This window comes from Cupressus sempervirens, chromosome 3 (assembly GCF_028749045.1).
Source record: "Cupressus sempervirens isolate cs-2001-9-10 chromosome 3, ASM2874904v1, whole genome shotgun sequence".
Taxonomy (NCBI): Eukaryota; Viridiplantae; Streptophyta; class Pinopsida; order Cupressales; family Cupressaceae; genus Cupressus; species Cupressus sempervirens.
In genome coordinates this window covers 634012995-634157173 of record NC_143120.1, presented here as the reverse complement: position 1 = coordinate 634157173, position 144179 = coordinate 634012995, and the positions used below count along the sequence as shown (strand labels likewise).

The 144179-nt window shown below is 34.6% G+C and overlaps 1 pseudogene; it reads right to left on the bottom strand.

Annotated features, from left to right (window-relative positions):
• Positions 1-30308: 30308 nt before the first annotated feature.
• Positions 30309-84929, bottom strand: LOC149568275 (DNA repair protein RAD16-like; annotated as a pseudogene).
• Between the last annotated feature and the right edge of the window lie 59250 nt (positions 84930-144179).

Sequence of the window (144179 nt, the reverse complement as noted above, 5' to 3'; positions counted from 1 at the left end):
TGCATGATTTCTATAGCTCATTAAAATTATAGTGAAGGGTTGCACAGTGAAAAGAAGATAGTTTACTAATTGTTGATGACATCAGAGAGTGAGCATGTATGGAAGTTGCATGTGTGAAAGTTTTTGTATAACTGTGAGCCAACAACATTAATTAAATGTGTATTTTTTAACCTATGATAATGAAGCATGAGGCTGACTCAAGGATTTATTAATTAAGTGTGGTATAAAAGAAAGAAGTTTTTCATTATTTAGTGAAATGGAAGTGAAGAAGACTTGTGAATTACTAAGAAATAGAGAAAAGTGACATACTAATGCATGTAAGTGATGTTAAGGGTTATTGTTACTAATCACACAGTTCTAGATCTAATTGCATCATTTAAATGTGAAGAAGTTTGATGTACTGGATAGAGGAAGAAGTAAAATCCTATTACACATCTATTATTCTAAAAGGAATAGTATCGAGGTCAATTGGATAGGGGGTTTGTTGATCTAATCCTGAAGATGTTTGGATAGTGGGTTCAACTACCTTCCACAACTCTTAACAGGGATGGAATCTCCTAATAGGGATTCAAAGTCTCCTAACAAGGGTTCTCTATACTAAATGTTGTAAGAGACTCCTAACAGGGTCCATCCTCTAACAAGAAATATTCATATTAGTACATCATTTTGTGAGCATCATTCCCACTAGGGTTTTCCCTCTGATCAAGGGTTTCCCTAGTCAACATATCTAGTGTAATTGTGTATGAGCATCTCTTTATGGTTATTACATTGGTTTATTGATCAAGATTGCTTAAAGAGGATAATCATTTTAATTGTTACATAACTGATTCACGTCCACCCCCTCCTCTCAGTTATATTGGTGGACTATTGTTTGTAACATGCAAAGGTAAGTGTGTTTTGGGTTTTATTTAACATGCCCTCTATTGATTTACACATTATGAACATTGATTCTATTTTGAAAGAAATATATATCCCTTGGTCATGAATAGTTTAATCACCAACTCTTTTAATATAATTCTCTTGTAGGAAATCTAAAAAAGAGTTATGATTTATGACATATTTTCTTGAAGTCAAGTAAAACACATTTGGCTTTATTTGTCACAATGAGGTGTGATTTATGCTAATGATTCTCACTGTAACCAAAAGTAATGATGTTTTTTAGTTTTATAAACTTTTCAAGCTTATCAAATGAATTGTTTTGAATTACTTAAAAAAGTTATTTCTTCATCATCATTGGATTTTAGTTACATAAAAACTCCTCAATTTACATTTAATTTATAAGAGTGGCTAATGCTAATTCTTGCCTACCCGTTTTCAATTTAGATGTTTATTGGAGATGGTGCAAAACTTGTTTGAGATGCATTTTACCTTGCAAAAGAGAAAGCTCCTTGTGCCATCTTTATAGATGAGTTTGATATAATTGGAACCAAACATTTTGATAGGTATTGGGATTTATAATTTTCATTCTTGTTGGTAATCTCACAATAGTAAATAGTCTAAATAGTAATATTGTATTGGGTTTTAAGCTTAAATATTTCAAAGGGTTTTCTTATTGTGTATTAGTTTGAAAAATTTACAAATCAATATAGTTTATGTTTAGAGTACTTTAAGATCACTTGTGAATGACCTCAAGATGAGCTAAAATATAAAATATGTCTTTAATCTAAGTTGCAACTACAAGATTGTGTGATCATAGGTCTATTCGTAGTAATTCAAATTGGCCTTCTTTTTCACTTGTACTTGAATGATTGCTTCATTAAAATCTTCATGAGTTACCTAAAAATAATAAATATAGCCAAGCCGCATGCTATTACTATCTAAATATAGCCCATTTGAATTAGATTTTTGGTTTTCTATTGAATAAAATACCTACTTCCTCAAGAAAGATGCATGTTTCCCCTCCAAGTAGAGGATCCCAACTCTTGGGCAGTAGTGTGATTGTCTTCCAATGATAATTCTATGATCATGGTAAAATTAGGGCCATCCTAATGTAGAGTACAATACATGATCTTCTTTCCAATCCAAACCTTTGATATGGATCAATGTGTTGATGCACTAGCCACACAAGCTTCTACCTTTCCTTCTCCTAGGTTCCTACTTCCTCATAAGGAACAATAAGTTTCAATATGATGACCCAAGGCTTAGGGATTCCTATACTATTAAAAAGAAGGATTTTATATTTTTTTTTATCACCAAACTATTCCTCAAAAGGTTGATTGTCTATATTATAGATTTGTGGCTTTTTGGCCTTCTTGTAGACTAGGTCTCTCCTAGAACTTCTCTCCAAACAAGGTTAAGATTGTGGCTTCAGGACTTCTTGAAATGGACATAACAAGTTCAAATACAACTCTTACTTTTCTCCAAACACCAACTATCAATTTCACTCTAGCAACACAAAGCAACCACAAATAACACTTTAGCTTAGGTGATCAAATTAGGCTAGGGCTTCCTAGAATTGCCTCAATTGGGTGCTTGAAATGAATCTATTAATTTTGTGACCTCTTATAGAACAAATTTGAATTGTTTCACCAAGAAAATTTGACCCACAATCTTCTTTTTCTGATCACTTGCTCAAACATGACATTCTAAGGCTAAATACATAGTTATATTTAACCTAGGGGATTAAGTTTGAAGTGGCAAATGAGATTTTCGTGTCCTAAGCCTTTGGAGTCTTAAAATACACCCTACCTAATTTAATTTCACTAAAGGGCATCAAGTTCCAATGGTGAAATTACAAGTTAAGGCCTTTTCTTGGCTCCAAACCCTTGAATTGAGGGTTTCAGACCTGTAGTTAAAGAAAATGTTGTAACTATCTCCAAACTTAATAAAATTCAACCAAACTAAGTGAAAATGAAAGATAACATTGATATATAAATTCACATGTGCATTGTGTATCCTCACCAATCTGTATATGGCTGTAAAAGAAAAGATTTCTCTAGAAAATAGGTTTTTCCTTCATAAAAATATTGATTCTTTCGTACAACTTGATGATCTGGTATGAGAGAGATACTCTAGTAAAGCCAACCAATTATAAATTTTTCAAACACCATATTCCTCTCTAATTCACTTGTTTGACATTTAATCAAACACTTTCCAAGCAAGAGTTATATTGCATATGTGAATTCTGATTGCTTTCTAAATACCAGACTTTAATAAATATGCTTGTAAAAAACACACCAAACAACTAACAATGAAGATGAAATTATTTTTGAATAACTCTTATTACAAATAGGAAAATATGCATCTAAATCAATAAGACATTAGGGCAACAAATTTTTATATAAATCAGATTACAATAGATTTAAAAAACCCTACCAATGCCCTAAATATCTACTCTTAAACAATGCAAAATGTAGTAGATAAAACCTAGAATTGCTCAAAAAATATAAAATTTCCTATAGCAAATCATGGTAGAAAATTCCAACTTATTTCTTACTCCAAAAATCTAGCCCTAGGCCACAAATTTGGCATAATTAAAAGACTTATTTTTTTTCTCCAACAGTCACAACCCTTCGAAAGATATTTCACCACCTCAATTATGCAAATCAATGGGAGTGTTCGTTCCCAATGATCAATGTAACAACTGCAGAAACCCTTGGCTCTACAAGCTATCCAGAAGAGTATATGACAACACATTCCGTGATCAACAATAAGGCTACCCTCCCTATTTATTCTTTTCCTCCAATAGATGGACCTACTTATTCCTCCTAGAAGATTCTTTTAATTTATTTATTTAACTTTAGTCACTTTTAATTAAATTAATTAAATATAAAGTCATCTTTTTATTTTAATTTATTTAATGACTTTATAAGAAATTAATTTAATCAATTTCTCCTTATTTCTCCACTTATCCTTTGGAGAATGTAAAGGCTAAGAACTCCACTAAGATGCTAAAAATATGGGGACATTACAATCCGCCCCTCTTGAAATTGCTTGTCCCCAAGCAATCTCAACTTTGGATGCTACAAAATTTCTTCACTCGCCCAAGTGGCATCCTCTATTGGTAGGTCCTTCCACTTCACCAAGTACTCCCTGATAGTACATCTCCTCAAATTCCTCTCCCTAAATTGAATGATAGCCTCAGGTAATTAAACCAATTTCCCCTCATTGTCCAAGGGTAGACGCACTAGAAGGAACAATCTAGTGTCCTAATGCCTTTTTGAGATGTGACACATGAAAACATTATGGAATTTTCTCTCTACCAAAAAATCAAACTCACTAGCCACCTCTCCAACTCTCCTGATCACTCTAAAAGGCCCATAATAACGTGGCTTAAGTTTTTTGGCACCACTTTTTTTGAGAGTGGACTAGTGGTAAGGCTGTAACATCAAATATACCATATCACCTACCTCAAAAGTCTACTTAGAACTCTTCTAATCAGAAAAATGCTTCTATTGATTCTGTACCTTACTGATATTATCCTTAAGAGCCTTCACAATGTCTTAGCTCTCCTATAATTAGTCTTGAGCACTCAACACTCTACTATCTGATAGCAACAAATCATGAAACTAGGTGCCTCATATACATATAATACAATGAATGGTGACATTTGGATAGACATGTGATAAGTGGAATTATAAAATATTCGCATGGATATATCCACTTAACCCAAGCCTTCTATTTCCCTACTATGTAATTCCTGAGCTATCCCTCCACCCATTTGTGCACTATCTATGTTTTACCATTTGTCTAGGGGTGGTAGCTAGTACTTAGAGTGAGATTTTTCCTACACAATCTAAATGACTCCTTCCAAAAGTGACTTATAAGCCTACTATCCCTATCACTACCAATGCTTTGAGGTAAACCATGCAACCTAAATACCTCTTTGAGGAATAAATCTGCCACCTATGTAGCAGTATATTTAGTGTTGATTGGGAAGAAGTGGACAAAATTTGTAATAACATATATATAGTCTCTACCCTAGGCTCTCAATAGTCCTATGATGAAGTCCATGGATAAACACTCCCACTTCCTATTAGGAATTGGAAGTGGCTTAAGCAAGTTGGTTGGGTAAGAGTGTTCCTATTTATTTTGCTGGCAAGTAGGACACTCTCTAACATATTACAACACCTAATCTTTGAGCCCTTTCTAGGAAAGATGCTCATGAATTTTCCTGTAGGTTTTATAAAAACCAAGATGTCCTGCCATAGGTGAGTCATGATAAACTCTCAACACCATCCTTTTCACCTATGACCCTGACACCAAATAAATGCACCCTTTGTAAATGATGATCTCATTCATGAGGGTGAAATCACTATTCTAGATCAATCCATGTATGAATCTCGATGCCCATGTATCCTTTGCATACTTTTCAAGGATCAAATGTCTCTAATCCTCTGATATATCAGTAATCAAGCTCAAGTGGGGTCTTTAAGACAAGGCATATTCTACTACATTTTGTGTCTCCTTGAAATAGGTAATATCAAAATCATATGCCTATAATTTACTAACCCATTTTTGTTGTCTATCATTAAGATCTTGTTGCCCCAAGAAATGTTTCTAGCTATTGTGGTCAATTTTTATGCTGAATTTTCTACCCACTAAATACTACCTAAATTTGGCCAAAATATCCATTATGGACAACATTTCCTTGTCATAAATGTTAAAGCTCCTCTCAGGCCCCCTAAACTTCCTACTCTCATAAGCAATCGAGTGCTTGTCCTACATAAGCACTGCTCCAACACCTTTGCTAGATGCATCATAGTGCAACTCAAAAGGTTTGCTAAAATTTGATAATGCTATCACTGGACAAGAAGTCATCAACTCCTTAAATTTATCAAAGCACTCATATGCCTCAAGATTCCATAAGAAAGCCCCCTTTCTCATAAAGTCCATCAAAGGTGCTACATTCCTGGAATATCCACTAACAAACATCCTGTAGAACCCACACAACCTCAAAAATCCTCTCAACTATGTCAATTCACTAGAGTAGGCCACTCAATAATAGCATGAATCTTTTTAGGATCCATGTGTATTCCCTTAGCACTGATAATGTGACCTAGATATAATAACTCTGATAATCCCAAATCACATTTAGACTCCTTTGCATACCAGGACTCCCTACTTAGAATGCTCAACATAGTGTCTAAGTGTTGTACATGTTCATCCCATGTCTTACTATACACCGAGATGTCATCAAAGAAGACTAACAAAAATTTCCTTAATTGATGCATAAAAACCATGTTCATTGTAGACTAAAAAGTGGCTAGAGCATTAGTTAGCCCAAATGACATAACTACAAACTCAAAATGGCAACAATGACATCTAAATGTCATCTTCTCTATATCTTGCTCTTTGACTCAAATTTGATGATAGTCTAATCTCAAATCAATTTTGGAGAAGAAACATACTCCATGTAGCTCATCTAATAACTTATCAATCTATGGGATGGGGTACCAATTTTTTATAGTCTTCTTGTTTAGGTACCTACAATCTATGCACATCTTATGAGTTCCATCCTTCTTCTTCACCAAAATCATAGAAGAAGTGAAAGGCAACTTACTTGGTTTAATGTGCCCCATAGCAAGTAGTTCTCTGATGGTTTTCTCTATCTTATCCTTCAATCTCTTTGGATGTTTTTAGGGTGTGATCATGATGGGTTTAACACCCTCCTCTAACTCAATAATATGCTCAATACCACTATCTAGAGGTCTACTTTCTTGATTCTTAGTTCCTATATGTCTAGGTGATATTCTAATTTTTGCTACCCCTGTGATGGCATTAAAGTTCAATGGGCCATCCACTCAACTTGGTCATGTCTCAACAAGTTCTCCATGCATCTGCAAGACATCATCCTAAACCCAATATCATGAATGGCCTTAAGTATATGGGTCTTCCCTTCTAACTAGAACTTCATCTCCATATCTCTCAAATTGAGAGTGAACTCCCCTATGTCACAACCAAGTCATACCCAAGACCAAATTTGTATCACCCATGTTAACAACATAAAAAAATTATTTTAATTCAAAATTTTTGATCTTTAAGGGTAGACCTATAATCCTCCTATTACATTTGATGATGTAGCCATCAACTACCCTCACTCTCAAACCCTCAAATTTCTACGTCTATATCCCACTCCTCTCAATGACTCTGGACTCAATAAAATTGTGAGTGGCACATGTATCAATCAAAGTAATAACTTACTGACCATCCAATATCCATTTCATCCTAAATGACCCCTCTTGTTGTACACTAGTGAGATGAGCCTCCTTAAGTCTACCCTCAATTTTCTCATCACCTATATCATTTGTGCCTTCCTTTTCTTCAATTGATTCCTCATTTTTAGAATGTTGGTCTAAATTTTTAAAATCAAAATCCTCATAATAAGCCCACATAACCCTATTTCCTTTCCCCTTTGGCCTCAAAGTACAATCATGGTTCATATCATAAGGTCCTTTATAATAAAAACATAGTTTTTTCTTCCTTAACTCATTCAATGTCTCTCTATCCAAAGGAGCAAATGATTTATCTTTATTTTCAACCTTTGTTTTATTCCTCTTAGGTTTCTTGGAGAACGGTTTGTCTTTTCTAGATGATGCACCCTTTGACTATAATTTATTTACTAGGGCTAGTTGTTCCATTCTTCTAGCCTTCTTAATTGCTTCTTGTAAATTGAATGGATCAAAGGCCTTTACCCAACACTTCGGTGGTTCAGATAATCCCTCAGTTAAAAAAACAACAAATCTCCTATCTGATATATCTGGCACCATAACAGATAGCCTTTGAATGTCACTAATGAAATACTCTAATCTACCTATCTATCTCAACTATGCCAACTCCATAAAGTAGACTTCTGGATCCTTCTTACTTCTACCAACCTATCAATGAAGTCTTTATATGAAGTCACTTGGTTATGCTAAAGGGTAACCATCCCATGGTACCACCAATCATGTGCAGCTCCCTCTAAATATAGTGTGGCATAATTTATTTCCTTCACTTTTTTCATATATCTTAGTGCTAAGAAGATATCAAGCTTGTGAATCCAATCTTGTGCTATCATTTTGGTACTCCCATCAAATGTAGTCAAGGAAAGCTTCCCTGTAGCACACTTTAATTCATTATCCTCACCATGAGGTCTCCTATTCTATTTGAGTGCATAGTAGTGTTCTCTTCTTTGGTTTAAAAACCTCTCAAAAGTCATTCTCTCTCATACCTATGGTGCCAATAATTCCCATTCATCATTAGGAGCCATAAGGATATCTATAAATGTCCCATCCTTAGCTTCCTCTGTTGGCTCCTATACTAGTTCCTCTCTAATAGAGGTAGGATGTGTAGGCCTGTCTGCTATTTTGGAAAGAGTTCTATGAGCTCTAGTGATCCCACTGCACTCCTATTATCCCCTTGTTCCTAATTCTATCTATCCTATGGGTTCATGCACTCAACCATGGTGGTGAGTGCTTGCAAATCCTAAGCCATTTGCTCTTGTCTTGTAACCATTGCTCTGAAAAATTTCCCTATTTCCTGACTCTCATTCCTATTGTCTCTTGGTGGGCTATTCTTTTGCCTGTCACTTATGGTGTCTAGCTACCTATCAAAATCTTGTTTCTTATCAAACAAAGCTTTCTTGTGAGTGTAAAATCTATGAGAGCCAACCCCAGGTGGCTACATGTGATTACTAAACCCTTAGGATGATAGGATTAAGCTTTGATACCAATATAATAACCCAAACTAGTTATAACTTTGTGAAACACCAAATTCCTCTCTAATTCAATTGCTTGACATCTCATCAAACACTTTGCAGGTAAGAGTTATATTGCATATGTAAATTCTAATTGCTTTCTAAATGCCAAATTTTAATAAATATGTTTGCAAAGAACACACCAAACAACTAACAATGAAGATGCAATTATTTTTGAATAACACTAATTAAAAATAGGAAAATGTGCATATACATCAATAAGACATTAGGGTAACAAATTCTGATATAAAAATCTGATATAAATCATATTACAATAGGTTTTACAAAACCTACCAATACCCTAAATATCTACTCTCAAACAATGCAAAATGTAGGAGATAAAAACCTGGAATTGCTCCAAAAATATGAATTTTCCTATAGCAAATCATGGTAGAAAATTCCAACTTATTCCTTACTCCACAAATCTAGCCCTAGGCCAAAAATTTGGCATAATGAAAAGATTGATTTGTCTTCTCCAATAGTCACAACCCTTTGGAAGATATTTCACCACCTCAATTATGCAAATCAATGGGAGTGTTTTTTCCCAATGATCAATGTAACAACTGTAGAAACCCTTGGCTCCACAAGCTATCTGGAAGAGTAGATGGCAACACATTTGATGCTCAACAATGAGACTACCCTCCCTATTTATTCTTTTCCTCCAATAGATGAACCTCCTTCTAGAAGAAATAAAATAATATTAAATTCATCCTTCTAGAAGATTATTTTAATTACTTCATTTAACTTTAGTCACTTTTAATTAAATTAATTAAATATAAAGTCACCTTTTAATTTTAATTTATTTAATGACTTTATAAGAAATTAATTTAATCAATTTCTCCTTATTTCTCCACTTAGCCTTCATAGAATGTAAAGGCTAAGAACTCCACTAAGATGCTAAAAACATGGGTACATTACGGATACAATAAGTCTTAAATACCTTCATCTAGTTGGTTCAAACCAACTCTTGATGGTTATGAATATTGGGAGGTTAAAAAGGACTTTTATGACAACTTTTCAAAAATTGCATTTTTGCACTTTTTCAATTTCTTCTAAAAATAATAACTTTTTGCATGTTTGATCTGAATTGATGCTAGATAATCCCAAACCTTTAGGAATGGTAGGATATATATATTCTAAATTATTAATTTAGAGAACATTTACGATTTTAAAATTTTTAAGTTACTGATTTACCCCTCCCTCCTCTCATTATGCCCTTTAGAGTTAGTTTACATTTTAAGAATTCATCATAGGTTTAATTAGCGTTTTCATTCCCCATTGAGTACATATCAAAGGAAAATCCTTATTGGTGTATCCTAAAAAATCTTATTTGTCAATGAAATGCAAGGAAATTCTATTATGTGAGTACTCTAGCATTATAGCTAAGTTTGCAAGTGCATTCCTTCATGAGTGAGGTGGTGCTCTTATTCTTTCACATTTTCTTTTTGTTATTTGACACATTTATAAATTTATATACTTTATTGCACATTCATTTAGGAATGGAATAAGTGGTATCAAACATCTATTTATTCTCACTGAAGTGTTTTAAATTTATATCATAGATCCCTGGATTTACTTGATTAGGGAACAAGGGAACAAATTTTTGGGATGGTAGGGGAACAACATAAAGTTGGTTGGGTAACTATATATGATACTTCAAAAATTCCTAGTGCAAGCTTTCAAGTTGCATTCAAATGATTTTCAAATATATAATATTTCCTTAATCTCATCTATGGATGTCACTCTACATAGTTGATTGTTCCCAATTGGTCATGAAAAATCTATTGTATCTCATGTGGTATCGCTACTAGATGATTATTCTTCTTCATTTTATAATTATCCAATTAGGTTTGTTGTTTGACTTTTTGGACTTTCACTCTAAAACTTTCTAAATAACTCGACAAACAAATAGTAACACCTAAAGATAAATATCCAAACTAATCACTGACTAGGCTACCATCAGTAATTACTTTGGATATTTATCTTTCAATTTTAAAAAAAATCATATTGGTTAAAAGATTGACTAATGTTGATAAGAATTGGTCAATATTTCAACCAAAGCACCAACCAGGATGTTGTTATTAGTTTGGCATCTTGGTAGATTGAGGTAGTCATTTCAACCAAGTTTGGTCAAACTTTTGACCTAAGCATCAACCACAATGTTGTTGTGGATTTGGCATCCTGGTCGATCAAGGGGGCCATTTCGACCAAGTTTGGTTGAAAGTTTGATGGACCTTGTTAAAAACAAGGAAGGCCATGGTTGACCAAATTTTGCATCAAAATTTCAATGTTAACAAGGATTGGTCAATGTTTTGATGAGAAAAATAGTGACAAGAAAATTTGTAGAAAATTCAACCAATTTTTTTCGAAAAATGAAGCCAATTCTACTAGTTTTGGGTGTGAAAAAGTCATCATGTACACCCTCAAATTATGAAACTTAGAGAAAGAGGAAAAAAACATGTGTTTGTTGTTTTTTGGGCATGAACCATTTAGGATTATTTTTTACCAAGCCTAATTGGATACCTAATATTTCAGGTACCCAAAATATTGGGTACTCGAAAAAGCCCCGAAACCAAATCTCATTTGAAATTTAGAATATACTAGAGTTTTAAACTAAATGACTTGTATGTCATTTCATAAACTATACATAGTATACTATAATATAATATATTATAAAATATTATATTTTAATATAATATATATGACATTGTACAATATAGAATATTACTATATATCACAATATAATATCATATGTTATAATATAATATTTTTATATATTATAATATATAATAATATGATATAGTTTGTTATATATTATAACATAGTATCATGAGGAAGTGGTATCTCTTTTAAAACATTAATTAGTAAAGAATATATTATTATATATTATAATATAACACATTATATTACTATATATTATAATATAATGTATTATATTATTTTTCATATTTTAGTCCCTAGGGGTCCTAAGATCACTAGGGACATATGCTATCATTAAATGTGTCAAAAGTGCTCATAGGTTATCCTATGACCCATTGCAACCTATATGGACAATTGTAATTTGTGCCTAGGAGTCTTAGAATCCCTAGGGACATATGTTGTCATGAAATGTGTTGAAAGGTGTCATAGGATAACCTATGACCCCTTTCAACCCATATGAACAATTCAAATAGGTCCCTAGGGGTCCTAGGACCCCTAAGATCATATGTTATCATTAAATATGTTGAAAGGGGTCATATGTTATCCTATGACATGTTCCAACATATATGAACAATTAAAATAGGGACATATGCTATCATGGAATATGTAAAAATGGATCATAGGTTATTATATGACCCCTTTCAACCCATATGAACAATTATAATCAGCCCTAGAGATTCTAGGACCCCTAGGGACATTTGTTATCATTAAATGTGCCAAAAGGGGTCATAGATTATCCTAAGACCCCTTTCAACCGATATGAACAATTAAAATAGGTCCCTATGGATCATAAGATCCCTAAGGACATATGTTATCATGGAATTTGTCGAAAGGGGTCATATGTTACCTTATGACCCCTTTTGACCCATATGAACAATTAAAATAGGTCATAAGGTCATAGGGACATATACTATCATGAAATATGTCAAAATGGGTCATAGGTTATTATATGACCCCTTTCAATTCATATGAACAATTATAATTCAGACCTAGGGGTTCTAGGACCCCTAGGAACATATGTTATCATGAAATATGTTGAAAGGGGTCATAGATTGTCCTATGAACCCTTTCGACCCATATGAATAATTAAAATAGGTCCCTAGGGATCCTAAGACCTCTAGGGACATATGTTGTCATGAAATGTATCGAAAGGGGTCATAGGTTATCTTATGACTACTTTTGACCCATATGAATAATTAAAATAGATCTCTAGAGGTCTTAAGAGCCCTAAGGACATATGTTGTCATGAAATGTGTTGAAAGGGGTCATAGGTTATTCTATGACCCCTTTGGACCCATATAAATGATTGAAATAAGTCCCTATGGGTCATATGGCCCATAGGGACATATGTTATCATAAAATATGTTGAAAAGGGTCATAGGTTATTCTATGAGACCTTGTGGTCCATATAAACAATTGAAATGGGTCCCTAGGGGTCCTAAAAACATATGTCATAATAAAATAGGTTGAAAGGGGTCATAGGTTATCCTATGACCCCTTTAAACCCATATGAACAATTGAACTAGGTCTGTATGGGTCATAGTAGCCCTAGGGACATATGTCATCATGAAATATGTCGAAAGGGGTCATAGTTTATCCTATGACCCCTTTTGACCCATATGAACAATTGAGAAAAGTTCCTAAGGGTCCAAGGACTTCTAAGGACATCTGTTGTCATGAAATGTGTCAAAAGGGGTCATAGGTCCTTTTCATCCATATGAATAATTGAAATAGGTCCTTAGGGGTCATAGGACCCTTAGGGCCACATGTCATCATTAAATGTGTCAAAATGGGTCATAGGTTACCCTATGTCCCTTTTGACCCATATGAACAATTAGGTCATTGAGGGTTCTAGGACCACTAGGGACATATGTTGTAATGAAATATGTTTAAAAGGGTCATATGTTATCATATGACCCCTTTTGACCCATATGGACAATTGAAATAGGTCTTTAAGGGTCATAGGGCCCATAGGGACTTATATTATCATTAAATGTGTCAATCCTAAGGGTCGTAGGACCCCTAGGGACATATGTCATCATGACATGTGTTGTAATGGGTTAGAGATTATCTTATAACCCCTTTTGACCCATATGAATGATTGAAATAGGTTCCTAAGGTTCCTAGGACCCCTATGGACATATATTGTTGTTAAATATGTTGAAAGTGGTCATAGGTTGTTCTATGACCCCTTTTGAACCATATAAATATTGAAATGGGTCCCTAGAGTTTGTAGGACCCCTAGGGACAAATTTCATCATAAAATAAGTTAAAAGAAGTCATAGGTTATCCTATGACCCTTCAACCCATATGAACAATTGAACTAGGCCCCTAGGGGTCATAGCACCCCTAGGTACATATGCCATCATGAAGTGTGTCGCTTTCAACCCATATGAACAATTGAAATAAGTCCCTAGGGGTCCAAGGACCCCTCAGGATATATGTTGTCATGAAATGTGTCAAAAGGGGTCATAGGTTATCCTATGACCCCTTTCAAATCATATGGAAAAGTGAAATAGGTTTCTATAGGTCCAAGAACCCCTAGTGACATATATTGTCATGAAATGTGTCAAAAGGGGTCATAGGTTATTCTATGACCCCTTTTGATTCATATGAATAATTAAAATAGGTCCTTAGGGACATTTGTTATCATAAAATATGTTCAAAGTGGTCATATGTTATCCTATGATCCCTTTTGACCCATATGAATAATTGAAATAGGTATCTAGAGGTCCTAGTACCCTTAGGGACATATGTCATTGTGAAATATGTTGAAAGGGGTCATAGATTATCCTATGACTTATGACCCTTTTCAACCCATATGAATAATTAAAATTAGGGACATATGTTGTCATGAAATGTGTCAAAAAGGGTCGTAGGCTATTCTATAACCCCTTTCAACCCATATGAACAATTGAATTAGAACCCTTAGGGACATATGTTGTCATGAAATGTGTCAAAAGGGATCATGGATTATTATATGAGTCATTTTGATCCAAATGATCAATTGAAATAAGTTACTAGGGGTCGTAGGATCCTTAGAGACATATGTCATCATAAAATGTGTCAAAATGGGTCATAGATTATCCTATGACCCCTTTCAACACATATGAACAAGTGAAATAGGTCCCTAGGGGTTGTACGACCCCTAGGGATATATAATGTAATGAAATATGTCAAAAGGGATCATAGATTATCCTATGACCCCTTTCAACCCATATGAACAATTGAAATAGGTCCCTAGGAGTCCTACAACCCCTATGGACATATGTAATCATCAAATGTGTCAAAAGGAACTATAGGTTATCGTATGATCCCTTCCAACCCATATGAAAAATTGAAATAGGTCCCTAGGGGTCGTAGGACCCCTAGTCATTTATGTCATCATGAAATATGTCAAAATGAGTTATAAGTAATGTTGTGGTTTCATAATACATGCCCTATTTCACCTAGAAACAGGGACCCCCTACTTTTTTTTTAGCTTTTGGGATCCTTAGTCCAAATTTTTAGTCTTTTTAAAGGTTTTTCCTAGTGTTTTTTCCTAATCTAGGTTTCTTTCTGAAAACCAAGATGTTGGAAACCTTGTTTTGGAGAGAGAAAATCATTTTTTTTCTAAAAAAGGGGCACACTAGCACACCTAGCACACCTCACTAGGTGCCCTAGTGTGCTAGTAATTAGAGCTAAAGAACGCTCTTCTTGGAAATGTGTAGCTGCACACCTAGAAGAGGTGCACTAGATCCTAGGCCTATAAAGCTTGGGACCTCGCCCCCTTTCCTTATCATTCTTCCCTGTGAGCTATCAACCACTGCACCTCTGTAGCTCCTGAGGTGCACCACTATGCCTGATCCTTCTCCCTCACCTACCCATAACACCACATAAAACATTAAAAAAATAAGACCAAATGTAAAGGTGCACACCTTTTTCATTAATTAAACAAAAAATAATTAAAACTTAAACTTAAGACCCTCACCCAAGATAAAGGTGCATAGTTGCGCACCTATTCAAGGTGTGTAAGTGCGTACCTTTACTAAAATAGAAATCTTATATCCAATCTTTGAAAAAGGGTGTGCACATAGAGCACTCCACAAGGTGCACTAAGTGTGCACCCCTTTCAACATTTCTCTTCCTTAAGTAGATTGTAAGGGTGCACACCTAGTGCACCTTCGAGTTGCGCAAGATGTGCCAAATTTGGTTTTTCAGAGGTTTTCATTAGGATTTTAGATTTTTTAATAATTTGTTTAAAATTAGGGTTTTTGTGTTATTTTTTTTCATCATTAGGGTTTATTTAAGTTGAGTTTTTTCACCTCTGGACTAATGGATGTTGATTTTGTGTAGATTCAATGGCTCCTTCCTCATCCTCCCTCACTGTAAAAATGGCTCCAAAACTAGTGGTTTTCAAGTTCTAAGGTGTATCAACAAAATCACACTTCCAAAGTGAATATTCAAAGATCCAAGATACTAAACATGGCCAAATCGATTGGAATGCCTTCCTAGTTTTATGCAATAAACCTATCGAGAGGTCTCCAATGATATCTACTCTTACCAAATTAGGGCTAGTCAATGTAGCATCTCACTCAGTATAAGTATAGTCTTTAGAATTGATCATGGCATTGGCAGAAAACTATGTCTCAGAAGAAAGGGTTGTGAAAAGAATAACTAGAGAGATCATGCAAGATCTAAGACCTAAGAACATAGAGAAGGTATTCCATCTTCCAAGAGTAGATCAGTATATCAGATTGACATATCATCAAGTAGAAAGATGGTACATAGAGCATGGAGATGAAGCATCAAAATTCATCCAATCCTCATACCTCATTGATAAGACTCCTCTTGGATGCAAAGCAAGAAAAGTGGATATGACAAGGGGATATATGAAAGATGATATTGGATATTCTATAATGCTTTTGAGTAGAGTCATGGGGTTACCAACATCAAGACACCTGAACATATGGATGGTACATTTCATTGAGACCATCAAAACAATAAAGATACTAATTGATTGCTCTTTTATTCTTAGTGAGAATTTGGATGAGCAACTGGTGGCAGTCAATAATAATCAAAAGTTCTATATGACATCTTATTTGGTGTACTTGTTAGCTATGAGACCAACAAACTATGTGGGATTGTTCAAAAGGGGTAGCATGCAAGATGAAAATGCATGGTCTTATATAGTATACCTCTAGTTGGTGAAGAAAAACCTTTCAAAGCACAACAAAGAATATAGAATAGTGAATGATGCCTTCATTTTTGTAATCATTCAGTTCATTGAAGGAGATTATGCGAAAAGGATGTCTAATGAGACAGGGGCAAAGATTATAGAAATTGGCACCTACTACATCCAATATAATACATTCACCTATTTGAGGGTAATGGGTACAACTATTAATCCCAAGAAGCTCCCTAGATATCCATGTGATAGGCTTATATTGTTGGAGATTTCACGACAACTCTTGTCTATATATGAGAGAGTGAAGAAGCAACACAAGAAAACCTGGGTATGGCCCATTAATATAGGACCATTTAGTGTTGTTCAGAAGCAGGATATTTCAACTTTTGAGTTTGAGTGGGATCAGTATCCCTTGGAGGAATATAACTCTCCTTGTCCCTATTTTGATAAGATTGGAAGAGTGCAGTACTTAGCAGGGAAACAATTCCAACATGAAGATGCAATTGAGGACCATTAGAACGACTACGAAATCTATATAAGGGATTATTGTAGGATGACTCTCTATTTGGTAGGTAGTGCTTTGAAGATAAAGGTCCCTTTAAAGATAGTACATCAAGATATTGAAGAGGTCCTAGATCAATTGTACAATAGAGATAAGATTTTTGATCAACCTATTATGAATGCGGAGATCGATAAAGAGGAAAATTTAGATATTAATCATAGGGTGAGGTATGTCATTCAGTTGAACAAGGATTAGATCAAAAGATCTTTCAAGCTAGATCCAATTCCTCAAACTATAGTTTTCTAAGCTACAACCCACCTAGTGAAAGTAGAGGAGCCAAGGTGACTGTGCCCACTTTTATAGATTAGTCCCTAGTGAGGCTAGAAATAGTGTACCAACTTGATAGAGAAGTTGGATACTATAGGGCTTAGAAGGGTAAAGGCAAGAGAAAAAGAACTTTTCCCCAACACATTGAGTCAGAAGAAGGAATAACTCAAGTATGAGAAAAATATGGGGTAGAGAATGTACAAGGAGTAGAGAATGTAGAAGTCATGCAGAATCAGGATAATCCTCAAGTACCACTACCAAAACAAGGGCAAGGAGGAGCTTAAATAGAAAAACAAGTATCTCCCCCTGAACAAGAGGTACAAGCCTCCCCATCAGCTCCTAAGAGAAGAAATATCAACACTCTAGTTAAAAGGAGACAAAAGGTAATTATTGTGATGTGGAGCCTAATCAGACTCAAAGGTTTATTTGGCATGGTTTCCCTCTAGATTATTTATATGGTGGTTTGTGTGCAGTGCCCTTGAAGCCAAAAATGACCTTATATTGTAAAAGGTGTTGGCTACTATTTTTCTATTATTCTAACCCTAATTTTGTACATGGAAAAAAGATTGTATAAAAGGGCTTAGGGTTAGGGATTTTCATAATGAGTGATGCAAAAATTGGTTCTTGTAGTGGTATTGAGTTGTAAGGGATTACAAATTGTATTCAAGTTGTAATCATTAGATAACAATAATATTGGACTTGTTGTTGGTGGAAGTAGCTCAAGGATTGGGTGAACCATGTTAAATCTTGGTGTCTTGTGTTCTCTCATGTATGATCTATTATTTTTTGATATTGGTTATATTTGCATGTAACTATTATTTCTATCTAAGCTTGATCCTTACAAGTGGTATTAGAGCTAGGTTGGTCATCATTTTTTTTAGCCAGACCATCATCATTTTTTTTAGCGATCCTCTACATGAAGGTCTCGCAATTGAGTGGGAGTGATGGTAGATGAGGGTAAGCTTTAAAATGGAAGATGGAAATGGAGGACTATCTCTATCAGAAGGATTTATGGAAGTAGTTTGAAGGAAAAACTAAAAACCAAGGAACTATGAAAAATGAGGAATGAGAGATTTTAGATAGAAAGGCACTTGGAATAATTTGGTTAGGCTTGGCACCATTAGTGACATTTAAAATTACAAAAGCAAAGACAACAGAAGAGTTGATGGAAACCCTAATGAAATTGTATGAAAAGCCCTCCACTTCAAATAAGGTATTTCTCATGAAGCATTTATTTAATATGAAAATGATAGAAGGTAGATCTATTATAGATCATTTAAATGAGTTTAATACTATTACTGGTTAGTTATCTTCTGTGGGTATTAATTTTGATGAAGAAATTATGGCTCTCTTGATTTTGTGTTCTTTTCCTAAAAGCTAAAATGGCTTGGTAATGGCTGTTAGTAATTCTATTTCTGGATCTAATACCCTAGAATATGATGATGTGATTGGTATTATTTTGAGTGAGGAAAATCACGGGAAAACCTCAGGTGGATCTACCTCAAGAAGTGCTTCAAACGCACAAAGCAAAGGCAAAATGATTGAAAGAGGAAATAATTATGAAAATCATGAGAAATCAAGAGGAAAGTCAAAGGGAAAGAGATCAAAATTCAAAAGATTAAGAGATTGTTGGTACTATGGTAAAATAGGCAATATGAAGAAAGATTGTTGGACTCAAAAAAATAATGAAGGAGATAAATCAGAAGGGAACAAGGAGGCAAATGTGGTAAGTAACAAATCTGAAGAGGATTATTTTCTTCTTTCTTTAGAAAGTATTGATAATTCATGAGCTTTAGATTCTGGTGCTTCATTTCATGCTACACCTCACAGAGGTTATTTCCTTGATTATGTCCAAGGGGATTTTGGGTTTGTTTATTTGGGGGATAATGAACCTTGTCAAATTTTTTGAAAGGGCACTATTAAGATTAAGTTGTAGAATGAGAATCATTGGCTACTACACGAGGTAAGAAATGTTCCAAGGCTAGGTAGAAATTTAATTTCAGCAAGGCAACTCAGTGATAAGGGTTGTATAGTTACTTTTAATGATAAAAATTGGAAGGTTTCAAAAAGTTCCCTTGTAGTAGAAAAAGGTGTGAAAGTAGGCACCTTATATCTTTGTGTAGGTCATATTGTTCCTTTTACTTTGAATATTTTAGAGAAAAATGAGTGTTCAGGAGTACTTGCTGCAATTGAGTAGGGAGAACAAATAGCTATTGTAGAGTCTGCTACAACACTATTACACAATAGACTTGGGAACATGAGTGAGATAGGCATGAAAGTAATTCATTCAAAGAAAGTTTTACCAGGTCTAAAATGTGTCAATGTGGACTTCTATGAAAGTTGTGTTATGAAAAAAAAGAGTGAGTTATGTGAAGACTGGGAAGGAAAATAAAAGGGAGAAATTAGAGCTTGTTCATTTAGATGTATGGGGACCGGCTCAGGTATCTTCCCTTGGTATTATGTTAAATTTATTGACGATGCAACTAAAAAAGTATGGGTTTATTTCCTTAGATAGAAATATGATGTATTTCAAACTTTTAAGAAATGGAAATGCTTGGTTGAAAATGAGACTAGAAAGAAATTAAAATGTCTAAGATCTAATAATGGTGGTAGTATTGTAGTCATGAATTTGAAGATTATTGATTCACTAATAGTATTCATAGACAAAAAACTATTCCAAGGACTCCATTGGAAAATGGAGTGGTTGAACGCATGAATAGGACTATAATGGAGCATGAAAGAAGCATGAGGTTGCATGCAGGGTTTCCCTTAAACATGTGGGTAGAGGCTATCAATACTATTGTATATTTGATTAATAGAGGTCCCTCTACTCCTTTGGGCTATGGTATTTCAAAGGAAGCATGGACAAGTAAGAAGGTGAGTTATTCTTTTCTCAAAACCTTTGATTGTGAAGCATTTGCTCATATAGATTCTGAAAATTGAACCAAGCTAGAAGCTAAGTCAAAGAAATGTGTATTTGTTGGATATGACATTAATGGATTTGGTTATAGGCTTTGGGATTTTTAAAATTATAAAATTACAAGAAGGAGGGATGTCATATTCAATGAGAAAGTGTTGTAGAAAGATTTGCTATAGCAACATGAGAAGAAAGAAGATGATTATGTAGTGTTGGATGATACTCCAAAAGCTGGTGTTCCAATAATTCTTAATGATCTGCAATAATTGCAACAACAAATACCACACACCGCAGTGAATGTTAGACAGTCAACAAGGCTAAGTAGACTTGCAAAAAGATTTTTTCCTTCCTCAAGTATTCAATTTTACTTACTGATGCTGGTGAGCCTGAATGTTATGACAAAGCTATGCAAGTGGATACAAAGATTCAGTGGGAGTCTACAATGAAAGAATAAATAGACTCTTTATTGAACAATAAGACATGGGATTTATGCAAGTTGCCTGTAGGTAAAAAGGCTTTATAGAATAAATGGGTTCGTAGGTTAAAAGAAGAGGATGGAGGTAAGAAAATATTTAAAGCTAGGTTAGTTCTAAAAGGATTTACATAGAAAAAGGGCATTGATTTTGACAAGATATTTTCTCCTATTGTTAAAATGACTTCTATTCACACTATTTTAAATATTGTGGCTACTAAAGATTTTCATTTGGAGAAAATTGATGTTAAAACAACCTTCCTTCATGATGATTTGGATGAAAAAATATATATGGCATGACCACAGGGATTTGAGCTCAAAGATAAGGAGAACTTAGTGTGTAGATTGAAGAAAAATTTATATGGCTTGAAGTAAGCACCTCAGCAATGGTATCTAAAATTTGATAGTTCTATGCATGAGCATAGAAACAGTAGGTGTCATTCAAATCATTGTGTTTATTTTAATGATGACATCTATATTATTTTATGTTTATATGTTGATGATATGTTTGTAGCTGGGTCTAACATGGATCACATTATAGCCAGTTAGCACATACATTTTCTATGAAGGAATTGGGAGCAGAAAAACAAATCCTTGGTGTGAATATTTGTAGAGATAGGAAGAACAAGAAATTGACTTTATCTTAGGCTGATTGAGAAGGTGTTGCAACATTTCTCTATGGAGAATGCTAAAGCTATTAGCACACCTTTACTTGGTCATTTAAAGTTGACTAAGGAGATGTGTCTCAAGACATAAGAAGAGGATAAGATGTCCAAGGTACCTTATGCTTTAGTTGTAGGAATATTAATGTATATTATGGTATGTACAAGGCCAGATATTGCACATGCAATGGGAGTTATTAGAAAGCATATGAGTCATCCAAGAATTGAGCATTGGAATGCAGTTAAATGGATTCTTAGATATTTGAGAGGAACATCTAGTAAGTGTTTACACTTTGGGGGCTATACTACTAATTTATAGGGATATGTTGACTCATATTTGGAAAGGGATATTGATACTAGATAGAGTACTATAGGTTATGTATTTACTATTTGTGGGGCAGTAGTGAGCTGGGTTTCTCAATTGTATAAGGTTAATGCTTTATCCACTACAGAAGAAGAGTATGTTGCTACTACAGAGGCAACCAAGGAGATGATATGGCTTCAATTCTTCATGGAAGAATTGGGAAATCCACAATAGGATAATTATTTGTTCACAGATAGCTAGAGTGTTTATCTTGCAAAGGATTCAACTCTACATTCAAAGACAAAACACATTTAGTTGTAGTACCATTTCATTCAATTAGCTTTGGATGATGGATAGTTAAAGCTAGATAAGATACATACAGATGATAATCCAATACATATGTTTACAAAGGCAGTTACAAGGGAGAAGCTAAACTCCTCTTCAGCTTTGGTTGGTCTTCTAGACTGAACAACATAAAAGAACAAAAGATTCTAGGGTGGTTTGATATATTCCAGTGGGAGCTATAGGTTTAGCAATGCTATGATCAATCTCCAAGTGGGAGGTTATTGTTGTGGAGTCTGATTAGTCTCCAAGTGGGATATTATTGTGATGTGGAGCCTAATCAAACTCAAAGGTTTATTCGGTGTTGTTTCTCTCTAGATTATTTCTATGGGGGTTTGGAGGCAGCACCCTTACAAGGGTTTTTGGGGGCAGTGATCCCGATGCAAAAATTGGTTCTTGTGGCAGTATTGAGCTCTAAGGGATTACTGATCGTAATTAGGTTGTAATCACTGGATAATAATAATATTGGACTTGTTATTGGTGTAAGTATTCCATGGATTGGGTGAACCATGTTAAATCTTGGTGTCTTGTGTTCTCTCATGTGCGATCTATTATTTTTTGATATTGGTTATATTTGCATGTAACTGTTATTTTTGTCTAAGGTTAATCCTAACAGTAATAAGAAAAGTTATTCTAGAAGAGGAAGAAGAGGATGATAAAGATGAAGAAGATAACCTTCCCTTGAGTTAGAGGACTCATCTTGCTAGGGTGACAAAGTTAGAATGGAGAAGAAGCTCCACCATTATACCATAATCTATTCCTACATAGCCTATTCATGGTACAACTTCAGAGGATGAGTTGCAATGATGGATTAATGAGTAGGAGGATGAAGGGGTTGATTTCTTTCATATGTCAAATTTTGATTTTATTCCAATTGGCACTGAGTTGGTGGGTGATAAGATTAAGGACACTCCAACAAACCAACCTCTATAAGAAGATTGGAGTCAATTGCCACCTTAATCATAAGGACCTAAAAGTGCTCCATCTTCATCAACTCAAGATTTATCTTTCCTAGATAAAGGTTCAACTACTCCTCTCCCTCTAGGTAATGATGAATAGGTTCAAGATAAATAGGAAGAAGAGGCACAACAAATACCATCTGATGAAGTGTCAGAGGAAGGGAAAATATATGAAGAACCTCAATATAATTCCAAAGACATAGAGGTGAGGACCTTGGAATCGACAGATATAGAGGTGACCAATGTGGATCTCTAACAAAAGGAGAAGACTCCAGAAAGGAGTGATAAGTGAAAAATTATAGCAGTACAAGATCCATCTTCATCTAAGGACAAATATCCAATGGAACATACTCTGAGATGGTTGAGGAAAGAGGTGATTATTAGACACAAAAGGCAATAGTATTCTATCGATGAAGAGGGGATGGGAGAATTAATTGAAGCCTTGAAGAACCCTAAGTCACCTACAAATGATGCACAAACATTGGTCTTTATCATGAGTGATCAAAATTAGGACTTGTTCGCCCATGTTGCCATCCCTCCTTTGCACGCAGACATTGAAGACTTAACTCCAAAAGATTATCAAATCAAGGAGGTCATGCTTGGAAAACCCATGATGGATATGACCAAATTAATGGTTACAACAAGAATCAAAGAAGTGTTTAGGCACTTAGAATAGGATGAGACTGAATTAATAACCCTTTGGAAGTAGAATGAGATCCTAAGGGGATATCTGAATGAAGTAGTTGGTCCATTGCATCCAAAAAATATTGAAGAGACTCTAAATGTGGAATTTGAGAAAAGGGATAAGGGGGCTATACAACTTGACCCATTTTTAAAGGCTTGTTAGCAATGGCAAGAAATTTTTGAAGAGAAAGGTGTGTAGATCATAAAGGAAATCTTAAACTACTACGCCATATGAAGAATAATGGAGATAAGTTGGTTGCTATATTAAACTAGGATTTTGGGTTAATGGACAAAGTACATACCTGGAGTAAAGACTTGCAAGCATTATAGTCCATAAAGGGTCAAAGGTATCAGATGTTAATGGATGTATATACAATGGATGAGTTAGATAAAATAGATGATTGGATAGAGAAGATTGTGGATGGCAATAAAGTAATGGAAACATTACATGCAAATATTCATAAGCTCAAGGATAAAACCCAAGAGAAAATTTTGGAGGTAGAGAGACATTATAGTGATAATTGCTTAGACATTTTTAAAGATGATCCAAGGGATAAACTAATGACTACAGAAGTAGTAATTGAATAGTTTCCATTGATGATGATATTAGACAAGCATTTAAGACCGAAGAGACATTGCTAGATTTGGATGTAATCCAAGTCATGGACATTATAGAGAAATTCAAGAGAAAATACCTAGACATAGCTCTATTATAAAGGGGAATAAAACCCAGAAGTTAGAATTTTAGTTTTGACACTTGGTAAAATTTTGCATTTTTGTTGGGCCTACTTTCGGGGTGCACAAGCTTCTAAGCTTCTAAGGTGTGCTAGGTGCACTACTTCTAAGGTGCACTTCTTCAAAGGTGTGCCAAAAGTTTCTGAAGAAGTTTGAGGTGCACTGATAGTTAACTGCCAATTCCAAATTTATAGCTTTCCATGCACCGAAAATACATTCTGATGGTAGTGTAACTCCTACAAACATCCAATGAAGGTTAAGCTTCTATTTTTGGCACTTCTAGACGATCCAACATCATCTAATGGCTTTCTCCTTCTTATTTTTCTCATACTTTCTTTGTTTCATGACATGTAAAGGCTCATGCATCCATTAAATGATATAAATAAGGATGGAGTCCTACTTAGCACTAGTTAGAGAGTTAGTTTATACATATATAGATTTGTTTTAATTAGTTTAGAATCATATCTTTGCATAAAGAAATCTCTCACTTTCAACACAAATTGATGAGATGATTTTTTATAAATTCAAGAATGTAATATGTATTCTAGGCCGTTATTTTGATGCAATAATATATGCTTTCAATGCTCTCATTCGGAGTGTAGTTATTCTTTCTTGAATGTGTTATATTTTGTGAATGTATGTTCATAAAGTGTAATGGAGCCAATAGTTTTATTGCGTTATTTTGATTGAGAAATCTTTTAATTATGGTGTTTGCTATGATTTTACAAATTTCACTGGCGTACTTAAATCAAGAAGAGATTACACTTTTGTTCCTGCATAGTTGTTTGTCTTGCATGAGTGCACTTTTTGTGGCCTTGCAATCTGATGAAAAGTGAAGCATCTTATGATTACTAAATTCCCATCAACAATTACATCAATGAATTAAGGAAGCACTGCTCCTATTTTCATTTGTTACCTATCGATCTTTTCAAAGGCTTGATTCACAGATGTGTTGTTTTCATGGCTTATGTCCATTAGGAATTTACTTTTCAAGTTATTTGTTTAAACTTATTTTTACCCTATCTACATTATTTTATTTTACAAACACTTGGTTGATTTAGGAATTCATATAGTTGCAATGTTAGATTGCATTCATTAAAAAATAGAAAAATAGAAAAAATATATATCTTTTTGTGTGGTTTCTTTCTTTTGAGATAACAAGCAGATTCAAAATCTTATCCAAAATTTGTTAGAACTAGCAAAGGCCTTCCTATGAAAAAATACATTTATCTTAAACTAAGCGAATTCCAGTAGGTCACAAGATCGCCCAAAACCTTGCAGTTGATCCCATATCAGCTTTTCAAGAGAGTAATTTGAAAGGATTCCTACTATTAAGCATCGTGTAAAATGACAGCTCAATAAGTTATCCTATGACCCATGTTGACTCATATAAACAATTTAAATAGGTCCCTAGGGTTCCTAGAACCCCTAAAGACATATATTGTCATGAAATGTGTCGAAGGTCCTTAATAGTCCTAGGACCCCTAGGGACATATGCCATTATAAAATAGGTTGAAAGGGGTCATCGATTATCCTATTACCCCTTTTGACCTGTATAAACAATTAAAATAAATTATTAGGGGTCCTAGGACCCCTAGGGAGATATGTTGTCATAAAATGTGTCAAAATATGTCATAGGTTTTCCAATGACCCCTTTTGACCTATATGATAATTAAAATAAGTCCTTAGGGGTCTTAGGGATGCATGTTATCATGAAATGTGTCAAAAGGGGTCATAGGTTATCCTATGATACCTTTCAACCCATATGAACAATTGAAATAGGTCCTTAAAGGTACTTGGACCACTAGACATATGTTGTTATGAAATGTGTCAAAAAGGTTCATAGGTTATTTTATGACCCCTTTTGACCCATATTGTAAGGAAACTCAAGTGCAAAAACAACTTCCTACACTAATCCCTTAAGGAAATTATTGTGCAAATTCTAATTAAATCCTTACAATTTTAGATTCAATATTATGTAAATAATAATATTGCAGTCAACCATGAATACAAAAAATAGATAGAAAAATAAAACACAAAAACTAAAAGATATGTCAATGGGGAATAACCTTTCAATAAAACAACCCCACCCCTCCAAAACCTACACAATGTATTATCTTCAACACAAAGGTTACAACACACTTGCAATGCAAGTTCTTTCAGGACACAGAAGATAGATCCAATCGCAAAAAAACACTACCAAAAATACACTTTTCTCTCTCCTTTCTGCAACCCTAAAGTCACTTATATAATGCACTTTCTAGTTTAGGGAAACTTCCAAAGAAGAACCATATTCGGCTTTACCATTCTCTGGAAAAGTAGGAGCCCAAAAGAATTTTTGAGCCGGTGCCCCAAACCTCATGTGCTAGATGGAGAATCGAGTGTACAATACTCAATGATCTATTGTCACATTTCTTCACGTCTTCACCCATCATCATATCTTCCAAAAATAGCTCTTACACATCATAGGAATCTATCATAACCATTTTAGTCATGATCTCCTTGCACACAACTCAAGATGCTGACACATGCAAGTGGAGTGACACATCAACATGCTAACTAGACATGTACACTCACACTTAATTACATTATTTGCAAAAAATACATTTACAAAGAAAATAATAAGAATAGGATTTAGAGACACCTTATTCCTAACACATGTACACAATTGAAATAGGCCCCTAGGGGTCCTAAGACCCCTAGAAACATATGCTATCATTAAATGTGTGAAAAGGGGTCATAGGTTATCCTGTGACCCCTTTTTACCTATATGAACAACTAGGACCCCTAGGGACATATGTAATCATGAAATATGTCAAGATTGGTCACAGGTTATCCCCTGACCCCTTTCTACCTATATGAACAAGTATAATTTAAAATGTGTCAGAAGGGGTCATAGGTGATCTTATGACCCCTTTAGACCCATATAAACAATTGAAATAGGTCCCTAGAGGTCCTAATACCCCTAGGGAAATATGTTGTCTTAAAATGTGTCAAAAGTGTTCATAGGTTATTCTATGACCCCTTTTCGACCCATATGAACAATTGAGATAGGTCCCTAGGGGTCCTAGGACCCATAGGGACATGCATTATCATAAAATTTGTTGAAAGGCCTCATATGTTATCCTATGATCTCTTCCAACGAAAATGAACAATTGAAATAGGTCCCTAGGGAACCTAGGACCTCTAGGGACGTATGTTAACATGAATTGTGTCAAAAGGGGTCATAGATTATCGTATGACCCATTTTGACCTATGTGAACAATTGAAACAATATCTATGACCTCGATCCACACATTGAGATAGGTTATCCTAGAAACATATGAAACATATATAACATATTTAATATAATTTATATTATATTATTAAATATCTACATTAATAAAAAATATTAAATTACTATACATATGTTAAATGAACATTTGATAAGAAACATACATAAAATAATGTGAAACATGTACATCACATCAATATATGTCAAATTGTACATAATATTATATAAATAAAATATATATGTGAAACATTTACATATGACCTATTTTTCAATTCAAGAATTCTCGCATATTTTGATTATTGTTTAGGATGCACATAGAGAGGGGTGTGCCTCATATTTGGAGTTTTTTCGAGTCCGTCCATGGGAAAGGGGAACATGATGGTGTAGGGGAATGTGTGAAGAGAGCTCTAGTTCAGCATTATCTCTGGGGGGGGTGGGGGGGGGGGGGGGGGGGCACTAGTACATTTGACCTCATTTTTTGACCTAGGTTGGTCAAAATTTTGACCAATCCATTGGTCGAAAACTTTCCAAAGCTCTAGCACAATTTCTATAAGCTGTTGGTTGAAATTTTGACCAATGCTTGGTTGAAAAATGCCAGGCATTGGTCAAAATTTTGACCAATGCCTGGTAGAAATTGCACCAGGGCATTGGCCAAAATTTTGACCAATGATTGGTTGAAAACTTCTAGGCATTGGTTGAAAATTTGACCAATACTTGGTAGAGATTGCACCAGGGCATAGGTCAAAATTTTGACTAATGCTTGGTCAAATTTTTTTATTGAGGCATTCTATAAAACAGTTTACATGCCTTGCCTATGATTTGACATTTTGCATGCATCCTACACTCTCTCATCTTAATGATGGATTACAGAGAGTGATATGAAATGATGATGCTTAAAAACACACACAATCAATTCCAAAACAAACTTGCATTAAAAATGGATTGTGGAAATATGATATTGTTAATTTTGCATGCATGTCTACTAGGACAATCACAACTTAAACATGCATGCAAAATTAACAATGTTTAAGTTGTGATTGTCCTAGTAGACATGCATGCAAAATTAACAATATCAAATTTCCAAAATCCATTTGTAATGCAAGTTCATTTTGGATTTGATTGTGTGTATTTTTTAGCATCATCATTTCAAATCACTCTTTGTAATCCATCATCAGGATGAGAGAGTGCAGGATGCATGCAAAATGTCAAATCATAGGCAAGACATGTTAACTATTTTATAGAGTGCCTCAAAGAAATTTGGTCTCTTTGCAAGCCATGAACTATTTTATACAATTACCTTTGTACCACCAAAATAGTTGTAACATGCATTCAAAAATGATAAACTCACAAGCAACTAGTACAACTTTAGGAATTTAAGAGTAATATATTCAAAACATATTGTTATTGATGATGGGACAAACTAGCTCCCCTGTCTATAAGCCAAAATCAATTTTTTTTAAAAAAAATTACTCTTTCCATGAATGGCTTCTAGAAGAAAAGACTACACTACAAGTAAATTTATCACTACCTGATTAAAAAAATGTTTAGTATCATTCCAACAACCAAGAATATTGCAAAGATTATCATTTTGAACAAAAAGCAAGTAAATATTAAAAATAAGTTAAAGTTGTCATAGTTTTTACTTTCTAGTAAAAAATATAATAGTTTTTACTGCACTCCTCTATCTAAGATAAGGAGAGATTCATAAAATTGAATTGATCCCTCTTTCAGGAGGGTTCCAAACTAAATGCTCATTAGTTCAATTCTATCCAAAGCATGAACAATTAAAGATTTACCATTGTAGCTTTATAATTACACTTTCCAAATTAAGCTAGTTGTGCACAACATGTGCATCTTGAGAGTTTTGAATCAAGAAGACATCTAAAAATACTTTGTAAAGCATCCTATCTATACACAACTCTATTTTGTTGTGTATGAAGCACATGCCATCAAAAAGATCTAAATGATTGTTGACCAAGGCATAGACTTATTTAAGGTAGTTCTCAAAACTTTTCCCTATATGGGGAAAAGTAGTAAAATATTAACACCTAAGGCTTTCTTACTATGAAATTATATCCAATGAATACAAAATTATTATTTTCCTGCCTGCCCATAACAGAGGTATTCCCAACCTTAGCATAATAGAGCTGATCCAATGACTTGACTAAGAACTAGTCAACCATTCAAAACCATTTTCTAGTCTGTGTTAGTATATAAATGATTGAGTAAATTAGAATTTTTGACTAATGATGTTTATTTTTCAACAATAAAATACATGTTATAGCATATTTTACTAAAAATTCAATAAAAACTAATGTGAATGATGTTATAGTTCTTTCATATTTATAAAGTAATAATATCCTGTAAGTCCCTAATGCCAATATTTGACTATAACCTCCAACAATCAAGGATTCTCTTCAAAAGTTGTACTATATTTATTCATCCTATGTCTAAATATTATTATTTTCCATTCTGACTAATAAAAGAAAAACAATAACAATATTTTTCTTTCCCTACTTCAACATCATTGTAATAGATTTGCTACCTCTACTACACTTATTGAAAAAATCTATTGTAGCTATTATATCATAACCCATCAGTTTGCTCAACAATTAACACTCTCCCAAACTGTTGCCAAGTAATAACAAAGAAAATTATGTTATCCACAAAAACAAAGGAACAATCTACATGGTAAATAAATGCTGCAAAAATTAGAAATCTTGTAACATACTAGAGAATCTATTTTGGCGTTGGTTTGAAAATCATCAAGATTTATACAATTTAGAATACTTGAGCTTTTGTAGCCCTTGACCTTGTTTGTGCTCTTTCTCCTAGTAAAATCAATTGTTAGAGGATCTGCGCAAGATGGGCATGAAGATTTTCCAGTAGTTGAAATGTATTCTTCTATACAACCTTTGTAGAATGTATGTCTGCATGTAGCACTCTGACACACATCAATACTATGTAGCTTAAACCAGTAGATTCATATTGTGTATTAAGAGAAATAATTCTTATATGAATCTTCATATTTTTTGTTACAATGACCAAGGCAGCTAAAGTATCAAAAATAGTTACCACCAGATCATTTGACTCCTCATGATAGAGACTATAGTCATTTTTTCCTGAAGATAAATCATATGTGCCATTCTAATTGTTTGGATTTGATTGTGTTGTTTTAGAATAAACCACCAAATATGGGTGGTCTACTACTTGAAAAAAATAAGGAAAACATGACAATTCTTATCTATCTCAAAAAGCTCTCACACAATAACAAAGTAGTACCTTTTTTATTGCTAGTTAAAATTTGATAGCTTTTTACAGTTTATGACTTTGCATAAATTTACTAATTCCTATGCAATGTAAAACAAAAAGAAAATTAAATATTCAAATATGTAAACAAAATCCCTAAAAAGCCTAACCATCAATATCATTATGGAAAAACAAGTAAAAATTGTCCACTCTATAGTTTGCTAAAGAAATCAACCATGTTACAAAAAGACTCCATTTTATAGGTTTGGACATAATCATAAAGGAAAAACTGACATAGAATCTTTCACAATCTTGTGATGCACATAGTTTTAAGAGAGCTCATCATACAACACTTCCTAAAATAGCATAGTTGATCAAAATTGTAAGCATCTTTTGATATATTGATTAATGCATGGTAAGTTGTTATTTTGAAGAAATGTAAACCTAAAGTTGGTAATAATTATTCTCTAATATTTTTAGTCTATATCTACTCTAACCAGACAATTGATAATAGGAATTCAAGTTTACTTTATTGTTAAAACTAACTAAAAGAAAGGAAGCTTTCAACATAAAGAGTTGTACGCATCCAAAGTTCTAGATTACCACAAGATGTCCTACAGAGAGCAACAACAATATTAGGGAGAAAGCATACCTATATATGTTAGATCCTGAATGTTCAAAATGCTTTGAGACTAAGAATTAAATGAGACTAGGAATTAAATTACAAGCTTGAGGTTAGCTAATTGCCCAAGGTTATTGGCCATAGCTAGGTGAGTTGATCAAAGATGAGCCTAATCACTAAATAATTGCCAAAGATTACAGACTAGGATTTAAATGATAGGCTTGAGGCTAGCTAATTTCTCGGCATAGCTGTGTGAATAGATCAAAGATGAGCCTGATTACTAAATAATTCCCAAAGATTACCTATCTCAGCCATGTGAGCAAATCAAAGATATGAGCATAATTGTTGAGTAGTATTCCCGATGTGATATATCTGAATTTGATAGAAACATAAATACACATTAGAACTAAATCATGGATTACATGCATACTTTTACTAGTTGGTACAAAAACTATAAAATACAAGTATAGAATTGAAAAATCACATCACAATCCTAAAAACAAATCATTTTTATAGAAATCCAATTGCATAATACACATTCCAAAGAAAATAAGATTTTATAGATCTCATGACATGAATACTACTGTTGGTATTCCATTTATAATGAAAAGCAAGGGAAGGTGATATACCTTGGCAAAAGAGATTATAGATTTTTTTTAAGAAGTACAAAAATTGTAACATATATATTCAACAATAAAAGCAACAACACAATATCCCAAAATGTTACATGAGTATACTTAGTTATTTTTATGAACAAGGGATTGCTAGATGTACCAATCTGTCATAGGAAAGAGAAACACAAGAAATATTTGCATAGCACATATCTACAATTGTAATAGATAAAAAAATACATCTCTAGAATTTGGAATTGGATTACACCTACAAAAAACATGCCTATACAAGTCAACATAATGCCTAGAGTAGAGATCCAATCCAAGGCATACAAAAGGAAAAACACATATAAGAGGTAAATAATTGGATAGAAGATAAGTAATACAAAAATTAGATTTATGACTAAATTATAAAAACATGAAGAGAATTATTGAAGTGAAAAAATTTGAAGCAAATGACAAGCCAATCTTTATATTTGTGAAAAATTCCATGTAAATCCATCCCTTGAAAGCAATTCATGTAAAGGTTTGCTTACGTGTTGAACTATGATTGAGTCTGTGTATACAAAGCTTCATAGAAATCTTGTTCTCTTGCATCAAATGCATCCCATTTCAAAAATGCTTGTAATGAAAAGAATGTGACACAAAAAAAAAAAAAGAGAATTGACCTTGTCTAACCCCTCTAAAGAAAACAAAAATAACAACTACAACTACTATAATAAAGCAATCTAAAGCCATAGGTGAAGAAATATAAACTATTCTAGGTGGAAGGGCAAGATCTACTACCCGTTCAATTTTTGTACGCCTTAGAACTATGATATTCAATACATTGTACTTGAGAAAAATCAGTGCTTTGTGCCTATCATGAGTATAGCCTCATTTCTTTATTGGATTTGCAACAAACTGTAACATGAAATTTAACATAAAATAAAATGTTCAAAAGGGAGGAATTTTTAGGAATATGCCAGTCTAGGCAAGGAAAAATATAAACTTGAATCCTTGTTTTCCCCTACATAAGGAAAAAGGGAAACCAATGATATTATATCGTGTTCCACCAGTAGAAGTGTTGTGGGGTTGAATGACCACAATCATCACACTTGTACCCATCCTTCCCAAACCTGTGGTTGATGACATGTAATCTCTCTTAGATTCATGGTTACAAATTAACAGCTTACGCAAACAATTCCAAATGCTAAACACATAGATTAAAAGTATGTTGAACATCAAATCATACAAAAATAACTATTATAAGTTAAAAACCAATTAACAACCTAGCCAAAAAAATTAGTAAGCAATAATACACGTCTATTTATTAATCTTTCAAAAACTACAACATTACAAAGTTGTTTATCAAACAATTTAAGATTAACAATAAGCACAAACCTAACATCAAAATATCTTACCCTCATTATTAAATAGTTTGGTGATCGACAATAGTAAAAATGTACTACAAGCCCCATGGGAATGAATAGTTATAGAATACCAGAACAATACAAAATCATTTAAAACCTTTGCTTGGAACTATCATTTGTGCAAGTTGCTCCATGTAAAATAACTTGGCTCCAATAAAACATTAATCTTTTGAAAATTTGTGTCTATAAAAGGCATCACTTGTTTATTAAAGCATTTATTGCAAATTTCATCTGATGATCCTGTATGAAGTCTTTACCCAAAAATTCATTATACTTCTCAAACCTAAGTCATGAACTTCAATAGGCATGAAGCACAACTCAATATCTGTTTTATGCTCTACTTTATAAATAGATAGATTTTAAAACATTATGCCCCTGAATCCTCCATAAACTGACTTTGGCATGTAAAAAAGTTGCTTCACTACAAAGTTGCAAACAATAGCCAACAGCATCATACAACAAAATTATCACCTCACACACTATGATGTATCTTGTGCAGCGTGATTGTTAGGTTTGTTCTATGTTACCAATTCATCCCTTGCCATGTGTAGATACATATCTAGCTTGAACCTAGTCCAAATTGAGGTTGATTCACCAGGTGATGTTGTTAGAAGTTAGAACACATGGAGACAACTGTGAGTTCTCCAAGGGCAAGATGTGAAGAAGTAGAGATGACCAGTTTTCTTTTGCAAGATGATACAGTGATTTCTTTCATCCATGACCACTAACTCCCCACCATTTGATTCCTTCCTCAGCCACACATAGCTATTGCCCATCATCCCCTATCATCAATGTTTTCCCCACCTAGTGCTGCATTTTGTAGGAACCTTTTTTTGGGTGGAAATAAATAATAAAAAGTACTATTTAATCTTTATTTAAATGTTTCAATCAATGATAAAATCATGTCATTTGATAAATTGTTAAGGTGTACATTTTGATGGACTCTATTTTAAACTAGAAAGGGCTTATTTTCTATGACTACTATTGCCTTGATGATAAGGATTTATTTATTTATCAAATTAAAAAAAAAGTCTTTTACAATTTAACAGTTAAATATGGATACATTGAGGACATATAGGGATTCAAATCAAATTATGACCAAGTGTGTGTGTGTGTGTGTGTGTGTGTGTGTGTGTGTGTGTGTGTGTGTGTGTGTGTGTGTGTGTGTGTGTGTGTGTGTGTGTGTGTGTGTGTGTGTGTGTGTGTGTGTGTGTGTGTGTGTGTGTGTGTGTGTGTGTGTGTGTGTGCGTGTGCGTGTGTGTGTTTGTATAATAAAAATTTGGATTAAATAAAGATTGTGCATGTGTGTAGCTATGAACCCAAACAGATTGTGAAATTAAAATACCTAAACCCCAAACTAGCAACATGGGATCCATCAAGCATGGTACCCTAATTCTAATTGAGCATTATCCATATATATGTCCAAAAGATGATTGGAAAAGACAAGATGCATTCAAAAATTATTTTAAAAAGATTAAATACAACCTACCACAATAAAAAAGACTAAGTAGACATCTTTGGTTGAACAAAGTCAGGGCAATGACAAGTAAATGTGCTTGTTAAGAAAATTTTGAGAGGTGATAGAAATATATGCATCATTACAAAAATGCCAACAAGATCACCATGAACCATCTGAGAATCAAAAAGATCAAACATAGAGGTAGCCCAGTGCCCCATCATGCTCTTACAATCTTATCCTAATTTTCTTCCTATATCCAGATAACCACATTTTCTCACTACGATGCTAACATTTTGATCTAATGCAAGACACAAGAAATTGGAATTTTTTTAGTATTTTCATTTGGGAATATTGTTAAGGAAAATATATGGTAAAGGTGATGATAAAGCTAGAATGATGAGAATTACATTACTTTCCTAATTTCCTTTCTTATTCGTGTGCATTATGTTGTAATGTTATTATATTATCTAATCTACTATCCCCCAGTTATTTATTGTATTCATCTCCAGCTGGTCAGAGCTCTTGGACTATTATATCCGTTATAGATTTCCCTCTTTAAATTTTAATAAACCTTCATCCTATATAAATGCAACTATATTTTCTAGTTTTTTGTCACAAAACATCTAGCTTCTCTATGGTGAGTTGCCAGTTTACAAAAATTGGTTTTGCCAATATGGAAAAATAATCCCAAAATCAGTCTAGCTAGGTTTAGCTATACAATATAATATATAATTTGATATTCCTATACATATTTATATATAAAAATTTATATGTAAATACAATAATGAATAAACTAATAGAAAGATATATATTTCACATCCCTCATATATATATCTTTATAAGATTACAAAAATATTGTATTAATTAATCAATTTACTGATTTATATATAAATTTTTTATATAACATGATTTTGGGTTGCACATATTACACACATGTCATTGGCTATCCAATGGGGAGTGTAGATTATCCAAAACATCCAATGCTGCTATTGTCAACTCCATGACAAATTCCTCTGCTTCAAGTAGGTCCTACCAAACTCTAGCCCACTTGAAGCATTCAAACATGGTTGTTAAGCCCTAGAGAGCCTTCCATAAAATTTTAAACAATGGGCACCCAAATTTTTTTTATTAATAGCATTTTGAGCTCCTGACCTGCAACATTTTCTCCTTCACACTCTCCATGCTTTCTTTTTTGCAGATGCAAAAAAAATTGTACTGGCCTTGCAACAACAACACCCAATAAATCTCAAATGTTTCATCTGTATGAGGATCACATGGATGCAATGAATGCTAAGTGGACAATTTGTAATCACAAGAGATGAGCTCTTGTAAACCACTACTCTTACAATTGTTTCAAGATCGGTACTAATTAAATATCACATTATTTGACATGAAGAAAAATACCAGCTTGTTGTTAATGAAGGAATTGAGTAGATCTATGATCAATGGCTCATAAGGCACAAAACTTGTTCAAGGTTTTGCAAATGGAATGGCAAGTTAAGAAGGCTTAATCTTGGGAAAAACTTTATGGTCAAGCAAAGTTGGATCATTACAGAATTTAGTAGGTAAACCTTCTAGGAAGTTGCAATACTTCAACCTTGTAAGCGTCACCTCAATGCAATGGGTACTAAACAAATAATTTAAGCTAATGAGAAATGGTTGTTATGAATTCAACCTTGTAAGTGTTACCTCAATGCAATGGGTATTAAACAAATAATTCAAGCTAATGAGTATGGGTTCTCTAGTCATGAAATATGCATTAAGTCCTAATAATACATTTGTGTATAAGAAGTTTGAACCATTTACTATCACACCTTGTGCTAAAAAACTATTAGCATCAAAATACAATCTTATTGATGAGTGTTTTCATATAAATTGTTATAAATTTTCTATAATCAACTACCATTTTCAACAACAAAAAAGAGACCATCCACAAGATCAAATATTACATGAGTGACACCCTACACCACCCCAAAAAAAATGTAGACTAACAATGGTATTTTTGAGACCCTGAGATGATAGTGAAACATTCCTCCAATGTGCCACCATTACCACATAGGAGACGTCTCCCTCAAAGTGGGGACATTGAAGGGATGATAGGATTTCCCTAATATACTCAAGAAACTCAACCAAGAGTCTCTTGAATATCTCACAAACTTTAAGCTATTTGCCACAACTTGTAGCCATTTAACAACATTTTCAGGACCCCAAGATGTCGAAGAAACATTCTTTTGGTGTGCAGTCACCACCACTACTAGGTAGCAGATGTCTCCCTCGAAGTGAGAATGTTGAGAGGATGCTAGGATTCTCTAAGATTTCAAGAGGCCCAACAATATTTCAAAAGCTTTAAGCTTTCCACCATATTTTTGTCATCTGATAGCAACATTCTCGAGAACCCACAATGGTAATAAAACATACCTTTGTTGTGCCACCACCACCACTCCCTTAAAGTGGGGACATTGGGAAAATGCTAGGACATCCCCTGGCCCCCAAGACAATCAAGCAAATCAATTTCTCCTAAACATCTTAAAAAATCTACACTATCCACCACATCTAACATTTAAAAAGGGCATTTTAAAAAATTTGGATCACTAATCTTGATTTCTAATACTCTCATTTACCCCACCCACACCCTAAATCATAAAAAAAAGCTATAAATTTTGAAAATCCCTTTTCATTTAGACCAACAAGATAATTCAACTTCATTTTTAGTTCTCTAAATAATGGTGAGTTGGCTAGAAATACTAAAATAGTGAGGACTTGGTGTTGGAGAGAATAATGTGATAAATTAAGAAAATAGCATGCACCACTAAGGGTATGTAATGTCAAATACCTTAAATCAGATTTGGGGGTGGGGGCTCAGCCCCCCCATCCCATCATATGCCATGTAAAAGAATGCACAAAGGGCACTACTCCCAAATACTATGAGAGGTGTTGCCCATCAACCAATTAGGGGCTCTACTCCCAGGCCCCTACCAAATAATCCCCAAATCAAGATCCTTCTCCCCCTTGCCCCTAAAAATTTCCACCTCATTCTATGACTCCCTAACACATGAAAAATATCAATATATTATTCTTATAAACTCACATATAAATAAAAAGGCAGATATGAGATTAAAATTTATAAACAAAAGATAACATTGAATCAACCTTATATTGTCCATGAACACTAAAAAGTATAAAAAATTAGTTAAGAGTCAAGACAATGCTGGCTCATATGAATGTGTGTTATACATATTTTTAAAAATTATTAACTATGTGCACAGAAATATTTTGGATCCTTGAAACAATAAGGAACTAAACAGAATGAATGCAAAAATGGCCACCTCAAGAAATTGCATGTACAAATGGGTCCACTTTAAGCCTTATGTAAGAGAAGTTACTTGTAATCAAGTGATTTACAGTTGCATTTCTTACAATAGTAATAGGAGTAAGGAAATATTTGTAAGAAGCATACCTACAGTGTATTTCAAATCCATGGCATATGATTTATAAATTATCCAACAATTCATATCAGCAATCTGTACCTTTTAAAAGATATAGAACATGTTAATATAAAAATTGGATGACAAAAATTATAAGACAATATAATTCTCCAACGTGGTTTTGAAGAGGAGTTCCACTTAGAGCCCACTTGTAAGATGACTCTAATGAGAATATAGCTTTAGCAGTACTACATGATCAATCCTTGATAAAATAGGCTTGACATATAAAAGAGTCAAACCCTAAATAGTAAACTATTTACAACAAAGTAAGACATTTAATCATTTTTAGAATTGAAGCTCTTTTTATGCTTCAAAAAAATTTAAAATGTATCATAAATATCATTTATTTGATTGCATATTGTGTGTTTCTTGAGTAGTTATTGTCACTAGCAAGACTTCATAATTGAATATATCAATTTCTTATGTTACAAGCTGTCTACTTTGTCCAAGAACCATAGAAAATAAAATGTAACAAACATACCTCATATAATATGATGCAATCCCATTTTACTGAATGTAGAACTGATGTTCCCATGTCATTTGATGAGCCTAGTACCTTATTTCCAATCTCCTCAATGTCATCAAGATTTGCATTTTTATTTTTCCTACTACTTCTTTGAGAATTCCCATCCATAGAACTCTTACCAATGCTTTACACTTTAGACTTTCCTTAACCTTTCATCTTTCCCTTGCTAACATCTACATATTTATCTTCATCAATTGTTTTCTTTTTTGAGGGTTTCAGATATATTTCTTGTTTTCTTCTCTTTTTAACTTGTTTGGATTTCTTTTTAGATCTCATAGCGAGAGGCCCAAACAAGTATCACCGGTGTATGCCTAATCGTTCTAGATAAAACAATTTACAACACCATTGACACCTCTTCTTTCCAAGCATAAGTTTCTTTCTATACTCTAACTCAACAATGTTATATGTGGTCAAAACAATATCATAATTAGAAAGTTATGCAATATCTTTACATCTATTAGCACCATGATAAACTAGAACTTTAGTGCTTCCTTGACTTGTGAACCTTGCAAACTCATTTCTCCATTGGATGATTGCTATCATTGCACAAACAATAAGAGTGGCTTTAATTTGAGGTAGAACCTTAGATTTTCTACCGAACTCTCCTTTAATGTTTGACAACTTAGATTTAGTAGTAAGAGGTGCCTTTAGTCGCAGGTCACAACTAGTTAGAAAAAGGGATATTACCTTAATTGTTTTTCCCATTCCCATTTTTAGAAAATGCATCTAAGTCAAACTCTCCATCATCTGCCTAGGATCCCCAATCTTCAAGGCCTTTCTCCCAAACCTGCCAAATCAAATTGTCAGCAATGCCTACTTCAAAATGTAATGGCTTCTTTTCTTTTTGCTTCCTCAATTTTTTTCTTCTTCGTGCATTTTTTAATGGTTTTGACCTCTTTCATTTATTTTTGGACTCCTGGTCACTAGAAACAATTATTTCTTCCTCATTGGTTGAACTTGCATCCTGATCATCACTTATTTGCATTTGAGGTTCAAAATTTGAATCTTCTATGTCAAATACAAACAGGTTATTGTAGATGCTCAAAAATGGTTTGCATCTATGGTTTCATCACTTCTTCATACTAATTTGAACCATTTTCTCATTCTACTAACTTCGATCTTTTGGCCAAATTCATCATACTTTGTCATTTGCATCCTTCTTCACATCAATTTCATATCAACTCAAAATCACCCTAAATCAACTCAGAATCACTCAAAATCAATCCTAATCATCACAAATCATATCAAACATCCCAAATCAATCATCATTTATTTGATCTTAGGTATTGTTGTGGTTTTTAGTGCCTTGGAAACCTATCAATCTTATCAATCTTACCTTACTATTGTCACGGCTCTCAGTGCTAGGTCAAACTATCATTCAACGTATCCAATCTTTGACATTATTGAGGCTTTCAATTTTGAATCATGGAATTTTCAACCATTTTAATAATATTGACAGTGGTCATCAATGTTATCATGATCAAACCTTTTCAATCAACCTCGATCTTGTAGCATTTGCAATGTCAGTTAAATGTTACATATCAATCAGTTCATGTCATGTGTCCTTGGCATGTTATCAATTTCAATCAATCAATTTGACCATGGATTTGGTCTACTTGTCATCATCTCATTCGATCTATATCATCATCATATTTTCATCAAAGGATATGGTCGCATTCATTTAATCAATTTGGCCAATCATTTACTAATTTTCTCTATAGGATTAAATAACCCATAATTTAATCCTATTATTCTTTCTAATTATTCTTCCTAATTATCATCCTCAATTAATTAATTTTATTACTTGATTGATTCATTATCTACAAATCATGGGAATTATTAATTTCCTAAGTTCCATTTTCCTTCATTAATCCCATTTTCTACTAATTTTTATTTTGTGGAATAAAATGATTTTTAATTCAAATATTCCATAGAATATTGCATCATAGTGACACTTGGATATGACACCTTGTGGATTCTCCTTCGACACTTGGATAAGATATGTCATAATCAAATATTCTTATTCCTTACGCATGTCCTTATTTGGCTTATTTTTCATAGATTCTTGGCTTTAAGTGGATTGAGGTGTCTTATGACCGTCATAGATTCTCTTCCACATTTAGACAAGTTTGACTTCCATGCATCATAGAATCTTATAATTGGCATCTTTTGTCATATGCGTCATGGATTCTCAAAGGAATCTCTTGCCACATCACATATCCAAGGGTGAAAAATCCAATGTTCTCACCCTCCATGCCCATTATAAAATGAGCATTCCTCCTCTCATTTCCAGTCCCTAATTCTTGAGCCTTTAGGTCCTAATTCTTGAGCATTTTTTCAAGTCCTTAGCTTCTTTGCATTTTCACACCATTTTCTCTCAAATCTTGAAATCACACTTCTAGTATTCTCATGGCATTATCCCTATCATAGACTTTGCTTCAATATTGTGTGCACTATAGGCAAGTTGGAGCTCCATCATTTGGAGAAGAAAGAAGGAGGTGGGAGCTACAAATGAAAGAGGGGGTTTATAACCTTGTGTTTGCTTCTTTTGATTAGTTTGGCTTTCATGGTAGACTAGTGGGTGCTAATGTATTTTTATTGAGTTTTGTGATTTTCTCAAAATATGTTATGCATTTAGCCCATTTTCTAGTCCTACATTTGATGAACCAAATGTGAACATGCTTATCTAACTTGGGTTTTCTTGTTTTGTTCTTGTAGGTACAAGGAAAGAGCTCACTTGGGAGGGTATAAAGACTATCTACTCTTCCTTTTCACACCTATATTAATTATGGGGTCTAGTAATATGGTTTTATCCTTTCATTCTATGCATTTTGTCATCTTACTATCCTAGGGTGCACTCTGCTCTGTCAGGGAACACTTGGGATCCCTAGGAGTAGTTTTAGGAGTTTGGAAGCCACCAGAACCTCTTTCTAATGTTTTTGACTTACCAAATACATCCAAAATTTACCAATTACATCATTGATTTAGTCTACACTATTTGGGCACACTTGGTAGTATAGGTGTCAAAAAATTTTAGTTTGTGGGTCTTGATTAGGCAACATTTCCCCACAGTTTGCACCTAACCTCCCAACTGCACCCTAAAACTACCAACTATGCCAATTGGGCCCCAACTATTTCATTGATGTATTCTAAACTATCTAGGCACACTTGGGGGTGTTCTAATCCATTTTGGCCTTCTGAGGTGCAATTTGCTCTGTCAGAGCACACCTGGTTCACAGAAAACACACACATCAATCAAAATCTGTGTGTAAGGTTTTCATTTGCTTCTAGAACATATATTAGAGGATTTTTTGTTACTAATGGTCTACTTCTAGCATGTGGAAATCATGGGATGAAGACATGATCATAACAGACTACTAATGCTTGCTTTGCAAGATGTTGTCAAAGACATTGTGTGTTTGACTAAAACCATGTGTGTGGATTTCCTAGATTAGATAACACTTCATTTGGTGCTTAAAATGAACTTTTTATTTTCTACCTAGCATGTCTATAGTGTTTAAATCCCTAGGAGTTACGTTGGATGTATCCTCTCCCCTCACCATTCATGGATCTTGGGTGAAAGAGAAATCTATGTAACTTCTATAGGAGGCCTACCTTGGACCAAGATACTTGATATTGGGTATGCTAGGGGATGACCTCAGAGAAATAATGGGCCAAAATCTAGGTCAACATTCTAGCTACTATATAAAATTTTATTATGGTGAAAGTCATGTCAGTGGTATTGTTGCGTGATAGCTCTCCTCCAATACCCTTGTGGTGCATCAAACCCCAGTTCTCAGGGCTGGGAGACCTTCTATGAAAGTTTATCATTCACTTGCTAAATAGAATGCCCTTACTAAAAATTGTGTTTTAGTGGCCAAAATACTTTCTATCCACTAGCTCAAGGGGTCACCCATTCCCATGAAGACATCCTACATTCTCGCAGTCCTTAGTAGAGGCAACAGTCCCTTAGGAAGTCATGCCCCTTGGGAAACAGATATTGGTAGCCCCAAGAAGTGAGTGCGTTAATGTAAGGGGGAGCTTGTGGTGCCAAGATCCTAGGTTTTCCACTCTAGATAAGCATGGTCGAACTTTAGTTCAAGTAGGAATTCAGTGGATATAGTCCTAAAAGCCTAGGTTGTGGTGTGTTTGTTCACTTTTAATGACAATTATTCTTGTCTTAATGTGTGTAAAACATAATCAAGAGAATAGCCAAAATTCAAATTTACACCTTGGAAACTTGCAATTGACACATTGCCAAAAAATTTAAACCTTTGTCCAAACTTTGCAAGCTTTGGTTCAACACATTCAAACCTTGAAAAACATGGTACCTTGTGCTCCTAAATGTGCTTGGCAAAACATAGATTTCATTCTTGCATAAACTTCACTTGCATTAACCTTAGTATAGGCCTCATACATGCATCATATAGACTTCATATTGCACCTTTTAGTCCTCATTTAGCATCCATTACCTTTCATATTGCATCCAATTAGGTTTAGTTTACCTCCTTTAGTTTTTGCATTCCAATCTCAAAATCAGCACTTTGCATTTCACCACCTTGCATCTTTACATACCTATTCATTATCTTGACCACTTTAACCATCATTCTAGGTGTACTAAGCATCATTTTGAGCATTCATACTGGTCTTAACACTATCCCCTATTGTTTACCTTTCTGTAGCTTCAATCTGGAAAACATAGCTCCCAAAATTGCCTTAGTTTTAGCCCAGTTTACCATCTGCACCTTGAAATTACCAACTGCATCCTGAAACTACCAACTACATCATTGATGTATTCTATACTATCTAGGCACACTTGGTGGTCCTTAGACCTAGTTAGGGAGTCCAGATAACATTTTGGGGCTTCAACTATGTCTTTAGGTACGTGGTTAGCTCCCCTTGCATTAGCTTGCCCAAGTCTACATTCTACATCACCTATTCTTCATTACCTTAACTTATGACATCATTCCTTAGGTCATAAACTCTATTATGCATCTCCCAACCCATCCTAACATCAACCCTATAATCTTAGCTTCCTAGCATATCAGTTTTGCAACCATACCCTTCAGAATCAACAAACATTCTTCCTAGCTTACCAACTGCACCCAAAAACTACCAACTACACCCAAATTGGCCCCAAATACATCAATGACACAACTAGTATTTTTGGAGTGAACTTGGCACTATTAGGGCACACCTAGGCACCTGCATGACCATTTAGGCCTTCCAAACTACACTTTAGAACCCTAAAACTGCATCTAGGAGCCCCCGTACCTCCCCATTTTGCACTTGACCCAAAATCGTATCTTGCACCCAAAATCCCATTTTACATCATAATAATTTTCAATATTACATATTGACTCAGCATCACCACCATTTTGAGTCCCCAAAACATCATTTTGAACCCTCGAAACCTTTGAGTTTAGTCAAAAATCTAGATAAAGTATAAGTCTTAGAGTATCTGCTAGTGTTGACAGATAATGGATCTTGACTAGTCTTTTTATCTTTTCTTATCACTTTCTTTGGTCAAAATCTATCCGTGTCTTGATATATTTGACCTTTTCATCTTTTATCAATTTGATCTTTTCATCTTTTATTACTTTTTAGTCAAGATCCAAAGTCCTTTATCACAAGGTTAAACTCCTAGACAAAATACTTTCTAAAGGTTTTACCTAAGTTCAAAACTTTCCATATACCCTTGTCATAGCATAATCATATCCCTATCATCCCTAAATGTCATTTTGACTTACCCTAGTGGTATATCCCCTTCATCTTTCATGGTTCAAACCTTAGCATCATTCTCACTACCAAACCCTATCAGATTGTCCATCAACCAAATTGCCTTCTTGATCATTTACCCTCATTTTGCATATCCCAAACATCATTATCAACTCTTGGAAACCATCTTTTTCATAGTCTATCTTCCATACATCAACCTTTGGCATCCTTACCAAGTCCAAAACATAACCCTAATTGTCATTTCACATACCTTAGAGTCATTTTCATCCCCTCTAGTCAAACTTCAAAATGGCACCTTGCATTCACATTTGCATAATATCCCTAGGACATTTTCACTTTGCACATCAAAACCCTAGTTCATTCAGCATTTCCCCACATTTCATAACATTCCTAAACACTTAAAAATCCCCAAAACACTCATATCTTGCATACCCACATCTTAATTATAAAGTTTTGACCTCTTTTACCAACCACAACCCTGTTTTACCAACCGCAACCCTATTGTACCAATTGCACACTTCAGGTGCACAATTGGTGTTTTCAAGGCATAGTTGGTAATTTAGATGCACACTTGGGAGGTAGAAAGTCCATTTAGGTTTCCCTCCATTGCATCTACATTCTTAGGTATCATGCCAGCACTTACTAGGACACAATCAGCCCAAAGACTTGAGGAACCTTATCAACGTTTATTTTTTGAGACATCAATGCAACCAAAACCTTGTCCAAGATAGAAGAAGGGTGAGAAAACCCAATCAACATTTGAAAAAGACCAAATCAAGGCATCACAACCATTACTAGCAGACCCCTTAAACATGTATCTGCAAGATCATCATAATCAAGCTATGGCACAAAAAACCTTAAACAATACACCTACTATGAGGTGTCCTTCAAACATGTCCCCTACACATGGGATGGTTCAATGGAGTCCTAACTTTGAACCTATATTTATACCAATACCACCAGGAGGAGGAAGTGTACCAACCACACCTAAAGATGAACAATCACACTCCTTTGAATTTAGCCAACCTAACACAAGTACCTTCAACTATAACACATCAAACATACAACAAGGTACTATACACCTAAGTGATGACTCTGACACTGACTATGGCATCACTGATGAAGAAATGGCTAGGGCATGTCAAGATAAAAAAAATTTTAATAACTTTAAACTTTTGGCAGCCCAAGAAATTGTCAAGTTCAACCCAAACATGGAAGGACCTAAGTCCAAACATCAAACCAACACAACCATTGAAAACATACAACCCATGATCAATTTATACTTAGATAAGGGAAAACAACCTTTGGAGTTTTCAAACATGATAATGGCACCTATAAGGTCCCATCAAGAACCGACCATCAAAATCCTCCAAAGTACATTTGAACACATCAATGTTAACCCCTTGTTTGACAAAATACCACCAATTCCTAAACACCCCAAAAGGACATTAAGACTTGATTTTAGTTACATGATGCAACAACAAGATGCACCTAAAAGGACTTGTGATCTAGGCATGCTAGACATACCTTCCTTGGAGGCAAATTAACAAAGTACACCTTTGCTCCTAACTCTACCAAGTGGTATGATATCAAATGTTATGGAGCCTCCCTCGAGTACACTAGGTGCAACATCAACTACAACAATTCCTATTGATGCACAAAGGAAAAGCCTTATTGAAATTACACCCATTCCCAATAGGAACACATCTCATATTCAAGTCAATATGATGTCACAAGGAGCAACCTCTAACACACAAAGGAGCCAAAGCAACAATACCAACATGACAATCACTTCTTAAGGACATAACCAACTACCCCAACAACATCAACCTATGATAGTCCAAGGACCCAATCTTTCCAACACACATCCAACATATCAACAACAACATTAAGCACGACAACAACAACCTCAAGTGGTGCAAACATCCAACATCCCTAATACGTGGTCCAACATAAACCCACTTGACTTCCATGAAATGTATCAACAAAAATTCCAACAACAAGAGCAACTCAAACAACAATTGGAATGCCAAAGATGCATTGAGAAACAAATTGCATATCAACAACATTTATTACAAAAAAACATGTGCCACAACAACCTCAAAAAATACCTCTATAACAACAAGCGCGTACATGGTCTCACATACAACCAATAGAGGTACCCCAATAGCCACTGCCACACATGGCACAACAACAACACATGGTACAAAAATCATAGTCAATCCCACAACAAGTGCCACATCAAATATCACAACAAGTTCCCTAACAACAGGGACACTTCTGTCTTTAAGGTACCAACATACCTCCACCACCAAGTGACACATCACCAAACTCATCAGACATAGAAATGTCAGAACTGAGTAGACATAGCTCCCACCACAACAAACGGTATACTCATAGACACAAAGGACTTGAAGGAAAGACTATCACACAAAATCCCAATGAAGAGTTATTACAACAATTCAAACAACTTTCCAGACAAGTCGAGGCATTGGGAGTCCAAAAGAAATAGGCTCTGTATGCAGAAAGAGACCTACGTCCTAATCCATTTGACAAAAGTATCTGTATGCCTCCATTCCCAAAACACTTTGAGGCTCCAAGGTTTGAAAAATACTAAGAAAAAGGCAACCCTATTGATCATATCAGAGAATTTTGTGCTCCATGTACCGAACTCAGTGATGAGCCCACTTACCTCATGAGATTGTTCCCTCATTCTCTAGGTGGGCCCGCACTTGAATGGTACTCCAAACTTCCTGGTAATATCAAATCTCTATCAAAACTCAGAGATAAGTTCATCTCCCACTTCACCTTTAACATTACAAATGAGGTGACACTTTTTGATTTGTGCTCAACTAAACAGAGGACAAGAGAACCATTTATCACATTCTTACTATGTTGGAGAAGATTAGTTAGTCAATGCTCACTAGACATTCCTAAAGAACAACAAGTAAACTTGTGCATTGAAAACTTAGTCCCAAACTTAATGTATGAACTCAAAATCAAGAGTTCAAGCACCATTTCTAAACTGATGAAAAAGGGGACTAGTATTGAAGATGCTCTTATCTATAAGGGAATCCTCAAGATAAAAAAAGAAAACACAAACACCAACTCGTCTAATGACAAGGAAAAATTTTCCTCCAAAAAAAAGAATGTGACTAATGATGGCATTGTGGATTCTTGCATGATTAGCACAGCACAACCTCAACTAATTTTGAAAGGTACAAACCCTACAAATCCACAAACCTCTAATCAAACATTAGCTCCACAATAGGAAATTGAGACTTCCACGCAAGACAAACCTTGAAGACATCCTAGAACCAAAGACAAAAAATTCACACCATTGGGAATACCACTTGAGATTTCATTACAATAATTACTGAGTAATAAATTCCTGTAGCTACCCCCAATCAAAGATGAACCATTAACCAAAGCAGATTGGTGGGATGACAAAAAATACTACAATTACCACCACACCAAAGGACATAAGACCTCATCATGCTTCCAACTAAAACATGCAATACAAGACCTTAATGATGATGGTGTAATCAAAATTGATCCATCACTATTAGCATCCAACTCTGACCACACTATCTTCAAAGATCCTTTGGGTAATCATGACAAAGAGAAGCCCTCTAATTCAAACTCAAACTCACAAGCTAATGTTAATTACTCATGCATGGGATATGACTACACTATCAACTATTTCAATGATTTAGATTCCTAGATATCCACATTCACTTTAAAGGCTGAAGACCCTTGTTGTGTTGTCACTACATGCCATAGCAAGATCACCCTACTTGGAGCCCCATCTAGACCTACTGCTTCTACTAGACCTACACCCCCTAGTAGACCTCTTTCTTTTACTTCATCTAATTATAGCCTTATTGAATAGCTTGGCAAGACCCCAACACAAATATCTATCTTAGACCTACTACATGCATCTCCCCAACATCAAAAGATCTTGGAGCAAGCCCTTAAAGAGTCAATAGTCCCAGATAACATGGATGTTTCCCAATTCTAAGCCATGGTTGGGAACCTATCCACATCATAGCATATCACTTTTTCCCCTCAAGATATTCCTAAGGACAAACCTAACCACAACGATCCCCTTCATCTTGAAGTTTTCATCCATAATGCCAAAGTTAGACATGTCTTAATAGATGGAGCAGCAGGACAGAACATCTATACTCTTAAGGTTGTCAAAGGTTTGGGTTATTCTAAAGATGATGTGGATCCCTCTTGAAGAATCATAATAAAAACTTATGATGATGGTGAACACTTCTCCAAGGGTGTCATCACATTACCTATTAGATTTGGCCCAGCTACTAAAGACACATTGTTCCATGTCCTAGATATCGAGATGAACTACAACATGATACTAGGATGCTCTTGGCTTCATGCTATGAAAGTAGTACCCTCTACATATCATCAATGTTTGAAGCTTTCCTATGACAATGTGGAGGTTACCATCCCTGGTGATCTAGATCCTTTCCAATTTTGTGCTAATCTAAGAGATGCTACTGCATACCAAATCCCAACAAAAAATGAAGCACAACCCACAAATTCCTCTAAGTATGTGGATGCTAATATACTCTGTAGTAAAGCCAAGGAAAAGATGAAGATTGAAGACAATGGGTATGGAGAATACTTTTTGTCTCATGTATCCCACATCAAGGAGTCACCACTTTCTCCCATCAGTACACAAAATGATACTTCCATCAATGAGAATACTTCCATTTGTATGGAGAAAGAACAAGTAGAACACAAACCCACTTTGATATCTCCTAGCAAGTACAGACTTGGGTTTAGTATCATGCAGAAACAAGGCTATGATGGATGTAGTAGTCTTAGATCTCACAAACAAGGCATAATTGAACCTATCATTATAGAAGGATGACCTTTTTTTTTGGGGCTTGGATTTAAACCATTATGAATAGGTCCTCCTAGTAATATAGTACCTACGTGTAAGACTATGGATGTTTTGAACAATGAAAAGTCATCTAAGGATATCCAACCTGAAACCAACAATCCTCTAGCTTTTGAGCATGACCCCAATGATACAATAGAATCTAATGCCCATATCCATACCTTCAACCAAAGCCCATTCAATACTAATGATGACATCCCCTCAAGTTATCCTAAACTATTGGATTGGGACCAATGTGGACCACAAATTTTTGATCAATTCAACAATGATGACACTCTTATAATAGACTTTGAAATATATGGAGGCATTATGGACAATAATCATAAAGAAGCATTTTTTCCTAAAGTGAACACATTGACATATTGTTGGGAATCAACTCCATTTCATAGCAAAGCAAAAAAAATGAGCATACGTCTCTTGGTGAAAACTGAAAGGAACCATTAGACCGTAAAAAATCAAAAGCTAAGTAGATACAAAATGAAAAATATGATGCCATGAATATCAGTGTTCCAGTGTTCAACATGCCACAAAGTATTTTGGAGCTCTATTGATCAGCGTTCATGTGGAAGGTCATTGGTCTCAACCCTCCCTTATATCCAATTGTTTATCCCCACATCCAACTACCTAATTTTCCCAACACCCAAGATCAAATCCTCATCCAACAAGTCTTTGCATATGTCATCATCAGTGACATTCCACATGACATATCCATTGACCCAATTATCCTTAGATGCCTTTATTCACAAGAGGTAGACATTGTCTTACATACGGTACATGATGGTATATCTCAAAGCCTTTCTAGTGGTTTGATTTTAGCTATAGACTCATAAAAAATCCTATGTAGTTATGTTCAGTCATGGACCTTGAGATTATCAACTAGTAGCAACAACAACAGATTTCTTATTAGTAGTTGTCAGTAACATTCTTGATTCCATCTAAAAGTCCTAAAAAAATATCAAAAAAATAGCAAAAATTCTTGAATAAAATTTTTTTTTTTTAAAAAGTGAAAAAAGTCATGAAAAAATGGATGCCTTGATGAAAACCTGGAAAATAGGCATCTTGGCATGAAAATTTGAGTCAAGAGAAAAAAAAATTCCAAAAGTGAAAACCTGGCAAATAGGCACTTTGGGCAAGTACCATGGTGAAAACCTGCCAAACAGGGACCATGTGTAATCAGTTGTTGCTCCTCCATCTATCAGAATTCCATCTAGTTTTCCCCCCTCTATCATTCCTTGATCATATCCTTCATATTGCAAGACATCCTTGTTCCCTTATCATAGCTCACGAACTGGTTAATGTCCTTTTTTATCTTTCCTATGCATCATCGGTCTACACACACTCTATCATTGACCTTTGTACATAGTTTGCATCTCATTTGGGGGCATATTACCTACATGGTGCACGAGTTTGAATTTGAACTGGGGGCATATCCCTAAGAAATTTTATCCATTGGACCTATCACATAACAGATTAGAGCTAACACTTGTATATGCTTTTATGATCCTTAAAAAATCCTTAAAAATTCAAATACGATCCTGAAAACATCCTAAACTGAAAAAAGCACTAAAAATCCTAAAATATCTTGAAAAAAGCACTAAAAATCATATAATGTCATGAAAAAAAGCACTAAAAATCACATAATGTCCTAAAAAATCATATAAAGTCCTGAAAAAACCACTAAAAATCATAAATGTCCTAAAATATCCCTAAAAAACATCAAATACCCCCAAAAAAACCCTAAAAATCACAAAACCCATCAAAATCTACAATAAACCTTGTAAATTTTCACTATGCATAACCACCCCTTTTGCATATGCACTTGCACTTTGCAGACTAAAACTCAGAGCACTACACTTTCACAACAATTACACCATCTGAACAACATGAACCAATAATCAATCAAATATATCACTACGAACCTATCAACTAAATCCACAAATAGAGCTATCACATCATCAACATGTCAAACACCATCTAAACACCTAGAACACTAAAAAGCAAGCAATAATGGACAAGAATGGATATTGGCTCACACTATTTAGTGAGTGATTTATTTTTTCTTTATTTTCTTTTCGATCATGTTCCTATGTCACTCGATGACATAAAACTGATCTATGAGACTGTTCGGGATGGTTCATGGTCATCTTTTTCTATTTCTATCTATTACAATGTACCTTTGAGAATCTGGGGCATGTACATATGCCTCAGGAAGGACAAGGTCATTCTTTGTCTGCATCATGCTTATTTACACAAAAGGCTTGCATTTTCGCTCTAGCCCTTTATGCCATGATTCATTGCATTCCATTTACCATATCAATATAAAGCTCCATTTGGCATATAGTGCAATCTATAAAAGAAAAAGTCTTTCCATCATACTAACATCTCCTCCTCTCATCTTTCTTCTTTATCTCATTCTCCATCACCATGATCATGTCTTATGATTCACCAAATCATCTTCATCTTGCATTCATGCATTCCTTCATCATCCTACACTATCAATCAACTTTCTGTGGCTTTCCACCTGGTTCAACCGTAGTATGACATTTGTCTCATCATCTTTGACCAAATCTGACCATTTTTTATGATTTCACTCATGTTATGACATCTTTTCATTATTTTGGGCATGCATGCAAAGTTTCAAGGCATTCTGAGTCCAATCGGGTTATTTTTGGCCCCTAGAGCCTTTTAGGAGGCAATCTGCACTTTTAGAGTGTCGTTGGACTTTTCACTCAAATTTGACTTAGTTTGACTCTAGTTTGACTAATTTTGACTCTTTTCTGAACACATCTAACTATGTTGACTTATGTTTTGAACTCTTCCTAGGGTTTTGAACATGTTTGCCAAGTTTCAAATCATTTTGAGCTCGCTTACATCATTTTGACCCTATCCTTATCCATCAGTCAACCTTTTTCCTCTATCAAACCTAAGTTTGACCAAGTTTCACTTTTCTCTAACTATCATAGCCTTATTTAACCTATGTTTTCAACTCTTCCTAGGGTTTTTAACATGTGTTCCAAATTTTAAGCCATTCTGAGTCTGTTTGCACCCTTTCGAGCCCTTTGCATGATTCTCTATTAGCATTTACCTAAGTTTGACCTACATCTGCCCTATTTTTGACCAAATTATAAGAATTTTGACCACCTTTTACTGCATTTTATCATGTTTCTAACATCCTCCTATGGTTATGCTAGCCTTTGCCAAGTTTCAGCTCAATCTGGGACCATTCGAACCCTAATCGAAGCTCGGGTGCATCCTAGGGAGCAATTAGGGTTCCCAACTATGTCATTGACCCATTTGGTCATACCAACTGCATCATTGATGCACTTTGGAATGCCAACTACGACATTGATGCACTTGGTGGAGTTTTGGGCGCACTTGGGCACCTAGGGTATCCAGAACTGCTCCCAGAACCCCTATGTTGCACTCTGTAGGCCATAACTTTTGTGTTTCAACTCCGATTTATGAATTTTTAGTTGTGTTGGACTCATATCTTTCTTGTGAACATAATAAGCTATAATTTTTATTATTTGGTAACTATATGGAGTGTTAACCCATGCAACTACTCTTGGGCTCCTGGTTGCCCCCTATCATGTTGATTTTGGCCCTTGGAGCCTTCTCAGGCACATTTTGCACTTTTTGAGTCCACTTGGTCTTCCCAAGTGCATCATGGATAGACTTGGTACTATAATGATGCACTTGGTTGAGTTTTGGGCACACTTGGGGCAGTAGGATGCGTAGAACTGCTTCTAGAGCCCCTATGTTGCACTCTGGAGCCCATAACTTTTGCATTTTAACTCAAATTTGCAGTCTGTTAGTTGCATTGGATTTGTATCTTTTTTTTGGAAAAAATGAACTATTATTTTCATCATTTTTTTTCTTTCTTTAGTGGTAGCCCATGCAATCACTCTCGAGCTCCTAGTTGATCTTATGTTGCACTCTAGGCCTCATAACTTTCACATTTTACCTTCGATTTTCATTATATTAGTTGCTATGGTTTTGTCTTCTCATTTTCAACAAATTGACTTATCATATTCTTATCTTATTCAATTTCTTGAGGGGGAACCCATATATATCATCACTATTGGAGCATGTTGTGGCTTTATCATCAGCATTCTTTAACACAATGCTCTAAATCACATTGTATCAAAGGGGGGGGGAAATTTAGACGCTAAAAAATGGTTTGCATCTATAGTTTCATCACTTCTTCATACTAATTTGACCCATTTTCTCATTCTACTAACTTTGATCTTTTGGCCAAATTCATCATACTTTATCATTTGTATCCTTCTTCACATCAATTTCATATCAACTCAAAACCATTTCATATCAACTCAAAATCTCCCCAAATCAAATTAGAATCACTCAAAATTAGTCCTAATCATCACAAATAATATCAAACATCCCAAATCAATCATTATTTATTTAATCCTAAGCATTGTTGTGGATTTTAGTGCCTTGGAAACCTATCTACCTATCAATCTTATCAATCTTACCTTAGTACTATCGCGGCTCTTAGTGCTAGGTCAAACTATCATTCAATGTATCTTATCTTTGACATTGTTAAATAACCCATAATTTAATCCTATTATTCTTTCTAATTATTCTTCCTAATTATCACCCTTAATTAATTAATTATATTAATTAATTGATTCATTATCCACAAACCATGGGAATTATTAGTTTCCTAAGTTCCATTTTCCATCATTAATCCCATTTTCTACTAATTCTTATTTTGTGGAATAAAAGGATTTTTAATTCAAATATTCCATATAATATTGCATCATAGTGACACTTGGATATGACACCTCATGGATTCTTCTTTGACACTTGGATAAGATATCTCATGATCAAATATTCTTATTCCTTATGCATGTCCTTATTTGGCTTATTTGTCATAGATTCTTGGCTTTAAGTGGGTTGAGGTGTCTTATGACGCATCATAGATTCTCTTCCACATTTAGACAAGTTTGACTTCCATGCATCATAGAATCTTATACTTGGCATCTTTTGGCATATGTTTCATGGATTCTCAAAGGAATCTCTTGCCACATCGCATATCTAAGGTTGAAAAATCCAATGCTCTCACCCTCCATGCCCATTATAAAATGAGCATTCCTCCTCTCATTTTTGGTCCCTAATTCTTGAGCCTTTAGGTCCTAATTCTGGAGCATTTTTTCAAGTCCTTAGCTTCTTTTCATTTTCACACCATTTTCTCTCAAAGTTTGAAATCACACTTCTAGTATTCTCGTGGCATTATCCCTATCATAGAATTTGCTTCAATATTGTGTGCACTATAAGAAAGTTGGAGCTACATCATATAGAGAAGAAAGAAGGACATGGGAGCTACAAACAAAAGAGGGGGTTTCTAACCTTGTGTTTACTTCTTTTGATTAGTTTCACTTTCATGGTAGACTAGTGGGTGTTAATGTATGTTGATTGAGTTTTGTGATTTTCTCATAGTATGTTATGCATTTAGCCCATTTTCTAGTCCTAGAGTTATTTTGATTCAAAATTGTCTCAGTGATTAGATGTGATGCTTTATAGACATATTCTGCATTCTATTTCTTTCTGTTGCCTCTATTAGGTAATATCGCTTCCATGGTAGGTTTCTTATCTGAAGGGCAAGCAATAGGTTCAAACAACTTCAAGCACTAGAATATCACTCATACCCAATACAATTTGCATCATTAACTTTTCTTTCAAAATATGTCATTGGAAGAAAATCCTTTTATAATCAATCACTACAAAATCTTATTAAAACCTAGCAGAAGATATAATTTCATACTCTATCATGCTTCAAGCTCATATATATGTTTGGTTCAAAGTTAGGTAAAGCAGCTCAAGCTTAAGCAGATGGCACATTATTTATATTTAGACCCTAGTATGCTCAAGAACAATACACAAAAGGCCCTCCAATACAAAGCATATTGTAGATAAAAAGAAATGAAAACCAGATATTTGAAAACTTCAGCTAATAATAAAAGACTAAACCAAGCTATACCTCAAGTAAAATATTCACTTTTTAAGGACTTCCTTAAGTTATTTGTAAATGTACACTAGAAACTAGAATTAGAACTCAAAACCAAAACAAACTTTATGATGATATAGCTATTGATCCAATATCTCTTTGAAAGCTAGTTTCTTAACCTAAATTTATGTATATACACCATCCTAAAGGTTTCTTGAGACCCTGAATACACAAAGCCAAATATGTACCACTAAAAATGTGTCCACACTCATCGAATTCATGGTCACTAGCTACAAGCACCTCTGCATCAAAGGGCATGCCATCACTCTTTGTGTGGTTGATGAGAAGTGTTGTGACTATAACAAATACAATGAAAACCATGTCAACAAAAATGTAGCATACTTAAAACTTGAGAAGCTCAATTTAACTCATTCTATACAACCATCCTTTTTATAAGAACAAGATTCTTCAATAGTAATAGTTCAAGATTCTTCAAGACTCTTGAATGGAAGAGCCTATCAATACTAATAGTTGCATGCCTAACATTTTCATGGTGGATGAGGCTTCTGACTGTAATGGGTCTTTGTAGAGTTTAGAAGAATAAGATTCTTCATTGTTTAGGGAGGCCATTAATAGAAGAATGTATGAAAGAAAGATCTTTGCTTCTCTATATGCCATGATTGGTGTTTCTGAATACTTCCATTATACTAGTGGAATAAGTTGAGTGAAGCATAAAATCAGCATTTGGTCCTCAAAATGGGATCCAAAATGTTCATTTTTGTTTTAGCAGAATACAAAAAGAAATCAATTGTGAGGACTTGTAGGAGAAACATCAAGAAAAACTTATAGATTATAATGATGGACCAAATTAGAGAAATGAAAGGAATGTTGACCAAAGAAGAACAAAAATTGTAGGTGTTCTAATCCACCTTCAATCCATGGTATGATTTGAAAATCCTAAGCAAAACAGACGAAACAATAATGTCTAGTATAGCCACAAAAATTGACGCTAAAACAACTAGAAGATATTCTAGCATTAACAAAGAAAACCATCATCTCTACCCTTACCATATTTTGGCTCATCCACAATGACCATATACAGTAGATTCCCAAGTCTTGAGCATCCCTTGATCATATTTTTGTACAAGTTTCTCATAAAAATGAAATAGGGAAATTGACCTTTTTCATTTTAACATATGAAGCCCGTGTTGGTCAAAATTTTGACCAACACTTATTGTTGGTTGAAATTTTGAGCAACACGAGCATGGATTTTTTTTTAAAAATATTTTTCCTTGCATATTCTAACCAATCTAAAACATTTTAATAGATGGTCAAAAACTTTGGTCTAAAAATGGGGTCAAATGTACTAGTTGGGGTGGGGGGTGGGGGTGGGGGACATGGTGATCTCTATTCAGTAGCACACAGGTTCTTTTGGTTGGTTGAGGAGGGGTCCACAGGTGATAGATTAGACTATTATATTGTTAGAGATTCTTCAAAAATGCATTCATTCCAGAGCTCTAATTCTAGTACATGAACCATTTTGACATGACAACTATCTTGATTTTGTCCTAGTTATTTTTAGTGTGATTGGGATCATTGTAACTAGATTTAGTGGGTGGATACATGGGCTCCATAGTCTCTATTAGAAATGATGACATGGAAAGTTCATTTGAGTAAAACCATCTATCAGATCTTGTTTAGACATGACATTTATTTGTGTTGGTTGCATCACAGGGGTATGATGAGAAATTAGATTATTGGTTCACATTTTGTAAGAGGTAAACAAAATCTTGCACAACTTATCATAGATGATGATGAATTCGCATATCCTACTGGTCTAGTTTTTATTGTTGGAACATGGTTGCAAACATACATGCTTAGAAATAATATAATTCATGTATTCAAAGATAATGAGAAGCACAAAACCATTCTCATATATTCACACCTTGTTATAGAAACAAATGTCAAGTTTTTGAAGCATCAAGGAAGACCAAATAAAAAGGAACTTTTTACTATTATTACTATTGATCATGAAGCCCTATTGGATGCCCTCAAGTATAGAGAAGACCCTATAGGAAAACTCCACTAGATATAGCAACTCACACTAAGGTTTACTATGTTCATTATGCTTAAATTAAATTCATCATTTGCACATTTTCTTATTATATTCTAAGACAAAATATTTACTTTTGTAAATAAATGGATTATGAATGCAGTTGGATACAATATCATAGATATAGATGATTCAAATACACTTGATTAGTGCAAAAAAATTGTCATTAAAGTCCATGGTACACTCTTTCATTATGTTTTTGGCTTCATTTATTTTGTTATTTTCATAATGATTAAGTGAACCAATTTTTTTTTCCAATTAACTAATCTTATCCTTATGCCTTCCAAATGTAGAGGTTTAATCATATGATGGATGTATAAAATTCCTCTATCGTACTTTAGAGTATATCTTACTTTTTTGGTATTGATCACTATTTATTTATTATAATGGGACTACAATAGTGATATGTTTATGCTATACGAATGTAGGTGTCATCAAGGGCAGTAGTGCATGGAGCTAGATTCATTTTGACAAGTGGAACATAGACACTTATACTATTTTTTAGTCTAGGATTTTTTGTAATTGTGTATCTAGGTTTGAAGCATATATCATTGATGTAATTGTACACATTATAATATATACAATATATGTTTATACAACTTGGGTTATACAAGGATGTACATGTACTAGTACTTTTTCTTTTATGAATGTATTTGTACATGGTGAACATATAAATTCATAATTTGTTTGTTTTGAATACTTACAATGATGAAACATATGAAAAATTATAAATGTAAACTCCTTGATTTTATTAATTTAGGCATAAGGTGAAGCATTTGACTAGTTAGTCCCTAAATTGGTCAAAGATTAGTCAAAGTGGTAAAAGTCATTAAATAAAGTAGAGGGAGCATAAAATTTGTCAATTATCCCTAAAAAAATGAATCATGGCATCAATTAGTTGTATCTATTAGCTCTAGGTGAGTGGCTAAACCTTAGTGAAAACCCCATCTTATCTATTGAGTTGATAGAATGTTTGTGCCCACCCTGGTTTGAAGTGTACCCAAGGTTCCCAAACCTTGAGTAGTGATTTTCATAAGGAAATAGCTCAAATCATGTGACAGGTATGGAAAATTTTCAAATGCTACAAGACTATGTTGTTGAGGTCTACAATAACCTCTCTTAGTTTTGGAAGATTCAAATTCCTTTACATTTGGCACAACAATCTCTCTTGATGCCAAATCTTGTAGTAGATATAAGTTGAATTATGTCTTAGTGCATATCTTTCAAACCACACATTATGGAATCAATCTATCTTCTCCATTAGCTTTGGATGAGCATGTGAACCATAGTGGCAACCTTTTCTTGGCCATTTAGCTGATAGAACATCCTCGCCCACCATGGTTTCAAGTGTACCCAAGATACCCAAAGTAATATTGGGCAAAAAATTTCAAAAGGTCATAGCTTAGATCTTGTGAAGGGTATGGAAAAAATGTTATATTCTATAGAAACATGTTTCTGAGGTCTATAATAACCTCTCTCATTTTTGGGAGATTCAAATTCATTTACATTTAGAACAATAATCTTGCTTGATGCCAAATCTTGCAGTGGAGATCAGTTGAATTGTATTGTTTTGCATATTTTTAAAGTCATACATCGTGGCATCAATTCATCTACTCTATTAGCTCCAAATGGGTTGGTGAATCCTATTGACAACCCTTTCTTATCCATTGGGTCAATAGAAAATCTATGCCCACCCTGATCTGAAGTGTGTCCAAGGTGCCCAATATAATTGGTTAATAATTTTAGAGGTCCATAGCTCAAAGCTTGTGAGGGATATGGAAAAACTATTAGGTACTACAAGACCTTCTTTCTAAGGTATACAATAACTTCTCTAAATTTTGGGAGATTCAAATTCATTTACATTTGGCATAACAATCTCACTTGATGCCAAGCCTGCTAGTAGACATCAGCTAAATTGTGTCACAGTGCATATCTTTAAATCCATTCATCATGGAATCAATTCATCTACTCCATTAGCTTTGAATGAGGGGGTGAACTTTAGTGGTAACCCCATCTAATTCATTAATTCGATAGAACATCTATTCCCACCCTAGTTTGAAAGTGTAAAAAAGATGCCTAAATTAATATTCAACAATTTTAGAGGTTCATAGCTCAAAGCTCGTGAGGGGTATGGATGATATGTTAGGTGTTATAGGACCATTTTTTGAGGTCTACAATAACCTCTCTCATTTTTGGGAAATTCAAATTTGTTTACATTTGGAACAACAATATCACTTGATGCTAAATATTGCAATGGAGATCAATTAAATTATGTTGCAATGCATATCTTTCAAACCATGCATTTTGGTACCAATTTATCTATTTCTTTAGCTTTGGATGTTTGGGTGAACCCTAGTGACAACCCCATATTATCCATTGAGTCAATAGAACACCTACACCCACCCTAGTTCAAAGTGCACCCAAGATGCCCAAAGCAATTTTGGAGGGCCATAGCTTGGAACTTTTGAGGGTTATGGAAAAAAAATTAGGTTCTAAAAGACCATTTTGTTGAGATCTACAATAACCTCTCTCAATTTTGAAAGATTCAAATTTATCTACATATGGCACAACAATCTCGCTTGATGTCAAATCTTGCAGTAGAGATTAGTTGAACTGTGTCAATGTGCATGTTTTTCAAACCATCCATCATGGAATTTATTCATCTTCTCCATTATCTCTAGATGGGTTGGTGAACCCTAGTGATAACTCCATCTTAGCCATTGAGTTGATAGAATGTTCATTTCCACCCTAGTTTGAAATGTACCCAAGGTGTCCAAAATAATATTGGGTAGCAATTTTTAGAGGGCAATACTTGGAGCTCATGAGGGCTATGGATGAATTTTCAAGTGCTACAGGACCATGTTACAAAGATGTACAATAATCTCTCTCATTTTTGGAAGATTTTAATTCATTTACATTTGGCACAAAAATCTCACTTGATGCCAAATCTTGCACTATAGATCAATTTAATTGTTTGTGCATATCTTTTAAGTCATACATCATGGAATCAATTTATCTACTTTTTTAGTTCTATATGGGCGGGTTTACCATAGTAACAACCCCATATTGGTTGTTGAGTTGATAAAACGTCCACTCCCACCTTGATCTAAAGTATATTTAAGATTCCCAAAGCAATATTGGGAAACAATTTTTAGAGGGTCATAGCTCGAAGCTCATGAGGGATATGGAAAAATTGTTGGGTACTATAGGATCATGTTTCCAAGGTCTACAATAACATCTCTTAATTTTGGGAAATTCAAAATCATTTACATTGGCACAATAATCTCACTTGATGCCAAATCTTGTAGTGAAGATCAATTGAATTGTATTGTTGTGCATATCTTTCAAGCCATGTAGTAAGGCATCAATTCATCTATTCCATTAGCTCTAGATGGGCTAGTCAACCCTCTTGAACACCTTGTCTTGGTCATTGAGTCAATAGAACATATGTGCCTACCTTGGTTTGAAGTGTACCCGAGGCTCCCAAAGCAATATTGAACATTGATTTTCAAAGGACCATAGCTCAGAGCTCATGAGGGGTATGTATAAACTATTAGGTTCTACAAGACTATGTTTTTGAGTCTAGAATAAACCCTCTCAGTTTTGGGAGATTCACATTCATTTATATTTGGCACAACAATCTCTGTTGATGCCAAATCTTGTAGTGGTGATTAGTTGAATTGTGTTGATAGACATATCTTATAATCCATTATCAATGTTGCTTCTATTAATTTGAAACAATTCTCATGAGAAAATTTGATCGTATCAGCTCAAACTTTTAATTTATCTACTCTATTAACTCTAGATGGGTGATTGAACCCTATTGACAACCCTATCTTGGTCATTGAGTTGATAGAACATCTGTACCCACCCTAAACTGACTATGGTCTCTTAACATTCTATTAACTATTGACTAACCACTAACTGAAACATATAATGTTATCAAGTTGATGACTTCAAAAAATATTATCCTCTTCATGATTATAATACTAATACTTCTATTGATGGATGTATTTCATGTTCTTTTAAAATAATTGAATCATTACTAACTTACATCCTAGCCCTTATAGGCCATATTGACAACTAGACACTATTGAGCCCATTATACAATAATGCCATTTTTTACATCATTGCATGACCAAGATTGGATTTATTATACACTTTCACTCCCTCTAAACCTTTAAAGACCACACTCCTTCATGCAATTACATAGTGACCCTTGTAGAGTCATTTTCCTCACCATGTCGACATTGCATACATAGATGTTTCATGAGTCCATTTACATTTGTTACACACTAATGACCCAAGTTACATTGATTTGAGACCTTTTAGGTTTTTGGTCTTCATTTGGTCTAAGTCATCCAAGTGACCCCTTGGTATCTTTCCAAATACAATGCTTCTCCCACCACATTCAATTAACAAATTAAAATAACTTAAATGAAAATACTAAACATACATTCAATTATCCAAGTTCAAGTTAAATTTGAGAGAAGATTATATAAACATCAAAAATATACACAAATGCACAAAAAATGACAGTAATTTATAATATAACAAAAATAATGTGTTATAGATATGTCATATGTATTCATCTATCTATATAGAGTACATCCATAGACAACTATGGTGCATATGTCATCTCAAACAAAATTACAAAATGTGGCACGTGCCCTCAAAACATGTTTGGAATATCAAAGTTTCTAGATACAACATAACATGTATACCATCTAAAAAAGTGTCTTGAGACATCTCAAAACTAATATACAATATGCTACTGGTGGATCATCAAAATACAACCTCTTTGATGTGCTCTTTGTGTCTGATAACTCCTACATAAAAAAATTCAAACCCCTAATTAGATTAGTTAAGTTATACTAGTTATACTAGTTACTCAAATACATATTAAACAATTATTTATAATTGGAAACATTCATACATACCTCTCTCCATGTCTTCCTTGGGTGATCAGGAGTCCTCACATATGTCCTCACCAATGGTTGACCATCACCAGCTCTAATCTATATATGTTTGTACAAGTTTGTAAGATTTATCTAAGAATTATGATATAAAATTATTACTAATAGTATAATAAATTTATAATGTGATAAAAATTCACATTAACCCTACTTGTGGTAACTGGAGACACCCTAAAATTGGCAAGACCTAAAACAACTTGAATTTTGATCAAACAATGAAAATTAAAGACAAAATCAGATAACAAAGGAAAAAAATAGGCTTTCAAATCAATGGTAACATTAGGTCATAAGGACTAGAGGGAGAAGAGAATCCCTGGACAGAAGTCAAGAGTAGAAAGAAGAAGAATAGTAGGGACCCTTCTCCGGTATCTCCCCCTTCTACTAGAAGCATGGCCAAGGCTGATCTCGGCCACAAATCTAACCTAGTGGGAAGGAAAAACAAGAATGAAATCAGGAAAGAGGAAGCCAGAAGAAACATTAAGGATGGTACGCAGCGCACCATCCAGGAAGCATGTTCAGTAGTTAAATCATGAAGATCTTATCTTGGAATATTCGTGGACTCAATGGAATCCACAAGCAAGAAGTTATTAGAAATATGATAAGGGACCAAAGGCCTGATGTGTTTCTAATCCAAGAAACTAAAATGAAGAAGGAAAGGATGGAAAATATTAAGTTCAACAATAGTATGAAGGGCATAGCCTCTAACTCTGAAGGAGCGTCTAGAGGACTGCTGTTACTTTTCAATGATAAGTATTTCAATATAGTAGCTGAGTATGATGAAGATAACATTCTTTTCTGCAGAGTTCAACATTTGCACACCAATGATTCCTGGTTTTTAGTGAATATTTACGCCCCCAATAATAAGAGAGATAGAAAAAACTTCTGGACCAAAGTTGGTAATATGGTGCAAGATTGTGACATTAAGAAAGGTATAATCATGGGAGACTTTAACACACCGCTAGAAGATAAAGAGAAAAAGGGAGGTATGCCCCCGGATTGGGAAAGTAAACAGGATCTTTCTAACTTCATAAATAATCCGGCCCTTATGGACGTAGAGCTTAAGGGCGGATCCTTTACCTGGTCAAACAAGAGAAAAGGTCATGATTGCATTCAGGTTAGGCTGGATAGAGCTCTTATATCTTCGGACTGGCTTCAATCCTTTAGCTGCCGACTATCTCTGCTTCCCAGAATTGGTTTGGACCACTCTTCCATTTCTCTTTTAGTTTCCCCTCTGGTACACAGGAGATACCATCCTTTCAGGTTTGAGAAAATGTGGACCTCTCACCCTGACCTCCTGGATAATATCAAGAAATGGTGGGGGATAGAGGTGGAGGGCTCAGCCATGTTCAGAGTCACCAGAAAACTTAGCAATGTGAAGAGGATGATTAAAATTTGGAACAAGTCTGATTTTGGTCATATCTTCCATGAAAAGAAAGAGTTATTTGATAATCTAACTATTATCCAAGATTGCATTCAGAAGGAAGGTTACACTAAGACCAACAGGGTTTTGGAGCTCAAGACCCTGTCTGAAATTCATAACATTATTAATAAGGAAGAAAAATTTTGAAAGCAAAGATCGAGGATCACCTGGCTAAAGGAAGGAGATCGGAACACTAAGTTTTTTCACCTAACCACCCTCAAGCACCATGCTAGTAACAGGATCTATGGTATCAGAAAGTGGCAGGAGCTGTTAACTGAAGAATCTGCCATCTCGGAAGAAGTTGTTTCCTTTTTCTCTAGCCTTCTCTCTGAGGACCCAATGCTTTCCAATTTGGACCAGGAGGATTTGTTACACTGTATCCCTCAGCTCATTCAACCTATCCATAATAAACAGCTCTGTGCTATTCCTAATGCTTCAGAAGTTAGAGAGGCTCTCTTTTCTCTGCCTGCTGACAAGGCTCCAGGCCCGGACAGTTTTCCCACTTTTTTCTTCCAAAGGTTCTGGCCGGTGATCATGGGAGAGGTTGTTCAGGCTGTCCAGGAATTCTTTGGAGCCAAATCTATTCTCAAGGAGCTAAACTCGACTTTTGTGGTTCTCATTCCTAAATCCCCTGGGGCGGACTCGTTGGACAACTTTAGACCTATTAGTCTGTGCAACTCACTCTACAAGATCATCTCTAAAGTTCTCACTTTAAGAATGCTCAAGATCTTGCCCATGATAATCTCGCAACATCAATCGGGTTTTGTTCCAGGGAGACAAATTTTGGATTCTATCCAGATGGTGCACGAAGTCATCCACTCTCTTGAGGCATCCAAACGGGAAGGTATGTTTCTCAAACTGGATCTTTCTAAAGCTTATGACAGGGTGGACTGGTCTCTCCTTGGGAAGGTCCTCTCATCTTTTGGCTTTGACAGTAAAGTTTGCAAAATTATCTCTCAATTGTTGTCCACCTCCTCCTTGGCTATTCTGGTTAATGGAGTCCCTTCTAATTTTTTCAAACCTTCCAGAGGCCTCAAACAAGGAGACCCCCTTTCTCCCATTTTGTTCATCATTTTAGCTGAATTCTTAGGAAGGATTATAGACTGTAGAAATCATGAGGCTTGTATCAAAGGGATCCTTCCCTCCTCTAATTGCATTCCCTTCACTCATCAGCAATTTGTTGACGATACTATCTTGGGGGGGAAGCTTCTGTCAAAGAGGCCAGAGCCCTGAAGAAGATTCTTGATACTTACTCCAGTGGGATGGGTCAGCTGATTAATTGGAACAAAAGCTCGCTCTTTTTCATCAACACCTCTGAGTTTAGACAAAGAAAAATCGCCAGGATTCTGGGTTGTGGGGTAGGCTCTTTCCCCTCTACCTATCTTGGTCTCCCTTTGGGATCCTCACCCCCGGAGTCTTTTTGGAATGGTATTTTGGACAGATTCAACAAGAAGATGGCTGGTTGGAAAGGGGTCTCTCTTAGTCAAGCGGGGAAATGCCTCTTAGTCAAATCTTCTCTTCAAAATCTGCCAATCTACGCCCTGAGCCTCTTTGGAATTCCGGGGAAAATAGCTGAAAGAATGGAGAAAATCCAGAGAGACTTCCTTTGGAATGGTAATGAAGGGAAGAAAAGATACCCTCTTGTTGCTTGGGAGAAGGTTTTCCTCCCTAAGAGGTACGGAGGTATGGGCATTAGAAAGATCACCCACCTCAATAAGGCTCTCCTAGCTAAACAAATATGGCGGATCTTCAGTAGCACTGGTGAATGGAGGGACACCCTGGTAAACAAGTACCTTAGAAGACCCACTCTTCTTTTCACCCTTTTTAATGAAGATATCACAAAAGGATCGAACATTTGGAATGGGATCATGAAAGCCAGGGACCTAGCTAAGGCCAGGATATCATGGAAATTGGGAAATGGGAAGGACATCCAGTTCTGGTCGGATAGATGGCTTTCCCAAGATCCACTTACCAATAACCCTATTTTTGAGAGATGGATGCAAGCTTGTACTGATCAAATTGGGTCCAAAGTTTGTGATTATTGGAATGGCCAGGAATGGAGTGACCTATCCCTCATCTCTGAGGACTTGACTCCTATAATGCTTATGCTCAATTCCATGATTCCTATCAATTTAGGGGATGACCTGGTCTGGAGGGATAATCCCAATGGAAGATACTCTGTTGCCTCAGGCTATAATTCCCTTTGGAGCTTAAAAGAGAAGGCCCCTTGGGTAGAGGCTTGGATTCTGGGCCTCACTCCAAAGATCAACATTTTTTACTGGCTGGCTCTTCAGAACAAAATCCTTACTCATGACAATCTCATGAAGCGAGGACATGTTATGCCCAGTAGATGTCCCTTGTGTAAGAATCAGGCTGAGACCGGAAATCACATTTTCACCTTATGTGACTATGCCAGGGAGGTGTGGAATGTCATCACACATGATAATGAAACCCTCTAGTGCAAACCGGATAATCTCATGGATTTTTTCCATCAGTGGAAAGGTCTTTGTAAGATTGCTGGTCAGCAGGATCACTCGGACTGGATTTTACCCCATTTTTGCTGGGGAATTTGGAAGGAAAGGAATAATAGAATATTTAGAGACAGAGAGGAGCCGGCTATAATCCTTGGCAGGAAGGTCTCGAAGAATATAAAGGAAAATCTCCAAGTGCAGAAGGAGGAAGAAGAAGAAGAAGGGGACAGAAAGATAGATAAAGAAAAAGACAGGAACCTCAAAAGGCAGGATGCTAGCTGGCTTCTCCCCCCAGATGGTTGGTCAAAAGCCAACTTTGATGGGGCTTCTAAGGGTAACCCAGGCCCTTCAGGTTGTGGTGGAATCATAAGAAATAGCTATGGGGAGGGAATAGCTGCCTTTGCTTCCCCGCTGGGAATCCAGACTATTCATCTGGCTGAAGCAAGAGCTGCGAGTAAGGTGGTCAAGTTGGCTTTTGAAGCTGGGATTACTAAACTCTGGCTTGAGGGGGACTCCAAAAACATTATTAATACCATTAATGGTATTTCCCCTCCCTCGTGGACGATTGCGAACATAATTTCTGAGACTTGCGCCACTCTCACAAAGTTCGATAAGGTCCACATCACTCATGTTTACAGAGAGGCAAACCCAGTCACTGATTGGTTTGCTAATAAAGGGGTTAACACCACCAATAATCTGACCTGGCATGCCGGAAAAGATTTTTTGGCGGAGGCAAAGTTGCTTATCGACCAAGATAAAATCTTGGGAAGGATGGCTCAAATCCAATGCAATTATGGATAATAAAGATTGCTTAATAAATGGTAAGTGCCATTATTGGCATCGTGATTTTCACCAGCAAAAGGGGTTTCCTCTGACATTTTGACACATTCGAAAGGATGATACCATTATTTTCAGAAAGGGGTATATTCACGGGTATCATAAAAGAAACATCACCATTTTTTCGAATGCAAATAACTTGCACAGTTCAGAGTTCATGAGAATTGTGGAAGTTGATCAGGTAAACATGACGGGTGAGATGAGCAGAAAGGAGCCAGTGGGGGAAGTTCGGAAGTGGAAGAACAAGGCCAAAGTTTGGAGAGAGTTGGAAAAGGGTGGGGTTACTAATTTCTTCAAGAAACTTCATGGCTCGGATCTTGAGATCACTAACAGCATGGTGAATTCATGGAATAATGGTAAGGTTAAGGTGAACGGGGTCTACTTTCAAATTACTGAGGATGTGGTTGCTGAAGTCACGTGGATTCCAATGGAGGGGCATAAATTCTTCAGAGACAAGAAGATGTCTTCTAATGCAATCAAGGATTTTGTGAAAAACACTAAAGAGCTGAACAAGCTGGGCAAGAAAGAGACATTTTTTGTAATGGATACTATAAAGAAGCTCTGGAGGTATGTTCTCTACGCTGGCATTGAATATATAACCCTAGACCCCAGGTTTGATAGGGTTAGGACTCACCATTTTGTGATTCTGAATCATTTTCGCCATGGTAGTAAGATCTCCTTCCCGTATTATCTTTTTAACTCGATGAACAAGGCCATTTCTAGTTTTAAAAAGAAAGCTACAGTCAACCCGGCACTGCATGAGGGTCTTCTACTTCTGATTCATGAGCATTTCCATGCTCAAACCATTAGCAAAAACCCTATCCAGGGGGTGGATGTTGACAAGAGAAGCTCCAATTTTTCCTCAGATTCTGATGATGTCGAGAGCATCAGCTCTGATGAGGTTTTTGAGCATTCAGGTAAGAAGACTAAAAGCCATAAGAAGGATTACCCCTCTATCAAATTACCCAGCAGAAAGAGCCCTAGAGGTCATACCCCAGCTAAAACTGGCTCTGCTGAGGTGGAGGAGGAAATGGATACTGATGATTCTGACAAGGTTTCGAAGGAGGATCTAGATGAGGAGAAACTAAGAAAAAGATAGAAGAGGGAGGGAGAGAGCATGGAGCGCTCCAGTAGTCAGGGAAAGGATTCTCTGCCCATTCCCCTCTCCCCTATACATCCTCAGCCTCCTTTGGAGGAAAATGACAACTCTGGACAGATTGAGGGGGAAGTGCAAGTTAATAACAGAAGGAAGGCTTGGAAGAACTTCAATGTGAGAATGGCCACTATGGGAATCTACAGAGAGGCGATGAACCCCCAACTCCTGGTGGACGACCTCGAGAAGCCTAGACTCAATGAGCTAATTGACCCAGCTATGGTGGCTATTTCTGATAATGCAAGAGAAATGGGCATGAATCTGTTGAACAATGCCCGCAATAGCATGATCGACAACTTCAGATCAATTAAATGGCTTTTCCATGAGCTTGAGGATGTCAGAGATAGGGTTTCCCAAATGGAAAAAATTAAGAGCAAGATAGGTGCAGAAAGCCAAGGCGACCGGAACAGCTAGGAGACTCTGATGGAGAGGAGAGTAAAAAATATTGAGAACTACAATCACAACCTGGCAAGTCAAATGATCTCCCTCCTCGCTTCGATCAACGACAATATCCTCTCTCTCTTGGAAAATCTCAAAGACAGGAACTAGATGGAGGAAGATGATAAACAGAACAGAGACAAAGATAGGCTGGATGTGGATAAAGCCAAGGACAACACTATGGAGCAGGATTTGACGAACGCCCAGGATCATAAGGCAGAAGAGCAACAAGAGTGCGCCGAAGCTGCCCAGACCATGCTCGAGATGGAGAAGTAGTCTGCTAGGTTGGGTCTCTGTCCTTTGGTTTTTGTTTCTCCTGGCTTTGGCTTTTTGTCTGGTCTCTATTTTTCTGGTTGGTTCTCTGGCCTTTTTAGTGGGCAGTTGTTTTGAGCTGGGCCTTTGGGCTTATTTTCAGCCATAAGGCTTATGTTTTGGCTGGGCATTTTTTCTCTTATTTTCAACCTTTCTTGTTGTTAAACTTATGGGTTTCAGGACCCCTTAAAACCTGTTTACCTTATCAAAAACATTAGGTCATTTGAGTGATTAAATCAATCAATCACCTATCAAATCTAAAAGGACCAAAATTACTTTTAAAAGAGGAAAAATAATTCATAAAATCATAAAATGAAATAAAAAAAGGAAAAAGGTAAAGACAAAAGTTGAAATTAAATGAAACATTTAATAAATCAACAATAGTCATTTATCCTCTCAAAAGTGAGAATCCTCCTCTTTGAAGTTAAAAGAATTAAAAAATCTGCATTTATCCTCACAAACAAGTTTGCTAAACTTTTCATCTTGGTGCCTTATGGGATATTTCTAGTTTCACCATTACCCTCTAGTGAAAAGTAAAATCCTAATCCTTACCCCAACCCCCTCCTACAATCCTATAAATAGACGAGAAAATCAAGAGCAAAGGGACCCAAGTTTTGTAGGCATCCATACTATAGGCATATCTAGATCTATCTTTCATCTAGCATTGTTATTATAGAGAATTAATGTCATTTTAGTGCCATTTTAGCATCATTCTAGCATTTATCTATCATCATTTAGCATTGTTTTAGTCTCATTCATGAACATATTCTAGCATTTTAGTGTTATTATCTTAATAGAATCTACAGTTTCATATAGATCTTGCATAAACTTTTGTAGATCTACATTCATAGCATACTCCCATCCTAGAACTATCACTAAGATGTTGGTGTGAGAACAATTTTAGCAATTGTAGTTAGGGAAACATGAGATGTTTGTGGAATCTTTACTTAACAATGATTTCTTGGGTATAAATTAGTTCATTATTATTCTAATTGCATCTGTGCTAAGGTCTCATGAATACTTGATTCCACCATGTACAAATTGGTGCCCATCGTGGGGCTTCATTCAAGAGCCTCATTTGTTCTTTAACTTTTCTTTCTAATATTTGACTTTTCTTGTAGATCTATGTATTACTCTAGTTTTTTATGCAGATGACTTGTTATTGGTTTTACAACACTTGGAAAGACACATAATAGGTGTATCACCTATTTTTAGTAGAGTAAAATGAACACTAATCTATAAAAAGAATTCTCAATACTAAAAACAAATAAACACTTAAGATAGGACCAAAGAAGACAAAATTGAGGAAAGTAGACCAAAGATGGTAAACTCCTCAAGTGCTTCTCATGATGACGAAGCTATGTCCCTGATGGATAGTGGATGTATGCTCACGATGTGCTCAAGCTCCAAATGGATCAGTAATAATCAAATATGAGTGTGGATGAATGATTCAACAATGAAGGTATGGAGGGTTTTCAGCATTATAATAGTATTTTAGTAGTTTTTAGGCTCTCAAAATAGCATTATAAGTTTGCTTCAAAAGTGGATGATTTTAGTGAAGGGAGAGGCTTCTATTTATAGGCCAAGGGGTGGAAGGATGGACAATCAGGATGCAAGGATGGCAAGATGGTAAGGGAGGGCTAGGATGCACTCAAAGGGGAGCACATGGATTGTGCTTGTTTAAAGCCAATTAGGAGGTGACACATGTCAGAAGGTGATTGGATGTGAGAGGGTAGGATATGGGTTGGTCAAAGGAGTAATGAGGGAGGTTGAGCCATAAATGGGGATGGTTGGGTCAAATAGAGATGGTTGGGTCATAAATAAAGATGGTTGGAAGGAGGATGAGATTGTTGACTTTGGCTTAGAGGTGGTTGGGAGGAGGATGAGATTATTGACTTTGGCTTGGGTTAGCAAGTATTAACCCTTGCTTAAGTTGTGCACATGATTAGAAGAGGGATTAGGATTAGCTTAGGAGTTGGCTAACCTTGTTTAGGGAATGTGACAAGGTTAGAGGGGGGTTTAGGATTAGAATTGACATCTTCTAGAAGAGTCTAGGCTTTTAGGATGAGGATAAATAAGATTTTTCAGAAAATAAATAAAGTTTTATTTATTTCAAGAGTTTAGGTTGAGGAAATATTTATTAAAATATTTTTAATAAATATGAGGATTAATATTTAATCTTAATTAAATATTTTGAGTTGGGATTAGGGGTAGGAAATGATGGGATTAGCCTTTAATCAAAATTAAAGAAGGATTTAGAAGATTTTGGAAGAGGTTAGTGGTCTTAAGGAAATTGGCCAAGTTTTGGACAAAAAATAAATAAATTATTTATTTTTGGATTTTTGGTCAATTTATTAATTAAATAATTAATAAATAAGGAAATAATGTTTAAATAAGATTTAAACATTTTTGGGAGGGATTCCTTAATTAAATATTTTTAATTAAGATAAAAGGATTTAATGGCATAAAAATAAATAAATTAATTATGATGTCATCAGAGATTTTTTTCAGAAAATAAAAATACTTTATTTTCTAAAGGATTTTTAGGTGTCTACAATAGGAGCAACAACCTTTTGAAGACATTCCAAAGCTCATAAATACTAGATATGAGATTTCTTTGACATTTTGGCACTTATAAACATTATTTTAATACTTCCATACTATTTTCTAACACATTTGAAATGTTCTATAAAGCATTTGAAGTGTTCTATAACACATTTGTATTATTTTATAATGCATTTACCAGATCTCGTTGCATATTTACATGATCAATTAGCACTTTGACTAATATTATAATGCATTTACATATTTTTGTAACACATATGCCATTTTCTATAGCACATCTAATCAAAGCTATAAACTACCACATCTAACTTGCAGATTTGATTGCTAGGTATTTATAGGTCTCTTCTCGACTAGAAAGAAACTCTCAGGCCACTAAAATTATGAGAAAGGAATGAAAAGAATAAAAAATGCACCTAGCCTTTGCCAACATTGAATTAGGTAGGCCTAAACCCTTATCAATTAGATTATGGCATTTCCAAATTTATAACTGAGCTTAAGTAAGGAGTTTGATTCCTCTAATCTCTTCAGAAGTAGGCCTATGCTCTCAACTCACTGAGTTGATGAAAATGCCAAACCTTTTGAAATGGGTTAGTAGGAATTAATTTGGGAATGAACAAACATGTAAATTAAATAGGAGCCTCTTTTTTTCTATTTTTTAAGGCTTGTAACTGAACAATCCTATTTTTTTTGTTTGAGATATTGAAGTTGTAGGGATGCACTCTCACTCTTTTAGGGTGATCAAACTCCCAAACTTGCTTCTAATTTCTATTTTTTCTGCTTTTCACTAGGCAGATTATTCGATCATAGAAAGGCTACCTCCCAAGATTTTCCTTAGCAAGGTTGATGAGAGGGAAAGCCTTCCATCTTGCATTCCTAATCAAATGCAAGTCAATCATGTTCAAAATATAGCCTTTTTCTAGTAGTCTCGCAAGAGATTGCACCAAACCTCCTTTACATTAGTGGGAAGCTCTCTATCACCAGAGAGGTAATTTTGAACTCTATTGGTTAAACACTAAATCCTAATAGTCACCAACCTTAGCAATCCTTTTCAAGAGGATATTTTCTTTCATTTCTAGGTGTGTGTGAGATTATTTTATTGTCATTTCTACTATTGTTGAGCTTTAATGTGTCTTCTTTAATACATGTTAATGAACTTCAGACTACAACCTTTCCAAGCCAATTCAAACACAACTACAAAGCAACACTAAACTGAATATAAATACTGATGTATACCTTGGAATAATGCATTAAACACTAAATGACACATTTGATTACTTCCTTAACACATTTAAAGTGTGTACTAGCACATTTGATAAGTGAAACAACACATTTGAACAATACACTAGGGCATCTACATATCAAAACACTTCCACTCTATAGAAAATTCCTGACACTCCATGAAATGACACATATAAGCACTTAAATGATGCATTTGAAGATTCATGTAGTACATTTGAGAGAAATTTCAAAATAGAGGCTATCAACTCATAAAATATCCATGATCAGACAATAGATTTCAATACCCTTTTCCTTCATTAATATTCTACAAAACTAAGGAACCCTGAAAAATGACCAAAATCTTTAAAGCAAGCAATGTTCCAACCCTATGGAGGGACTCTTATCCAATAGTCACCATTACGTCAACTTTGTACATCAAGTTAGACATGAATGGAAACACACATCTGTCCCTTACCTGACTTCACAAAATTGAGTCTTATCATCATCAACATTGCTGAACACCTTTTTGAAACACAGCTTGATGTTCTAACACATTTTGGTCTAAAAATAATCCTCATACCTTTGAAATGTAGAAGAATTAAAATGGTCTCATCTACATCTCATGCCACTGCATAAAACTAGTGTAGCTACAAAATAAAAGGAACCTAAAAGATTGCCCATATGGGTAAGTACCAAAATAGCAAAATGAACTATCAAATCTATGCAATCCCCAAATATCATTGAGCCTATTACAACTGTTGATTGTATATTAACTACCATTGCCAAAAAATCACCCTTGTTCAAAAAATAGAACTTAGGACCCTCCAACAAAATGGTTCATCTCAAATATGGGATGAAAATAGCCTTGAAACAAAAATTGAGGATTTCCAAAAAAATCCTGAACTCATTGACATAATGGAAAATTCAAAAGAGACTCAAATGACATAAAGAATGTTACTTGCTATCATTGGCACAAAAAGATGCGAAATTACCATTTGACTTCGATCTATCAAACCTTAGGAGAGATCAAGAAGAATCACCCCTAGAGGTTTCACTCAAAAACTTCAAGACCTACAACTGGAAATGGAAAGAATGAAATGGGGAAATGTCCAATTGATTGAATTCAGTCTTGAGAAGGTATGCCCTCTCCCACTTGACAAAAGCATTACCTTGACACCCTTTCCACAGAACATGCAGATACCAAAATATGATAAATATTTTGGCACATCATATCCTCAATACCATCTCTAAAAATTATATACTTTAAGTATGGAATTCATTCATGACACAACCTACCTTAGTGGCTATTCCCTAGGAGTTTGGGGGGACAAGTCATAGAGTGGTTCTCAAAACTCTTGTCCAATATCAAGTCATTCAACCAACTAGCTTTAGTTTTCATTGCACAATATGCATACAAGATTGAAAGGGAGGTTACCATGATCAACTTCTACAATACAAAACAACTCCCAAGAGAGTCCTTCAAGGTATTTTTACAAATATTGAGATATACCTTTGCTAAGTACCATTGAGACATTCTAGACAAGGAGAAGACGAATATCTTCATCAATAGCCTATCTTAACCCATGAATTATTGGTTGCCACTCTAAGGTCCAAAAGACTTTAAAACCACTTTAGAAAACATAACTAAAGTGGAAGAAACCCTATTAATAAATGACATTATTAAGCTATCAAAAGATAACAAAGGTTTCTCAAATAGCACCTCACAACCACACAACTCATCTAGCTAGTCAAATGTCACACATAAATCATGGTGAAGGAACAATAATCAAAACATGGTAATGATGGGGTGGTAGAAGCCAATCATGTCAAACCACAACCTCACCCCTATCCAAATCAACCATACCCAACTATCAATAACACCAACGTACATACTTGCCAAAACCCACCAAAACAAGATAACATTCATCTATTCTACTGACAAAATACAACTACTCCAACGCAGAACAATCCCAATTAACAAGTAGCATACAACCAAGCTCCCCCCAAGAGAGTACAAGTCCACCAACCTACCCAAGGTATATACACCGATTGGTGAGACATACAAAAGAGCTTTACAAATGCTCTTAGTTGATGAGCTCATTGTACTGCCATAAGCTAAACCTTATGATCCACAAGTCAAATCACAATGGTGGAATGTCAAACACTTTTGCACCTATCATCAAAAAACCAAGGACACCTCATGAATAACTACCATGCTCTTGAAGGAGCCATCCAAAAATTAATTGATGATGAGACAATTGAAGTACACCATCTCTATAATAATGAGGATTAAATGACTTTTAAAAATCCTTTCATGTATCATGAGAAAGATGAGTCTTCCAAAAGTAACTACCTCACATCCTCTAATGAAAAATTCAACTATGCTCATAATTATAACAACACAATTAATATGATCTCAAGATTTTATGACTGTCAATGTCATCGTGGTTAAATATAAACATAAGAAACAAGCCTTAAACATCATCACCTATGGTCAAGCCTCTAAAGAAATTTTACTAGGGGCAACCACCAATTTAGACCAAGCCATAATGAGTTCCACCATACCCAAATATACTCTGGTCAATCAACTATTGCAAACTTCTACTTGTATTTCTATTTTTGAATTATTGCAAATATCCTCAGAGCATAAGGAGATACTCACCAAAGCTTTAGTTCTGAGTGACCTTGATGTAAATAGATTCCAAAATATGGTGAGCAACCTTGTTGCCCCTCACTGTGTATCCTTCTTGACATAGGATGGCATATCCTTCACTCATCCTCAAAACTCCCCATTGCACATTGAATTCTTTATGTACAGGAATAGAGTGAAAAGAGCTATAGTTTATGGTAGGGTTGGCCTAAAAATTTGCACTATAAGATTGGTAAAAGCACTAGGATATACAGAGGATGCTATTGATCCCAAGAAAAAGATCACAATTAAAGCTTATGATGATGATGAGAGATCTTCGAAAGGCATGGTAATTTTACCCATAAGGATTGGCCTAGTCATAAAAGAAATCATCCGTCAAGTCTTGGACTTGAAGCTAACCTACAACATCTTATTGGGCAAGCCATGGATCAATGACATGCAAGAAATCCCTTCCACTTATCACCAATGTCTAAAATTTTCATACATGAGCCAGAAGGTAACCATACCCGGGGACCAAAACTATACACAATATTGTAACTCCCTTGTTCCTCACAATAGGGAAGAAGACCATCTCAACAAGTAATGTCATCCAGTCTACATCAGTGGAAGCCTCAAGCTCCACCATCCAAAACAACAACCTCTTATCCACAATGATTAAGGGAAAAGAGAAATTAGGTTGTTCTTGTTCTTCCACTCCATCATCACTATCATCAAGAGTCTCCTAACAAATACATTATGAGAAAATGGACTACTTAATAAAATAATTTGACCAAAAATTAAAATTAAAATGTAAGGGTGTATGTGAATATTTAGTTTCATTATTTGACCCACCATCATCTCCTAAGTCGCATGGTAGGCCACCTACAAAGAACACTTAAAATGAACACTTTATTAAAGAAAGTGGTATATCTACAAGCACAATAGAAGAAGAAGATGAGAGAATATGACATATTGATATATCCCCCCACCTTTTTGGAAAGGGTTATGAGTGGATTAAAAAAATGGGTTACCAAGGGGATGGTCCTTTGGGAAAAGGAAAAGGTATTTTGGAACCACTAACAACATAGTTTAGACCCAACAAATTGAAAAAAAGGAGTGGGCTATTCAAAACAAGAAAAGGAAGGTTTTTCACCTTATCTTAAGCATCTACACCTTGATAATTCATGATATAGACACAAATATTCCTCCTCCTCCACATTGGTCTGGGTACCAAAAGAGAAGGACATTATAAATCAGAGCACCTCCCATCTAAAGGATATAAGCATATCAATCCCTGATCTGCATATGGTAAAAGAAATATTCATGGATGCCATAAATAATGAAGATGATGATGACTCTACTAAAAGGGAATTTGATTTAATATCTAAGGAATCTACCCATGATAAATAATGTGATGTAATTTACATTCCTACATAGAGCACCATCACATGACAAGAGTTTTCCTCTAGCTTAGACTCCCCTTCACCGCACAAAGCCAATTCATGACAGAATAGTTCAGAAGAAGATATGGAGCATACACGTGATCTTTATCCCTAGAGTGATGATGGACCAAATGAATAATTCTAGTTCCAAACCTTATTTCTAGATTTCTTTCTGGTAGAAATTGAAAATGAGGACAATGAGCATTCTCAAACTTCTAGTTTCCTAGAAAATTTAGAAGAAGCACACATTATAGACTTGATAGATACAATGTATGAGTTACCAAAAAAGGTTATTTCCTTAAGCCAAGTCAAACCATATCCATAGCCCAAGCCATTATCCTTGATCCATCCCAAGCTTTTTGATTGGGATACAACTGAGTCTCATGACATTCCCAACTTTAACACTGACCACAATATTTGTGTCTACCTTAATGCAGTTGAACCATCTCTAAAACTAGGACCAAAAGAAAAATCTATGGATGGGTCTAGTATAAATCATCTTAGTCATATGAACAAAGTTCTAACACTTCACACATCCAACAATCCAAACCATGTTGTGGTAGGTCTAGATTTAAAAAAATAGAAACAAATAGAAGTGATGCATCTGATGGTGAAAACCCAACTGTGGCACCTAAATATGAGATGATTGATCCTTTACCCAAATATTTAGAAGAGAGGTCATCGGTTCTAATTGAGCCCACAGAGAAAGTTAACATCGGAACAAAGCAAGAATCTAGAATCATTTGCTTGGCATAATCATTGACTCTAGAAGAAAGAAGTAAATTTATTTGCTTCTTCAAAGATAAAAATAATAATTTTGCATGTTCCTATGCTGACATGCCATGTTAGATCCTAATCTAATCCTTCATCATCTCAACATTGCTCCAGATGCCAAGCTAATCAAACAAAAACTCAGAAAAATGCATTTGCATATAGCATTGTTGGTCAAAACAGAGCTAGAAAAGTTACTTCACACCAACTTCATTAGGCCATTGGCATATGCTTCATGGATGGTAGCACACATATTTGTATTGACTTCCAATATGTGGATAAAGCATGTCTCAAAGATGATTTTCCATTACCCAACATTAACGTCATTATAGATTTAATAACAATGCATTTTGTGTTCTCCCTCATGGATGGTTTTTTGGGTTATAACCAAATCAAAATAGCACTTGAAGATCAAGAGAAAATAACATTCACTTGTGTGTGGGGAACATTTTTTTGAAACATCATGCCCTTCAGCCTTAAAAATGTAGGAGCTACTTATCGGTGGGCTATGACCACTATATTCCATGATATGATGCATACCTTTATGGAGGACTATGTAGATGAACTTTTGGAAAAATATCATACTTGTGAAGACCATCTATTGATTTTAGACAAGATATTCATACACCTAAAATCCTTCAAAGTCATACTAAATCCTAAGAAATGCATTTTTGGCATACAATCTGGAAAGCTTCTAGGTTATATTGTCTCTACAAAAGGGATAGTGGTGGACCTTGAAAAGGTCCAATCTATTTTTAACATGAAACCTCCCAAAAACCTCAACCAGCTATGCTCCTTCCAAGGGAGACTTTAGTCAATTCACAGATTCATATCTCAGCTAGCTAAGAAGTGTGTGCCTTTTACCCATCTCCTTCACAAAGATATAGTTTTTAAGTAGGGCAATTAGTGTCAAGTGACCTTTGAGCTTCTCAAGAACTACCTAATGATTCCACCTATTTTGGTGCCTCCTATGTGTATATATATATATATATATATATATATATATATATATATATATATATGATAGAAAAATCAATAGGAGCCCTCTTGGCACAAGAGAATGACCAAGGAAAGGAATGAGCTATCTACTACATTAGTCAAACCTTGGTCAACTACAATTTCATGGAAAAGACTTGTTTGGTAGTAATTTTTGCTTCCCAAAAATTATGCCACTATCTCCTAACTCACAAAGTAAAACTCATTGCTGAAATAGACCCACTCAGGTATCTTTTGAGTAAAACAACATTAATGAGAAGGATGGCTAAATGGGTAATGATCTTAAGTGAGTTTGACATTGAGTATATTGATAGAAAAGCCATAAAGGGACAAACCATTGTAGACTAGTTAGAAAATGCACCTCAAGAAAGATTCAATCCCATTCTAGTCAATTTTCCAAATACACATATCCTCCAGATAGAGTTAGTTACATGGAATTTCTACTTCGACAGTTCATACACACACCATGCTTCAAGTGTTGGGATTCTATATTTCATCACACCTTTAGGTGTGACCATATCAAAGTCATACAAATTGTTGTTCTCATGCAAAAATAATATGGTAGAATATGAAGCTTTAGTTCTTGGGCTAAAATTAGCCTTAGAATAGAAATTGACAAAAATAGAGGTCTACGGAGATTCCCAGCTAGTCATCCATTAGGTCAATGACATGTATCAAACCAGAGATGAAAATCTGCTACCTTACAAACACCTCATTAATACTCTCATTGAAATATTTGTTTGGATTACATTTGAGCATGTTCCTAGAGACAAGAGTAGGGTAGTTGATGCTATGGCTACTTTGACCTCTCTACTCTAGTTACTGGATCAACAAGAAAGATATGAGTTTTTAATAGAGGAGGTGGTTAAACCTACATTTTCTCAACCTTCCTTTTAGAACTCCTGAATCCCCTTGGTATGATGTCATTTCCACCTACTTACATGACAACATTATGCCTTCTAAGTTATCCCAAAACCAAAAATGAAACTTTATTCGACAAACCTCACATTACACATTGGTGGCTGATACATTGTATAGGAAAGGTATAGATGACACTTTATTTAGATGTCTAGAAATTGATGACTCTAAGATCACTCTACAAGATGTTGACACTAGTATTTGTGGGTCACATTCTAGTGGTTTCACCCTAGCCAAAAAACTCCTTCGAAAGGGTTATTTCTGGCCCACAATGAAAAAGGATTCTATTTATTATGTCAAGACTTGTAAGAAGTGTTAGATCCATGACAACCTCATTCATGCTCCAACCCAAGAATTAAACCCATTAGCAACAGCATGGCCCTTTTATTAGTGGGGTTTTGACTTGATTGGTTCAATTCACCCACCTTCCTCCAATGGACACAAATGGATTATTAAAACAACTGAATACTTTACCAAATGGGTTGAAGTAGCATAGCTCAAAGACTCCACCAACAAACAAATCTCCTCATTTATCCTGAACCATATCATTTTTCAATTTCGTATACCTCATGCCATCTTAATGAATAATGCCCTGTACTTCAAAAACCAAATAGTTGATGAGCTATGTGAAAATTTTCTCATCATCCACCATTCATTGTCAATGTACTACCCTAGGGCAATGGCCAAGTAGAACTTACTAATAAAAACATCATTAAAATCCTTAAGAGAACCGTCAACAACAATGGTGGGGATTGACATGTACAGTTAATCCTACCTTGTGGGCATATAGAACAAGTGTTTGAATGTGTACAGACACAAAATCTTTCTCTTTAGTCTATGACATTGAAGAAATTCTCCCTTTAGAGGTTGAAATTCCATGTCTGAGAGTCCACCTCCATGATGTCATGTGAGATGAGGACTATAGAGTGGCCTAGTTAGAACAACTAGAATTTCTAGAAAAATATCAATGTACAACACATGAACATCTTAAAATGTATTAGAATAGATTGTCCAGACATAGCTTAAGCAAACTAGAGTAATAGGAAGAAGGTGAAGCCTCATGTTTTCAAAAATGGAGATTTAGTCCTCTAAGAAGACCCCAAAAATTAGGCAATGCAAGAAAAGAAAGGAAAGTGAGAGGCCAATTAGATTGTCCCTTATATCATCACATAATCTTTTGGGATAGGAACTTACAAACTTTCTTATTATGATGGAGAAGAACTAGTAGAACCTAGTAACAATATCCATCTCAAATGATTCTATGTCTAAAGCCTTGAAGAACTACCTCATATCTGAAAATATCTAAAAATTCCAAAACAACTAGAAAATGTTCCAAAAAAAAAAATTAAAATTTTAAAAATTAAAAAATATGGTGTAAAAGGAATGAGAGATACCGCCTTTGGTACAATAGGAGTGAGAGATAACACCTTTGGACTTCCCTAAATAACACAAGTCCTTCAATATGAAAATACGATAGGGAATGGCTACAAAAACACTCTCTGAGCCAACTATTGCTTGTTTGTGGCCTTTTCCTTTCATATCTCAACACTACCTACCACAATTGAGTTAATTTTACACATACCCAATTGAGAAACACTTGTGGGTTATGGTTCAGTGGTTTCTTGGCATTAGAAATAGTTCACATAAGAGACAACCAACAAAAATAGAAACAAAGGGAAGATGAGTACCTCAAAGTAAATATGTAGTCTGATTATGTTTTGATTCGGTAAAAGTAGGTTTGAAGCAGACCCAAAACCCCAAACAAAAAGGAATCAAAGACAAAAATTAGTTTTACAAGAGTCTGATTATGTTCTAAGATATCACGGGCATGAATTTCAAGAAAATTAGTGCACATCTCAAATGTTTATCGCTACTAAAAATTCCCAATCCTCGTTTTAGCCTTCATAAATTATATTTGTAGTCCCATAAATCTATTTTTCCTCCATTATTCCAAATATAACTCTCCAGGCCCCCTTTCAACCTTCCCAACCCACTTTTGGTCTCCTTAACTCTTTATGTGCTCCAAAATGACCCCCGTGATCTCTGTATTCCAACAAATCTCACTTCCATCCTCCTTTTACTAAAAATAGAGTGAAAATCATCAAAAGTAATCAAAAATGATAAAAATAAATAAAATATAGTAAAAAATGATAAAATCATCAAAAATCGTGAAAAAAATTCTCCAAAATCGTCAAAAATAGTAAAAAAATCATCAAACGATAAATCACAAATATGCCACAAATATGGTCTTTAATTTGGCATAAATTATTTTTGTATTTTTCAATCTGATGATCAATTAACTTCATGTCGAGTCAATTTCTATCTATAATTGTTGCTCCTTCGAGATAGGTTTGCATACCTCAACCAAATTTATATGAAATCAATGGTGAGGCTCCCTACATTGAAAAATATTTAAATATTTTATGGAATAATCCTTTCCCTATTACTTCTAGAAAAGTCAATAAATGAGAACATCAATTAATTAAGAAGTAGCATTGTTATGTCTTGAAACATATCTCAGGGCTTTGGAAAATCTAGCACAATGCAGATCACAGAGGCATTCTTGTCTCTATCTCTCTCACAACCATATCAAATGATTTTTTCAACCTTATTTATGTTGTAGAGACCACAATTGATCCAATGCCCTCCAACAAATATATCAATGCTATCTTGAAAGGTCCTTATTATTTCATGACTCATCTTTACAGTTTAAGGACAAGTTGGTAATCCAAACACCATTTAGATTGTCATAGTTTGAAAGGTCACAATCACCTCCCTCACCTTTTTAGGCCTTCCAACACCTTTTTCAAGGCCCCATATGCCTTTTTAGGCCTTCAAACGCCTTTTTTAGGGCCCCATAGCACCTTATTAGGCCCAAATGCCTTTTTCAAGGCCCCATTCTACCTTTTTAAGCCCAAATGCCTCTTTCAAGGCCCTATTTCACCTTTTTAAGCCCAAACACCTCTTTCAAGGCCCCATTTTGCCTTTTCAAGCCCAAACACCTTTTTCAAGGCCCTGTTTCACCTTTTCAGGCCCAAATGCCTTTTTTAAGGCCTTGTTTTGCCTTTTTAGGCCCAAACATCTTTTTTGAGGCCTTGTTTCACCTTTTCAAGCCCGTACGCCTTTTTCAAGGCCCCTTTAATGAATTTTTAGGCCACCAAGTCCCTTTTTAAGCCCAAACACCATTTTCAAGGCCCTGATAGCACCTTTTCTGGCCTTCCAATGCCTTTTCTAGTCTCCTAGCACCTTTTTTAGGCCGTCAAGAGCCTCTTGTAGGCCCAAATGCCTTTTCACTAGCACCATAAGTATCTATCTTGATACACACCTAAAGAAGAATCCTAAATTTGGCCCTAAGATTTTCTATAAAAACTATCAATATACACATAATTTTTCCATTTACAATTCATGGTTTAACACTTCCTTCTTTTTTCACCTTGTGCTCTTTTGCTCTCAAAATATTACACAAGTTTGTACTCATCTTTCATTGAGAGCCACATCAACATTCAGTTACCACACATAAATGAAGGATAATCTTCCTCTAATTATTCTATTGCTCACACTTTTTGGGGCCATCAGCAACCTTCCACATAATTTCCAAAAATTCCAAAAACATCCACATATTTCAAAAAAATGCCAAAATTATTCAAATGATTCCAAAAAATACCAAAAACATCCAAATAATTTCAAATGTAGCAAAAAATCTAGAACATATCAACAAAATATCAAAAATAGAAATGACAATAAATATCATATGCTTTCAATCACATTGTTCATCAACATGAAATGAGAACCAATCACCTTTTTTGCTTGTCACAAACAACACACTTTTTTTTATTCTATTATGACAAAAAAAGCAATATTACATCCAAATCCACATCTAGTAGGTCACTTATTCTAGCCTCCCTTATGGAAGTGGCAAGTTAGGATTTCTAGTCTGGGGCATTTCCCCCGACCCAATCCCAAAAGATGAGGCCCCTAGCATAGACTCCCCTTGCAACTAAACAACATCCATTGGTATTGGGAACCTCCCACTACGCAGTTGCACATTCAATAATTGCATAAATTTTCTCTCCATGAATTGGGACTCCAATTGTTGCTCCAAGGGGATTGACTGATAATATAGACCCATATAATAGATGAATTCCTAGTGTACTTTTACAGTCCTTTACATATCAACAAACACATTACCCACAAACTTATTTATAGCCAACATAATGATTGCTCATTGAGCCATGTCCTACTCCTATTGCATCTATTCGATCACCATTCTCTAGCACTCCACATTCTCTTTCATCTCACTCAATCACTACTATAATTGCCTCACCTTTGACTCACTAGCTACTAACTACTCTTGCAGCTACAAAGACACAATGTTCTTTTTGACAATGTATCCCTAAAATATTTTGATTGTACCTATAGTAACACCAATTCATTTTGCACACTTTCCAAACTTACTTGCACCATCCTCAGTGATTACTATAACCTCTATGCCCATGCTCACTCCACCCAAATTCCTACATCATTCCCCTCTACTCGTGACCATTCCACCTATAGTTCAGCTTCCAATGATTGCACTTGTACCCATTCTGTATTCACCACCACTTGGAGCCACCTCACTTCTATCTATGTTGCATCCTCATGAGATTTATTCATCAAACCCACCAAAAATATGACTTCTTGTTCTTCATTTTCTTCCTAAACTCTCTCCACAACCAATATTTTTCATAAATCCTCCACTTCACTTGTTGCTTGCACTCCACCCTGTCCCTCTAGCTGTGGCTCTGCTAGACTCAATATTCCCACCTCCTGTCTTGTTGAACATTGTCCCATGATTTTGAGGCTAATCAACTAACTTTTTGTGCACATCCCCGCACTCACACTGATATCCTCTTCTACTCTCTGAGCTCTTCCCATGGACTTCCCCGAAGAGTCCATCTCCCTCATCTCCATCACTGCTTCTGACACACTTTTTGTCACCCTAGGAGGACTACTTTCCACCTACATCATCAAATCACGACCCAATCCTTCCTACAATGCTTTTTGCATTGCACTCCTTGATAACATCATCAATGTTGACAAAGGAGTTTCTTCCACCTTGATTCCAAAACTCCCTGACTGTGTTTTCATAAGCCCTACATGACTCAACTCACACTACTCATGAACTAGCACTTGTAGCTCAAGTTGTTACACCAATTCACTTAGTGTATGCTAGATACACTTTTCCCTCTATCCTTGCCTCATCCATCCTCCCTGTCTAACATAACCCTTCACCATGCTTCCTTTCATATGCATATTACTCATCTATTTATGGCCATCACTCAATATGCACGATACCTCACTATCCTTTCCATTCGTTCACTCTATGCAACCCGCCATGCCAAAACTAAGTACACTTACCACTCTCCTCTAACATTACAACACCTTGATCCCTACTAACACATATCTTCCAATGCAATCACGATGCATTACATTGCATACTTGTTGCTAGCACATCCCATGGCCTATTACCAAAATCCTACAACAACTTTATCCACAGTGAACTAAAAAAAATTGACACTATTGCACATAACTATTGACACTACTAGTCTACAAATACTAGCTTTTCTACTATTATGAGCTTCTAGTACCTTAATGATGTATTTGACTAGATGTACCATGATGAAGCCATGATCTTTTAATTGCTTTTGTTTTTCACCATTATGATCTAGTGACCCTTTAATTTTATGCATTATTGTGTCCACTTATAAGGGTCTCCTCTCATTTCAAAGGCCATGTATACCTTGACTAGTTTTGCATGACATCTTAGGTGAGGTTCTTTATCTGACATGTGTCTACTTGCCTATTTGTTTTCATTTCTTACAAAAACATTTTTTTTTTCTTAATGGTTATCATATCCTTCACATATATTATTTGTTTTTTGTCATAATTCTTGGTGTGATACAGTATTCATATTACCATAGCTGAGCTAGTGGTGGTTGTACTATGTCATTTCTTATTTAGGAGATCAATGATGAAATTTAATTTGCCTCTATTTACAAAATGTGACAACTAGTTGTATCCATCTAGTTTGTATTTCATCTTGGGTACCTTAAAAATAAATAGTTGGCACATAAATTGGGAATACACTAGCATGCCTACACAACATCATCCAAAAAATTAGTAACAAAACCAAGATACAACTATCAAATGGTAGACAACTACATCAACATCCCTACAAGCTTTTAAACACTCAAGTTTTGTGCACTTTGTTTCATCACACCACTGCCACCGTTCATCACATTTCATTATCCCATAAGATCCATTCTAGCTATTGCATTATGTGACCTTTGAATGTCAAAATTTCTAGTCAATATTTGCCTCATTACTTCGCACCTTTCATATCATCTGTTGCACTATGTGATCTTCGAATCTTAAAAGTCCAACTCACTATTTCCTCATCTCACACTTCTTTTTATACCATTATCGATCATGTTCTATGCATTCCCTATTTCACACTTTTCATTGAGGCCTCAAAGTTCCTTTGTGGCCTTCGAATCTCAAATGTTTTTTATTAAGTAAAATAAGTTTTACAGGGATCCTAAAACCCAAGAGTTTTTACAACGTATCTCGAATATAGATATAAAATAAAGTCCAGCACCCATGCAACTGCTTATAAAAAGCCAAAACCTAACACTAGGCATACGGCCAGGAGACAAAAAGCCAAAAACCTTATAAAGAGATGAAACAAAAAGAGAACACTATAAATTAATTCTCCTTATCAAGAACCTACAGGGTCTCTATAGCTTCATCGTCATTTTGGTTGTTTGCGCCCTCCTAGTCCTGGTTCTAGACGTTCACCTAACCCCTTGTCTCTTTTTGATCATCCTCAACCTGCCAAATATCCAAGCTAGCCTTCTCCATTCCATCCCTACCAAATATGGCACTCATAAGAGAATCCCCCAAACTAACAATATTCTTGTTCAGGGTATTCAATGTGACAATCATCTTATTAGTGAGGTTATGGTGTGTGGATTCCAACCTTTGGGCTTTTTGTTCAATCTTGGTGATTCTATCCTCCTAGTCGGCATTGTGTCCCTGGATGCTACTATGTCATTGGCTTCCATCCTAGTTTCTCTTCTCTTCATTGTGCCCCTAGTCACTACTATTTTTCTAGTTTCCTTCTTGGCTTCTTTTCCCCTTGAGGTCTTCAATTTCATGAAACAACCATTTGATAGACCAAAAATTGTCTATCATGTTGTTCTTAGCATTGTTCAAAAGGTCAAACCTAGTTTCTTGTGCATTGTTTGAGATAACAACCAAGGCTGGATCAATTAGATCATCATAGTGGGCATTACCATATAAGTCTTCCATCACTTGGATATTTAAGAGTTCCCTAAAAATCTCCAAATTCACAATGTTCATGTTAAACTTCCTCCACACCCTCCTCATGTTCCTTGTTATCACTTCCCCACTATTTTCCACCAACATTTCTATCATCTCCTGAGGAAGAGAAAGAGTAGAGCTAGGGGTCTCAGGAATTTGGACATTGGTATCTTCTTGCAATGAGGCCTCATCAGCTTTTCTTTTCCTAGGGTTCCCCAGCATATCAGCTAAAACCTCCTCCCCCTTATCACTTTCCCTCCCCTTCACATTTTCCTCCCCCTTCTCCTCTTCCTTCAAATCTATCTCCTCATCTTCATCATCACCCTCCTCCTCCTCTTGAGGCTCAGACTTGGGGGGAAGATGGGGAAGGTTGCTAGGGCTCTTTCTATAGGGGATGCGGGTAGAAGAGGTGACATTCCTTTCTTCCTTAGTGATTTTATTTTAGAAGAGGTATTATCCTCGTCATCAGATTTTATGGTGTGCACTTCCTTAGAATCAAAACTCCCAATTTCCTAAGATGCACTCCCAATATCACCAAGGGATTTTCCCCTTGTTTGAGTCTTTAGATACTCATAGACCAGGAGGAGTAATCCTTCATGAAGGGTAGGATTAGCAGTGAGTTTCCTCTTGAAACCCTCATAGAGGTGAAAAGATAAAAACAAAAAGAGATTTTGATGCCATGTCTAAAATGATTAAGCAGAACAAAATGATGCATTCTGATCCTATCAAATCTAGGGTCCAGAGAAATATATTCAATGACGACCCTAAGGACATACCTCCACAGCTTTTTAATGGAATCCATCTCATAATATGTTTTTGCCTTGATAAGTTTCTTCCTTTCATCTTCATCCTTCACAAATTCTTTGATAGCATTGGCTAACATTTTCTTGTCCCTGAAGAAGTTAATCTCTTCCAGAGGGATCTCTGTAACCTAGGCAATCAACTCCGCATTGACATGGTGGGTGACCCCATCTATTTTTACTTTCCCATTTTCCATGAGTCCAGCATTAACTTGGTGATTTCCACAAAAAAACCATGGAGCTTCTCCAAAAATTTAGTAATACTGCCTTTTTCTAGCTTACGCCAAACCTTCCTTTTATTTTTCTAGTTCTTTGCCTCCCCTAACGTCTCCCTTCTACTTCTCTCACCCACCATGGTTTCTTCTAGTTCAAAAAGCCTCCCACTACTCATAGAATTATAGACTTTAGCCTACTTCAAAATGTGAAACTCAAAAACATTTTTGAAAATTTTAGTGGTTCTATTCATGATAGCTCATAAAGCATGCCAAGCATACACACTATAATTATTTGAAAAGAGTTTCACATGATTTTTAATAACTCCCAGTCTAACGTGCAATTTGGCATATCTAACTATTATTAAATTGGGATTATTTTGGTACTTCCTTGGATTTGGTCCTATCAAATTAAATCAATCACAACCACTGGATAGCTGTCACCAACATGCCAAATCATCACCAAATTTTTGGCTATTGCTTCATTACCGAACCAATCTATTGCTGAATTAGCCTCCCTATACACATGGCTAATATGGGTCTTTTTGAATTTACCTAGGTCAAACTTTACTCCTCTATTATGTTTTATGTAGTCTAGGAAGGCTTAGACTGGCCTTTAAGGCAATTTATGATATTTAAAGAGTCCCCCTCCAGCCAGAGGTTCTCAATCCCAAAGTCCAAGGCTAACTTAACAATGTGACTGGTCGCACTGGCTTCTACAAAATGATTATTTTGATGCCCAAGAGGGTAGGATAAAGCTTCTATATCTCCTCCATAACTATTTCTGATGATGCCTCCTTTGCCTGCAGGACCGGGGTTCCCTTTGGCTACCCTGTCAAAATTGGCTTTGTGCCAATTTTTAGGTGGGAATAACCACTTGGCCTCCTGTCTTTTCCTATCTCTATCATTTTTCCTTGCTCTATTGTTCCCACCTTCTTCAATGTTTCCTTCCTTTGTGATAGCAAAGTTCTCCTTCATTGATCCATCAATTTTCTCAGCAATGATAAACTTGAGAGAGTCTTTATCTCTAAATATTTGATTATTACATTCTTTCCAAATTCCCTAGAAAAAGTGTGGAAGGGACCATGAGCTAATTAACTATGTTATCAAGCCAAAGTGTGAGCTCTTCCATTGGCTGAAAAACTCCTGGATCTTAGTTGAGGGACACTAGCTTACCCCAAAATCCCTAGTCAGAAGGTTCCAAACCTTGGAAGAATAGAGGCAGTGAATAAATAAGTGATCGACCATCTCCAAATCATGCTTACATAGACTACACCTGTTGGGGATAATCTAACCTCTCTTGGAAAAATTGTCCAAAGTGAGAATTTTGTCTTGGAGGAGAAGCCAAAAAAAGATGTTAATTTTTGGTGTAAGACCAGGAGTCCAGGCCTTAACCCAGATGGGTTTCTCCATTCTGTCCCACAAAGAGAAATAACCAAAGGCTATAGAGTATAGCCCATTTGGGTTATCTCCCCAAATGACATCATCCCTCTTGTTGTTAATAATTATAGCATTTAGGTTGATCACCAAAGAATTAAGGTCTAAAGATATCATAGACAGGTCATGCCAACCTAGGCCAAATCTATAATCACTAACTTTTAGGCTATATCTTCTTATGCATAACTTTTCCCGTCTTCCATAACTAGGATGATCAATAAGAGGCCCCAAGCTCATCTAGTTGTCCTACCAAAATAAAATATTGTCGCCTTTGCCAACTTTCCATTTAGCCTTGGACTTTGCCAAGAATTTTTCCTTTAGGATCTCATTCCATATATAAGATCCTTGAGAAATCTCAATCTCATCAAGCAAGAAACTGAGAGGCTGCCTGCTCAAGTATTTCTCAATCATGATATCCCTCCATACTCCAATGCTTTGAAAAATGTGCCAAATCTATTTGGCTAATAGGGTGATATTAAAATGTCTGATTTTTCTCATACCAAGACCCCCATAGCATTTTGGAAGGCAAACATGGTCCCAAGTAACAAGATGATATCTCTTGTGCTCTCCTATCCAGAGAAAATCCCTCTCAATCTTCTCCATTCTATCAACGTGCTTTACCAAAATCCCAAAAAGGCTTAAAGCATAAGTGGGAAGATTTTGGAATACAAATTTCACCAAAGTGCATTTTCCTGCTTGGTTGAGGGTGGCACCTTTCGATCCAGCTAATTTCTTGTTGAATCTATCTATGATGCTATTCCAAAAAGAATTTGGGGGTTTGAACCCCAAAGGCAAACCAAGGTAAGTAGCTAGAAGGGTCCCAATACCACTTCCTAGGATTTGAGCAATTTTCCTTTTTCTCTCTAGTGGTGTGTTGATGAAGTAGACCAAACTCTTTTCCTAGTTTATAGCCTGGCCAGAACCCCTAGTGTAGGTGTTCAGCAAACCCTTGAACACTCTGGCCTCCTAAACAAAAGCATTTCCCCCCAAAATAGTATCATCCACAAATTGCTAGTGAGAGAAAGAAGAATGACCAGAAGAAGGCTTGAGACCTTGCAAATTCTGGTCCTATCTTTTTCTTGGAATAAGTCTTCCCAAACATTCAGCCAAAATGATAAAGAGAACAGGGGATAGGGGATCACCCTATCTCAACCCTCTCGAAGGGAAAAAGAAATTTGAGGGGAAGCCATTTACCAAAATAGACAAAGAAGGGGAAGAGACAAGCTGAAGGATAAGTTTACAAACCTACGCATCAAAACCAAAAGGCTAGAGGGCAGCCATCAAGAAATTCTAGTCCACCATGTCATAAGCTTTAGATATATCCAGTTTAAGCAAAAAGCCTTCCTTCTTGCCTGCCTCAAGAGAGTGAATCAACTCATGCACCATGATAATGGAATCAAGAATCTACCTCCTTGGGAAAAAACTAGTTTGTTGTGGTGAAATAATTAGATGGAGAACATTAAGGAGCTTGGTGGTAAGGATTTTAGATATGATTTTGTAGAAAGAATTGCAAAAACTAATAGGCCTGAACTTATCCATTAAATCTACCCCAAAAATTTTCTGTATGAGAACCAAAAAAGTGGCATTGAGTTCCTTTAGAAGATTTATGGCCCCAAATAATTCTTGCATAGCCTTCACAACATCCTCTTTGACCACCTCCCAATACACCTAGAAAAAGAAAAAATAGGAAGCCATCCAGTCTAGGAGCCTTCTCGCCTGAAAGGGAAATGAGAACTTGAAATATTTCCTCTAGGGATAGGATAGATTTCAACATAGAGTTGTGGTGGGCTTGAAATAGAGAGGGGATAGCAAATAAAATGTCCTCTTTGTCAGGCACCAAGAGTGAAGGGTCCTTGGTGAGAAGAGACGAGAAAAACTACATAGCTTCTTTCGTTATCTCATCATCCTTGGATAGCATAGTCTGACCTTTCTTGATACTAGAGGTCATGTTGTTAGCATGGCGTTTAAGGGTAGATAAATGGAAGAAATTGGTGTTCTAGTCCCCTTATTTGAGCCAATTAACTCTTGATCTTTGTTTCCAAAAATGTTCTTCCCTAGAGATGATGTTGTGGAGGTTAGAGAGAATAGACCTTTCCTCCAACCAATTCTAGTCATTATATCCAACTTGTTGGATCTCTTCCTAGACTATGCGAAGTTGATCAGTATTCTCATCCTTATCATGAAAAATGTGGCCAAAGTCTGACCTGTTCTAGACTTTAATATTTCTTTTCACATTCTTCAATTTTTGGGTTACCGTGAACATTGCAATACCCTCCACCTCAATATTCTTCCATGAAGAGATCTTGGTTTCCAAAGCTGGATGGGAAATCCACATTTTCTCAAATCAAAAAGGAAATGTTTGTTTGATCATTAAAGGGAAAATAGAGAGTGATATGGGGGAATGGTCCGAACCCACTCTGGGGAGAAGGGAGAGTCTGCAGGAATGAGATTGCAACCAACTAGGGGAAATAAGGGCTCTATCAAGACAGACCTAGATGCATTCCCCTCCAACTCTCCTATTAGACCAAGTGAATCTACCCCCCAAGAGATCAACATCCATGTAAGCCAAAATGTTAATGAAATGTTGAGTTATATCTCTTCATATCATTTCACCTCCTAGTATCATTTTTCTATGATATTTCTCATTGCATCCTCATTTCATCTATTACATTTCATTTCATATTTATTTTTATTTATTTTTATAACATCTTCATTTTTATTTCTTTTTTATACCATTTCATTAGTTCATTTTCATTTTCCATTTTCGCTCTTTTCTTTTTTTATTTCTTTGCTCCTCATTTCATTTCATTATTATATCTCATTTTCTCTCATCAACCTATCTTATTGCATTAGATTTTCATTCTCATTCTCATGTTCATTATTGTTTTGCTAATTCATTCTTCCTCACTTATTCATTTTATATCATAATCATCTTTTCTCACATATTATTTTTATTACATTCACCCATTTCATTCATCTTGGTCATCATTTTCAGCTTATCTTATTTCCATATTATCTTTTTATTAAAAAACTTTTATCACCTATTCCATTATCCTATTTTTCATGTTATTTCATTACATCACATTTCATTCATACATTTCATTTATACACTTCATTTCCACACTCATTATCCACATATCATGTCATTACATTAAGCATCTATCGACTACAATAATCATACACATAACTACATGAATTATCCACATTACATCCACATCTATGCCTACCATATAAATAAAATCACAAAAACACATACATCCATCCATGACATAAGATATATAAAGTCTATGATACAAAAAGTGCAAAATTCTGAACATCAAAAAGCTTGAATAATCGTCCATCAAAAAGATTGAATCATCATACATCATAAGGGCATCATCATACATGATACACATGATAAGCCAATAAAATGAAATGCAACATGATACACAGATCACCCTTGTGTCTCACCACCGACATTATTTGTATGTGTCTGATCAAGAGGTGCCTGATCACTATGGGCATTCATCCACTCTCAAGGAACCTGCTCTACTGAATCTATAGCCTATGTCCTAGGAATGGTTGAGGCCACCTAACTATTTTTTTCCCCATCTATCCTCGGTGATGGTGGTGGAGGTGGAGGCCTCAATGTCACTGAGGATATAAATTCTTGTATTATATTGGCCAACTAGGTGATTTGTGTCCCAATCAGCCCAACCTGTATCTCCATGACACTCATATGAGTCTTAATATCTGTTGTCAATAGCACTAGTGCTACAAAAACCTATGGATGCACCTAGGACTATTAGCTTTGCACCCCTATAATAGGAACCTGTATACATGGCCTCTATCACTAGACAAACTGAACACCATCTAATAATATGGCCCTAGTATAAGCTAGCCTACCTATCTCCAAATCAACTATCCTCCTACTCAGCCTTGTGCTACTACCTATGCCACCTCTCATCACTACCCTACCTTTCCCTTAGACCTCTCTAGGTCTATCTATCTCGACATCCCCTGACCTCTATATTGGGCCCCATACAAGAATCCTCTACTGTGGTAATGTTGCTACCCTTCCTTAGCCACCACACCTTCCCCCACACTCAGGATCCACCTCTAGTTTGACCTCTAACCCTACCTCTCCTTCATCCACCACCACCACCATTATCTCCTCCATTGGACTCCTCTATCTTAGGTATCAGCTCCTCTAAATCTATGTACCTTGCAAAGGGATGTTCTTTGATCCACTGAACATAATCTCCCTCCATGCCTATATCTGTCTCCCCATCCCTCAAAGCCCATACTTTTGGATTCTCTATCATCTACATAAATGTCTCTCAACAGGCCTCATACTCCAATGTCAAACCCCATACAAGCCTCTCTACCTAAACTTGAGCATAATATGCCACTCCCTAAGGCATACCATGTTGACGCCCAAATTGTCAAACTACTTGCCTAAATATGAATCTATCAATCACTGCAGTGATCTGATCAAGAAAATATCAAGGAGAAAATAAATAGACCATCTCATCATCATCCTTTGCCTATGGCTCTATAAATTTGTATGGTCACCACGTGACCTCATTAAGGTCATCCAACATACAACACTAGTACTTTTTCTTGCCCAGATGGGGTTGCACAATCACACCTGAATAAACATAAATATATGTCATATATTGTGGCCACTGATGCACACATATTAATCAAGTAATGGGAAGATGCTCCAATGTCCATATCTATAAAAATACAACCCCTTCTAATAGTGAAGCAACCCTCGAATACACCACCTAATGCAAATTATGATATAAGTGGGCTAATATGCAACTCCCCCATGAAAACCTCCATGGCCAGTTAATCATATCCTGAATAATACAATGCCATCCAATGGCACATCAGTCTCCTTGCCTATCTGGCAAAAGAAATCCCCCTATCAATCTGGCTAATACCACAAGTAATGGCTCATACTACAACATCTAAAACCATGGCACATTGTCATCCCCAAATATATCTTTGAATACTATCCCATTGATAGTTTGATCATAATAGACAAGATCCCCCACAGTAGGGATCCTCAGAATCCTATACACATCCTCGAGAGTAATCATCATCTCTCCTAGGGCCATGTGAAAGGTATTGTGATTCGAGTGCCACCACTCAACCACAACTATTAATAATCCTCTTTTCACTCAAAACTAAGGCATCTACAGAAGGTATGTGAACCCACATCTGTCAATCACCTATCAATTAGCCACATGTAATCTACCTATCAAATCCAATAGCCATAGGTATTGTCCTCAAACAATGAGCTTTTTCCCACATACCTATTTCATCACACAACTAAATAATGACATCAGTTTTTCATCACAAGTGCTTATCCTACATCAATCCAAAAAAAACACCTAGCTATCTAGCTAATGGTTCTATCTTGAACCTATTATTTGTCTTTCTTTGTATCTAGAGAAAACCATGTCAGTTTTCCTTAATCTGTATCCTAAGGGAGGCACTTTTTCTACCTATCAAACATCATTTGATTGATTCTACAAATTATTTTGTGACCACACATTCCCTATTATTTGACTCATTATGTGAACTGGTCCTTATGAAAAATTTAGACTCATCAAATTCCATGTTATTATTCTATCCTATACTCTAAGTAATGTTATGCACATTCAACTCTACCTATTAGGACATTCTATTATTGGCCAACCCTTAAAACTAGCCATTTGCACTATCCAAGACAATAGATACATTACAAGAATACTGTGTGCTATTTTATTCATGATTTGCACTACTATACCACATGTATGCACTTCAAAATTCAAATACATTATTTTTGATATCAAATGTGCTATTCCCTAGTATAGGTATGCTACAACAATTATAAGTGCTATTGCCAGCAGTATATGTGCTAGTAAACTGATCGAATGTGCTACAACATGTAAATGTGCTACTTCATTCGTCATATGTGTTATCCAATTAAATGAATGCACTACAAAAAAAGATGCTAGGAAAAATATCATGTGTGCTCCAAAAAATGCATCCAACTTGACATTCATTATCATTTCAGACCAATGAATCCTAACTATTAGATGCACTATTCTACCAGGAATATGCACTAAAATGCATCTCATATTTGCTAAAAGATTTAAATTTAGTATAACATCATCCATATGTGCTATGGGTCTACAATATGCACTATTCTAAAAACATAGGCTTCCTCTAAAAGCTCTAATTTAGCCCACATATGCAATATACTAAGCTACGCCTATGCTAAAATATTTTTAATGCATTAAAAGAAATATCAAATGTGCTAAAACATTCAATCTAAGAATGTGTGGGGAAAATTCATGCAAAAATCAGAAAATTCAAAAAATTACAATAACAAAGGATCTCAATGACTTACTAGAGCATTGTAGTTAGTCGGACACTCATATCTGCGATCCTTTCGAATCTTTGCTCTCACAATGGGACAATCATCCTTGCTAGCTCAAAGCTCCAAGACACAAAAAGTCAAAGGGGGAGTGAAAAATGAAATGGTTAAAAGGTATTTTGACCTATTTAACCCTTTCTTGGGGCATGTTATGACATTTTTCAATATTCTATGCCTAAATTAATACATTTTTGACCTATTTCTTCGACCTAGTATTATTCCATTTCAATTCAAACATTTTTATCAACCCTAGTCTCCTATCAAACTTTATCATCCACATTTTTCAGAAATCAAATTGGAATCAACCATATTGCCAATCATTTCTTTCCAATTTCATTTCTAAGGGGGCAATATACCCATATCAAACTGGGACATTAAAAATGTGCAAATATCAAACACATCATACCCTAACCAAATTTAAAATCAAACAAAATTGGGGCATCCAAGAAAGTTATCCTTAATGAAGGATTTTAAATATCACAACATCAAAATTAGATATTGAATCAGCAAAATTATCAACAATCAAACATTATATTATCAATAATCAGACATCATATTAATCTTGAATCAACAAAACATCATCGATCAGACATTCAGTCATCAAAATTTGGAAATTAGAATAGTCTTTGAACTAAAATGCTTCATATATTAGCTCAAAGAAGGAAATTTGTAGATACCCTAAATTTGGAAAGACCTAAAACAATAAGAATTTTGATCAAACAATGAAAATTAAAGACAAAATCAGATAGTGGAGGAAAACAATAGGCTTTCAAATCAATGGAAACATCAATTCATTCAAGCGATTAAATCAATCAATCACCTATCAAATCTAAAAGGACCAAAATTACTTTAAAAAGAGGGGGAAAAATCATAAAATCATAAAATGAAATAAAAAAAAGGAAAATGGTAAATACAAAAGTTGAAAGTAAATGCAACATTTAATAAATCAATAAAAATCATTTATCCTCTCAAAAGTGAAAGTCCTTCTTTTTGAAATTAAAAGAATTGAAAAATCCTCATTTATCCTCACAAGCTAAGTCTGTTGGACTTTTCCCCTTAGTGCCTTATGAGATATTTCCAATTTCACCATTACCCTCTGGTGAAAAGTAAAATCTTGATCCTTACCCCAACCCCCTCCTAAAACCCTATAAATAGGAGAGAAAATAAAGAGCACGGGAACCCAAGTTTTGTAGGCATCCATACTATAGGCATATCTAGAGCTATTTTTCATCAACAATTGTTATTATAGAGAATTAATGTCATTTTAGTGTCATTTTAGCACCATACTAGCATTTATGTAGCATCATTTAGCATTTTTTTAGTCTCATGTATGAACATATTCTAGAATTTTAGTGTTATTATCTTAATAAAATATGCATATTATATGCATAGACTTTTGTAGATCTACATTCAGAGCATACTCTTGTTCTAGAATTGTCACTAATATGTTGGTCTAAGAGAAATTTAGTAGTTGTAGTTAGAGAAACATGAGATGTTCATGGAGTCTTTATTTAACAATGATTTATTAGGTCTAGATTAGTTCATTATTATTATGATTGTACTTTGCACTAAGGTCTCATGAATACATGATTCCACCATGTACAATAACATTTTATCTAAAACCAAATGGTTTTTTTATCTATAAAAAATAGGGCCACTGGGCAAAAAATTGTCCTTTGAAAATTAAAAATCAACCTAAACTAGTAAATATGGAAAAAAAAAAAAAAAAAAAAGAAACTAAGATCTAGAAAAGGGTATGGAAACCTAAAGCAATGCCTAAGAAGGTGATTGAAGATAAAGATATCCTAGATAATAAAGATTTAGGTCTATAGAAGGAAGTAGAGGAGACTTCAAGTTTTTAGGAAAAAGAGAAGGATGTAGATCCTATGAATTAGATGTTATTTATCCCAAAAAAAAAGAGCCTGAATGGAAAGATATAGAACAATTAGAAGAGATAGATGAAGGATAGATTCTTGAGGAAAGAAGTCAAATTCTGGCATTATAGAATATTCAAGTTGTTGAATCTCAGATTCAATCACCTCCCCTTTGTCAAGAGATTATATCCATTGAGAATGTCCTTGAATCCAAAGGTATGGAAGTAATTTTAGAGAAGAAAGATCCCAAACGGAAACGAAGTCAGAGAAAGAAAATAGAGAAGAAAGGTAACATTTTATCTAAAAGAGTTGAGACTCATCGTAGTGAATTGGAATTGATTTCCAAAATTGAAATTGAGTGTTTGTACTCTAGAGAAACCTAGAAGGAAAACATCTTTAAAAACTAGAGAAAGTGAAAGTTTATAGAATATTGTTGATGGGAAATAGACAACTCTTCTAGATTTTACCCCTAAAATTTTATGATGAATAATATTACTTGGAATATCAGAGGGTTGAATAGTATTCATAAGTTAGATATTGCTCAAAATTTTGTTAGAGAGCACAAATTGGATTTTTTTATGTTGATCTCAGATTGGTTTTGATGAGTGTCAACGCACTTAAATTATTTACTTAGTTCATGTCAAACAAGTAACATATGCCAAGCAAACCATAAAACATGCCAAGTCATACTGAGTGTCAAGCCAGTCATGTGCTGAGTCACTCAAGTGTCGAGAAGATAGTATATGATGAGTGATACAGGAGCTAAGTAAATAGTGGATGCAGAGAAATGCATGTGCTAAGTTAGAGTAGAAAGATTAATGTATGTCAAGCATCAGAGACTTTAGATGTTGAGTGACACAATCTTGACATATTGTTTTGTAATGGCACAAACAACTGTGTAAACCATTTTTGAGCTAACTTAAGATTGAATTTTGATATTTTGGCGATAATGATCAATCTCTAGTTGGATTCCCTATGCAATTACATGTAGCCAATTAGAAAATGAGAAGGATTAAGTGCCAAAATGGATGAATCTCAACCGTAGATTCATACCTAACCCTAAGTCACTAAGTCTTCTTAAGGAGGATGAAACCCTAAACTCTCTATGAGTGTGTAAGGAATAGAAAGAGCTAAGAAAGGAGTTTGCATGCAAAAATAGAGCATTCATGGTGGCTTAGAAGTTATGAAGTGAGAATGAATTGCAAAATTAGTTAGAGCATAATAGAGGATAGAGAAGAGTATACAACATAAAGACATTTGATCAAGAAGGATCAAGAAGAGAAGTGTTTAGAGGTGATCTGTTATCAAGCAAGCAAGCAAGTGCTAACCATAGGATCAAAGTTGAGACATTCTAACAGGTAATTTTAGTCAAAATCTCTTAACGGAGTAGTCCTAATAGGCTATATGAAATCCTTTAATAGGGTGCTTACTTAGGTGTAAGTTGAAGTCCTTTAACAAGGCACACTTCTAACAGGGTGTTGAAATCCTCTAACAAGGTGAGACCTAACAATATTTGTAAGCCTTTAATAGGGAAGACCATTTGCAAGGTAGATCATGGCTTATGATCAAAACATTGTAGCCTTCATTGGATACACTTTATTACTATAATAGTAAAGATTATTGGGTCTCATCCCCACTCAGGGTTTCTGGGTAATCATATCTAGTGTTCTGTATGTGAATGCTTACATTATTTAGATGTATATGCTTTGAATTGTATTTCAGTTTACTCATTGAATGTCTAAGATGGATGTGTGGTGAAATTTGTATGGGTTCAAGGTTAAACTACTGATTCACCCCCCCCCCCCTTAGAAGTTTTCCTTTCCTATTGTAATTCAAACAATTGGTATCAGATCCTTGTTCTCTAAAAGAGAAGCTTTACAACTTTGAGGAAAGATCTTGAAATTGATGTCTACAAGTTGGGAAAGACTATTGAGAATCGGGAGATTGAAATAAATCTCATACTACATCAACTGAATCAAGTGAGAGAAGACCTAAAGAATTATTTGAAGAGAAGGAAAGAAATTTCCACTATGGAGAATGACACACAATACAAAGAGATAGACACTACTAAGCTATTCATAGATGGAGATTAAAATGAATTTGATGTAGCAGTTGTAGATCTAATGGAAAAGAATATAGCCCAAGCTGAGGAAATCAGAAATTTCAAATTAGAGGAAGAATCACAAGCTATACTCCTATGTGAAGTGGTTGAACAAAAGAAGAAATCCATGGAAGGAAAAGCCATGATTGAAGAAGACAAAAAGGTTTTGGGCAATAGACTGGAAGAGAAATCATTAGAACTAACAAAGATTTCCAACATGCAATTGGATACTCCAAGTCAAATGATGATTACCAACTATGAATTGAATGTCAAGGACAATGAGATAACTACATTGAAGTTGTAGAATGAGAAATTGTAGAGTGACCTAAAGAGGGAAAACAAATTTGCTGAAAGTTTCAACAAAAAAAATGAAGCCATCAAATACTTTGAGCAATTATTGAGATCCCCTAGATCTAATAATGATACATCTGTACTAGGATACACAAGTACCGAAGGAGAAGAGTCATCCAAAAGTGTAGAAGAAAGGAAAAAAAAAGGTAAGAACTCCAAACCTACTTCCCATAATTGTTGTAAGAAAGGACATATTGCTAATGTGTGTAGGAGCAAGACTACAAATAAAAATGTCAATCATAAGAGCATGATTCACTGCCATAAGTGCAATAAGCAAGGTCATCAAGCATATGAATACAGAACCAATACCATGCATACACAAAGATTTGAAGGGTATTTCTACAACTGTTAAAAATATGGACATAGAGCTTTTGAATACAGATCAAAACCCATGTGGTCATCAAATAGGCAAACAAAGCTAAGGAACAATGGCAACTCCTATAACTAGGATTATAATACAAGTGATTGTTGTCATTACTATCAAGAATATGGACATGTTCCTAAGAATTGTATTAGGACACACTTTAATGGTGACTATCAAAAGTGGTTAAATCAAACCATATGTTTCAGTTGTTTGAAGACTAGTCACATCGGTAGATATTGTCCAACTATGGCGAAAGCACCAAGTTGTGAATTTGATAAAGGCAAAGGCAAGGAAAATGTTGAACACATTAGAAATGAGATGAACAAAAAATGGAAAAAGAAAGATGACTGTAGCACATCAAATGGAGAAGGGATCACTTCACCTAATGGGTCAAGTGATCACACCTCATCAAACTAGGCAATCAAAAGGTATGTGGGACTGATATTTAAAAGCTATATCATACATTAGTTCCAAAGGAAGCTAGTACTAAAAGGACTACATTAGCATGAACAAAGATGCAAGATATTGTTACAAATTCAAGATAAATCTTTGAGTTTTTATGTTGTTGCTGAGCATGAAATAGTTCCTATGTGTGCTAAGTGAAATTAGAAGATGCCAAGCTAGTAGTCTTGCTAGTTGATGTTGAGCTCATAGTAGTTTTTGAGTAATGGAAATGTCAATGGATGATGAGTGAGCTTGAAATTGGTTGATGTTGAGCTTACAATTGTGTAAGCACTCAACATTAATTGAAGGGTTTTCAAAGGGTATTTGATCAATTTTAGCTCATTTTTCATCATTTCAAATTTGAGAAAGAGCGAGCAGAGAAAAAGGTGATCTAGAAATGCACCCAAGCAGTTGTAGAAAGATCTAAGCAATAATTATATGCTAGTTTGTCAAATTTCACAAGCTATTTATCAAGAGCTAAGCTATGTAGTTTAAAATTTTGTAAACCCTAGTTTCTCATTATGGCATGCAGTTTGAAGAGTGTAGAAGGGAAGCAAGTTTTGAATGTTTTTTTAGTAAGTAATGAGGTCAAGCAACTCATTTTCAAACCCATTCCTAACATCATGTATAAGAAAGACCCTTCTAGTGCATTATCGATGATTTTATCAAATGTAATAATGGTGCAAGATGTAAGAAAATGCTACAACTACAAGATTGGTAGCACTGGTGACATGGAGATTAGGGAGTCATATAAAAAACTTTATGATAGTGGTGTTTTGAAGGAAGATTTCAAAATCATTGAGAGAAAGGGATTAAAATGAGCCCTAGACTTTCCAAATGTATTTAAGATAGAGTAGATTAGGATAGTGCTTGGTCAAATCCATGATGGTTCATTATGGTTGGACAATGGACCTATTAAAATAACTAAGAGAATAATCCATAGGGTTACTAGTTACCCAACCCTAGATCAGCCTAAGACACTGAGAAGTGATTCGAAGGAGGTGATTGAGAAGAACACTAGAGTTGTTTGGAACAAGAGAGGCATGACAATAGATACAATCACTGATCCATTGATTGATTTTGTTATAAGAGTAATATCACACAAGTTCTATTAGTCTAATAGATTAAATAGTGTGCCCTATATAGCTATGGATGTGGGATATAAGATTTTATAGAAAGATCATACATATGATCTAGCAGAGCTAGAATTGCAACAATTGATGGAGAACCTTGGAGAAATTAGGAAAACTAAGAGTGCACAGTACAAATTTGGTTCAATTTTAATTTTTATATTCTTTTATGTGCAAAACACATTCCCCTCATTTGGCACTATGGGATGGAAAACCAATAGATCAGTAGCAGTGTAGATTGGTGAGTATATTGAGCAGCTAGGAGAAAATTTTGAATCTCTAATGACAAGCTATTTTGAAGACTTCAAGAATTCAATGAAGGAAAGATTAACAATACCAATATCCTTAGTTGAAAAACACTATGATGAAATTTTTTTTCTTATGGATGTTGACTATACATTTGTGCAAGCTGCTACACCAAGAGTAAGATGGTTGAGGCCACTTGGTTATGAAAGAAATGTGGATGAAGCCTCTGCAGCCATCACAGCTTTACTATCAAAAGAGGTAGATAAAAGTGCAAAGGTATTTGGAAAATATGAGATGATAAAGTCCAAAATTACCATGGAATTGAAGATTTCTTCAGCTTTGAAGAAAAAAGAGAAGATAGTAAAGAAGTTGAAAGCTAAGTTTAGAGAGGGTGTCGAGGAGGAAGAAGAAGAAGAAGAGGATGAAGAGGATGAAGAAACCAAAGCATAAGCACCTCTAGCTTTGACACAATGTGTGGGAGAATATCAAGAAGAAGAGAATACCAAAGGTGTTAAGGGAGAAGAAGTTGAGGAAGCACTACTCTTACCAAGCCAAAGAAGAGGAAGGCCAAGGCACAACCTATGGCAAGGGCTAAGAAAATTGTTAAACCAAGCCAAGGTAAGCCCACTACACCTACTACAAGAGCTAGCACAAGTGCAACTACACAAAAGGCCAAGGGAAAGACAAAGCAAACTAAACAAGGAGGTCAAGAATGAAACAGACCAAGAAGAAAGTATGTGGCACAAGTAGAGTCTGATGAAGAGAAAATAGAATCAAGTGACAACCAATTTATGGTGGTGAGTCATAATCATCTTTCAAATATTGATAAATTATGTGAAAATGTTAGAAATAGTGTAGACCTATCAGGATTTGGTCATGTTGATTTTGATAAATTAGGTAAAGTAGAGAAAAATCAAGTGGAGGAGGCCATATATGCCATGATGGAAAAATTCAAGACAACTCCACTAGAGATTGCCAAGTCAATGCCTAAGAGTCTATATGATAGAGTTGAGCAAAAATGGAACTATTGTCTAAACTTGGAGAAACAAATAAGAGAAACATCTCTAGCCCAAGTGATGCCAAAATTAACAAAGGCACAAATTTCTAAGGTTGTGAAGAAGTGTGCAGTTAAGTTTGTACCTAAATATAGAGCCTTTAACATTTTCCAAAACAACATTGAGGATGTTGTCAAGAAGACCACTCAGATGTGGAAACTTATTTATGGGTTGAAAATAGTAAAGGAAGGAGAAGAAGAACCCATTGAAGTAAAGGATGATGAAGATGATGATAAAGGTGACATAGTTGGAGGAGGAACAAAAATGCAACAAGATGACAAGGCAACAGCTGAGCTTGAGTAGCCAGAAGAATAGAGTGTGCAAGACACACAATTTTTGAGTGTCAGTCCTCTACATGTCACAAGTGAGACTATTGAGACAAAAACTGCCAAGGATGTTTCTAATCTATCATATTAGAACATTAATCCCCTTATTGAATATGATTTGAAGAAGATCTTAGATCAGTCTATAGTGTAGGCCAAACTTTGTGACAATCCTATTTTAGTCAGTGTGGATGAGCTACAAAAATCAATGACTGATGTTGCAAGGGAAAAGGTGAATCCACAAGAACCACCTTCCATAAACCCTCCAATCACTAATGTAAAACCTTTGGTAAAGATCCCAAAAGCCATATCAAATAAGATTGATACAATTTCCAAGATTGATATTGTAGAAAAGAGCATAGTGGAAGCACAAGTTGCTACTATAGAAACAATTCAGATAGACTTATATGCACCTAATACATAAAGAAAAGGTGCAAGTCAAGTCATTGTGGTAGAAAAAGGAAAGCCTAAAGAGTGAGATGACACCACAAATGAAGGAGAAAACTTCCATCCAAGTCCTAGTAACCTTACCAGTATCTAGCACTCCATCAAGTCATACTCTTTAAAAGCTAAGCACATATGCTACTCCATTGCATTTCTTAGTGCAGAGCCTAAGTTCATCAAAGGCTAAAGAAGTAATTCAATATGTAGATGTGATCCTTGATGAAGAGATAATTTTACCAAAGTTTGATTTTGATACCATGACAATAGAACAAATGGGCATATTGCAGTAGGAAATGCTTAGAAGGGAGCACAAGTAGAAGCATCCAATTCAAGACATCAAAGACATATTTTTAGATACATTTAGTCTACCAACTCCAAATGAGACCAAGCCACTAATGGATCAACTGACAAATAGAGTGGAGAATGTCAATAATGAAGACCTAGATACAAATGCCAAATTGCTTGAATGGTCAAAAAAGAAGTTCCAAAATAAAATGAATAAGAAAATATTAGGTGATATAGCACTAACACAAGTTGCATTGGCACCTAAGGTTGAGGATGTGAAGGAGGTACTTGAGAACATACTCTCATTGTACACAAAATTATGCAATCCAAGACTCTTCACCAAGAGACCAAAAGTCACATTCTGAATCTGGAGAACCAAATTTCTACATCAAATGCAAGACTACCAATTAATCTAGCTTGGAGTGAGAAGTATTTTAGGAAATTGTTTCAAACACAGAGTTAGTTGGTTGTATTAACAACAGATGATGCCAACATAAGGGCCAAACTAACTAGCATCCAAGAAACCCTCACCCCCATATGGAAATATTGCACAAGGAGCTAGGCTATGCTAAAACTCTAATGAAGAAAGACCCCAATCTTTCTACCCTAGATGGTCTAGTTCACCTTGTTTTCAAGCTTGCAATCCAAATCAAGTCATTGGATGTCACATGTGAGAATTGGGATGCAGCTCTTAAGATGATATTAGATGCCCATAAATCTTTTCTGGAAAAACACATAATTAGTGTATAGCCCATTGACATAAGTGTCAAAAAAAAGAGGAGATATATATTTTGGGGGGAGAATAAGATAAAGGGTGAGACATATTTTTTGAGAATAAAAATGAAAATGACATAAGAAGAGAAAAGAAAAGCTAGAATCAACTAAGGGAGAGTAAGCATAATCAGATCAAAGAGAATTAGCATGAAGTCAAAGTGTATCAGTAGAGACACATTTACTCAATAGGAGTACCCAATTTTGGATATAGAATAGCCATATCAAGCGTATCAATAGAGACACATTTACTCAATAAGAGTACCCAATTTTGGATACAGAATAGACATATCAACTCAGGGGGGGTTATCAAACTTTAAGGTATCTAATTTATTGTAAAATTTTGAAATTTTGAAGTTTTATATATAAGTTGAGTTGAGAAATGTTATTCTTGAAATATTAAGGATGATAATGTATACTCAAGTGTTTTTGACACTCATGTCAAAGGGAGAGATTGTTGATGTCATATTGGTTTTGACAAGTGAGTGTCAACACACTTAAGTTATTTACTTAGTTCATTCTAAACAAGTAATATATGTCAAGAAAACCATAGAACATGTCAAGTCATAGTGAGTGCCAATCCACTCATGTACTGATTCACTCAAGTGCCAAGTAGATAGAATATGTTGAGTGACATAGGAGCTAAGTAAATAGTGGATGTCAAGCAATGTAGGTGTGAATTCACAGTAGAAATATTAATGCATTTCGAGCATCAGAGACTTCAAATGTTGAGTGACATAGTCTTGACATATTTTTTTGTAATGGTACAAACTATTGGAAATATTCAAGACTATGATAGATTACTGAGAGGGGAGGGGTGAATTAGTAACCTAAAAAAAACTTTATCAATTACAGATCTTAATTGCAATAATCCAATTACTGTTTAGCTCATCATATCTAATCTAATTGAATGCATGAAAAATTGGAAACATAAAACATTCATAACACTTGAACATAATGATTTGGTGACCTAGAAACCTTCCAAATAAAAACTAAAATTGGGGTGGGGATGATACCCACAAAACTTCAATACTACAACATAAAGGTGGCTTGTTAAGGCATATATTGATCACTTCTAATGATCTCCCTTATTAGGAGCAATTAGGAGTGCTAGGTCCACCTTGTTAGAGGTTTTACAAACACATAATGAAGTATGCACTCTATTAAGAGATTTAAGAAAGATTGTTAAGTCTACCTTGTGAAAGGATTTTGACTAGTTCACCTATTAGGATGAAATAGTAGATCTCTAACTTACAACTAGATTGCTAATAGAGATTCCTTGATTGTATTGATCACCTTTTTATGATAGATTTATTACTATTGCTCCTTATGCTGATATGGCCTTCATAAATCTATATTTGCTAATTGCATTCTCATTCTTGTACTTGCATTACATACACATTGCATTCCATACTTCTTTTGATATGATACAATACATCACATATATATATCAAACCAATTTGCAAAATTACAAAGTTGTCCAAGACACAAGTTAACACAAATATGACAAGGTCAGCCCAAATGAAGACACTCAGGTTCTAAAGACTAACTTGGTGAAGTTCTAATACTCGGCACCCACTGTCATTACGCATCATTATGCACCTGATAGATGTAGAAGCTTGGTCCATATTGATCACTTCAAAGTAGTCTTGAACTCAACATGCACTAGTGACTCGATAGATACTATGTAACTTGGCATAAACTAAATCACTTAGTAAACACATAAGCTTGATTTACACTAGCTTTGTATTACATGAACTACGAACTCGATAGAAACTGCAATGCTTGGTAACCACTAAACTGCTCGAGTTGAACTACTAGACTGAATCTACTTGGTTTGAACTATTGGGCTTCACACTAACTGAATACACTTGGTAACCACTGAAATACTTGATAGCTATTGGAATTAGTCCAAAAAACTTGGTAGCAATTGTAGAGCTCTATGGCTATTGAATTACATGGAAAACACTGTAGATTTTCCAATGAGCTTAGTGGCCATACAAAATCTGAATAAGTGTGTGTCACTAATAACAAACTTGACTAATATGTCAATAATATGCCCCTTTGGCGGTAGTGACAAAAACACTTATCAACCAAAATCTTATATACATCACCATGTGATACTAGCTTGGTAGAATATACTATTTTGAGATTTTTCAAAATTTATCTTTGTAAGGTATACTATACATCATCTATTATATACATTCTCTTCATAGCATGTTTCTCCCCCATACTATGTGTCTCTCCATATATAGTATACCATGTGTCTTAACAATAATCTCCCCCTTCTTGACAATAATGCCAAAGATTTATTCAAAAATTATCTACATGGAGACACCAAAATGAGATAAAAAGTCAAAATGTACCTTAAGAATAAGTGCCAAGGTTTTATCCCAATTATCTTGCAAAATCTTGCATGTATGTAGAGCAATTTGTACTTTTGTAGAGAGTTCTATCATGTGATCAACAATAGGGAAGTTGTTCTCATGGATCAAGCTTTTTGGGTAAACAATATGTTTCTACATTGTATGCATGATAGGAAGGATCATATTCTGAATATCAATCAATGTTGACCAGATCCTTGCTTCTTCTCTGAACAACTCAGCCTACATGTCTAACAAAAATCTAATCTTCATGTGATGTGTAGAGCTTGAACTATGGTCAAGTTGCAACTGCTGAGCACTGGCTTTCAGATCCTCATTAATTTTTGACAATTTGCCCTTTTATTTCTTAGTGAACTTGGAAACATCACACAAATTCCCAAAAAGTGATGTCACATTAGTATATGAGGTCTCAAGATTGATCAAAATTGATGAAAGATCAACTTGATGAATAGAAATTTGCTAAGCAATGTACTCTAGGACTTTACTATCAAATTTATTTTTAGCTTTCTTAATTAGCTTGTCTTGTCCACAAGTGTCCTCATTGAACTTGTGGACTACTTTTGCTAATTGTAACAAAATAGATTGAGAAGTATCAACCTCAATTCCTATAGCCTCAGGTAAAATATTTTTAACATCATCTATAATCTTATACTCTCTATCTCTTTCTTCTCTTAATTTTTGTTGCTTTGCTTTTTTATGAAGAATTTCACCAAACTCGTACATTTTATTTGCAAAAAGATTATGAATATTCCATTTGGGGATTTCTATTTTTTCATCTAAGTCTATGTCATCCTCTATGTCCTATTCTTTACTCAAAAAATTTGTACTCAGTTGAGCCTTAGGTTCAACTATCCTTGTACTTATTGCTTTTGTGTCCAGAATGGAGACAATAGTTGATATACTAGGACTTGTAGTGAAAATTGATATAGTACTAACTGATGGAATACTAATAGGAATTATTGTTGAATCCAAAATTGAAGAATTCATAACTAAAGTATCCAAAACTAAAGTACTTTCTACTAAATAACTCAAAATAATAGAAGACATTATATTCATGACTGATGATGTCAACTCGGTAGCTAAAGAAGAGAGAGGTTTTAGCTTAGTAGATGAAGTGGAAGTCACTTTTTTTAATGATACATTGAGTTAAGTGGGGGCAAAGAGTGATTGGACATTTGAAGTGTCTGTGATTGTCACAATCAAACTTGTTGAAGCTATCTCCAAGCTTGATATAGCTACTATTTTGCCTAGAAAGTGAGGAAGTGAGGCAATATCTTAACTAGGTTAGTCTCCTCTTTATCTTGCTTTGCTTCCTTGGTAGCTTACTCCTCTTTATCTTCTTCATATTCCTCATTGTCAAAATGTGTAGGCTCATTATAAGTTTCTTCTTCATCATTATCACTGTCATCATCTTTTATTTCCACTGGTTGTTCAGTTGGCTTGCAAAGATGATAGACATTTCTCCAAGTGTGTGTGGCATTCTTCACAACATATTCAATGTATTTCATCAAAACCAAACAAGTATTTAATTTGAGAGTCATTTTTCTTTCATTATCCTTCAATGACTTGTTCACCTCAGCATCTATCATGCTTGGTACCAACTGTCTCAATGTTTGTGCATATATATCCTTGATAGTTTGCTTGGTATTTTCCCATCTTATCTTGATTTTATCTAATAAGACATTGGGAATTTGTGATGCTAGCTAATCAAGTGAGAACTTCCATTGGCCCATTTTATCCATGACCAGGTCTTTAATTTATTTTTTCTCAGCCTGTATTTTGGTCTGATATTTGATAGCTTTGAAGTTGGTTAGATCGGCTCCTCTCAATTCCTTCAATCTATCCTAGAATGTGGGTGGAGGTTGGCTAAATATGATATCACCACCTTCTTTAGTTGCCTTCTTCATTGTCATTCTAGTGAAAAATGCAGTAGATGGCTTAGGTGGCTTCGTGATGATCACCTTGCCTTTCTTCTTTACAAGTTCTTCCTTTTCAAACTCATATTCATCCTCTACCTCTCCTACATCTTCTCATTTGTCTTCAGTTAACATGAGAGGTGTGCTAAATTTTAGTTTAGCTATCCTCCTATTTCCTTTGTTAATTGCCTGAGGGAGCTTTATCTCTAGTTCTATCCTTGCCTTGGCTTCATCATAGGTTCCAAAGTATGGTGCCTTTGGATCAATAGGTTCACTAACTAGAGCTTTAATAATATCCTTTGCTTCATTAATATTCACCTCATAAGGAAGAGGTTTTACCCACATAATTTTGGGCTTCACTACCTGGATGTAAAATCTGTCACAATCTACCATAAAGCACACATCATCTTTGTAATCCTCAACTAACTTCTTCTGTATCCTGAACCTATTGTTCATTTTCTCTTTGAACACTTCAAAGTAGTTGTCCATAATGCTAACATAGCTCTTTCCCAATTCTGCAATGTATTCATTTATTTGGTATAATACAAGCACATGGTTTCTCCATACTATCGTGCCTTTGGAAGGGAAGAACTTCTAAACATAAAAGAACAAACAAGTCAAAAGTGAACCAAATTTATAGGGGTTGTTCTTGGATGTCCTAATAGATTCCATGTTTTTTGTAGAATTGCTTCAACAATAGATCTACCAAGTCATAAGATAGATTGTTTTTCACCACCTTATAAGCTTAGTCCACAACTTCACACGATACACTATTAAGATGGCTCAAACTATATATCTTATGTGCTATAACATGAATCCCAAATTTTAGTTCTACATCTATCACACTACTAATTTTCATGCCTCTTCCATCCCATTCTACTAGGATTTTCTTTTCCAGCTCAGCCCAACCTAGGGTTTTGGTGGTTTTAGATTTCGTGAGCATGGGGAGGCTAGTAATGTGATGAATCATTTTCTTTGTAATCACAACTAGTTGCTCAAGCCATAGTTGATCATTATGCACCTGGCTTAGAATGCATCTAATCCATTTAATTTGAAAAGCTTGGGGCATGTGGGGAATATGTGTTAAACCTTTGTCTTCCAAATGCTTATGCTTAGGTTTAAGAATTCCATTAACACATAATTCACCTAGGGAATCATCCATTTCTAGGGTACCAATTTCTTCAATAGAACACTTGAAATGAGTACAAATTCATTAATAAGGAGTACCTTGAAAGGGATTTTTGATTGAGCTCTGCTTGAGTCAAGGGTTTCTGCAATCACGAGCACAAGTTTGAAATCTAGCACTTTCCACTTGACTCCTCAAACCAACATCTTAGACCATCTGTTTACTTTTCTCATGCTTGATGCCATTGTACTTGGTAAACTATGAGAACCTTGATAATTTGCTGCAATTTTTCTTAAAATCTCTTGATCGCACTATAAATCACTTCTTCGCAATAACACTTAGATTTCACAGTGACAAATAACTTGATTTCATGTTTTTTGTTAAATATTCACCATTAATGCTCAGTATAAAGGTAGCTGAGTTGACATCATGCTTGATAGCCTATCATCCACTATTCTATTGATTACTTGGTGAAGGCTTCATGACTCAGTAACCATGTGTGTCTTGTTACTCCTGACCTTGCTCGATAGAGTCCATGACCCGACATTACTCAGTAGAGAAGGTAACTTAGTGATAACTGATACCAATCTTCCTAAGTGATCCTTTTGTACTTGAATACTAATTTGGATCTTTGTCACCTTTCAATTAGAATTGTTTGAATGTGATCTTGATAATGCAATTCCAATTCTCCTTTGGAAACCTAGTTGGAAATGGTGGATTCACCCACTTCTTGAGTAACATGACCATCATTACTTGGACTAGCATCCTTGGTAGATTTAGGAATCCATTGCTGCCTCATCTACTTTCAAATTTTATCTACGTTTTCCTTCTTTTCATCTTCAATTTTACCTGTATTCATGCAATTTTTTGGCTAGATGACCAAGTTTGGTACAAGTGAAACATCTTATGGTGCTATCTCTTCTCCTCATGAGATGTTTAACATAATTCATGCCAATTTTTTTGAATTCTCCATAGTAATGACATCTACACCAAATGTTGTAGTCCCAACCGAATATTGCTTTCATAATTTTCTCTACTAGATTGAATGACTTAGTTCTGCATTTTGATGCCTTGTGACCTTGTTTTCTACACTTGTGACACTTGCCCTCAAATTTTGGTTTCTCTTTGCATTCATTAGCCCTACGACCATGCTGACTACAATTGTAGCATTTCCAATTTTAAAAAAAATTATCATTATTCCAACATTTGTTTGATGTATAACCTAACTTACCATAGTGATTGCAAGTAGGTCTTTTATTCCTTTGAGCACCTTGTTCAAAGGATTCATCTTCTTCTTTGTATCCAATTCATGCTTTTCCTTTTTGCCTATAGAGGTTTTGCTCATTCAGTTGAACCATGTTTGCTTGAGATTTCATCATTCTTTTATTAATTTTCTTTTCAATGTTTAGGTCATTTTTCAATCTTTCACTGATTTTCTTTTCAGATCTCAGCTCATTTCTAATTCTTTCATTTATTTGTCTTTCTAAATTTAGATCATTCCTTAAATTTTCATTGATCTATCTTTGGCTCATGATTTCCTCATTTTCATTAGAGATTTGATCCATAAGATCTACATGTTGAAGGGATTGGTTCTGGATCTCATTGTTTCTTCCATCCATTTCTTCTTTTATCTTGTTCCTTTGTTCCAAGATTTCACACAACCTTACTAACTGAATTTCTTGTTCTCTTTTCAGCTTTCTTACTTCTTGCATGGAACCATTTTTCTCTAGGGGTTCTTTGATTGCATCATTTGCTTCATCTAAACTGCTTGAAGGGAAAAAAAAATCAATTCTCTCTTCAATGTAGAGATGGTCATTTTTTTTATTTTCAAGTTCCTTTCTTCTTTTCAGGGATTGGGAAAGTTTCTCCTTAGCTTTCTTGAGTTGTGCAATGGCCATTTCTAGATCCAACTTTTCATTGTCAATTGCCTTATCAAGTCTAAATATCTCCATATCCTTGATCTTTTTCTCAAGTTGTTAGACCTTCTCCTGAGAATCACAAAGCTCTTATACCAATTATTGGAAATATTCAAGACTATGATAGGTTAACGAGAGGGGAGGGGTGAATTAGTAACCTAAAAAAAACTTGATCAATTACAAATCTTAATTGTAGTAATCCAATTACCATTTAGCTCATCATATATGATCTAATTGTATGCATGAAAAATTGGAAACATAAAACATTCATAACACTTGAACACAATAATTTGGTGATCCAAAAACCTTCCAAATAGAAAGTAAAACTGGGGTCGGGATGATACCCACAAAACTTCAATACTACAGCATAAAGTTGGCCTGTTAAGGCTTACATTGATCACTTCTGATGATCTACCCTATTAGGAGTAATTAGGAATGTTGGGTCCACCTTGTTAGAGGTTTTACAAACACACAATGAATTATGCACTCTATTAAGAGATTTAAGAAAGACTATTAAGTCTACCTTGTGAAAGGATTTTGACTAGTTCACCTATTAGGATGAAACAATATATCTCTGACTTACAACTAGATTGCAAATAGAGATTCCTTGATTGTATTAATCACCTTTCTATGATAGATTTGTCACTGCTACTCCTTATGTTGATATGGCCTTCATAAATCTTTATTTGTTGCTTACATTCACATTCTTGCACTTGCATTACATACGCATTGCATTCCATACTTTTTTTTATATGATACAATACAACACAAATATATATCAACCCAATTTGCAAAATTACAAAATCGATCAAGACACAAGTTAACACAAATATGACAAGGTCGGCCCAAATGAAGACACTCGAGTTCTGAAGACTGACTTGGTGAAGTTATGATACTCAGTGCCCACTATCATTACTTGACATCATTATGCACCTAGTAGACATAGAAGTTCAATCCATACTGATCACTTCAAAGTAGTCTTAAACTCAATCTGCACTCGTGACTTGATAGTTATTGTGTAACTTGGCATAAATTGAATCACTCAATAAACACATAAGCTTGGTTTACACTAGCTTCATATTACATGAACTACAAACTCAGTAGAAATTGTAATGCTTGGTAACCACTAAAATGCTTGCGTTGAACTGCTAGACTAAATCTACTCGGTTTGAACTATTGGGCTTCACACTAATTGAATACACTTGGTAACCATTAAAATACTTGGTAGCTATTAGAATTAGTCCAAAAAACTTGGTAGCAACTATAGAGCTCAGTGGCTACTGAATTACATGGAAAACACTGTAGACTATTCAATGAGCTCAGTAGCCATACAAAATCTAAATAAATGTGTCACTAATAACAAACTTGACTAATATGTCAAAACAAACAACTATGTAAACCATTTTTGAGCTGACTTAAGATTGAATTTTGATATTTTAGAGATAAGGATCAATCTCTAGGTGGATTCCCTATGCAATTACATGTAGACAATTAGAAAATGGAAAGGATTAAGTAGCAAAATGGATGAATCCCAGCCATAGATTCACACCTAACCCTATGACACTAATTCTTCTTAAGGAGGATGAAACCTTAAACTCTCTATGAGTGTGTAAGGAATGGAAGGAGCTAAGAAAGAAGTTTGCATGTGAAAATAGAGCATTCATGGTGGCTTAGAAGTTATGAAGTGAGAATGAATTGCAAAATTAATTAGAGAAAAATATAGGATAGAGAAGAGTATACAGAATAGAGACATCTAATTGAGAAGGATCAAGAAGAGAAGTTTTTAGAGGTGATTTGTTATTAGGCAAGAAAGTACTAACCATAGGATCAAAGTTGAGATATTCTAGCAAGAGATTTCAGTTAAAATCTCTTAACAAAGTAGTCCTAACAAGTTGTATGAAATCCTTTAGCAGGGTGCTTACTTAGTTATAAGTTGAAGTCCTTTAACAAGGCACACTTCTAACAGGGTGTTAAAATCCTCTAACAAGGTGAGACTTAATAGTCTTTGTAAGCCTTGAATAGGGAAAACCTTTCATAGGGTAGATCATGACTCATGATCAAAACATTGTAATCTTCATTGGATACACTTTATTACGACAGTAGTGAAGATTTGTGGGTGTTATCCCCACCCTAGTTTTACCTTCTCACTTGAAGGGTTTCTAGGTAATCATATCTGGTATTATGTGTGTGAATGCTTACATGATTTAGATGTATATGCTTTGCATGTTATTTTAGTTTACTCATTGAATGTATGAGATGGATGTGTGGTGAAATTTTTTTGGGTTCAAGGTTAAATTATTGATTCACACCTCCCCTCTCAAAAGTTTTTGTTTCCTATTGTAATTCCAATATTTTAGTGCTTCAGGAAACCAAAATGGATAAAGAGAAAGCTGAAAAGCTTAAATATTTTAATAACTACTGTATAATGGCTAGTAGCTCGGAAGGAGCCTCTGGAGGAATTATGATAATGTGGAAGCACTCCTTGTTCTTAGGTACTTTGCTGAATGCTAATAAACATTTTATGGTGGTCAAGATAAAGAGTATTTCCCTGAACAATTAATGGTATATTATGAATGTGTATGCACCTAACATTAAGACTACTAGGAAAAGGTTGTGGAATACTTTATCTAACATTAATATTAATGACTATTATGGTAGATGAATCCTTTTGGGGGATTTTAATGTTCTGCTTTATGAGCATGAAAAAAAGGGGGAAATGCTAGTCAGCTAGATAGTAGACTAGATTTTATGGATTTTATAAGTAGGGAAGGATTAATGGAATTAGATCTTTTTGGGATTGATTTCACTTGGAGTAACAAAAAGGGTTGGTAATGATTGTATCCAAGATTGCCTGGATAGAGTTCTTATATCTTCAGATTGGACTAAAGATTTTTTGTGTAGTCTAAGGGCTATCCAAAAGATTGGTTCGGATCACTTTCCTTTAATATTTAGAGTTGAGGCTATTCAAAACAAAAAGAATTTTCCATATAGATTTGAGAAAATGTGGATGTAGCATCCACAATTTGAGGATCGATTGGCTGAATGGTGGAACTTAAATATTGAAGGAACAACTCTATTTCTAGAGGCTTTTAAACTAACAAATGTTAAAAAGAAAGTTAGAATATGGAACAAAAGATTTTTTGGGAACATTTTTGATAGAAAATCTAAAATACAAGAGGATTTGCAAACTATCCAAAATAGAATACAATTGGAAGGGTGTTATAAGGATATGGTGATGGAAGAAAATGAGAAGATGGTGGAGTATCATGATATCATCACCAAAGAAGAGATTTACTGGAGGCAAAGATCTAGATCTACTTGACTAGATGAAGGTGATAGAAATATGAATTTTTTTCATTTTCCAACTTTGAAACATAGAGCCAAAACTCAAATTCTAAGTCTTAATAAAGGAGGAACTAAGTTAACTAATGAAAAGGAAATTTTTGAGGAAATGGTTTCCTTTTTTTCTTTTTTGATGGCCTCAGATCCTGGCATTGATTTGACTCATCAGGCTGATTTGCTAGATGTTATTCCTTCTTTTTTTTATGAAGATTATAATAGATTACTGTGCACTATTCCTAAGGAAGAGGAACTTTATCGGGTTGTTTGCTTTCTAGGGGAGGACAAGTCACAAGGACCAGATGGTTTTCCTATGCTATTTTTTCAAAGACAATGGAATCTAGTTGATAATGATGTGTGTTATGATATTAATGAATTCTATGGGGCTAAAAGGATGCTAAAAAAAATTAATTCTACTTTCCTATGTCTGATTCCTAGGAAAATTGGTGATGATTCCCTAAATCAATTCAAGCCTATCAGTCTTTACAATTTCATTTACAAAATTATCTCTAAACTCCTAACTTTGAGATTTTTGTGTTTGCTTCCTTCACTTATTTCTAAGCAATAGAATAGTTTTATTCCAAGTATACAAATCCTTAACTCTATTATCTCTATGCATGAAAATATCCATTCTTTATCTCTCTTAAATAATTAGGGGTTTATTATGAAAGTTGATATTGCTAAAGCCTATGATATAGTAGAATGGTCCTTTCTTCATGAGATCTATTTATCTTTTGATTTTAGTTTCAATATGGTTAAGCTTATTATGTAGATGATATGTACTGCTATGATTGTTATTTTGGTTAATGGGTTTTTTTCTACTTTCTTTAAAATGACAAGGGGGTTGAGATAGGGAGATCCTTTATCTCCAATTATCTTCACAATTATGGTTGATTTTCTAGGTAGATATATTGAAAAATTGGTTTCTATAGGGGAAATTAAAGGCTTGAGACCTTCTTCTCATCCTCTTACTTGCTCTCATAACAATTTGTGGATGATACTATCTTTTTAGGTAAAGCTGAGGTTAGGAAGGAGAGGAATCTCAAAAAGGCCCTTAATCTATATTCTTTTTCTTTGGGTCAATTGATTAATAGGAATAAGATTTCCTTGTATTTTATTAATACCCCTGTTTCTAGATAGGGCAAGATTGCTTATATCCTTGGTTGCTCTATAGGGTCTTTTCCTTGCATCTGCCTTGGTCTCCCTTTGGGACCTAAATCTTCAGATTCTTTTTGGGAGGATCTTGTTAAGAAATATAACAAGAAATTGGTAGGTTGGAAAGGTAATTTCTTGAGTCAAGTTGGTAAAGTTACTCTTCTTAAGGCTTGCTTCTAAAGCATCCCTACTTATGCTTTGAGTCTCTTCAAGATTCCAACTAAATATGTTGATACTATTGACAAAATCCAAAGGAATTTCCTTTGGCCTAGATCTAAGGAGAAGAAGAGAATGTCTTTAATTACTTGGGAGAAAATTTGTAAGCCTACATTGGATGGTGGATTGGGCATCAAGTTTGTCAAGAGTATGAATAAAGCTTTACTTGCTAAGCAGGGTTGGAGAGTTTATCATGACAATAAGGAGTGAAGCTCAATTTGGAAACATAAATACCTCTTTGTTGCTCCTTCTTTGCCTGATTTTATATCTTATCCAAATGTCCTATCCTATTCTATTATTTGGGGTGTTGTTCAAGGAGCCAAAAATATTTTAATCAAAGGATGCATCTGACAAGTGGGCAATGGGAATAAGATTAGGTTTTGGGATGATGTGTAGCTTTTGGATCATCCTCTTATTGAGGATTTTGAGGATAGAACTCTAATGGACAGATGTAAATAGAGATTTGGTATATTAGTAAAGAATTATTGGATTAATTGTGAATGGGTCAACCTTGTTGAAATTAATATGATTTTTACTAGAATCTAGTTAATCCTGAATACTTTTAGTCTTTATCCTCTTATTGAAGATAAAATGGTTTGGGGGATTGAACCAGGAGGTTGTTTTAAAGTCTCTTCTATTTTTAGATCTAAGGAAAAGGGAATTAGGCCTTTATGGGCTAAAACATGGATTAAAGGGCTTACTCCTAAAATTAATTTTTTTTTAGGATCTTGCTTCAAAATAAAATCTTAACTTTGGACAATCTATAAAAAAGATAAGTTCATGTGGTTAATAGATGTTGTTTATGCAAAAGGGAATCTAAAGATAGGAATCACCTTTTCTTAAATTGCAAGTTCAATCAAAAAATTTGGAGTTATATCCTTCTCTGCTGAAACTTAGATTAGGTTTAGCATAATAATATTGATCAATATTTCTAGATTTGGACTTGTCCTTCAAAGGATGCTAATATCAGTTTTCTATGAAAAATTTCTCTACCCCATCTTTGGTGGGGAATTTGGAAAGAAAGAAATAATAGAATTTTTAGACACAAAGAAATTCCTAAGCGGGTTCTCGATCACAATATTATTAGAGCTATCAAGAAAAATTTCAAGTCTCATAGAAAACTGAGTGATCAAATTCAAATCAATAATCCTTTGAAGACTAAAATCTATAAAACCAAAATTGATGATTAGAGATAGAATATTAAATGGGATTCTCCACCTATGGGCTAGCTCAAAGGTAATTTTGATGGTACTGCAAAAGGTAATCTTGGTAAAGTTGGTTGTGGAGGGGTGTTGAGCGACCATACTAGTAGAATTGTTGATGTTATTGCCATTCCTATAGGGATATCTACTAGCCATAGACCAAAGGCTATGGTTTCTTTATATACTATGAGGTTGGCAGTGGACTCTGGTTATCAAAATATTTGGTTGGAAGGAGATTCGCTTAACATTATTAATATGCCTAATAATAAGAGCCCAGTTACTTGGACTATTGAGGGAAGTATAATGGAAAATTAAAAACCTCATTAATAAATTTGATAATATTTTATTTTCTCATATATTTCGGGAGGGTAATTTAGTTGTTGACTAGATTGCCAACCAAGCTATCTATAGGGAAAGTAAGTTGACTTAGCAAGCTAACTTATGCAAGGAAGTGGAGTTGATGATGATAGGTAATTATGACAAGACACATGCTAGAGAAAGAAAGATTTTCTAAGATTGGAAAATTTATTAAGGGGAGTGATGGGTTTATGGAGGATAGCTTGAGTTTCCCTAGGAAGTACTTTGGTGCTATTATGACTTGCATTCAGCACGTATGTAAGGTTAATAGCTCCCCAATAATCATAAAAACTTTACTCTTTTTTCTAGTTTTTGTTTCTTAGGTGAATTACAGGGGAAAATAAGATTTTGAGATGGGAGGAGAACCTAGAAAGAAAGAATTGAGCAATTGTAGGGAATGGAAGGCTAATGCTTTTGTGTGGGAGATTTAGTAGAAAGGTAAAGTGATGACTTACATTGAGAGACTCCATGGGTATAAACCTCACATTACAGAGGCCTTCTTCAAAAATTTGTTTGAAGAAAGGGTCACTTTGCATGCGGTCATGGTGAACTTGATTAAAAAGTTTATTTCTAAGCTTATGGGGCTTCCCATGGAAGGGATAAAATTTAGTAAGGAAACTAGTATCTCAAACATGGCTTTTAAGAAATTCTTGAAGATGGAAGCTAAAGAGAAAAACTTGGAGAAAAATGGTGACTTCTATGACCTAAAGCAAATTAAGGTCATCTAGAGGGACATGTTGTCATGTATCTGTGAGTATTTTATTCTTGATGGTAGGGAAAAGAGAGTCCATAAATTTCACTTTGTTTTCCTAAATCATTTTAGGCACAAAGATAGGATTTTCTTTCCATTTTATTTGAAATATTCTTTGCTTCAAAGCCTCTATGCTCATAGGAAGGAAGATTATTGCCATGTGCTTCATGAAGGTTTAATTTTACTCATTGAAAAATTTTGTAAAGGTAAGGCCATTAAGCCCTCTCTAATTTTGAAGAAGAGGAAAGGTCTGGTAGTGATCCTCATTCTAAGAGAATTAAGGTTGAAAGTGAGGAGGGTACTAGTAAAAGCAAGAAGGTTTTCTAATGGGAGAGGAATGAGAAAAACATGGAGGAAATCACTGATTCTAAGAATTTTGATAATGAAGACAAGATAAAAATAAGAAAACTTAGTTCCAATTTGGATGGATATTCTGGGAGCAAAGGGGTGTTGACTTGTAAAGATAATGTGGTGGGTAGAAAGGATAGAATTATTGACTCGAATGTTGGGTCAAAAGCCCTCAGGGAGTATGAAGAGAAAAAGAGTACTCACCCTACCCACTTGAAGAGGAATGTTAGTGAGGAGAAAATGGAGGAGGAAACTAGTAAGAAAATTGAGGATAAAGACCTTGTTGCTAAGGACAAAAACCTAAGTAAAGAGGAAAAAGAGGAGAGGATGGAGATGCAGGATATCAATCCTAATATCTCGATCAATATAGTTACTACTACCATTGATTTTGAGATTAGGGTTGTTGTTGATGATAGGGAAGATTCTCATGAGGCTAAATTATCATTTCTTTGCACTTCTAAGATTAAAGTTGAGTCTTCCCTTTAGTGTGATTCTTGGCTTTACAATGAAATTATGGTTCTTAAGAAGAAAATGGGGTTATGCCGAAAGAGCTAGACTATGAATGCATCACAAGAGATCAAATGGAAATAAAATTGGTATTATCCCTAGTAAGGTCAAAGAGTACAAGTAGGAGCTCAGTTAATTAAGGAAAGTGGTCAAAGAATGGATTGAGTAACTTCTAGTCTATGTGCTACGGCAGCCAGTCTGGGTAAGAAGAGTAATGAGGAGATAATGTCTCCAAGTAATGTGAGGTTCCGAAATCCAAGTGGACCTAGTAAGAGAACTAGGTAGAGAATGAGGAAAAAGCCCACTAAGGCTCTTAAGGTGCCTATTTTAGCTTTGGTTGACATTATCTAGAGTACTATAGAAGTAGGTAAAGAGGTGGAAAATATCATCAAAGAGATGTTATAGGTGCAAGTTATAGAGCATGTGTATTGATTTCAGGTCCATGTGGTTTTACTGGTCTTTGCTTTTTTTTATCCATCTTGTTTAAAACTTTAGGTTCTAGGTCCTTGTAAAACCTAGTTGGTTTAAAATTTTGGTTTTAGGTCCATGTAAAACCTAGTTTCTTTGTTTAAAACTTAAGGTTTCAGTTCCTTGTAAAACCTAGTATTGTTGAATGCTTGTCTTCTTTTTTTTGTAAAGGGTTTTGGGTCCCCTGAAAACTTGATTTTACCTTAATCTAAAAAAATTTATCTAATATCATTAGCAAAGATACAAAACTCTAGCATCCTCCCTCCATCACAACAAGTGTTTCCTACGGGAGTCAAAAGAATAATTGTTAACAATCATGACAATTGGTTTTATGTAATATAATAAAAATAATGAAAATAACAAAGAAATGATAAATATGCATATAATAGGGCTCTGACTACAAATAGAAATTCCCAAGGGTCTACAGTGCCGAATCCACATGTAGTCATCATCAGGGGCCAAGCCATGTGTAATAAAGAATGTAATACAATTTTGTTAGTATACACAAACTAAAAGTATACATCTACATTTAATCTCTTAAAAGGACCTTGCTACCTTCCCCTTGTCAATGTGACATGCCTAAACCCCCTCACTTTTCCCCCCAGCAATAGGTGAAACTTGCAAGACAAAAACAAGATGAGAAACCATATAGAATTTAGTATAAATTAAGAAAGTAATAAACTTATGTAACCCAATTTATACCATAGACATCTTGAGGAAAAATGAAATGGCCAAGAGTGTAGAATTTCCCACCTATCTCATCTCCCCCTCAACCATCAACTAAACATTCAATCACATAAACATGTGTAATGTGTTAGTGCATAGTTGTTAAAATTAATCTAATAAAAAAATCATTATAAATTAATTATGCTGTGAAATAAAATGTATATACTTACCGTGACATGAGGAGACCATGGTTCAACTTGCCCCTCCCTATCTCTTACATGAGATGCTTCATCATGAGATTCTCCAATATCTACACCCAATTTTACTACATCCTCCTCTCCAAATACATATTGATATGCATCAGAATCAATCAAGGGACCTAGACATAAGTTCTTGCATGTAATGCAAGTGTGGGGCACATAAACATGTGAGTTTCCAGTTGATAAATTTGTGACAACATCATCAACACAATGAGGCAAGATTAACCTAGACTAGAAAACCAATAAATAACTCAATGAGTGAATGACTCAAATAGCCTCTGAGATAACCTCTACAATCACATTAGGATGTTGTAGTGGAGAAGGGGGAAGACATCAGTAGGGGGTGTAAGAGTGAGGTTGTTGTTGCACCAAAATAATAATCTATCAATGTCTGATACAGCCACTCAACTTATAGTACACATGAGGTAGTTAAGCCCTTATCATGAATCTTGAGGGGAGCACTAAATAAATTTCCAACAATCTCCCCCTCAGCATTATTCAAGGTTGTAAGGATTCAAACCTGTGACCAAGCTCTGATACCACTTATTAGAGTGGGTTGTTGTTGCACCAAAAGACTAATCTATCAATTTCTAATACAACCACTCAACTTATTGTACATAGGAGGTGATTAAGCCCTTGTTAAAATCCCAAGGGGAGCACTGAACATATTTCCAAAAATCTCCACCTTAGTGTTACCTAAGGGTGTAAGGATTCAAACCTGTGACCAAGCTTTGATACCACTTGTTAGAGTGGGGTTGCCATTGCACCAAAAGAATAATCTTTCAATGTCTAATACAATGACTAACCTTATATTACATAGGAGGTGATTAAGCCCTTTTCATAAATCCCAAGGGGAGTGCTAAACAAATTTCCAATAGGGGGGACATAGGTGAGAAATTTCTTCCTCTGTGCAAATAGTCTATCCTGGGTGCTCCTTTATTTATGCCCTGGTTGGTCCTCATGCTCCAATAGTTCACTTTTTTCCCAAGCACAACTTTGACATACAATTTTCACAAAAAATAAAAGGGAACTTCCAAATTATTGTGTGGTGGTTTGTCAAGAATCATCCACCAACAATTCCAAAGTGGAGAGACATTGCCTCATTTGTGCACCATTTTATTGACAATTTTGGTTTGGTTCTTTTGACTTTAATGATAGTTTTCAAATTCACAAATAGGTTTCTCAAGTTGTCTTTACTAATGTTTAGGGATGCAACCTCATCATAATCTAGCCCATCATCAAACTATGCATGCATCTCATTGTGCCAACAAAGAGTAACATCATGTTGCTCGATAAGTGTCTTAATGTTGTGTACCATGGATTTTAGAGTGGATAACATGGGAGACAATACAAGAATGTCTTGATATGTGGTTTGAAACCCCTATAGTTCATTTAGATTCTAGTTAGTCAAATATTCCAAACAAAGAGGATTTTGAGGGGGATGGATCATTTAGGCATGGTTATGATTTAGGTGGAGGTGCTTGTGTTTTTTTTTTAGGCTCATTATTTGTGGGTGGGTTTTTGAGGATAATTTCTATTAGACATGCCTATTTAGATTTGAAATACTATTTAAATTACAAATATATTCAATCAAAACCAAAATAAACCCTTTTTTTAAAATATAACCGAATTTGATTGAAAAGAACAAATTAAATGCAAAAATGGAAAAAAAAAATTATCACTTGGACTTCAAATATGGTGCACCCAATCTAATACCTAATATTATTTTGAATACTTGGAACCCACAAGATAAAAATACAACCCAAACTAGTGAAAAATGAGGTCACAGGTGGATATATTTTGCCACAAGTATTAGGTACTCAATATTTTGCGTATTTGATTTTAAATAGGATACCTGAAATATCAAGTATCTGATTTGGAAAGGATACTTGAATTTTCTATGGTGATAGGCTTGGGGGAAAATGTCAGAGTGGATTTTGAATCTTTTTTGGATGTTCCACAAGTGCTTTTTTTCACATCACCTTTTTTGGACCCCCATGATCCTACACATACCCCTAACTCCAAAGTCAAAAATAAGAGATGTGTCAAGTTCACTAAAATGTTTGTGTAAAAAAATAGAAGTATTCAATAAGGTAAGGTCTCTAGTTTTCACTAAAACTCAATATAATGGGAAGACAAGCTTCCACTCATAACTCTCAATATAACTCAAATTAGAATAGAGAAACCCAAGGACATAAAGGGATGTTAATAATAAACCTAGGTTATATTAAGAAAGTATGCAAGGAATTCCTCTTTCATGTAATGAAACATAGATTAAGGATGTGTAAATTTAAAAGAGCAATTGAGGTAATCGACCTTAATAAGAAGTGTACAATAGGTCTAGGTGCTAAATGTAATCAATCAAACCAATTAAATTTTGAAAATAGGAATATACTATGATATGAAATAAATAATAAAGTACTCTCCTTAAAATATGTAGAGGAATATGTTTTTTTGGTTCATAAATTGTGGATCTAAAACTATGATGGAACTTTTTACTACAATTTTGTGATAATGACTAAAAACCCAGAAAATGTTATTTTTCCCAAGGAGTTTGGGAAGATGTCAACTAGGTCACCATATTTTAGATTCTTAATGAAAAAGTCACCATACTCCCAAAATAAATTAAAAACTTTGATCTAGTTTGTTAAAAAATTAAATGTAGGTAATATTAAGAAAGTATGTGAGGAATTCCTCTTCCATGCAATGCAAGTTAGATTTTAAAGGATGTGTAAATTTATAAGTGTAATTGAGGTAATTGATCTAAATAAGAAGTGTACAAAGGTCTAGGTGCTAAATGAAATCAATCAAACTAATTAAGATTTAAAAGTAGGTATATATACTAAAATATTAAATAAATGATAAACTACTTACCTTAGAATGTGTAGAGAAATGTGTTTTCTTCTTCAAAAATTGTAGATATGAAACTATGAGGGAACTGTTGACTACAAATTTTGGATAACAATAGAAAACCTTAAAAATGTTGATTTTCCTAGGTTCCTTCGAAAGATGTCAACCATGTCACCACTAGACCCTTAATGAAAAAGTAACCATGTTCCCAAAATACAACAACAAATTCAACCCAAGTTGTTAAGAAATGGTAAAAAAAATTTAGAGTTGTAGTCACAATTTTTCTATCTTGCTTATGCACACATAAAGTATTGGTTTTTGATTTAGGTGGATGAGGGTTGCCTTGGTCAATCTCTAGTTTGAGAAATCAACTTTGGAATTGAAATGTAAATATTTCAAGGAAAGTAATATAAATGTAAGAATTCACCTTTCTTGTAACAACCGTTGTCAATTAGGATTTGTAATGCTTGTATGTTGAAGATGGTGAACTTGCAAAAAAAGATATAGGAAATCTCCACAAATGAAATAGTCTTCTAAAAACACATCATGGATCCATGGATATAAATGTGAATAATTAAAGAAGATGAGTTCCTCAATGTAGATCTCTTTCCTTGATGATCGATAAAACACTGGATCTTGAAGAAGACATTCTCACAAATGATCCATGAATTTTTGAATGGCTTGAAGGATTGATGAAAGTATAATTACTTGAATGCTTGAGCATGTCTCCATAGCTTCTATATGTTTAGCAATAATGATTTATGCCAAACTAAGGTTCCTAACCCTCCATTTATACAAATTTTTGGATGCAAAAATAAAGAAAGTTGACAAGATGATCCAATTATTAAATTCAAAACCTTGAGAGAAAGTTAGGCCTAGAATTCAAAATACTTTGGAAAAAAGTCAAAAAGGTTTGACCTATTCCAAAATAAGTCAACTTGGGATAACCTATTCTAGGGTTGGACCATAGGGAGTCATCCCTGAGATCTTAGAGATTGCATTAGTGAAGGTAGAAAATATGGAGTAGAACATGAGAAAGAGGTGATCGAGCACAAATCCATCCATGGTCCATAAGGTCACTAAAGTATGAGAGATAAAAGGTCTTAAATAATAAATGAGTCTAATTTAAGATGGTACACTTTTTTATTTTATGCCATGTGTATCTTGAAGTTCATGCATTTGCTTTTTTTTCTACTACTTCGAGTAGAGTCATTTGAGGGAACTTATGGAGATTATAGTCTTCTCTACCTAGTTGTATCCTATATCAATGTAGGTAATTTTGATCAACAACTAATTTTTAATGTATTTTTTAGCTTCTTTACAAGTTTGCGGTGTTCTTCATGATCATTCTTTTATTTCCATTTTCTGGGACATTCTCTTGTTTGGAGGCTTCTACAGTCCTTTTTAGGAGTAGAGTTTTTCCATGTGTTTTTCTCTATTTCTCCACTTTACAATTTGATCATTGGGTACCTCATTGGGCCATATTGTTAGGACTCAAGTTTCTTATAGCATTGTATTTTTTTTTTCTTGTATTTTATACCTGTATTATTGATCATTTTAAATGGAGTTGTTAGAATAAAGTAATAACTTAGTTATTAAGTCATCTTGACTTGATCGTTAAGTTACCTTTACTTCTCTCTAAATATATCACTTTATGTATTAGTGAAATTTAATAACTATATTAATTATTTAATGATTTATTTTTAGGGTTTCTTATTTTAGGTTACCAAATCTCCTATATTAGGATTGATCATTGTATCTTTTATAAATTGTCTTTCTCATATACCATGTAGAATTTGGCAATATAAATTCTCTTAGCATGAATTCTAATGATATTCCTATGGGGGAGTATCCCAACATTACTAGAACATTAGAGAAAATAATAACATGACTATGTGTTTCATTGATGACTATGTTTTTCATTGATGTCCACTTACTGTGAATATTAGTAGAGTAGCAGACAAAGAATGAGGTTGTATGGATCAAGTATTGAAGATGAGGTCAAACACACTTTGGGACATGTTCTACAGTGTTTCCTAATGAAGTTTTTAAGTGCACATGCATAAAGTCAAAGAATGGTGAGATTTATTTGTGATTTACAAAAGATAGTTTCCAGACCTAGTTCCTGAGAAGTGGTTTTTGGTAATTAGAGTACATCTCCTAACAGGGATAAAATATGGTTAAGCATAGTTAGATAGAGGTAGTAGATAGTTTGATGATCATGATGTCAGCAAGTGCATGAAGTCTGAGGTTGCATGTGGGAAAAGTTGTGAAGACTATGAGCCGATAATGTGTTGTAATTATGAAAAGATGAAATGTATTGTAGTATCTTAATGAGCTCCTATTATAATTATAATTGGAAAGCCTTAAGGTTGACTCAATGAATAATTTTGAGAGCATGGTATAAAGGAACGTAATTTTCTTTGTGATGAAATATGTATATGTAAGAGAATTATATTAGATTTGTGAAGATTAGTAAATGTGAGCAAGTGATCGAAGAGATCATTGTGATGCAAGTTTGGAGATCTGCTATTGAGATCTGAGAGGTGTTTTGGTGTGATAGAGGCATGGAAAGAGGATAGAGAAAGAGTTTGAGTTATTGAGATCAATTTCACTTCTATTATTCTAAAAGGAATAATACAGAGACGAGTTGGATAGTGAGTTCAGTGGTCCTGTCCTTGAAGTTGTTTGGACAGTAAGTCCATCTACCTTCTATGACTACTTACAAGGTTGGAATCTCCTAGCAGAGATTCAAAGTCTCCTAACATGGACTGATATGTACTAAATCTATTTCATTGGCTCCTAAAAAATTCCATCCTCTTACAATGAACTTATATATTATTACACCATTTTGTGGGTACCATCCCTACTAGGGTTTTTCCTCTAATCAAGGGTTTCCCTATTTAACATATCTAGCATTATTGTGTACATTTATCTTCTTATGGTAACTATTATTATTGATCACATCTTTAAAGTTTAATAAGGTTGATAAAAGTTGTATTGATCTAATAACTAATTCACCCCTCCCCCCCCCCCCCCTCAATTATCTTGATGGACTATACTTTATAAGAATTGGTATCAAAGCATCAGGTCCTTGAAGGAAAAGTTTAACAGCTTAAGGAGATCAATGGTGGGTCATTTTAGAAAAGAAAGCCCTAAGTTTGATGGATTTAACTATGATAGCTAGAAAGAGACGACAAAGACACATGTTTTATGCATGAGCCTGAGATATTGGTTCATTGCAAGAATAGGAAGGCCACTATGGAAGTAAGCAAGCTTGAAGAATGTAATGAAGATGAAAGAGATTTTTTCATGTGTAATATGCTTTCCAGAGTAGCACTTTTGTCAATTCTTTTCAAAAATAAGTACAATTAGGTAAAATCTTTGGTATCATCTCATGAAATTTGGAGAGATTTGGAATCTACTTTTGAAGGTGATAAGCATGCTAAGAGAATCATATTGCGAAATTGGATATATTTATTTCAAGAAGCTAAAATGATGGAAGGTGATATTTAAGAAGTTATATTGGCAGAATATCAAAAATTATTGTAGGAATCAAGTCTTGTAATGAAACCAAAGATGAAGATGACATCATATTGATTATCTTAAAGACTTTGACATCACTATTTTAAATAGACAATGTAGATGATTAAGAAAGTGATACCTTGTACTAAGAGATTTTTTAGAGAGACTCTTCTTGGAAGATTGAAAGCGCCAGAAGTAAGTTTGAAACAATCTATAGATTTACCTAGAGTGGAGACTTCCTTTAGTACATTAAGTGTTCGACCTTCCCTATCAAGGAGTGTAAGCACCATTGGAGATTATGCTAGTAGCAATAGATCAAGATCTTAGGAAGACATAAATATTGAAGAAGGAATTACCTTGCTTGTGAAGAGAGAACCAGATGGTAAGAAAATCTTTAATTGTTGGACTTGTAATGAGTTTGGTCATTATTCTTCTAAGTTTCCTAAAAGAGTAAATAAGTATAAGAATAATTTCAAGTCTAGGAGGCCTAGATAATTTTTTATGCAAATGATGATGATGAATCTAAAGGAAAGAGTGAAAGTGATGATGAGTTAGGATGTGTTGCTATAAAGGAAGAAAATCCCACAAAAGAAGTCAGAGAAGAGAAATCCCTACTGTCATAGGTTGAGAATAAAGTTGATTGGATCATAGAAAATGGTTGCTCACATCATATGACTAGTGATATGTATAATTTTTTTAAGTTCAATAGTTGTGATAGAGGAATTTTTAGAGTTGGTAACAATGTGAATTGTCATGTGAAGGGAATAGGATCTATTACTCTTGATGGTAAAATTAACACATATGGTATTTATTTTGTTGATAGACTAAAACATAATATTCTAAGTGTTGGACAATTGATTGATAAGGGATATCATTTATGGTTCACAAAGAAGACATACATCATCAAGGACAATAATGATAAGATGATTGGCACTAGTACAAGATACAAAGGTAATGTTTTTTAGATAAATCCTACAAAGATGAAATGTTTGATTGCTAAATTTGGTAATAGTTGGTTGTATAGAAGATTTTTTCATATAAATATTAATAATATTGTGAAAGAAAGTATTACATTTTATGTGAGAGATTTACCAAAAATTATTAAGTCTACCAATGTTGTGTGTAAGGAATGTGTTATGGCTAAGTAGAAGAAAATTTCTTTTCATAGCAAGAAGCTTTCTACAACAACAAAGTTGGAGATTTTTTGCATAGATCTAAGTGGTCCCAAAAAGACTTGAAAGGATTTTATAGTGAAAGGTACTTCATGATTATTTTTTATGACTTTACAAGGATGATGTGGGTAGTGTTCCTTAGAGCAAAGTTTGAAGCATTTGAGAAGTTTAAGTTGTTTAAGAATAGATTTGAGAATGAGTCTAGATTGAAGATTAAATGTTTAAGATTAGATAATTATAGATAATTTATCTTGAATGAGTGTAATAATTTTTTGTGAAATGATGGTAGTAAGAGGCAGTTATCAACCCCTAAGACTCTTGGGTAGAATGGTATTGCTGAGAGAATAAATAGGTTTTTAATAGAAGCAACAAGAGCTATGATGTTTGAGAATGGTGTATCAAAGACATTTTGGAGAGAAGAATTTAATACAACAATGAATACAATGAAAAAAGTGTAGATCAAAAAATGTACAAACAAAACACCTTATGAATTATGGTTTGCACATCCACCATCAGTAAAGTATTCATAATATTTGGAAGTAAATGTTATATCAAGAGAGATGATGATATTCCAATAAGTTTGATCCAAGAAGTGATGAAGGTATGTTCCTTGGTTATTCATTGAAATTCAAAGCTTTTAGATGTTTTAATCAAAGGACTAAGACTATTGTTGAAAGCACAAATGTAAAAGTGGATGAAAAGTTTGGAGTTTAAGAGAGAATGCTTGATTATAATTCTAATGATGAAGAAAATAATCCTATACCTATTGTTAAAACATTTTATAAGAATAACAATGATTTGCAAAATGAAATTCAAGTTGTGAAATAGAGAGAGGATCCAAGATCTGAATCTAGACCAGAAGTAAGAGTTAAGATAGTGACACCAACACCAAATAAGAATTTGACAAAGAATTGCCCTATTGATCATATTATTGGGAGAAAAGATAAAGGAGTTATGACAAGAAACATAGTACATAAAGATTTATGTTTGTTTTCTCAAGTTGAACCAAAGAGTGCAAATGAAGCATGTAAGGATGGTCATTGGAGTCTAGCAATAAAGGAATAATTGGATCATATTGTGAAGAATGAGACATGGTAAGTAGTTCCTAGACCAAAGGATAAAAATGTTATAGGAACTAAGTGGGCTTTCAAGAAAAAAAAATGAACAAGGTGAGGTTGTGAGAAACAAAGCTAGATTGGTATGCAAAGGATATTTGCAACAAGAAGGTATAGACTATGAAGTAAAATTTGAACATGTTCTCAAAATTGAAGTAGTAGGAATGTTCTTGGCTTATGCAGAAAATAAGAAGTTCAAAGTGTATTAGATAGATGTGAAGTCAAAATTTTTGAATGGATAACTTGAAGAAGAAGTCTACATTGAGCAACCTGAAGGATTTCCTTTGACAGAAGGAGATATAGTATGCAAGTTGAAGAAAGCATTGTATGGACTAAAGCAAGTACCTATAACTTTGTATGCAAGGTTGGATAAGTATTTGGAAAAATTGGGATTTGTTAAAGGTACTATAGATAGTAACTTATATTTGAAAGAAATTAAGAATGGTTTGTTAATTATTATGATATTTGTGGATGATATAATCTTTGGAGGTGATGATGAAGCAAGTGATAAATTTTCTAATGAAATGAAGAATTAATTTGAGATGAGAATGATTAGTGAGATGAAATATTTCTTGGGTTTATAGATTGTGCATAATGGTGATGATTAATTCCTATCACAAACCAAGCACTTGAAAGACTTGTTGAAGATATTTGGTTTGAAAATTTGTAAGCTTTTTGGTACACTTATGATAACTAGTCACAAGTTATCTAGCAAAGATGAGACACCTACAATTGAGTAGAAGAAGTATAGATCTATGATTGGAGGTTTCCAATATCTGACTCACACAAGACCATATATAGAAAATATAGTTGGTATGGAAAAAATATTTCATGCTGATCCAAAGGAATCATACTATGCAATAGTAAAGACAATATATAGATATTTAAAGGACACACCTAATTTTGGGTTGTGGTTTGATAGATCAAATTACTTTACTCTATTTGCATATATGATGTGGACTGGGTAGGCAGTATGGATGATGGAATGAGTACAAGTGGTGGAGAATTTTCCCTTGGAGGAAGATTGGTTTCTTGGCTAAGAAAAAAAAAAGATTGTATTTCACAAAGTACAATAGAAGGAGAGTATGTAGCAACAACAAACAATTGCAATTAGCTCATGTAGATGAAAAAGATTTTGAAGGATATTGGGATTGAGTTTTTAAAACCTATTATCATACATTGTGATAACACAAGTATAGTGATAATGTTTAAGAATCTTGTATTACATTCTAAGCCAAATCATATATCTATTAACTATCATGTTCAAAGAGAAAAGATTCCAAAGAAAGAGATCAGACTAGAATATATTAATACAAAGGAGTATGTTACATATATCTTTACAAAGCCTTTGCCTAAGGATAAATTTGAGTATTTTTTAGTTATGATTGGGGTTATGCCCCTACCTACTTTTGAGTAGATGATGCAGAGATTGCATCATTCTAGTGGTTCAAAGTACTATTAATTATCTAGACTGAATGATGATGCTTCCTTTATGGGGGAGTAACTATGATTAAGCAAAGTCATAAAAGACTCTTGGTAACTGGTATTGAATAGTGTCTTTGGAACTTGAGCTAGTTTACGAAATTTGAGTAGCAAATAGACATAATGATACCTTTGTTATTGATGTCAATGGGGGGGAAGTAGCGCATAAAAAAATCTTCTATGAATGGAGGAGAAGTGAATGCATATGAGAGAATCTCCTGTAAATGGGGGAGAGTTATGAAGAAAAGATAGTGTGGTATTAATAGGAGAGAGATTTATCAGTGAGAGAAGTATATCAATATAAGAGCATTAGTTGTTCCTAAGAGTTTCAGATTTGATTGATGAAGAGGATTTAAAAAGATAAGAGAAGTAGCCATAGTAGAGTAGTATGTTTGGTATTATTGGAACTTAGATGTTCTTCATCTATGTTTCCATAAATGAAAATGGGGGAGATTGTTAGCATGAATGCTAATGATATTCCTATGGGGAGTATCCTAGAATTACTAGAGCATTAGAGAGATTGACATCATGACTTTGTATTTCATTCATCACTATGTTTGTCATTGATGTCAGCATACTATGAATATTGGTAGAGTAGCAGATAGAGAATGAGGTTGTATGGCTCGAGTATTAAAGATGAGACCAAGCATAGTTGGGGATGTTCTACATTATGTCTTGATGAAGTGGTTAAGTGTGTGTGTGCATAAAGTCAAAGATTGGTGAGAGTTATTTGTGATTTATAGAAGATAATTTATAGATAGAGTTATTGAGAAGAAATTAATGGTAATTAGATTACATCTCCTAATAGGGATAGAATCTAGTTAAGTGCATTTAGACAGAGACAATAAATAGTCTAATGATGATGTAAACAAGTGCACAAAGTTTGAGATTGTACATGTTAAAAGTTTTGAAGACTATGAGTAAACAATGTATTGTAATTATGAAAAGATGTAATGTATTGTAGTATCTTAATGAGGTCCTATTATAATTTTAATTTGAAAGCCTTAAGGCCAACTCAATGAATTACTTTAAAAACATGGTATAAAGGAAAGTTATTTTCCTTGTGATGAAATATGTATATGTAAGAAAAGTGTATTAAATTTGTGAAGATTGCTAAATGCGGGTAAGTGATCAAAGGGATCATTGTGATGCAAGTTTGGAGATCTAGTATTGAGATCTAAGAAGTGTTTTGGTGTGGTAGATGCACAACAAGAGGACAGAGTGAGAGTTTGAGTTGCTAAGATTAGTTGCACTTCTATTATCATGAAAGGAATAATGTAGAGGCCAGTTAGACAGTGAGTTCACTATTATTTCCCCTGAAGTTGTTTGGATAGTGGGTACATTTTCCTTCTACAACTCCTAACAGGGTTGGAATCTCATAATAGGGATTCAAAGTCTCCTAACAGGGGCTGATATGTATGGAATGTGTTTCATTTGCTCATAATAGAGTCCATCCTCTTACAAGGAACTTATATATTAGTACATCATTTTGTGGGTACCATCCCTAGCGGGGTTTTCCCTTTTATCAAGGGTTTCCCTAGTTAACATATCTGGTGTTATTGTGTATGTGTATCTTCTTATGGTTACTATTGTTATTGATTACATGCTTAAGGTTTAATAAGGTTGATAAAAGCTGTATTGATCTGATAACATATTCACCCTCCACCTTAGTTAGCTTGGTGGACTTTACTTTCTAACAATTTTTTGTACCCAATACACCTGGATACAAGATAACTTATCAATGGGAAGAATGAAATAATAATAAATTTGTTTGATTAGATAATATAATCTTTATTATTTTCAGAGACCAAACCATTTCTTTTTCATTCCATTCTTCCCAATGTTGGGTTATATTTTCATGTAGGTGATATTGGCTTCATGATGTTGCATTGACAACTTTAACATATATTACTCATACAACTATTGATGAGATCCATTTTAGGGTAAAATTATTAGTATTCTAGGATTGGTAGCTCCAAAAAGTCAAACAAAATAATAATTAGTACTATTTTTTAACTAGTTACACACTCAATATCTACTAGTGCATCTATTATAATATTTATTCTTTGGACCAACAATGCATTCTATGTAGAATGCACCAAGAGTGAACCCAAATTCTAAATACCATCACAAGATATGCAAAAAAAATTAGCCTAACCAATCCCAAAACTAGTGATTTAATTGGATAGTATCATCTCAAAAAACCTAAGGAGGGATAAATAAGAAACATTAACACACCTCAAAAATTTAGTAGACCTATTCAACTTCCCTTGCTTAGTCACTTGAAATTTTATACTTGATGTGTGATATAAAAATTGAAGATTAGATTATATCCATTTTAATTAAAATATGAAGAAACTTACTAATTCATGAAACACATGTCAAAGAGGAAGTTCAAGAACCAAAAAAGATCTTAAGGGAAACCTACAAAGATAGCTAGTAAGTCTATGGGAGGAAGAGTTACATACAAATGAACACACATTAGGAATAATTTATAGGAATGGAGGACTAAAAGCTTTAAAATTTTATTCTTTATGGGAATTGAATTAAAAATATTATTTTTAGTATTCCTCTTAGTCCCTCAATCACCTACAACATATTATATGATACGTAGGAGTTATTTTCCACAACAAGTCAAATTGTGATATTGCTATAGGAACTCCATTATGTATTTTCTAGTCAACGTCATTGATCGATGTTTCATGAGTAGTGGTTGACACGAACCTATCTCTAATTAGAATTAATAAAATACTTATCACTCATTTTATCTAGGTGATCATCATTAAGGTGAAGCATAAGGACATCCTAGGGGGTCACCCCATTGTAATACTACTCTAATTCTAGTGTACTTAATTACAAAGTTTCCTCCATGGTTAAACTCGCTCTACTTGCAACTCCATTTTTGAACCTTCATCATTTTTTGTGCCTTATGAACCATTCATTAGAAACCCCCTCAAGATCATTAACTGAATGGGTCATAAGGAACAATGATTTGTTGCATGAACCATTCTAATGGTTAAAAATGCACAACACTTACTAAAGGTTCACAAATGGGTTTGCAAGCAGAGTGGGTTTGACCATGGAGAGAACTTTGTATTTTAAGGGCACTTGAATTGGATAAGTATCAAGATGGATGATCTCCCAAAAAGTCTTGGTACTTCACTTGTATGAGTGTCACCTAGATGCAATGATTCCTAAGTTTTTCATTCCTTCTCATGAAATATGGGTCTGCACAAACCACTACTCATGAAAGTTAGGTCAATGTGTTTGACTAAAAAGCTACATAAATAAATTCTTATAGCAATACCACGTATTACATAACAATATCAAATTATACCTCAACAAGATAGTACCAAATTTTGCCACCAAGTACTATTTGTTCTAGAAGTGAGGCATTAGCATTATTCTTGAGGATAAAATCTTTAGTAATGTAGCTCCCATTGCACACAATTATTTCATTTCTATCAACAATGCTCGTCCATAAAAAAAAGAGTAATTCCTCCTTCACTTGATTGACAATTTCCATGTGAGGGGTAGCTTGGTTGATGTTACCATGAGATCAAATTGTGAATCTCAGCATCAAAAAAGAGTACGAAGATTGATGTTTTGTTTCAATCCACCATTCATGCAAAACCAAATGTGGTTATAATGGAGGCTAGATAAGAAAATCATGCAAACCATGCAAAATGCTACTCTCAAAGTTAACAACAATTAATTTGCTTTGTTATTTCATGAGTTTTATATTTTTTTACTGTAGTTTTCTGCAAAACAATTAATTAGGAATGAAGAATCAAATGCATTTTTATACCATGTAGCATTCATCGTTAATCATTTCCAATAAATCATGCATATTTTATCAACAGTCAGAGCTGTTGTTCACTAAGTTTATTAGGGTCTTAATCAATATTTTTTCTTTTTAATCTTTCTATCATATATTGAGGATTCTACTATTGAGGAGTCTACCAAGGATCTTGATATAATAAGAACAACATAATAATTTAGAATGTGATATCCAACAATAATGGAATAAGATTTTTTGCTCAAAAATAGAGAATTCTTTGTATGTTTGTATTGGTGTTTTGGAGCATTCTACATGTGTTTGTATTGGTTTTGATTCAATGTCTATGTTTTTTCATTTAATGATCAATCATTTGTGAAACTTTTGTTTTAGGTTCTACAAGAATTCCATAATGGTGGTTTTATTGATTTTATTCTTAATCAATCTAATTTATTCATAATTATAAGAATCATTACTAATCAAACAAAATATATTATCCTATTTGGTTTCTAATTAATGACCAATATGCACCAATATTACAAAATTTGTGTACTGCTAACAATTTTAAATAATCTTTTACCTATCAACACTTAACCATCTCTACAGAAAATTTCCTCAATACCCAAAACCAAATTTCTTATAATCCAACTAATAATTTAAACTCTATAAATGCGCACGATTAGGATATGTCCATACTATGCTCTTCTGCTAATTATAAATAATTCATACACTACTACATTTGGACCCAAATTGTGATGGCAATTATGATGGCCACCCATCATCCAAGCAACAAAACCACTTGTGGCTCTTGTCAGACGGGCGTCAGACTTTTTCTATTGCAAATGGTGACAGCAAGGGCATCCATCATAATTGCAATGGATAAAATTGTCATAACTTGGAAGAAGGAAGGGGCAAGAGCTCATGTTGACACCATCACAATTGTGACATCCATGCAACAATTGTTGCATGGAAGCGATGTTGATCCATTAGAACTAGTCGTCGTAATTGAGATGATTTTGCAACAATTGGGTAGTGCAAGTGATGGCTAGCCATAGGAATGTGGCATCACAATTGCAATGGCTAGCTAAATTATTAAAAAAATAATTAGTAAGTTCATGTTATACCCCTTAATTTGATTACTAGATGTCCTTCCACTGAAATAAGCATATTGTGCCATCTTGAATGTTGTAGCCTACAAAAGCCAAGCTGTAGAATAGATTTATTAGAATAACTCATAATTACCAGATGAAGTTATTATGTTTTTCTAGCCCCAAGTATTTTTCTCTCTATATTGCTTGGCTGCCCATTTTATTAACTTTTTTCATAAACCCTTTTTTGGTCATCTACATTTGCTATTGTTTCAATTGGTTTGAAAATGTGTTACATTGTTTTTTACTATAATTGTGTAAAGGACTATTTCATCATTAGAATGCAAGAGAGCTAAAGAAAAAATTAGACATTATAGTACATTGTAGAAATCTTAAATCTTACATTGTAGATTGTAAAAATGTGTGCTATAATGTGCAAGCTAACACATTTATGTGGTGATGTATTGTTGGTTTAATATCTATTTATCTTTGGTGCAATATTTCTCATATTGGGTTTTATTTAGGAGTATTTGGGGGGTGCCCATTTCATTCAATCTATGAAGGCCATGAGTAACTCAGTAAAGAAAAGAGGTACAAAGCCTCTTCTAGAAGCTTCTTCAAAGCCAAGAGGAGGAAGAAGTGGAGGTATAAAGAAACATCAAGAAGTTATAGAAGTGGCCAATTATATCAAGGCACTAATGAATGAAATGGATAGTTGTGATGAGATTACTACATGTTCAAACCCTCTACTTGGTGAGCCCATTTCTCTTTCTTTTGATAATGGCATCATTACACCTAGTTTAATTTTACCTAGCCTAGAATTGTCCATTCCCCATAACAATCAGATTACTCATTGTGACTCCACTCTTAAATTCTATGCACTTTCCCCATACCATTCCTCAAGCTCAGTAGAATCAAAATATATTTTTGATAAGCCTTCCTTCAAAGAAACAACCAATTTAGCCCTAAATTATCTACCCTCTACAGCAACATTGCTAGAAGTTCACATTTTCAAGGGTTTTTTTTACAATTCATAGATAATCCTAACTATGGACCTTCAGCAAGCCCATTGAACTCCTGTAGAGATGATCAAAATAAGGAGGCTATGGTTATTTATGACTTTCTTAATACTCATAGCTCATCTACTGCCTTCAATCACAATTATAACATAATCTATCACATTTCTTCATATTTAGTTAGCCATCAGAACATGTCATCACAATTAAATTTGTGATACCTACCTAGTATAGAGATGAAGAATAAGATTGTTGTCATGAATGAATCCAATTAATAAGAAATCAATCCATTGACTTGAAACCTGAGGATAAAAAAGGGATCAACCATCACACCATGAAGAACTCATGCATACTATGGTGTTATATCCTAATTATACAACAAAGAAAGAAGAATCCAAATATTTAGAAAGTGATGTTTCTAAGTAGAGAAAATCATGACATCATTGTTCAAGTTTCTTAAAGCTATTGACACACATTGAATTCAAATGAAGGAGTTCTAAATCAATGGTAGAATGATATACTTTAGTAAGCTACAAAGATCAACTGTAATATGTTTGAAAATGAAGACACTAGTATATCAATCAAGACAAGAGATCTACTTGCATATTTAGAAGAAAACCAGCTTGGTTGAATGAACTCAAACTAAGTGTCACTATTAGCCACGCTACTACAATACTTGGGTTTTGAGTAGCATTCAAACCAAGGAGTGCTATTAGTGGATCCAGAAAACTATTTGACTATAGATCCTAACAATAAAAATGTAAGTAACATTTTTTTTTATTGAAACAAAAAGTTTGTAAGTGTGCCTTGTGCTCTGTATCAAAAAATGTAATTAGTTCAAAATTAAAAAGAAATAAGCTAATTGAGGAGAAAAACTTCTCAAGGATCATATTTAAGTTAGAACTTGTCAAACATGACCCTTTAATGGCTTGCATAAAATTATAGAGATTTCTATGTCCATAATATAAAACAGTATACATTTTTACCATGTTTTAAGAGTTCATTAATAAGGTTGTTGTAGTAGGTCACTCCAACTTTGTTAATTCCACCTTTGATTGTGCCATCTATTCTCACCAAAAACAAGAAACTTTTTTAAGAAAGGCATTGTTGATTGCTAGTCACTTTTGTTTAAGGGTTAAAAGATTGGCTCACATGGTAATATCCCCATAGAGGAATCATCTATCAAGTTGCAAGAGCCCACCCTTCTTGTTAGATTCTAAATCAAGAATACATGTGCAACTGCATGCTATATGCATGGAAAATAGACAAAGCTGAAAAAATGCACCACATTCACAATTATTTAATAGCTCTATTAATTTTTTAAAATTATAGACCATCATGAACGTTAGAATTCTAGCTTCTATGGACAAGAAAGCCAACACATAGAAAGTCTTGATTTGCTTGCATGCTAAGGACACTACCCTTGCCTATAAGAGCCAAAGTTACAATATTCATGATGGTCTATAACTTAAAACACCTAATTAAAGACCTCTAACAAAAATGCAAACTTGTTGCATTTTTTCATCTCCATATGACGTCGTATGCATATGAATTTAGATTTCATATTGAACTATGGCTTCCTTCTGTATTGCCTAAAACCAAGAGATTCATACAATTTTGATTAAGTAAAAATAGGTTTTGAAGGACTCAAAACCTTTTACATAGTACTAGAGAGAATAAGCATAGAAAGCCCATAAGGAACTATGCATCAGCACCAAAAAACTAAACAAACTAATACAAGAAGCCTTAACAAAATAAATAAGAAAAAATAGCAAAAAGGCAGCACCAGGACAACTAAAAAGTCTTTAGTAAATTAGCACCCGGATCTACAAGGATATTCATGCTCACAGTAGGGGTCTTCAACACATCAATTTCTTTGTCTTCTAGCACCTCAGTCTTCTTTTAATTAGCTCTAGTGTGTTTACTAGGGCCTTGATCCTCTTTCATGTCCTTGAGACCTTTAATTCTCCCCTATTCCAGTTTGTTCGGCAAAGTTTTAATGTTATCCACAATAGTCTTCAAGATGGAGCAACTCTGGTCTACAAGTTTTTTAACTGCATTCTCCATGTTGTCAACTCGGTTGCCCATGACATCCATATTTTTCTACATATCCTTTATCATTTGTTCAATAGCTTTATTCTTTACTTCCAGCGATGGGATTCTCTTCATTAAATTCTTGACTTCTTATGTATTTCCAATAACCTCAGAGAGTCTATCCAGATGCTAACCAAGAGTCTTCTCACCTTTGGTAGTCCTACTTAGCTGATCAAAATCCCTCCTAATATCCTACATCTATTCCTTCATACTACTGATATCCCTTTTCATCACACTTGGCTTTCCAAGGATGCCCTTCATATACCCTTGTTCATCATAGTTCTTGTTGTGACTCAATTTTTCCTCATCCATATCCATAGTGTCTCTTTTAGTACCCACTTCCTTAATGCCTATGTCATTAGCCTTTCCTTGAGATAGCACTTTCCTACCTCTCAAGTCCTTGTTTTTTAATAGAGGCTCATCATCTACAAGAATGTTCATAACTCTATTAGTCTTCTTCACCTTGGTTCTGGTAACCATACCATTTTTGCCCTTGGTTTTCTTCCCTATTGTATATGTGAAACGTGGGCTTCAGATCCTCACACACTTCAACATGGTCATTACTTGAGAGATTAGCCTAGAATAAACATTGAATTATTCATTTGAGTAATCCAATAGTGTGACCTATTACCTTCTAACTAGAATGTTTTTCCATTTCTCTCAGAATGAGAAGTGGACAACCAAACCTATAGCACATGAAGGATTTTGCTTAAGCTATATGAAAATGCAATTAATCTAAATGAAGTGCAAGTATTAATCTACTAATAAGATATAGCATTTAATCTATATGTATGCATCATATTAAGCTAAATGATATTACAATACTAAAAAGTATGAAATCTATGAAAAGTATGACAAGTGAGTGAATATTCTAGCATTAATTTAATGCAATTCAAATCAACCTCTGTAATGGGGAATTGAAAGCCTCTTAAATAGAGTTGCAAAATTGATTAGTCAAGATCAATTTGGATGGACAATCAAGATCAAAGGTGAGATTCAATTGAGATGGAAAATTCCTTATGCAGGTGAAGTTAACTATTTCAGATCTAAGTGTGATGGAGAGTTAATTGATTATCTTCTAAGTGTGAGAACAAGTTAACTAAATTAATTCCAACTCGAGAGATAGTTCACTCAAAGTTTCCATTTTGAAACTAAAGAGAAGATTTGGAGAGATAATTTAATTTAATAAAATGAGATATGACCTCATAAATGCATAAACTTTAATTAATTGAATAATTAAAATGAGGACATTATAAAATTAAATACATTTAATTCCTTTATACATTAGTTAAAGAAGTAATTTAATTTAATAAGAGTATGAACAATTATAATTAAATTTAATTTAATCAATAGGTTTAATGTAGCTAATTTGAGTCAACACTTAGGAATTAAATAAAAAGTGTGATTAATGCAAATTAGGGTTTTCTACATCTGACGCTTAGGTCAAGTAGCAAGTATCAAAATCAAAATTACCTAGTGAAATAGGACTTAGAAATGATTGAATAAACCAGAATTGGCTAACATGGCAATGTGCCAATTTTGGGGTATTACATTTTCCCCTCTTTGAATGAAAGTGCAAGCAACACATTTGATTCAAAGAAATTAGAAGTATGAAGCATAGATCAAGAAATGAGATTGGTTCTAAAATTAATGATACAAAGACCAACAGATAAGTTTTTTAAGGTTATCTCCATAATGAAGCTTAACCTTAGGGGATCTAGATAGAACACCTAGATATTGAGATTGATAAGCTTTTAAAGGTTATCTCCATAATGAAGCTTAACCTTAGGGGATCCAAATAGAATAGATAGATACTAAGATTGATAAGCTTTTAAAGATTTTCTCCAGAATGAAGCTTAACCTTAAGGGATCCAAATAGAACACCTAGATACCGAGATTGATAAGTTTTTAAAGGTTATCTCTAGAATGAAGCTTAACCTTGTGGGATTCAGATAGAACACCTAGATACCAAAATTGATAAGCTTTTAAAGGTTATCTCCAGAATGAAGTTTAACCTTAGGGAATCCAAATAGAACACCTAGATACTAAAATTGATAAGCTTTTAAAGGTTATCTCTAGAATGAAGCTTAACCTTAAGGGATCTAGATAGAACACCTAGATACCAAAATTGATAAGCTTTTAAAGGTTATCTTCAAAATGAAGCTTAAACTTAGGGGATCCAGATAGAACACCGAGATACTAAAATTGATAAGCTTTTAAAGGTTATCTCTAGAATGAAGCTTAACTTTAGGGGATCTAGATAGAACACCTAAATACCGAGATTGATAAGCTTTTAAAGGTTATCTCTATAACAAAGTTTAACCTTAGGGGATCCAGATAGAAAACCTAGATACCAAGATTAATAAGCTTTTAAAGGTTATCTCCAGAACAAATATTAACCTAAGGGGATCTAGATAGAACACCTAGATACTAATATTGATAGCACAAAGGTTTTCCAATTTCACAGAATTGCTCCCAAAATGAGACTCAATTCTTAGGAGTCAGTGTTTAGACTGTCCTGATACCTGGCCATTGAAAAGTGATTGAAAGAAAGAGCTTAGAATTATCCCTAGAATGAGGCTTAATTCTCAACAAAAGTTAGGATTATCTCTAGGATAAAGCTTAACCCCAAAAAGAATTTGGAATTATCTCCAGAACAGGGCTTAATCCCCTAGATTCTAGATAGAACATCTGAATACTGGTCCATAAAAGATAACAAGACCTATCGTGAGTCATAGAATCATCCCTAGAATGAGGGTTGATTCTCAAGAGTTAGGGTTTAGACTATCTTGATACCTATCCATCAAACTTTGACTAGAAATGTTATAAGATGTGATCAGCTGATCAAAATATGAGATAGATGACATAGATGTCAAATAAAGGGGGACAAGATGCCCTGAATGATGAGATACCCCTAGCAATTAGGAAGTAAGATTTAGATTGAGTTGAAACTTAGATTCAATGATGTAATGATGTAATCATGTTGCCCCCTAGGAGCGAAATTGAAAGATGGCACACCAGAATTGTGATGTAGAGTGGTATGTGGAGAAATATATAAGAAATCAGAGCTTCAGAAGAATATAGAATAGATAAAAACAATCAAAAGAAATTTTGAAGTTGATTCAAAGTGATTTTGAGATCCAAAAGACCAAGTTTGACCAAAGTTTGACTTGAGTTGACTTTAGTTGACTTCTTCAATTGAATTTTTTTAGAAATGTTGAAAATTTGAAGAAATTTTGATTTGAAAGCATTCGCAAAGATTTACAAAGTATCAGAAAAGTGGATTGCACAAGCGTTTGATCACATCGGTCCCAAAATTTAAAAATGTGTTTTTGAGCTATTTAAATGTGTTAGATTTTGAATTTGATCCCGAGAATGGATTCAAGGGAATCAAATTAGCCAAGGGTGATTTATCGATCATTTATGCAGTCATGAAGAAACATGAGACTTTGAAGAAGCGAACAATTCCTCATCACAAAGGATGCAAGTAGATTTGCAGTTGAACCATGTGCTTATGCAATGTAACCCTATGCTAGATGCAACATTAGTCTAAATGCAACCCTAGGTCTAGTTACCAAGCTTCAAAAATTATCATCATTGAGCATACAGTGAATCCTCAGATATCATACAATTCCCACTAACATTGCAATCATGGAAATATGAATAGGAAAATTGTTCTAGTTTTATCGGGATTAAATGTAAGAATTCAAGGCACAAGAAGCCAAAATGACCAAAAAATTTGTCCCTTTTAATGTAGCAAGTTAACATAAGCATCAAAGAATAAATGCTAGGATGACCAAAATATTTCTTGTGTGTAGACACACGAGAGATCCTTCTTATGCTAAGTAATCAATAAGT